The 130,007-nt window shown below is 36.0% G+C and overlaps 2 protein-coding genes across 2 annotated transcripts; one reads left to right on the top strand and one right to left on the bottom strand.

Annotated features, from left to right (window-relative positions):
- Positions 1-50,786: 50,786 nt before the first annotated feature.
- rps29 (ribosomal protein S29) lies at positions 50,787-103,636 on the bottom strand. The gene is made up of 4 exons (XM_053489285.1): positions 103,506-103,636; positions 102,933-103,032; positions 102,513-102,615; positions 50,787-50,801 (listed from the first exon to the last, which is right to left on the bottom strand). The coding sequence occupies exons 1-3, from the start codon at positions 103,565-103,567 to the stop codon at positions 102,607-102,609; spliced, it is 171 nt and encodes a 56-aa protein (XP_053345260.1). The 5' UTR covers positions 103,568-103,636; the 3' UTR covers positions 50,787-50,801; positions 102,513-102,606.
- A 12,037-nt stretch (positions 103,637-115,673) lies between these two features.
- mgat2 (alpha-1,6-mannosyl-glycoprotein 2-beta-N-acetylglucosaminyltransferase) lies at positions 115,674-120,264 on the top strand. The gene is made up of 2 exons (XM_053488464.1): positions 115,674-115,868; positions 118,517-120,264. Exon 2 carries the CDS (start codon positions 118,771-118,773, stop codon positions 120,109-120,111), a length of 1,341 nt encoding a protein of 446 aa, XP_053344439.1. The 5' UTR covers positions 115,674-115,868; positions 118,517-118,770; the 3' UTR covers positions 120,112-120,264.
- The last annotated feature ends 9,743 nt before the right edge of the window (positions 120,265-130,007 follow it).

Here is a 130,007-nt window from a genome sequence, read left to right as displayed (position 1 = left end):
ATCTACCTGCAATATGTAAGCCATTCAGAATCAGAATGCATGCAAGCATCTAAAGGTTTACATGAACTTTGTTTCCGACAAACAATTTCTTGACTGGGAAAACAGAAGGTTTTATTTTATTATTATTATTTTAGTAAGAGTGCTCTTGACCACTCGTAAAAGTTTCTCTTGACTAAGAGAAGAGAACAAATAAGAAACCATTGGTGAATCCAAGAAATGAATTGTTATGAACAAAATAATAAGAAAATTGTAAATGTGATAAAAAAAGAGAAAATTTGTTCCTATATCACTTCTTGCATGAGGCCAATTCAGTGGTAATGCTTCTCATTACAATGCCTTTATTCCAGTATAAAAATAATAGTACCACATTATACCAATACACAGCCAGACATAGTAAACGTAAAACACTAACTATCAGCATCTACTCTGAATATAGCCTGAACCAATTAGCACAAATATTGTTTGTTTGCAAGGTCATTGTAGTGTGTGTGTGTGTGTGTGTGTGTGTGTGTGTGTGTGTGTGTGTGTACTCTATTAACCTATTACTGTATATGCAGATACAGTATATACAAGTACTGTATACAAACACAGTGTACACCATAAAATATTAGAGTCTAAGACATGGAGGGAGGACAGAGAGAGAGAGAGAGAGAGAGAGAGAGAGAGAGAGAGAGAGAAAACAGATAAATAACTTGCTATTCTCTCAATGATCATACAGTAGGTTCTCTTAGAACATCAACTGCTCTTTTGGAATATTAACTGTTCTCTTGGAGACCAAGAGTCCAGCCAGGGTCAAGCCAGTCAGAACTTGTATGGTTAAAATATTTGATTAGGACATATGTGGTGCTGGATGTAAAAACACAATATTTATATTCTGAATATATGAACAGTTTGACCGCAAAACGAGGTAATTCCATGTTGCCAGTTTTGTAAAAAAAACAAACAAACAGGTAATATTTTATGCATGTTAAAAAAAAAGAGAGAGAGAGAGAGGATTAAAAAGCACAAATGCAATAATATAAAGTAATTACCTCAGACGTGTACAGATATGTGATTCCTCCTGGATTTGGTGTTTGCTTGCCATGGCATTAATTTAATTAATTCTGTGCTTCTCTTGCAAATGAGATGATGCTATGGAATATGCTGGGCTTCATGCTTCATGAAATTATATGCCGGTAACTTAACTAATAGTGTTATTTTAAGCTTTATAGGGTGTAAGTCAGAATCTATTGTTCTACACATCAAGTAGTGTTCTTCACATCGACTAAAGCCTTCTCCAACTGTCTTCCAGGGTTAGAGAGGGCCTTAGGGTTCATCCTTGTGTCAGTTACAGTAACTCTGTAGCTAGCATCAGCCATTTAACACTTTGAGGCAATTCAGAAACGACTTTTCAACGACCTTAGCAATTATTAAGGAGACAAAGTGTTGTTTAAGATGAGACTGGGTTTGTATTGTATTGTGTGTGTATGTGTATTCTTTTTGCCCTGCAGAAATGTGCAGAATCATGCAGATAGACATGCAATGTCATGTGCAAAAGGTCTATAAGTGCACAGTGTAACTCTACCCCTCACAGTGTGGTCACAATCGATAAATTAGCTCATAATAATGTTAGTGGCGATGTAAATATGCAGACTGGTATTAATATTAGGTTGGTTGAGTTTAAATCATGTGTGTTTTTATAGTAAGTCACAAGAAACACGTTTTAAAGACAAGATTGATTGAAGATCATGAGAAACATTTTAAACAATACAAAAACGTCGGTTTACAGCAGCTTCAGCCTCCTCCACTACGAGTTTCAGTTTCACTTCGGTAGCTTATTACAGCAACTTATTACAGTGCATGCATGCTTAGCAAAACATCTATTTGAGTATCATCTGACTGCCTATATGTTTGTGGTCAACAGAGTAATATTACAATAATAATTTTTAAAATCACAATAAAAAAATTTAAATGGCTATAATCAGTCATAATAAATGCAACAGCTTACCACACATAATAATATCAAATGTCTATATAATCACATCTCTTGAGTGATATACTGTAGAGTCCTCTCTTAATTTAATTTGAAAATTATTACCAAAAAGTGCATTATGCCTCCCAAATCCAGCAAAAACAGTATTAATGAAAGTTTAGAGCTTATAAAAGAGTTTCAAAAACTGCCTGAGAAAAATTATTTGCCAGAATAAGTAAAGGTCCAAAAATCTCATTTTGTTCAAACTGTTCATATATGGTTCTTCTATAGGAGAGATGTAATTTACAATAAAATGGTATGGTATTTACTGTAAATTATTGTAAGATGTACTGCATTTCTTTTGACTATACTCAAAACTATAGGTAATCAAATATGAATACAGAAAACTACTGCGGTTTTCACACAACATCTAATTATGTTCACCTGAGATGCAGTAAAAAACATCTGACAGTCAGGCAATTTTTATATTCATGTACTGTATATGCAGCACCTGATCAGATATGAAGCTCACAGAAACAAACCCTGCACCATAGACATGTGTTCCTACATGTTGTATCTACTGTACATTAGTTCTTCATTCATCTTTAGTAATTGCTTCATCAGGGTCCCGGTGTGTTTAATTAGTTTGCTAGTTTGTTTGTATGTTGGGAAATGAAATCAACTAAATTCATTAGAAAATACTGCAGGCAGTTACAAACAAAAACAATAACTGTTCAAGTAGGATATAAAAATCAGTCTTCGCTAACCGAGACCAATTATGAACTGTCAGAGCTAAACTGCTGACACTTCTGGCATTTCTACTTCTATTTATTTTCCAGTGTGTTTTGAGTTGGTTATGGTTCATTAAAAAAGAAATGCACACACACACACACACACACACACACATGGAGCTCTACCCATGCTTGGTGGGTTTCCTCCGGATACTCTGGTTTCCTCTCACAGTACAGTACAAAAACCTGCGGATTAGGCTAATTTGTGTTTCTAAATTTCCCAGAGTGTGCAAATGAGTGTGTGACTGTGTGACCTGTGATGGATTGGCATCCAGGGTGTACCCTGCCTTGTGCCCTAAGCATCCTGGGATAGGCTCCAGGTCCCCGTGACCCCGAATACAGGACAAAGCGGTCTAGACGATGATAATGATGATGATACTGTATCATCCTATTTTTCTTTTCCTGAAGTGTGTATACATTTTTCTGGCTCACCAGGCCTACCTAAGGTTTAAATCTGAGTAAAGTTAAAGCAGATGTTTGTTACAGCTGTGAGTTGGTTACAGTATAACTCACTAGTTTAGACATTTATATCAGTACAGCTTTTTGAGATTGGGGTTATGTGTTTTTTTATGTCTGAAAAAAAAAATAACAAAATGGTAGACAAATATCATGTTTTGTTCACTGAATACTGAATAGTGGCCACCAATTATTCCACAGTACGTCTATGACCTCTATGTATCTATGTCTATGAACCAGAGCCCACTTGAAAAATCCTTGCTTTTTTAATAATTCAACATAATCTTAGTATTCTGTATTCTACCTTTTGTTATGATGACAATACTTTGATCTGGCATGGACTCCACCAGTTTGTCAACCTGATGATACATTATAAATATAAAATTACACAAAATCTTGATTTCTAAATATTCAGTAGATTTAATAGTGTGAAAGTCTGTTTTCACTGCTAGAAGAGAATGAATGGTGATAGGAGTCCTGACCCTCTTTATCCACCATATGGATCTCTCTGTACACTCCTACAGCTGAGCGCGCACACACACACACACACACACACACACACACACACACACACACACACACACACACACACACACACACACACATATATAATTAAATAAATAAACAAGCATTTAGTTATTAAGAGTGTGTCACCAGTAAACCCAGATACTTGCTTTTTGTGCTTTAACTCCTTACTATTACTTTCACACTTACTGTTATGTAGTTGATAGTTACTTTTACACAACTTGATGCTATGAATCTTGATGTTCAGCCCAAAACTTTCAGGTTCTAGATTCAGGTGTAGATTCCTATAACAGATGGTTTCCCTTTAAAGGAGGGTTTTGAGTATCTGTTCTTTCCTTAGAGGGTAGAGTGTCATGAATAATCATGAGGAACTCTCTATCATAAAAAATAACCCTTTAATCTCAATATACCTGAATGAACATATGCTGAAGAGGGTTTCTGCTCCAATGTTGCAATGTGAAAAGTTTGGTATCCAAGAGCTTCCTAAAGATTCGGTGGCATCTGCTAGAAAAATTTAATCAGGTAAATCATTACACATCGGAACTGTGAAGTGCAGAACAGTGAGGGCAAAACACTCATTCTTGAAATAGATCAATTATTTCTTAATTCGACTTGTCCCTTTCCATGATGCCCTGCAGAATCTGTCCAAGAGATTGGCTCTAATCATAAGTGCTAGCTCTGTAGTGCTAAGATCGGAGACATGGACCAGGAGAATTTGATGGTTCATAGTAAAGAATAAATGAATAAATGGCAGAATTATTCAGTGTTTAGTTCAGTATAGGAAATTCAAGTTGTCTTGTTTTGATACCAGGTCTTAGTGTAGTGGTTAATCCTAAGATGATTTAAGGTTTATCTATTCTTTCTGTATGAAACAGGCTTTCTACTTAATAGAATTATTAATTACTAATCATATGTGATAAGCCTCTCTTTAAACAGTATATTTTTATGACTTTGTTCACTTTGAGAATTATAGTTCTGTAATGACAATGTATTTTAACTGCCGTATTATTATTAAGTGTTGCCAAAAGACATCTTACAGCAGGAGTTGTAAAGTAAAGGAAAACATAACAATATGTATGAGCCTTTGGTATGAATTAATTTAGACAGGTCTGTATTTCAGATCTGTGCTACTGTCTCACTAAGCATGGGTGTACTTCTTACTTAAAATGCATAGCATTTACAATATTTTGAGGTGATACTACCGTATGTTAATATGTTCAGAGCATCTAGATGATCCTAACCTGTAATGAAGCAACATCTTCCTCATTAACGCTTCCTCCTTAAGCTTTTGGGTAAATAATTGCTGCACAAACAGGGTATGGATCTGGTGGATTCGCAGTGAACAATACAGATCTGCTTTTAATATGCATTGCACACTGCTTAACACAGAACTTTTTAATTTCTTTATGAATGTTCACATGCGAATGTGAATGTAAATGTGTGCAACAGCAAGCACTGAAGCCTGTTTGTCATTTGAATATTTTCTTTTAAATGATAGTAGTACCTTTGAGGGATGTGCAGACTGTGTTCATGACAACTGTGGTCATGCAGACTGTGGTCATGAATCCCTTAATCTTCAACACATATTCTCTAATACTTAACAGTGTTGAGTTACTATAATATACGAGACGGACCCAGAAGACATTTGGGTAATGTCCTTTAGGTAATAAATGACCGTTAAGGACCAAGGACAGTGGTGTCTATGTATGATAAAGTTTAATGAGGTGGCAAAAAGGCATATGGCTTTAAGATCACTCTTGGGTATATTATTGCATAAAAACACATGAAAAAGAAGTGATCATCGGCTAAGTAGTACATACTGGGCAAGCCTACATACATAACAAGGCTTTCATAAGGGTGGTTATATCACAACAGAAAACATCTAAAAGAGAAGGTGATGGCAGAATGAAATCTAATCATGTGTGCTTTTCAGAGCCTAGACGTGCTCTGTCACTGATCAGGTACAGCTCAGAATGATAAAAGGCACAATGACAGACTTACTTACTTGCTTTTACACTAATTACTGTGCAGCTGTGTTCTGTATATTTGCATGCTGACCACAGCCAATCAGTTTTGCTTGTTTTACAGTGACAGCTCAGTGTTTAAATGAATGAAATGTAAAATGAGACGATGTTATTGTAGTGCCCATTGTTATAGTGACTTTAGAATTCCTCTTCATAGTTTACCTTTGACACACATGTACTTACACAAATTGCCTTTCAAAAAAGGTCAGAAATGATCTATTTCTGTTCATAAGCACCTGTGCAGTGCAGTGGATCAAGTAAAGCACCTGCACGTCCACTGCCGTTAGAGGGGAAGCAAATGCTGCTCTTCAGAATAAGACATATTTAGGATTGATGATTTATTCAATCGCCTAATTTAGTTTGATGCTAGCTCCTGAAAAAGAGAAGAGTTCAATTTGTACTGAATACACGTAACTTCATTTTCCTCAATGGTAGTGCAAAAGCTTGAATACTGGAATGCATTTTTGCACAAACCAATGGTTGTGGAATTTCCTTACACTGTATTCATTTATGAGCAGAAAAATGTATAATGACCATGACCTAGTGGTACTGTACATTTGAGCACCTCAATTTTAGTTTAAGAGAAAGTTTAAAAAAACTGCCCATTTAAGTCATTATTACTGCATTGTGCTGAATTCTGACAGTTTAGTTTCTCAGTCTAGCCATTGTGTTAAGCAGATGTCTAAGATTTTTTTAGATTTTTTTTTTTTTTTTGTCTTTTATATGCAGACCATGTCACTGTCAAAGTTTATAATTTATCAAACCATACTCCATGCATTTCAAAATACAGCCAGATTTGATTGCAGCCAGATTTGTTCTGCTTTTTATTCAGCTCACTGGAGAGTGTGGGTATGGTGATTATGTTTTTTTTTTATGTACAGCAACATACACAGTAGTGGTGACAGTCAACTGACGCAAAAATAAAAGTAAATTAGGTAAAGTGTGACATCAATATTTTTCACAAATGAGACTGTTGTCTGCTAGCTCCTATAATGCATGGTATAATATAATATAATAATATAACTTCATTCAGCAGATATATTTAATATTAGACATAATTGATATTGATAGATAAATAAGGAGGTTCCCAGAGAAATTGCAGATTATGACAGTGGCAATGCACTTTCTACACACAAGTATGGTAATGTTACAGTAATGTAATGGGGCATTAATCCATGCTCTCAGTATTAAAGTAGCATATACAGTACTGTATACAGCTTTATGTACTGTAACTATCTAAGAGATTCAACACAGAATTATCTAGGATGTGTAAATAGTAATGAGAATAAATGCCTAAAAGGGTGTTTCTGGCACTAAAAACAAGAGCTTCTAATGATCTCCAGACTTTCCCAGTTCTCGCTGTGAAGGCTCTACTGTCAGAGCTTAGAGTTATTATTATAATTGTATCCACAGCAGCAAACAGTGATTCACAGTCAGACCTCTGAACGTCATTAATCTCAGTTAATATTCTGATGAGTAAGTCTAACGTGTCAACCTGGCTGCATGTCTTACATGTAAATTACATGTAAAAAAATATATACACTCTAAAAAACGCTGGGTTGTTTTTTCTACCCAAGCGCTGGGTTGCCTCTGTGGGGTCATTTTTCTGGGTTATTTACAGAGAGTTGGGTAGTTTTTGTGTAACCCAGCTGCTGGGTTGAAGTTTGATTGGCTCCTCCCCCAAAGTTCACCGGTGGATTCAGCGGCTGTCAGTCAGAGCTTCGTGTCTCTCTTGAGCTCCCACACCGCTGATGACGGTTCATTTAAGGGAAAATGGCGTTAAATACAAGGTCTGTATTCACATGTTCACTCACCTAAGTCACATATGACTAAAAGATTATTACTATATGTAACATTTATTACTGTTACCGTGTTAAGGTTACACTCAAACTTTCAGGCTGATCTGAGGTAAGATAATTTAGCTGACAGTAGCTGCTATAGTTAGCCAAAGAACCCCACCTGTGTGTGAAAGAAACGGATAAGATGTCTGAGCTTTTTATCTTTCTCTGTAGAATGTTTGCAGGGTGACGAAACTGTAACTGTAGTATTAGCATGACGCTAGCATTTAGTTAACATTAGAACTTTATTAATCTCACTGTTTGAGACAATAAAATGCTGGTGTGTTACAAAACACTGACCCTCTCACAAATATACACACCTGCTAACCTCCCGTTTTTCACTAGTTAGTAATTTACAGTACTTTGCGGTCAAAAGTCGCCCGCGTTTCTCCCGAGTTATAACAATATTTTACACCTTTCCCCCTTTAGCAAGTAGTATGCAAATATGACTGCTGCATGTAAGCTAACCACGTAGCCCTCTTTAACCAAAGTTGCTTGTGACTCAGACTAAATTAACTATCAGTCAGCTGTACAGATAACTACTAGATGAAAGTATTAATATTTGGGTGATTGTAATGTGCCAGTATGACCCCAGATATGACCATGCATCCCCTCGGTAATTAGCTTAAAATCAACACAGACCACAAGATCAACTAGTCTGACTAAAAAAAAATAATAATATGAGCTTTATCCCAAAAGCCATGCTTATTTTGCTTATTTTATTTTTGGTAGTAGCTGTCTCCATGTTTTTGTTTCAGGTTACCTATACCCTAGTTTTGTCATTTTTTTATTTAGTATAAATCCTTTTACACATAAAATTGATGGTCTTATTCAGTTTAATCTTTGTTATTCAACCAATTTTTAACTTTTTTTCATTTCTTTCTAAGGTTGGCACCAATATGGTGGAATACCTCCACAGGCTGAAGGGTCAAGGCCGTACCCTACATCCTGACGTGGGAGATGATGACCAGCGCTGCTCTCAGGCATTCGTCATTCTGGTGGGACCGGCTCTGGAGCAATGCACACTACTTGGGGCGGTTGATGTGTGCTTCAAGGCATTTGATATTTTTGACATTAACTATCCAAAGCAGTGTGCTCCTGTATAGGACTTTTTGTAATGTTGCTATGAAATAGCGAGGCTTACTTGAAAAGTCATAGAAAGTGTTTGTATGTTAAAACGGAACCAGGGCTGGATAGTTTTGTTCTGCAGAAAAGATATCTAATGTCACAAAGAGATCCTGCTCTGTAGAAGCTGCCTCAGCCTATTTGTGTTATTACTCCATTCTGCCCTTGTGAGTATTAGTATAGTAATGATGTCGCTGTTAATAATCTGTTCTTGTGCTTTTGAAAAATAAACGTTTTATTAACCAGTATATCAAAGTAATTTAACTGTTTAATAGACGTGGGTAGTTTCTTCAGATTCACTGTAAAACATGAAAATAATAATAACCTATTTGTGAGGTAGAATTAACTCAACATTCCAGTTAAAATGAACCAACATCTGGGTAGAACATTTAACCAATTTATGTGGTAGAATTAACCCAGCATTATAGTTAAATATGACCCAGCATTTGGGTTGAATATTTAACCCATTTTGCTGGGTTAAAAAAATAACCCATTTTGCTGGGTTAAATTAACCCAGCATTTAGTTAGTCCAATAGTTACCCAGCATTTTTTAGGGTGTATAATACAGTAATAACATAGCTTGCATGCGGCACTCAACACTACAGATTAACCGCATATACATTGTGTTTGGCCGTCAGATTTATGCTGTATTAAATAAAGGTACCAACCTAAAATTTTCAACCTCTTAAAAAAAAAATGTTCCTGAAGTGTAAAATTTAAATTTGCATCAGCAAAGTAAACAAGCAGCACTTATTACCTTTAAATGACTTTTGCTGCTTACAGTATACAGGCAGATTAATCAACATACAGTACAGGCATAATTACTCTATATTGACTGAATAGTTCACTGTTTAAGGTGTTAAATATACATCACTCATTACAATTAGCTGACTACCTTGTTGTTAAAACCTCATTCCAACCAGTGATTTACCATTTAAACTATGAGGTAAGTTGATATCTAGTTCATATATTTAGGTTGAAAAATTAAACTGTCCCCAAATGTGTGGATAGCATCTTTTAATCGTATCTCGTCTCAGTGAGTATAGTAATTGTACGTTTTTAGCTCCCTGTTCATGTAGAACACCATACAACTCAATGTTACCCATTAGCTTTAAGTCAGCCTCCCTCTTTGTCACTGTTAACCTTATTAGATACTAGATCAGGCATTTTTCTCTCAGTTAGGATCATGATTCTACTCAATGTACTTAATGTGGTCCATTCTTTAGAATGATTAGTGTTTCTTTCTCCTTTTTTTATTCTTTAAGTAATTGCTATTACTTAGTGGTTATATAGGTAAAGTTCAATAACTAAAGTTCATGTTTTGTTTTGTTTTTTACTTGTTGAACTTTTACTTGTTGAGCTAATATTACTAATTTATTAGCATAATGCTAAATTATTGTTCATTTACCCAATTTGAAATAAAAAAAACACTGTCAATGTTTATTTTGGTTTTACTGTGTTTTTTCTTTTTATGTTTTTTTGTAGCACATTTCCCCTAATTTTCTTAACAGACTGAGATGAAGATGTGGTGAAAACAAGCAAGAGGAGTAAAAAACATAAAAACGTTCTAGCTTCTAGTTTTATTAGCGGAAGCAAAATTAACAAAACATCAGAATGTTGCTGGGAGACTGACCAAATTTCTCTCCTAACTTACATTTATATTTTAGATAAAAAGCCAAATATTTTGACTGATCTCACAATACTGAACATAATTAAAAAAACTGTGATGCTTGGACAAATGTTCAAAACGATCCCTTACACATTGGGGTCTCTCCTTACAATGAATCAGAAGAAAGTGTTGTAGATCTGTTGTATAAAATGTACTATACTGGAATATAATTTATATATAAATTTATTTATATATTTAAATATGAATTTATAATTTAATTTTTGTTGTTGTTAGTCTTTTACCTGCTCCTGTCAAGGGGTCGCCACAGCGGACCATCTGATCCGGATACAACTTTTGCACCCCTTTTATTTTATATGGCCTCATGCACATACAACTACTGATGTTTACAATTTCCATTAAAAAATCATTACCAACATCAAATGCGGAAATTATATTATTGGATTTAATTATCAGATTATATATATATATATATATATATATATATATATATATATGATAATCAATATATATTATGATAAAATACTGAGCATTTTGCAGCACAAGATAATTAAAATGGCAAAACAACCAGGTTCCATTGTGTAGAAGTTCACTTTATGGACAAACGATTTATCATACAAAACTCTGACTTATTTTGGTTGATCTGCCAATGTAGGTTAGGTTGATTGGCGTTCCCAAATTGCCTGTAGTGTGAGTGTATGTGTGTGTGGCAAAAAATAGGTGGGAAAACACAATACATCAAAAGGGAGTCATGTGAGATACCTGAAAGCTGACATATACTCAGGTTCTACAGTAGTCTTAGTCATAGTAAAACCATATTGTGGTCACTGCACTGTAATTAGACAAATCAGTTGTGTCGAAAGAATAATTTTAGTAAAATTATTATTAAAAATTGAAATATTAAAATAAAAATGTGGCCTTACATTATATGATATAACTTTGTATTAATAAATGCAAAATACATTTTGTTATTGTTTATAAATGTTATTATGCATTACTAAAATCAGACTAAAACTTTTACATGTTGTCAACTAAAAACAGAATGAAACTAACAACCAATAATAGTCTTAAATGTAAATAAAACTAACTAACTAACTAATGTACATTTTACACACAAGACTGAGACTAAAACAAAAACAAAATAAGCTGCTCAAATTAACACTCCACCAAGCTTGCTAGAGTCTCTTCTCTTCTTGGTGCCAACTTTTTAAAAAGTTATCTTCCCCAGAAAGTAAAGGGTTTGGGAGAATACCAGAAGTATAACAAAATAAATTGCTGGTTGAATACCTTAGTGAAATGTTGCTAGTCTATGATTCACCAAGCCTACTTCAATTAAAAGGTGCAGGCTATTTGTTGGTAAACCATATAATAAAGATCTTACCAAACTTGACCTTTTAACCTTCCAATTTCGTAACTCAGACACAGCCTCAGTGGCTGCATGTGGTTCAATTGAAACACTTAAAAACTGTTTTTAACTAGTTGTAATGATTTTGATCAAATGTAGAATAAATGACACCAAAACAATTTTGTAAATACAACCTTAAAACAGCGGAATAATAACCTTTATTTATATCACTTTCATTTAAGACCACTCACTGGTGCTGAAGATGTTCTCAAATGGTCTCCAAATTTCCCTCAGTAAATAGTTGGTAATCTCAATATTTTGGACTACATGTTAATTAAAATAATGTTACTCATAATTGTACCTTTTCACCGTATTCCACACAGTTGTTAAAGATATTTATCAATGGTTACTTTTCATATTGGCATCTCTCAAATGAGGATGGGTTCTCTTTTTAGTCTGGGTAATCTCAATGTTTCTTTAACATGTCATGCTGGAGAATTTTTATTCATGCGCATTAGGGATAAAGTGACAAAATTATAAATGTATACATTTTTTGTTAGATTTTACATTTATATTCTAAATGTATATTTCTAGAAACATGCCTCACAGCTTTGTGGCAATGTTCAGTGATAAAAGTGCTATACTGGCTATTTTTCTTTTTTTTTTTTGCACAAAAAGGAAACAAGGGGCAAATGTGAAACCTTCGACCACTTTCTTAAAGACTTAAAACTGCTATTAATGGACTGTGAGTATGTTGAACCCCATGACTGATTGATGCCATATAAAGTCTGGAGAAAAACAATGCAAGAAAGACTGTCGGACAGAGGTGAGGATATGACGTGAGCTAAAGCCTCTGAGATTTCACAGCAATATAAGATGTCTCAGAAACAAACAAAAATAGTCACCAATGCACAAACCACAGGTGGATCACCAGCAAGTGTCTGGCAGAAGGCTCAACATACAGTAGTCCTACTGTCACAAACCAAAACATCAGATGGCATGCAGTACACCTGAAATGTTTAAAATGTCCTGAAAATAGACACCCAGATGGAAAATCCTGAATATTAGCATGAACGCATGACTAACACACTAACACTGCAACGGCTGCACACTGGTAAACTGAGGCATTCCCCAATATCTCAAACCTATAGGTCTAGTGGATCTAACAGTTCAGCCCAAGAACCATGTCACTCCTTCTGAACTTAAAATAGTCAACACAATAAAGGAGAGTGTGCTCGGTAGAAAAACAGCAGAAGCATGAGATATGATAGTTGGACTTGATTTGCTGCAACAACAAAAAAAATGCAAAACAGAAAACTAATTCACCCAGAGACAGTACTCCTTAGGGTTGGCCCAGAAGGTCTTAGTGCCTTTCCAGAACTGATGTACACCACAGAGATGTTACCAGGCAAGTACACTAAAATAAAAAAGGTGAAGATATTGTGTCCTCCATGCTAGGTGCCAGAGTATTTTTTGTCTTGCTGTGACAGTGGGCCTAGAGCCAGTGCAACTTACCATCTGCTACCCTTGTACTTAACCAAGCAGAGGACACCAGTACCAATCAGCACCATGGTCAGCTCCACCTTGTGCACAGAAGGGGCGGGGCACCTTAACTTTTGCTGGCAGCACATTTGGCTGTGGCAAACTGCAAACGGGACTTCTTATGGTTTTCTGTTAACAATGGCTTTCTTCCTACGACTCTTCCATAAAGGCCAACTTTGTGCAGTGCACGACTAATAGTTGTCCTATGGACTGATTCCCCCACCTGAGCGGTAGATCTCTGCAGCTCGTCCAGAGTCACCATGGGCCTCTTGGCTGCATTTCTGATGAGTGCTCTTCTTGTTCGGCCTGTGAGTTTAGGTGGACGGCCTTGTCTTGGTAGGTTAACAGTTGTGCCATACTCCTTCCATTTCGGGGTGATCGCTTGAACTGTGCTCCGTGGGGTGTTCAAGACTTTAGAAATCTTTTAGTAGCCTAAGCCTGCTTTAAATGTCTCAATAACTTTATCCCTGACCTGTCTGGTGTGTTCTTTGGACTTCATGGTGTTGTTGCTCCCAATATTCTCTTAGACAACCTCTGAGGCCGCCACAGAGCAGCTGTATTTGTACTGACATTAGATTACACACAGGTGCACTCTATTTAGTCATTAGCACTTATCAGGCAATGTCTATGGGCAACTGACTCCACTCAGACCAAAGGGGGATGAATAATTATGCACACCCCACTTTGCAGTTATTTATTTGTAAAATATGTTTGGAATCATGTATGATTTTCATTCCACTTCTCAAGTGTACACCACTTTGTATTGGTCTTTCACATGGATTTCAAATGAAATTGATTTATGTTTGTGGCTGTAATGTGACAAATTGTGGAAAGGTTTAAGGGGGCCGAATACTTTTGCAAGCCACTGTAGATGCTTAGTGTAAGGAATGGTGGTTGGGAGCAATAATAGCTCAATTGTGGCCCCACCAAACTGCCACTCTTTTTAGCCCTTAATCATCTTTGCTCCAGGGTGCAATATCATGGCTGACCCTGCACTCTCACCCCAACTTCATTACAAGCGATGTGATAATTTAAACAAAATAATCTGTAAAGTAAATGTGACAAACAAGTGCTTCTTCTTTTCAGCATTCAAATAAAAACCTTTAGATCTGTTTACATGTTCTTCCTGTGCTTGGAGGGTTTACTTTAGTACTCCTCCCACCGTTCAACAACTTGCAGATTAAGCTAATTGGCATTTCCAAATTGCCCACAGTGTGCATGTAAGTATATAGTTGTGTCTCCATCCTTGTGCTGTGCCATAATTGGTACCCTATCCAGGGTGTACTCTGTCTAGTGCCCTCAGTCCCTTACGATAGGCTCCAGGCCTCCCGCAACCCTGTAAAGGATAAGCGGTAGGAAAGGAATGACTTGAAAGTTACTAAGAGGAAGTCTCTTCAGCACTTGGCTCCCTAATAAATAGTATTACCTAGCCACCTAACAAGCATCCCGATATTGATATAACCTGAAGCAAACCGATTTCATAAAAAAATTATTTTGTTTTGTTTGATATATACATTTTACAATAAAAGTAATCTCCTTCAGTTGGGAAGGGTTTGCAGAAATAAATCATGACAGTGAACTGATTAGACTGAATAGTCTTTTACATACAGTGAAAATTAATCAAATTTTAAACTAATACAGCTCCTTTTTTTCAATGCACCCAATAAACAAACAAACAAATAAACAGACAGACATATAAATAAATTAATAAATAAATAAATTAATTAATTAATTGATTGATTTTTGTATTGTTACATCAACTGTGGCCAGTAAATCCAGTATTTTTGTGCACCCTATCAATTACAAAGCAAACAAGGGTGAATATTAAAAGTATTTTACAGCACACTAGAGATGTTTTGCACTTACACTCACACACTGCACTTAAATTCTCCAGCTAACCCCTTGCTTACAAATCCACCTCCTGTCCATACTGTAAACTTTACCACTATTCCCCAGTGAGTGATCCATCAAAACTTCAATACTGTTTCCAAGCAAACAGCCGATCCTGGCCAATTAAAGCCTGAAGGAGCTGATAGGAGAGACATGTGTGGTCCTAGTGGCCAATTGGCTGTCATTCTCTGCATGCTCCAGAGAATGGCTAATTGCACCTCTTGCACTCCTGTGATTCCCCATGGTGTGATGGGATGCCGATGCAGACCAGGGCTCACTTAGCTGATTGATGATAAGGTCTGTTGAAAGGCGCGTGCCATTGTCAGGCTGCTGTATACCCACTGCCTTTTCTCTTGCTTTGCTGACTTACACCAGACCACCAGAAATCTCTGCAAAATACAAACAATTTCCAAAGGTTCTATATTTAAAATATATATTTTTTAATATTCTATATATTAAGGACTAAGAAGAAGAAGACAAAAATGTAGCTTATATTTTGTTGAATTAATGGAAATTGTTCACAGTTTGTTTGGAGGTTTTTCAGAATTAAATTATAATATACTACCAATTTATTTATGACTATACAAACAGTTCACAATGGCCATATTCAGACTGGATGCTAAAGTTGTTAAAGTTTTACATGCAAATGTTATGTCAGTATTTACCCTGGAAAAGTTCTTCGTATACATTTACAGCATTTATTATCCAGAGCGACTTACATTTTTATCTCATTAAACATCTGAGCAGTTGAGGGTTAAGGGCCTTGCTCAAGGGTCCAACAGGGACAATTGGTGGCCGTGGGATTTGAACCTGGGACCTTCTAAACTGTCAAGTAATGCCTTAAGTATAGACTCGTGGAAATAAAAATATGCACATGTGATTTAATGTTTAATTTATTAGTTTAAAAAAAAAAAAAAAGATATATCAAGGCTGATTCTCACACACTCAGAAAACTAAAAGGATAAAAGTTGTCTGTGCATATGTTCAACTCACTTCAAGTGGATCTACATAGAATTCTAAAGTGTTTCCACTGTGCACACTTTTTAAATGGATGCAGCTTCTGATAAGGACATGGCAGAAATTTACCTCTGTTATAGTTAAATTACTGTCACTGTCAAATCCTAACTGTGTAACTGGGCTTTAGCTCAGGTCCATGTCGTTGCTTGTCTTTGTGCATTTTTCCAACTAATGTTACTTGCAAATGTATGTCTGCATTAAGCTTCAGAATTGATTGGTATGAAGTTCTAACCTTTTATTTGTTTTCTGTAAACAAATGACAAAACCATTCTTGTTATAGCTCATGCAAGTGTTAGTTGTCATGAGGTCCTTGTATAATTTTTTTTTATTATGATTATTCTTTAATCCTGATAACTCGCAACTGCAGTACTGTAGGACTGGAATAAAAACTTAAATGAATGAAATTTTTTGTCCTCCTAAATTATGATTAAATAGGAAAGTTGGGGTTGGGTGCAACTCACCTCCCAGCCAGTGCAAGCTTCTTTTTTTTTACATTTCCTCTAAATTGGGAAATATTGCTCCAGGAAATATTAGGAGCATTAGCTAAAATCCTCACTTTGGTGACATCTGTTCAGTTATCATGGGGAAATTGTGAATTTGAGACAGCTGACATTTCAGATTTTGCATGTGTTGAGTGAAGTGCCCTCTCTACATTAATTCCGAGGGGAGGAAATTATGAAAATGACTTATCTGCGATGCTATGACGTGAAAACTTTATTTTCTATTTGGAGTTGAGCGACCAATATAATCTGTTTGATAATCCTTTTACCATAACAGAAATTGCACAAGGTCATATTAATCATGGTGAAATCAGCTACACATATCAGTTCCATATAAAATCATGAATATGCAGGACATAAGGTTTAATAATACATTTAAATGAACTTTTTTAACCATAATGCAACTAACCGATTAGCTAAATGAATTTCAAAAGACATGGTAACAATCGTACCTTATTTAAAAAGGGCTTTCTTTATCTGTCTTTTTAGTTGCTGTTGCATGCTTTTAACAAATGCATTCACTGAGTCTGATGCTTGCTCACAACCACAATAGGATTTTAATAAGAGAGTGTTGCTAAGTTATAAAAGTGGGCTTCAGTAACGGGTGCAGTAAAGGCACTTGTGAATACCATACCTCCTTGTAATACAAATGTAGACCCGTGTGAGACCGCGTGGGTGTCATTTGGTAAAGGGCAAAAATAAAAAGTGAAAGAAGAAGGAAAAGAAGGATGGTGTTCTTAAGTGCTCGGATTGTGTATGCATTAGATATGGAAAAATGCATAGAACAGGATAAAAGATAAACTGCAAGAAAATAATAAATGAAGACAACACAGTATATAACAATACGGGTAATATGGAATCATTGCAGGCTGTGACATGTATTCACTTGTTTCTGTTCTGCACTGTGTAGCTTTTCATCTTAACTTACCTGGCATTGCCAGTGAAGCAGAAACAGCCTTGTTGATTTAAAACATGAAAGACTGTGAAAGAACTGTCACATATTATCTGTGGATATGATAACAGTCTGCCAAATATCAAAGGAAATTGGGACTGTTGATGGATAACGAAGAAGAGATACATTTGCAGTAAATATGTATCTTGACAACACTTTTATTGGTGCTTGAGATATAGATATCATACATCATAATCATTATCATCACATTCTCATATTCAACTTTTGACCATTATACTTATCACTTATGTCATTTTATCACTATCATTACTGTTCAGTGCACTGTGTAACGCTGTTGTCTACTTTAAACTGTAAATAATATAATTTTATCCACATTTAGACTTTATATATGTTTGAGTTGATGTGTTTTCTTCTTCTTCTTTGAACAGTAAGTGGCTGTAACAAGGTGAAGTCATTTCTTCCTGGGATTAATATAGTTCCTGACTTGACTTGAATTGAATTGAAGTCAATTTAATTTAAATGAATTGAATTAAACTGAATTGAATTTATAAATCCCCTAATACAGTGACTTAGAAAAAGTTTTATGAAGCAGAGACTGAGCAGGAACACTCTCGAGCCTTGTTCAGTCTTTTTTTAGCCAGACCAATAAGCTATCATTATTGATGGCTAATTAAGCTTTTAGCTCTTTGTCATGCACAAACCCAATCAGGAGGAAAAATAATATTACACTTTAAATTGAACTTTATCAAGAAGCAGCCGTCACTGCTAAAATCTACAGTTTTCCTGAACCTCCTGCTTTATTTTTGTAGCAAATTTAATTATTTATTCATTATCATTTAATTGTGAGGATTAAATGCTAGCATCTTGGATGGATGGATGGATGGATGGATGGAAACTGTCTCAATATAATTAATTCTCACTTCTTTTAGAGTAGGCTAAAGTATGACGATGCTAAAATATGGCATGTAATATGAAAGGAAGCATCTGAGCTGCCTACTTTTCTATATACTTACTCAGCACATGGCATCATAAGTATTAAGATACAGTAAACTTCCAAGGAAAGAGAATCTCTAAATGAAATTGCATGATAAAGCACAAACATTTACTTTAGGGTCAGTGTGAAAATGTAAAGCTTGCAATTTCTTCTCATTTTGGATGTTGGGGAGCGATAACATTCACATGCAACTCCCCACTCCACTCCACTCATGCTAATTAGATAATGCTTCACTTCTACTGGCATCACGCACTTGATGAACGCAGTCTTCGGAGATTGCTTCTCCAATGCAGCTGACAGCCTGGATTACCTAGACAAATTAATGGTTCTATAATTTGATTTTCCAAGGATTGTGATGTCTAAGTGACTCCTACTGTGTGGAAGGAAGGAGGGGGGACGTGTTTGAATGAATCCATTTCACACCAGCAGCTGATAATCAAGTCTGCATACTAAAAATGGCCAAGACCCTGTAACACATGCTTGCACTGTTTAGATTACAGACTGATGGATGGGTATACAGTCCCAGATTGGACACACAGCTTCCTCTAGAGCTCACACAACAACCTTAGAATCTATTTACAGTATACAATAGCTCTGTTTAGTTAGGAGATCTTTTAAAATAGACAACATAGTATATCATGAGCTCACTTTATGTTAAATTCGATGCCTGAGTATGGGTGTGCACGTGGTAATTTAGAGCTTGGGGTTGGTGAACTGATAAGCAGGTCATTGGCCATATAAATGCACATTGCAGCATGGAGCAACTTCTTCCAGCATGCCTTGCTGCTGTCAGCTGTTTCTGTCAATAGCCATTGACTCCATTAGCAGAGCAGACGCTCCCTACTGAGATGGAGTCAGCTCCCTCGCCAGTTAGCATTGAATTTAAGCCTCATCATTCTTAGCTACACACAAGAGGGACTCAGACACCACTGGCTTATGTGTAGATATGTTTTTTTTTTTCTCTACCTAAAGGTTTACTGTATTTCTGGGAAACAATTCTGGGTTCAATTCTAAGGAAAAAGTAGCTTTTACAAGAATTAAAAATTATTACTAAGAATGGACTGAAGTATTTCTACAAGGCAGACGTAACATGAAATTGACTTTGTAGCAACAATTCATACTAGATAATGAATTTAATTTATTATTCTTGCCCTGAATCCTTCTTAAAACAATAATTTTAATTGAAATTGAAAAAAAAAAAAAAATAAGTTGGATGAATCGATACCATTAAAAAAAAAAACTTTTGTAAATGTAAGTTAAGATGCATCTCTTTTGACAATGGCTACTTCTATTACAAATTTTACTTGATGTGCACAATGGATCTCTGGCTTTGTTTGGCTTTTATTTGATTGACAGAAAGCCGGTAAAGAAATATGTAAATGACAACCAATAAGAGAGACCACTAGAATGTACTTTATACTCTGTTTCACCTCCTTTTTTTTAAACCTCCGTCCTAACATAAATCAAACTATTTTGCCATCCACTTCCATTACTTCCTTTCATAAATTAAAATATGAAATATTGTATAACCATTAAAATAGAGAACAGTTGCCCTAAAGGGCTGAAAGTAATATATTTAAATTAGTAAATGGTCTTCACAACCAAGAACATTGATTTAAATAAAGATATTTTAAATAACTAATGTCTATTTTTGTTTCATAGTGGTGCTTTTCATCAGGGCATTTCCTCTGTGTCCATCAAATCCATTTGTTTCATGCAATAATATTTACTTATTACACACAAAAATAATTTGTTCTAATTTCATAGCTTTTTCTAATTTTTATTTTTTTCTACAATGTAAAACAATGCTAAAGGAATCCAAAATATGCAATAATCTCTTTTGACAAGTTTATATAGAGATGCGTCTACTACTTATGCTCTTTATGCTCTTTATAGAAAGAAATAAAAATCAGAAAAAGCTATGGAATTACAACGCATGCATAAATATTTGACTTGTAGTGTATTGCAGGACTAAAATGATAAAAGATTGGTTATTTTTTATGTGCAGTAATGTGCAGTAATCAAAGCTAAAGGTGAAAGAATAAAATCTTTGAGTGCAACTTTTTTATTATTATTTGTCCAGGCAGTGTATCTTAAGTAGTATACCACTGCAAACAAAATGTAAACATAAATCCTTAATAATGAATGTAAACTGTAATTAAATAATTGTTAAGTGAATTGCCTCCCCTAATTAAGTTTTGCAACAATAAAAAGAGACAGACAGGAACAGTGGAGAACAATGCAGGAAAAAATCTTGGTGAAGTGATAAAGTGGTGTGAATAAGGCACTTTAAGGGAGGATACACATTATGTACAACAACGTCATTAATACAACCAGTGATAAATTTGAAATTGGTGGTTATGATGTTAACTAATAATTAGCAAAATCACATTTATCTACATCAGTAAGTAATAATGTCTAAGGTGCATAACATGTATAAGGTACATAGCAAGCTACCACTTGTATACAAGTGTGCCATTACAATAAGCGGGTATAAGACAAATAAAACACCCAAAGCACAGATTGGAGAATTCATTGGGATTCATTGAGGATTTGTTCAAACTCTTAGAAATTTTTTTGATTGTGTAAAGCTGCTTTGCGACAATAACAATTGTTTAAAGCGCTAAACAATAAAATTTAATTGAATTGGAAGGTGAAAAAAAGAATGCGTCAAATACCAAAACAATATTTTATTAATAAAAGATAAAAGAAATGAAAATAAAACATATAGATTCATTAGAAGAAAAAAATATGTAGGCGGACAAATGAATCTGTGGTTAATATGGGAAAGAAAAGCAGCTAAAGTCAAATCTATGTTGACTACATGAAACTGGGATAACATTGAGGAATTACTGCAGCACAATGTTGCAAATAATAATAACTTCAAACCAATATTTATTTATATTCCTAAATTAAAATACAATCCATTAATATGTATATACTTTGCCTTTTTTTTTTTTACATTGATGCCAACTAGTGCACTTGTTTGTGCAACTCACTAGAGTACGCTGGGATTGTGTCAATGAAAGGCTACACACTAGTCAACCATGAAACCTATTGTTTACATTATGAAATGAACATACATTACTTTGCCAAACAACAATTATAGCCTCGGTATGCAAGTGAAATTTGTTCCTGGACACCATTATCAAACTCTGTGGATGCTAAAGCAATGTAATGTAAATGTTATGCAAATACTTCTTATATTGTTTCGTTATAATCTCTTGTAGAACACTATTGTGTGCGGGTGAGCATTGAGGCCCTGGGAACAGACAAACTTTTACCCAAGTTCTGATTTTCTCTGTTTTTAATACACTCTTTAAACTTTAACAAAACTGAACAGAAACTGGAGCCTCATCAAGTTCATACTCACCCTCTTGTGTATGTCTGTGTGGCAGATGCTTTAGTGTGCAGCAGATGCTTTAGTTAAAAACATTGCTATAAGGTATGACTATTTGTGTGGATTTAGCATAGTGTTCAGAATGCAGAAAATTTATGTTTTGCTTTTTTAAACTGTCTTTCTACATTTTCTTTCCCAAATATTGGTGATCCGCAGTTGATTGTCTAGCCCACCAAAGTTTTAAATGGTATGATACTGTATCCCTGATACCAGTACTGAGGGGACAAACTTTGCATAGGAGGGGAATTGGTGATGGGTCCACTACAGGTTGGGTGAAAAGTAACTATGCATTTAAAATTAGTAATAAAGTCCATATTTCTAACACAAATTCATCCACCAAACTGTACATGTACTTTATTACATATTATAATGAAAACTAATTATTAAATTTCAGTTCCGTTTCCTCAAATGGCCAGGGATGGAATGAAGTCATTCGAGATATTGCTGAGAACCTCCTAAATCAGTGCCACCAAGTGTGTGAGGCTTCGTCCTGGACACTTCTTCCTTTAAAGAAAAAAACACATGGAATGAGACTTCTTGGAGGACATTCATTGGGTATGCATCATCCCAGCCAATGTGATGAAAAAGCATGTTTGCACAGTAAGAGCAAAATAGTTAATAGGTAAATAGTAAATTAACAGGTTAATTTTCATCCACCCTGTAGATTATTAAATTTGGGATTGTGTCTACAATAACCGTAAATGCCAAATATGTTTTATATTTGGAACCAGTGGCGTGGTTAGCTTATTATATAGCTATGCTGCTCAAACTCCAATGAATTACATTTTAACAATGGTATCCCCTTATCTCTTTACCTAATGCATTCAGTGGCTTCGAATATAGACACAAACTCTACATGGATGAACAATATAGTAATATTTAATATTAACAGAATGGTCCACACCTTAAATTTCAAAACTTGGTTTTGAACGAACCAACCAATCACAAAAAAAAAAAAAAAAAAACCACAAATAAAGTTTTTATACCCTGGATTTTTTCCTGAACTGTCCATGGTACCATAACATTGGTCCACATGTTGGAGCTCACCTCAACCCTGTCCAAAATGCTTTGACAGTACTCACAGTTCCCTGGATTTCTGACCACCATTAGCGACCATATTTATTGATGGAGAAACAAATCCTCAGGCTGTGTCCACGCAGATAACCATCCAGCAGACTCCCATACACAGACATTTGGAAATCCTAAATCTTTCTAAACCTGTTACTGCAGTAGTGTCCAAAGCACAAAAAAGTTTGGTGTAACATGTGTTCCCCATTCCTCCACTACTCCTTTTAGCACACCTAAGCTAAACTTGTGTCCAATCAAGACACCTAAACGTTTTGGCATACATACAACTATATTACAGTAAATTCATAAAATATTTTATATTAATACCATTTTTTTTACCATTCTAGAACAAGATATTTCAGTTATACACAACCCCATTATTTTATTTTTTAAATAAAAGTTTACATTGCTTTATATAATATATTGTTAACACAGTTAGTCTCAAGGTACACATTTGTGAACATCCGTGCTTGTCAGACACTGTGAACAAACAGTTTGTAAGCACTAAACTACAGTAGGTCAATACAGTTGAATATGTGTAGGTGAACCTTACAAACACAGGGCCAGCTCTCTCTCTCTATATATATATATACATAATTCACCAAACCATTCAATTAAGAGAAGGCCGAAAGAGAGAGAGAGAGAGAGAGAGAGAGAGAGAGAGAGAGAGAGAGAGAGAGAGAGATAGCATTGGCAGAATAAACATGTCAAGGACATATTTTAGCCAAGATAAATAATAAATACATTTTGATATTCCATTGTGTTTGAAATTTTATTTGCAACACTGTGTTCAAAGATTCATCATGTTTAAAAACATTATCAACACAACTATATGACAATGTTAAGGAGTCTGTGGGGATGTAGTTAGTCCTTTATTTTTGTAATAATATACTTTTCTTATTTTATTCTAAATAGTTTTTAGCTATTTGGCTCATCAGTTTAATTTGGAAATATTTATTTGTAATTATTCACTTTTTTGCTGGATGTTTGAGTTTGAAATTCACTGTGATCTAAATAAAACAATTTATAGTCTACAATTTCAATGGCTGTACCATTAATTATTCTCTAAATCGTATATATGTTGGCTAGAGACAGACAATAACTACATAAATGACAAACAACAACAATTGTTGTTATTATTATTATTATTATTATTATTATTATTATTACAGCATTTTAAAGAGCATGTAAAATTTAGTTTCTATTCAATTTCAGTTTGGTCTTCAACCCTGTGATCTGTGAAGCAAAGAAATAAGAGGAAATAGAGTAATAGAGTTTCCCCCTGTTGTGACCTCATATGAGAAGATACCCAAAAGATAGCTTTGCTGTTCTCTGGTGGAGTGTGGCTCAGCATGCACACACGCGCATACACACACACACACACACACACACACACACACACACACACACACACACACACACACACACACACACACACACACACACACACACACACACACACACATTTTGGGAGAGCACCAAGACCTGTGTTAACTGTGTTAAGAAATGGTAACATACAGTATGGGACCTTTTAATAACTTTGAATAAAGGTGAAGATTCTGATTGTTACAGTGAAATGGAAATTACAGAAAGAAGCAACAAAAATTAACTTACTTAAACTTATCTGCATAGAGTTTGCCAATTAGACATGTATGACAGAATGAGACAAATGAGATATAAGTTGAAAACAAACCACTGCCCATGTACTGTGAAAAAAAAGGTTTAATTAGTGTGACAAAAGTTAGAATGTCACACTAATCATAAAACCTTCATCTTGATGTTGCTTATATTCAATGAGCACAATACATTTGATTATCACTTTAATTACATAACTTTTATGAGATTTTCATTTCTTATAAATTATCTTTCATCATATGAGTAATGCATTTATTTTTAAAAGCCACACAATCATATTAAATCGCTAGATTACTGTGCCACTTGTCACTTTCTCTGTATGAGTGAAAGTTAAAATCGACAATGTAGCAGGTCAAACTGTTGCCATCCAACACTGCCACTGTCAGAGAGTACACCGTGGCACCTTGTCTTAGAAGTGCCATGGGCATGTGCCCCTTGCACCTCGTGTCACTTTAAATCACTGCTGATTACTGCTGAGGCATGTGCACTCCTACAGACACACACTCTCTCTTTCTCTCTCTCTCTCACACACACACACACTCGCACACCAGCTAACAGAGAGACAGTGATGGAGACACATGCCCAAAATATCTTCCTCTCTGCATCTGTGACTATCTGGGTATAGCTGGGCTGGCATTTAGAACAAGATCAGAGCAGAGAGATATTGAAAGAGAGTGATGATGTAAGCCTAGAAGAGTCGGTCAAAAACAAAGCTCAGTGAGTGATGAGTGCAAAGTCCCGCTGCCTTCCTTTGCACATCAAGGGCACAACAGGCCTCTCATCATAATCATTATCATCCAACAGATTAGCCTGGCATACACCCAGCTTACACAAGCTTCAAGCTGCACACACACACCAGGGGTCAATGAGGAAATGGCACTGAAGTTACTACTTTGGGGCAGGCTTTGATCCTGACTAAGCATAGTGGGAAAATGGGTTCAAGACTGCCAGAGTTATGATCGTGGATAAATCCGATTTGATTCGCAGCTCAAATAAAGCTGCAAAAGTCACAGCAGCATTTATTCATCTTTCACACCCCCCACCTGGATCTGCAGGAAGAACATCTTAAGCTCTATCATGTGTCACACTGCTACATCCAGTAGTTTTAAATGTACATACATTCATTTCAGCAGCATCTTCAGTCCTGTATGTCAGTCTTGTTTTTGCTCTTTTTACCCCTTGGTTTATTGACAGACGATTCAGCCTTGTGGTACCCAGAAAGCCATTTGGACATAATATGTAGGACACAGGACTATGAATCCTAACACACAATTTAAATGATTGCTTAAAAGAAACCTTTGGAAAACTCAAACAGCTGGGTAAATGATTTTTGGAAACCCCAAATCAGCGTTTTTGTAAGGTCATCGCAGACCCTTTTGCTATTGTTGTATTAAATTAACTCACACTCTGCCTCCTGCATGCTTTGTTCCCTCTCACACACATACTCTCTTTCTGCTGATGGGCTGCGGTCTCCTGTCTGTCACTCAGTAATCAGACTTCCTTTGTGCCTTAAGTTGAGATTTGAATAGGCTTGATACATATGACATATCTGAACTGATGTGAAGTATGAGCACAAATTTTCCTCCAAGACCGACTCCCCGACACTGACACATCTCCGAGTGTGAATTATTATTACAGGATTGTCAGGGCAACTCGCTGAAGCTCATAAACATATCATGCAGGATGCTTTTCATTTTTTAACAAAGGATAATCCTATTTGCTGTTGCCAATAATTGTGCAGCTGTGCTGTTGCAATGATAATCAGTTTTTCTTGCTGTATTTTTTTTAGTGATATATTTTACATTTTGTATTATGGACATTATTACTATTATCATTACTGTATCTTCTTCTTTAAAAGCAGCTTTAAATCTAAAATGCATCCATTCCAAGAGGGTGGACATATGCAACTGTAACTTTTTTAGCATTAGTATGTTGCAAACAATTCAATTAAAATCGAACTCTCAATTTGCACATAATGTTATTTTTAACCCCAGCTTTTTTGTTTTGGATTACGCTGCCAAAAAACTTCCTTGTCATTACATTACTACTATTGCTATTCTGTAAGCCTCATTAACAATGACGTGAGAGTACCTTGTTCTAAGGTTTGCCACAACTATATCCCTTGGGTATTCAGGTATTAATCAATGCAAAGCCCCCATGTTGTAGGGCACAATGAAGGTGTATGCTGGCCACGCTCCACTGACGCAGTGGCACTGGAACTAACAGGCACCAGTCAAGCGAATCGAAGACAGTAGGGATTAGCTACAGCCAAAGTGATCACACACTCGCACCTCATTAAGAGATACTTAGGTCTACTTCTCAGCATGTATTCTGCATTCTTCATCATTTCATACTTCTGCATGCAAGCACATTAATTGCCCTTCTAACGCTGACATCAAGATTTTCCTCCACTCTTAACCAGACTAATATCGAGGAATTTTATATATATATATATATATATATATATATATATATATATATATATATATATATATATATATATATATATATATATATATATAATATATATACAGTAAAATCTAGAGTAAAGTTAGACTTTTATCCTGTAGTTAGGGAAGTAAATGAGTGCAAGACACTGAATACGTATGTTTCACATTTTCACTGTAGAAAAAATGTGCAAAAGAAAAATACTCTACAGTCACTTATGTAGAATAAACATACTGTAAGAAACACTCTTTTGGTAGAGCTGTGCACAAATGTAAACAATATAACAGTACATATTGTAACTGAACATACGTAAATCATTCTGGCACATCCAGACGTTCCTGTCTGTCTGGCCACATATTTCATCTACATCACAACAGATATCATCCCTTGCAATGCAGTGAGGAAAGCATCTCCTGGAATGGCGAATCCACCCTCTGCATGACTCTGATGTGATGTCGTCACATGCTGCATCCATGGCTGCTAGCAGGGCCATTTGCACATGTGAATGCTGGTCATAAACCTTCCACCTCTAGGCAGAGAAAAACTCCTCTATCGGATTAAGGAATGGGGAGTAGGGAGGGAGATATTCAACCAGAATTCTGTCATGTGCTGCAAACCACTGTCTGACCAGATGTGAGTGGTGAAAACGGACATTATCCCACACAACAACATACTTGTTGAGTTGGCCTCCACCCCTCTCATTCTCAGGGACTATCTTCCTGTAAAGAGTGTCTAAAAAAGTCTGGAGATGTTGTGTATTGTATGGATCAAGGAGGGGAATATGAGCGCGGATGCCATTGTCTGAGATGGCTGCGGACATTGTAACATTCCCCTCGCGCCGGCCTGGGCCATCAGTGGTTGCCTTCTGCCTTTGGCCAGATTGAAACCCGCCTCATCAACGTATATGAATGTGTGCAATGATTCCCTGCCTTCCAGCTGCAGTCCACGCTTTAGAGAGAGAGAGGGAGAAAGAAATGTAACAACTTTTCCTGTGTAACATAATGCATTTTGTATGTTCTGTGAATATACACTACCATTCAAAAGATTTAGAACACTTGCAAATTTCTTTTTTTTTTTGTTTAGTGATTTATTTTCTACATTCTACAACAATACTGGGGATTTCACAACTATAAAATAACACATGTGGGATTAGGTAATTACGTAACAACAAGAAAAACAAGAGTTAGTCGTTATTTTAAGACACAGAGGTCAGCCTTTCTGTTATAGTTCTTGCAAGAACTGTATTGTCAAGTGCATTTGGAAAACCCGTCAAGCACCGTAATGAAACTGGTTCTCATAAAGACCATCCCAGGAGGGCGAGACCAAAACCTACCTCTGCCACAGACGAGAAGTTCATTTAGAGTTATCAGCCTGAAAAATGGCCAGTTAACAGCACCTCAGATTAGAGGTGTTATAAAGTCTTTACAGAGCAGAAGTAGCAGAAACATCTCAATATCACCTGTTCAAAGGAGATTAATGCATTTTTTGGACGCCTTCAGCATTCCTTTACAATGTAGAAAGAAATAAAAATCAGGAACAATCATGGAGTTAGAAAGTGTTCTAAAACTTTTGAACGGTAGTGTATATATAGAATTGCTAGTCTACTGCATTAAACTACACAAAGTAAAACAGTTTACAGCGCTGAACATTAGAGTATACATAGAAGACATGTTTTACCTGTACATACTAGTGACGGATCTCCTTCACTCTTTCACTGTTCTGTTCAAATGGCACTTGTACAATTGGTTCATGCGCATTTCGTTTCTCTTGAGCACTCTGTCAATTGTTGCAATTGACACAGATCCAATATTGCCAAATACACCGTTATTCTCTATGACAGTGCTTTGAATTTCTTTCAACTTTATTGCATTGTTTGCAATCACCATTGCACAAATGGCTTTCTCTTGCTGCGGGGTAAAAAAGGGCCCTCTTCCACCTCTGCAAGGTTGTCTTTCAATTCCTTGTGGTGCAGATTACAGTGAAATTACAGTAATGTACACTAAACATGAGATATTATGAGATGTTGGACTACTATCCAATACTATAGATACCTGTTCTCCCTACGAAATGTTTAAATGATTGAATTCACAGTGATCCTTCCAACATCTGTTTGCACCCTCCGACCAGCCTCATCCATTGTGCGGCCGTGATTGACAACATGGTCAACAAGTGTTGCCCTAATTTCATTAGGAATCTGCCTATGTATTTGGTGTCTTCTCCCTCTTCCCCGTTGAAAATGAATTCAACGGTGTTGTATGTACAGTAATGACTCAAGCAATGAAATGAAGACTATTAGTTTTATTTGAAACGACTATTCAGCATCCAAATTAGTTCATTTTGACTAACATGACATAAGCATACGATAATGTTATAAAACGGCAGAGAATTGTATGAAAGCAACTGGTACATGTCCAAGGGCATTTGCAATTTCTTCAGAGGAAGGAGAAATTGCTAGTATGATGTGTACAAATGACTACATGTTGTGGAGGGTGGGTGCACTAATGGTTTTGAGACTGTAAACTGTAATTTATTCAGTTGACACTTAAGTAAATCTCAAATTTTGTTTTAACGTTCTTAGAAAAAAATAATTTTAAACGTCTTATTTTGTTTTAATATTGAATAGCAATAATTGACTGTCACCATGAATATAGACCTAGAAGCTGGCATGGTGTTAAAAAAAACAGACAGACGGACAGACAGACAGAGAGAAACAAAGAAAGAAGGAAAGAAAGAAAGACAAACAGACACACTGTAAAAAAAATGTCTGTAATTTTAACAGTAAAATACCATATAAATGCTACAGAATAAAACTGTATTTCACAAAACGTGGGACAACCATAGAATTTACAGTGAAAAACTTCTCTAAGACCATAAATTTAACAGTTACAAACAAATGAAAATATGATTTATTGCAGTAAAATTAAAAAAAAGTTATGGATGTAACGTATAAACTTATGAGAAGGTATTTGTTACTAATGTACTGAAGCATCAGTTTATATTTTACCAAATCTTTGTTAATAGAGTTTTAAAAATTAGAATAAACCCTAAATTTTACAGTAAAAAAAGCCAAAAATTTACCATAAAAAATATGGTAGCAATGTATTCTACGTTTTATAGCCATCTACTTTACATGTTTATGGTATATTAAAACAGTTTACGGTAAAAAACTGGCAGCTGTGGTTGCCAGAAATTTACTGTAAAAAATACAGTAGCATTAATACAGGATTGCACTCATTATATTGTATATTTTAGGGATTTTAATAGTTTTCTCTACGGTTTATAGCCGTCTTATATACATTAACTAATGACTTTAAAGTGGTGAATGGTATTCGGCCCTTTGATCACTGTGGCAAGGACAGCCGCTAGCACGCGCCACTTTGCTCACCGCCACCGCTCACCAGCCTGTGCCCACATGCCAGCAGGGCACTGCCCACCTGATATGCACATGCACACCTTCCCTTCCCTTTTTCCCTTTCTCCCTCATTTAACCCTTTCCTTCCCTATAATTAAAATTACCCCTTTTCCGTAAGACCTCACCACATGTCCGTGTTTGTCGTTGGCCCCCTTGTGCCAAACCCATTACAAAATACATAAACATATTTAACACCCCAGTGCAGTGTGCACTTAAAGACCACAATGCTGAACAGAGGACATAAACAATTTTGTGTGTGATAAAATATTTTTTTTGTGTAAAGTTGTAATAAAAGCCCTTTTATAAAATTATATGCTTATAAATGCTTAAAAATGACATTTGGATATTTGATTTTGAGAATTTAAATATTGTTTTGCTGTCTTTATTAAAAAATACATGGGACTATGCGGATGTCTTGAATAAATTTTGATGGGTTTTGATCATTTGATTTAGGTTTGTATTCATTAATTAGTATAAAAGTATTCTTAATAGTTTTTTAGCCGTAAAATCCGAATTCATAGTAATGTAACTTCTATCTCTTTTAGCTCCCAGCTAGTGTGATTAAATGATGCTTTCACAGAATTGCTGAATGAATTCACTGTGGTTATTCATAATAAAATGACAACAGCGACAACAATTGTGTAGCAGGCATGGTAGTGTAGCGGTTAGCACTGTTGCCTTGCACCTCCAGGGTCCGGGTTCATTTCCCGGCCAGGCTCGATTCCCGTCTGTGTGTGCATGGAGTTTGTATGATTTCATCCAGGTAACCCTATATACAGGATAAATCTGTATAGACGATACAGTGAGTGAGCTCTGAGCTGTAAAAAAGATGGAAATAAACCATTATTATTACAACATAAATCTTTAAATTAGACAGTTCTGAGCTGTAAAAACACGGTTATGATCCATATTTGTTACAATGTATAAATCGTACTTATAAACCGTAAAATAACCAAATAAAATCTGTAAATATATTATATACAGTATAATGAGTGCAATACCGTACAACCAAAAACACTGCTACCGCATTTTTTACGTCAAACTGCCCTTTTTTTACTGTAAAATGGACAATTTATGTTTTAACAGTGCAGATGGACAGACAGACAGACCGACAGACAGACAAAAAGAAAGAAAGAAAGAAAGAAAGAAAGAAAGAAAGAAAGAAGGAAACCTAAAATGCATTAAAATGCAAACCTAAAATGGCCACTCTGCCACTCTCGATTTATCTGTGTTATGTTTTTTTAAAGCCACTGAATTGTCCAATGTCACTTTGACCTGTGCTATAGAACAGCACTACAATGGCACTACAGATGGACGCATGTTTGTCTGTCTCTCTTTTGGACAGATCCTATATTTACAGTATATTAAACTGGTAAAAAAAAGAACTGCAGCTACAAACTGATGAGCACTTGCTGTTGTAAAATGGTTATGGACGGACAGCTTAATGGTAGAGAAACCAGTAGTTACTATGTATACAAGAGGAGCAATCTCTCAATTTGTCTTCCCCGTTTGACATTCTGCTATTACAAAGTCCTCCATGGAAAGTTAATGACAACTAATCAAGCTGTGCGTGTTACAGTGGCGCATCAGAGGGCCTTTTTCCCTGTCAGATATGAGTTTCAAAAGCCATCTAAGTGGCAGATGACAGATAAATTTGCTTTAATGTTTGGGAGGACTGCTTTATCCTGTTGTGCTGAGAAGTATGTTAGGACACAGATAATACATTAGTGCCTTATCAGACTGCCAGAGTGTGATTCACATTTATTTAATTCATGAGACTGATGAGTGATGGATAAGTTACTGGGAAGGATGAGGACTGTTATGTGCATGAACTTGGGCATGGTGCTTATTGAATTGTAATTAAATTTAAATCTATTCCTAATATTCAAAATGTTAATCTTAGTTGTTTTCTTTATATGTATCAGTAAAGTACTTTATTTTCTTTTGTCTGTGAATTTTCTAAACAGATTGAATATCATTTATACCAATGGCAGGAAAACTGGATAGATTCTTACTTTAGAAATATTCACACACACACACTGTACTGTATGTCTTCCCAGTGATAGAGGTCAAATGTCATTACCCATTTATTCCTCTTAGTAGCTATTTTTTTTCCCTGGTCAGGGTTATGCTGGATCCTATGCTGAGAACTACAGGCACCAGGAATAAATAGACAATGCAGGACACCATTCACACTCTCACACACTTCCTCACACCAAGGGGAAATGAAGTGAAACGAATCTAACTACTGTTTTGTTTTTTGTTTGTTTGTTTGTTTTCAACGTGAGGACCTTAAAGGAAACACCTGAAGACACAAGAAGGAAAATCAAGACTCCACAAAGACCTGACCTCAGGACCGAACCATGTATCCATTAGCTGTGAATCAGCAGGCCAGTTGTGCCACTCTCAAAAGCAATGAATGCTTATTATTTTTAGTCTATAGATTTGCAACCATAAATCTTAAAGGAGCACTAACCTTCAGTACTAAATCTTATTTTTTATTCTCCCTGAATCAATTTTTTTACAAGATGTCTCCCCTAAGCATTAGTAATATGCATTACTAATACATACTGCATCAGCTATGTGTAGGTGCACCCAGTAATCTGGTAATAATCCAACTGACAGCTCATTGCTTTTTTAAGATAAAAGACTCTTTAAGATGTAAACATTATATTAAAGTGATGTCGTTATTAAGGGACTACACAGACCGACCAAACCAACATACAATTCATCTAATAAAAAATACTCCTAAGTAGTTATATCTTATCATAACTGTATTATATAACTAATCCTTGACAAATCTTTAAAAGTTTTGTGTAGATGATGACAGATGATCAGGTCAATGATCATTATACTGGTAATGCTGCGCGGTCAGAACAGATGAGAGGGGTAAAGAGGTTGCTGTTGAGGTTGTTTAACAGACAACCAATTTTGAAATTGTATCTTTAGGCACTTTGATGCCTTTTGCAGTAAAACATGCCTTCCCATTTATTTCATTTTATCAGAGGTGTCAAGTAACGAAGTACAAATACTTCGTTAACTTACTTAAGTAGAAATTTTGGGTATCTATACTTTACTGGAGTAATTATTTCTCCAGCCGACTTTTTACTTCTACTTTGAATAAAATAGCATTTTCGGTTGATAAGGTTGTGATAAGTTAGCGAAAATGTTCGTGATAGAGACTCAAGATTCGAACAAAATATCACAACCAAGCACCAGCGAGGAAGGTAACAGGAATGAGATTGATATTGTAGTGTTTTACCGCCGGAAAGGATGTTGTAGAGACGAGTGAGCTTAATTGCTGCCCAATGCAATGGCTGGGAGTACTTTATTTAACACACAGCATGTATAGCATGAGTAGCACATTCACACGGGACCATATCCAATTTAGCCTTGGCATAAACCAGAGCACATTCAACAGGTCACACACACTTTACACACAAACATGGCCGAAGCCCCCAGCCCAAACAACCTTCCCCAACAGGGTGAAAACATTGCAAACCCCCTGCAATGCATGATGGTCGTCAGCTGCCGCCCTGCCTACGCCACAATATAATATATATAATTTAATATATTATATAATTTTTTTAAATTAATTACTTGGATTAATCATTCATTCTGACAGCACTAATGTTTATTGTAGACAACCATACAAGGGTAATTGTTCCTAAGCCTGCCCTGGGTACACTAATATTCTTGTATGTTGCCCTCACAGATTCCTGCAGCTAAGCTTGGATCTACATTTACATTCCAATAAAGGTTACAGATGACATGCCTCTGTAGTTTAAATTTTTTGCACTATTAAAATACTTATAGGCAACTAGTTATCATATCTTCTTCTCCATAAAACATGTTAATGCTCAGTAGTACACATATATGGTTCTTTAATGTATTTGCTTTGTACTAAAATGCATTCTTTTTCAATTGCCATATACAGTATCCCAAATCACTATGGCCGTAAAAAAATACAACAAAATAATAACAACACATTTTTCTTTTTTTTTATGAGGTGTTAAAGCAGTATATAGGCCCGTGGCACAGCCTACTGTCAGCTTTTATCCTTAATGCTTTTTCCCCCTCACGTTACTTTTACTTTTATACTTTAAGTAGTTTTGAAACCAGTACTTTTACACTTTTACTTGAGTAAAAAGCTTAAGTTGATACTTTAACTTCTAAAGAAGTCCTTTTAAACCCTAGTATCTATACTTCTACTCAAGTAATAAATGTGAATACTTTTGACACCACTGCATTTTATTAGGTACAGTATGGCTCAAAGATTTTCCATTGTACTGTATATTAGGCAATCATTTAGAATTATATACATAGCTATTTTATACGGTACATTCAGCTCTTTTTAATGGTTAGATTTAGTTAGGATAGTATGTATCCTTTATTTATATATCCTTTATGTTTCCTTATTTTATTTATAATTTTTTTCTTTTTTATTACTCTTTCCTTACTACTGGATATTGTCCACTTGACAATACTGTTCTTGTAAGGGCTATTCCAGATCAGCATCGAGTCTTAAAATAACAAATGATTTTTTTTGTTGTTAATTAATTACCTAATTCCATTGAGTAGTTTTGAAAGAAATGAGTATTGTTCTGGATGTAGAAAATAAATCCAAACTTGTGTGTCCAAGCTATGGGGAAAGTTTATTTATTCATTTTTTTTTTTTTTTTGGCTTATTTCTAAATTCGTCTTACTGTAGCTGCTGGTGTGCAAAGATTGCATATGAGCCAGTTTTTTTAAAATGCAGTGGTAAAATGTGGTGTGTGTATGTGTGTGTGTCTATGGCTGTCTAAAATCTTGCTAGCTACATGTGTTTTCTCATGTTTGAGTTATAAGCAATTCAGACACGAGTCTACTCAGTTTAGTTTGCAATTAGATCACTTCTGTCAAAGTATCTCTTCTCAGTCACATTGCCATCAAAACAGAGAAGGGTTTTACATACGCTGTAAAAATGACAGGAAAGTTTTTTAATGATTAATAAGAAAGTTTCTCAAAAGAAATGAATTCACAAAGTAAATTAGCATTTACTCCTCGCTGAACAGAAACAGATCATTCAAGTGAGGTAACAACAGTGAGGCTTGTGTTTCTGTGCAGTTTCTGTGCAGTAAGTAGCTTTTACATCAAGTGATAAGACGAAGATTGTTGTGGATTACGCTGATAATTAAAGGTATAGCTCATTTTATTCTTGGAACTTACTAATCTATATAAATAAAAGAAAGGTTTTGTCTGTACAATGGTCAGAACCCGCTCTTTCAATGATACTGAATCTTGATGTTTTATACAGTACTTTGGAGGACCTGAACCAATCTCAGAAAAAATAAGTGTCTGTAAAAAATTTCGTCTGTCCAGTCGATTTTGTCACAGCATCATACAAAACTGAACCTTTTTTAGTTGTTCAGTATTTGCCTGATGTTAAATATGCACCATAAATTAAATTAAAATGTTGTGTAAAATCGACATTCAAGTGGTTTTGTGTCAGATTAACTTTAATAATTTATAATTAGTAATTAGTCATTTTAATTAGTAAATGTTACAACATAATGTATAGATAACATATGTACAGAAGAGAAAGAAAGTTCAGGAAAGAGAATATAGAATATTCTTTTTATGTATATTCTAATTGTATGGTTTTCTCAAGCCACTACACCTACAGTGGTGGCCACAAATATTTAGACACCATATGCCATGTATCATAGTTTTCCCTGTGCACAAAACAGGTGATTTCACTAATTGGTTTAAGTCTATCTGGCTGAGGAGTAACTGAAAAACTAGTGAAAGACTGGCTATGTGACAGTAGTATTCAGCTCTGGATGGTATCCAGAACTAAACCCAATGGAAAATTGTTGAACAATAGTGAAGAAGGTGTCTTGTGTACATGAGCATCAGGAAGCAATCAAGTAGGCATGGATTAAGCGAGTGACACCAAAATAATACAGACGTCTTTTCAAATCTATAACCGTCCAGATCCAGCAGGTTTTGTAGAATAAAAGACTTCATATTAAATATTGATTGTTGTATAGCAATTACATTGCATAAAATAGCAAATTACTATTATCTTGTTTGTCATTATTTTTCAAAATTTGACAATGTCAATAAAGCATTGAATATCACTCATTTCCACTAGTCTATGGGGAATTTCTGATTCAAATTGCCATGCTTTACACTGGCCCCAAGGCACAGGCAGTCACTAAGTATCATTATACACTAAATTTGCAACATTTTGCTGCATTTTGAAGAGAAGCGCTGACAGGGTAGTTTCAGTATGAGTAAGTAAGTTCAGTGCCCATTAAATAAACTGTCAGCACATTTCCCAAGGTGATTGTATAGTCTGTAGTTGCTAGACAAAGGTTGCTAGTTGCCAGAAGATAGAAATTGTGTCACATGAAGTTGACTAATGTGCATTAAAACTTCACGGGTCAAGCACAGACAAAGACAGAAAAACAACCCTAATTTTTGTGATTGTGCGAAAAACAGACTGCATTATCCTTACTGATTTGAGCACAGATACAGGTGTATATATATATATATATATATATATATATATATATATATATATATATATATATATATATACACACACACACACACACACACACACCTAACCTAACACAACATACAGAACCAAGCTTAAGGACCTAATTCAAAATAGCTGAGGCCTACACAGGGTCAGACAATAACTGCTACAGGGAAAGGTCTTCCAAGCTGCAGGGATTTAAAAGGGTTAATATGAAGTAGTACAGGATTTATTTCTATGGTTTGAGGTAAAATGTGCACCGAATGACAATAGCATCATCCAAACAACCCAAGGCTATATAAGTGCATTTTACTTTTGCAGCTGGTATGCCCACACATTTGTATAATTTCAATCCTCGCTATAGAAAATGCACACAAGCTCTTCAAAAGGTTCCATAAATTGATTGAGCAAGAACCTTCTCTATTCCCATCCAACTACAATACGAATGTGGCACTATGCATCAGAGATAGACCCTTATTCCAGCTGTATGAAGGAGTGTGTGTGTGTGTGTGTGTGTGTGTGTGTGTGTGTGTGTGTGTGTGTGTGTGTGTGATGTGTGTGTGTGTGCGTGTGTTGGGGTCTGCATTCAGAACTGCCAGACTGACTGAGATGATGGGCACTATGAGTAGCATTTTTCTTAGTGGAAATCATTTGCATAATGGGAAAGTGGTTTGAGTTGGAGCCAATCGCTGCTCTGGCATGAGGACAATCAGTGGAGTGGAAGAGCGCAATCAGATAAAGGCCAGGCTGCACTGGAAGGAAATCTCCAGCTGCAATACATTTTAGTTCTCTCTTTCACCTGATTTTCTCATCACCCGAACAATTTGAGAAGCAGCAAGGTGGGGTCAATTTGGTCATGCAGGTTTTTATCTGTTCTGGAGTTATGTTCAGGACAAATAGAGCATCAGGTGCCAAAAAAGGTGATTGCCAGTGAATTTACCCTGATTGTTCAGAACTGCCTAAGGCGTTCCTTTGGTACACCGTGATGGCTATCCGGACTCAAGATTTTCAAACAATAATTTATGCTGCACAGTGAGAAAGTCTGCAGTGTTCCATTGTAAATAACAGATTTTATTTATTGAAAATGGCAAAAGCAGTGTAAAATGTCTTACCAGAGGCAAGGTCAGAGCCTCTGACACTGCGGCACTTGGGTGTAGGGAGAATAAATAAATGTTGAATAGTTCTTATGCCTTGTTGAGACAGCAGGCAAATCCGATTTGTTTCACACTGTCTGTCCACATCGTTATTTGAATGTATTCAGATCGGATTTGGCCCTGTTTAAAATGGTAGCCCAAATCTGACACATTGTCAACCAACAAGGCTCAACCTGCGAGGCTCACATGCAGCATGTTATTACGTGACATTAAATCGCCCAGTTTCACTTCATTCTCTGTCCAGGGACTATTTTTCTCCATTTCCATACTGTGATTAAGCCAGCTGTTGTTCCTGAAACGCTTAAAATGGTTTTTAAGGGTAAGATTTTTATATACTTAACAGCACCAAAGTGAAAAAGGACTCACCATTACCCAAAGCATGAGCAACTTAAGTTTCTCCAAAATTTTTATATATACCCATTTTTTCCATGGACCTATGCCCCGTAAAAAAAAGACAGAATGATTTGAGCGGGTGGAACATCCAGGTCGAGACACATCTTTAGGAATCTTTAGGCCACCTTTGGATGTGGTTCAAATTAAATATGAATTGTCCTTGTTTTTGCTATATACAGTTGTGTTCAAAATAATAGCAGTCCAACATCAGTAAGCAGATCAATAATTGTTTTTGGAAGAAATTATATTTCTTCATGGTAAATATTTTACTTTTGGGTGTAGTGGAGTAACAGAAAACCAACAGACCCAACAGTCATGATTGGATGCGCCTGATTAATTAATCATTAATTGAAATGTGGCGTGTTCAAAATAATAGCAGTATGAAGTTCATTTAGAGAGGTAAATTATTCTGTACAAAAACAGGTGTCAAACAAGTTTCCTTATTTAAGGATAAATGCAGAAAAGGTCGTCCTGTGCATTTCTCTCTGAAAATCAGAGTAAAATGGGTCGTTTCAGACATTGTTCAAAACAACAGTGTACTTTGATTCAAAAGTTGATTTAAAAAAAACATACAAGAAAGTGCAAAAAAAGATCGGCTGCTCTGCTAAAGTGATATCAAATGCTTTAAAATGAAGATCAAAACCGAAAAGATGTGGAAGAAAAAGGAAAACTACTATTCGAATGGACAGAAGAATAACAAAATTGGCAAAGACTCAGCCAATGATCAGTTTCAGCATGGTCAAAGAACATCTAAAGTTACCTTTGAGTACTGTTACTATTAGAAGCTATCAGCAAGAAGTCCCATTGTTGAAAAAAAGACATGTGCTGAGAGGCCACAGACAGTTTGTCAGGTGACCCCCAAACACTGAATTCATGCCACAATACACTGTGAAGACAGTGAAGCATGGAGACACAAGTATCATGATATGGGAATGCTTCTCGTACTATGTGTTGGGCCTATTTATCACATTTCAGGGATCATGGATCAATTTGAGTACATAAAGACGTCATGTTGCCTTATGCCGAAGAGGAAATGCCCTTGAAATTGGTGTTTTAACAAGACAACGACCCCAGACACACCAGTAAGCGAGCAGCATCTTGGTTCCAGACTAAGAAGATTAACGTTATGAAGTGGCCAGCCCAAGCCCCAGACCCTAATCCAATAGAAAAGTTGTGGCCTGACAATAAAAATGCCGTTTCTGAGGCAAAACCAAGAAATGCAGAGGAATTGTGGCATGTAGTACAATTGTCACAGATGTGAAGCAGTTCTTAGAAACCATGGTTATACAACTAAATATTAGTTCAGAGATGCACAAGAAAGATTAAAGTTCAAGCATTTTTGTTTAAACGGTAAATTCATTAGTTTGTAAAGATGAATGATGACACTGTTATTTTTTTTTAACAGACTAATATTTGTTTTTCTTCACTTTCTGTAAACTAATAATCTAATTATCACATTTTTATTTATGTTGTGATTCAGAATAGAACATGCAGGGTGTCCAATGCATTTGTATGATTTAAATTGCACAAAGTTATTATTTGGATATGGAGCTTTACTCACTTTTTTCAACACACTGCTTTTATTTCAAATACAAGTGTACAAATAATCGGATTTCAATGGAACTCTTTAGTTCAACAAATGTTTTGGGCCAATTCCAGCTACTGACAGAGGTGGACTGTACAGTAAGTACATACAGTTACATATTCCACATGTGTGTACTTTAGTTGAGTAATTTCATTACATGATACTTTTTACTTTTACTCCACTACATCGTACAGTAAATGTCTATACTGTACTTTTCACTTCATTACATTTCTGCATGCCACTGACATAACAACAGTAGTGTGTAGTACTGTATTTGAAGCAGGCATCTTCACCTACTGACTATAATGTGTAATTGTGTGAGTTGCCTTCCCTCTGTGAAACTCTTAATTATATAACAGGTCTTTAAAATAAGAGAATGATTGTCCCAGTACTCTAAAGAAAAAAGGTGAGCGTTATTAGGTCTAACTATTTAATCTTCTGCCTTTAGTTTTGAAGCCATATTTGATCAGAAATAAGTAGAGAATTATCACTTTTTATATAAGGTTAAATATCTATGACTCCAGACCTGTGGGCCACCGTGATATGTCATGATATGTCAAAATCAAAATTTTTTTAAAGAAAAAATATTACATTGGTTTTAAAAGGGAGCAAATAGGCGAAAAGTGACATGCTTATCCGGTTGGAATTATTCTGATTTTAATGTGACATTAAATCAGATTATTGGACAAAAATATTAAGATAAAACCTTAAAATAGGGTAAGATTAAGGTAAGATAATATACTATAAGCTACTTAAAACTGTCTGACATATCTCTAATAGTAAGGCCTTTGCCTCTGTGCTTCTTTTTATCCATTACTTGAGAAATGTACTAAGTGAGCCAGCATTTGGTGATCTAAAGGATTAGTATAGGACATATGAGGTCTTTCTGCAGAGCCACATTAATTCACAAAATGTGACACCTTTACTTGTCCATTGCTGACAAATAATGGTCTTTAATTAATATCAAATGAATAGGACATTTAACTGTAACAGTGCACTGTACCCTTATTATACACCAACACCAATAACTATTCATGTTCAGTACAAAAGCAAGAACAGCTTACAGTCATTTGCATTAAATTAATTATTCACTCTTTCTCTTCAAAGAAGACTGGCAAGATAAAGATAGGGAAAAAACCTAGACAAAGAGATATAAAAGAAAGTAGGTTCAAAATATTATATTATATAATATTTAACTAGCTCTGCTAGTGTAGATGGTCTAATCCGATCTTGTACAGTATGAGCATCGAGACATTTCAAGAGCAGACAGCATGTACCTCAATATTCAACATAAGATTCCAGGACGCACACTTGTCACTGAGTTATTGAGGTTTGTGATCAGTCAAAAAAAAAAAAATACAATCAATACAATACATTTCTGTATGAAGTATGTATGTGTAGTATACAGTGGATTGTAACTTTTAACATTGTAACAAATACTGTAGCAGGCAAAATTGGAACAAAAAATTTGTTCTTATTACAGTTCTTAAAATAGCCACTTTTTGCTTTAACTTTTTGCTTGGCATTCTTTCAGTCAACCTCATGAGATAGCCATCTGGAGTGGTTTTCCAACGATCATGAAGGTTTTCCCAAAGGTGTTGTGTACTTGATCTGTATTATTGTGTACTGCATTTCCTTCAGTCTCTGGTCCAACTTATCCCAAACCATCTCAACTGGATTTAGATCAGGTGATTGTGAAGGCCAGGTCATACACCACATCTCATCACTTTCCTTCTGGGACAAATAGCTCTAACATAACCTAGGGGTGTGTTTGAAGTCATTGTCCTGTTGGAAAACAAATGATGGTTTCATTGTTTAGATGGGAAGGCATGTCATTGCTGTGGTATCCATGCTGGTTTAAATGTGCCCTCAATCTTTAATAAGTCACCAACATTGTCACCAGCAAAACATCTAAAAACCATCAAACCCTCTCCATGCTTCACAGCGAGAACCACACATTCAGGAGCCACCTGTTCATCCTCTCTACGTCTAACAAAGGCATGGTGATTAGAACCAAAAATATCAATCTAGATGTTAAAAATATGTCTGCCATTTGAACTCTGAGAAGCATTTATTTAGGCAATAATTTGAGGTGCTGTCCAGTAAATCATCAGTTTCTGTGGCTGGTCATTTCAATAAACTTATCCTCTGCAGCAGGGGTAGCGCTTTGTCTTCCTTTCCTGGGACGGACAGGCTTTGATGGTTTTGGTAACAAAAAAAAAAAATACACGTAGTCAGTATAATACATTTGATAATAGTGAATACATCTCAATATCAACTGTTCCAAGGAAACATATTACCTAATTATTGCATATATTGGATGCCCTCAGCATTGTTTTACGATGTAGAAAAAAAATGGGAAAGACTATGAAATTAAAACTTTTAATTAGTAGTATAGTAAATTGCTTTAAAAAACACCAGTTAAATGAAACAGTTATAAAAATAGATGTCTTGGGGATAAATTCAGTTCCAGAAAAAAATTTCAAGAACTTCAAAAAAGTACTGATGAACTGATCTACCTTGACTTATCTGTGTGTTTCTTGCCATAATATGGTCTTGTACAGTACACTATTGACTCTGTATCCACCCTTCCTCTGCACAAGTGATGGTCTAACAAGAAAGGAGGCAAGTAAGAAGAAATCTAGCTACTTTGGCCATCTAAAATATAAAAAATAATCTGTGTTAACACTTTATTCGTTTACTACATAATTCCATACTGTTCTTTTATAGATGTTTAGAAGACACTAGGTATGCTTGGTTTGTGCTCTGACATGAACTGTCAACTGTGGGACCTTATATAGACAGGTGTGTGCCTTTCCAAATCATGTCCAATCAACTGAATTTACCACAAGTGGACTCCAATTAAGCTGCAGAAACATCTCAAGGATGATCAGGGGAAACAGGGTGCGCCTGAGCTCAATTTTGAGCTTCATGGCAAAGGCTGTGAATACTTATGTACATATGCTTTTCTTGCAAAAATCTCAAGTAAACTTTTATGTTGTCATTATGTGGTGTTGTGTGTAGAATTCTGAGGGGAAAATGAATTTAGTCCATTTTAGAATAAGGATGTGACATAACTAAATGTGGAAAAAGTGATGCACTGTGAATACTTTCCGGATGCACTGTAAGTAGCAGACACATCTCAAAATCTGATCAAATAAGAAGAATTGCTCAAATAATTGTAAAAAATTATATGGGAAAAATAAAAATGGGAAAGACTATGAAATTAAAAGGTGTGTCCAAACTTTTGATTGGTAAAATTGCGTTTCTGTTAATACTGCATTCTGTTAATTGTTTCTAATTATTATTATTATTTAGTTTTCTGTAGCCACTTGATCCTGGTCACAGTTGCAGTAGATCCAAAGTCTATCCCAGAAACAGTTGGTGTGAGGCAGCCAATATTCTCTGGATAGTATGCAGTCACAGGGCACCATGGGTGCGCACACACACAGATAACATTTTAAACAAGAATCTAATATTGTTTAGTAAGTTGTTCTAGCTGAGAAAAAGACCAGGTGGAAGTTATTGAGAGATGCCCTCCATGCTGTTAACATTTTTTTGCCACCTTTATCCAAATTGTTTAGGAGATACTGTAAGTTTTAGTTCTTTATTATTATTATTATTATTATTATTATTATTATTAATTGCAAATATACAGTCCCACTGGTCCACATGATATACTTCATGGGTCACTTAGGTCTGGTAAGATTACACTAGATGTAAATGTATCACCGTAGCTTGGGATAAAGTGTATGCTAAAATAGTTGTGTATACAGTGCTGGCCAAAACTATTGCACAACCCTCATTTCTTTATAGTTTGCTTCCAAAGAGTCAGACATTTCTTGTATTTTTAATGTATTCTTGAGGAACAATTCTCCAGACTTGCTGTAGGACATGTACAAGACCAGTATCATAGCTGAATGTTTTGAGTTTGTTAAGGTACAAAGCATAAAATAACCTTCTAACGTAAGGCATGAACCAGTGAGAAACTGGTGAGAGAAAGAGAGGTCTTTCCATAAACAAGAAGAAAAACTTCTTTACAAGCATCTTTAAGGAAATGCGTAGCCTATTACAGTAAAACATTTGTTCCAATTTCTTTGATGATATCTACATAACTATATTTAAGTTAATATAAACAAATGAGGGGTGGCCTTTGCTCTGTTCTGTATATCTATGTACTGTAGTTTACTCTTATTTAAAACACTGCAATCATATAGTATATAATTAAATGAATAATATTACAGCTATAATGCTTAACAAGTTATAGACAAAGCTTGTATGTTTAATAAATTTCCATTTTACAAGGCAAAGTACAGGTTTGGCTATACTTCAATATAGCTAAGCTTAATATAATTCTGTTTCTACCATTTTAGCATGAAACACATTTCCATTTACTTCCGCTTGTGGACATACTGTTTATGCAGGTCAATAGAATCTGTTTAATACACAAATTACAACTATATATTGTCACACTGATTAGTTTCTAAGAACCTCATGTTTCACTTACTGTTCACATGTTTTTTGTCTAAATATGCTCAACCTAGAGGTCTCTTAATGCACCACAGATGAAAGCATTAAATTTGTAGAGCTAACAAAAAAGGATAATCAAAAAAAATTCCACCCATTGTGTTATGACCTTAGCATGAAGAGTTGCTCAAATGGAAGAACCCCAAAAAAATTCTAGTGTTTCTACTGTATTTAAATCCTTAGCCTTCCTTGTCTCTGTGGTAACCCAGCCACACATGTACCCTAACCCAAGGTCTTAAATTACAGAAACACAAGCATAGAGTGGGTTATTAAACATAATAAAACATTTCCTGCTCCGTAATACCTGCCCCAGAAAGGAAATTTTCTCATATAGTTGTCTAACTGCATGATGCAATACTGAGCACCTTAGTATAACATGTTACCTCTGAAGTCTGAGTTGCCCAGATGACTCACGGATTGCATGTCACCTCTTCAGAAAGTTGTGCAGGAAGTAATAAATTGCACTCACAATCCCAATTTTTGGAAAGGGTTCAAATATTTTACTCACTGATGGAACTTAGCCTCCATGCAAATTGATTTGGTTTTCAAATTTTACCATGGGATCTTGTCTCTAAGCTCTCGACATGGCTGGCAGCCAGAGGGATTTCAGGCTTGGCTTTTTTGCACTGAATCTTCCTGTATCATCTTTTCTGTCTGAGTCACGATGGGCCTCACTGGCCTGTACACATTTCCGCAAAGCTCACTGAAAAATAAGCATTATGAGACAAGAATAATCTAAGCATTTCGCTATTTGAACTTTATTTAAAATCCAGGCCAGTATGAGCAAAGGTGTGCATACAGTAGACCAAATTTGTGTAACTGATCTGCAAAATAAAGTAAGCCTGTTTTATTATAAAACACCAAGAACACAGTCATGGTATTAATGTGGTATTTTTGCTGATGTGTGTAAAGATCATTTAAAAGAGAAGAAATCATGTACTGTATGTATGTATAATTTGCAAAGTTTTTTTATAAAAAAAAATTAGGATACTCATCTCAGATGTCCATTGTATTACAAGTGCACCCAATAAATAGAAATAAAAAATGTGTTTACTATCTGGATTATATAAAGATTGACTCTTCTATAGCAACATTAGAGATACTGTCACATTGTCCTTCTATCCTTTCTGCCCACTGGATCAAATTTTTTTCACAATGCTCCAGAACCTCATCCTCTTCATCATTATTATCATCAGTAGCTCTATAACATCTAGTCATGTACCAACTGCATTTAAGAGAGCAAGGGTTATTCCATTCCTGAAGAAACCTACTCTGGATTCCACAGAAGTACCCATATCTCCTTTTACTTTACTATTGAAAATATTTAAAAACACTGTATACAATCAAGTGCATCTCATCCTTCAAGATTCTAACCAGTCAACATTTCTACTCTTGGTCTGCACAGGCGATTGCCACTGAGAAGCTACATACTGCTACATCAGAAGTGTCATTAGACCTCCTCCTCCTTAACATTTCAGCAGTATTTGACATAGACAACCACAAGTCTCCCTTGTCTATCATCATGAGACATGTAATTTGTAAATGACAGCATAACAGTGGTTTTCTTCCTGGAAGGTGCATTATACGAGATGACGGAGTGTGTCATACTGGTGTGTCACAAGGCTCAGTATTTGGTCCTCTTCTATTCGCCCTCTATACTCATTCTCTTGGTAAAGTCATATTCTCCCATGGGTTTTATATCTCTGTTGTGTGGATGACACCCAAAATCCCTGCTGTGTGGATGACATCCCCTTCTTACCTCCCTCAAACCTTTTTTTTTTTTTTTTTTTTTTTGCTGCAGATCTGACAGATCTCATATTGGATGGGAGCTTATTGTATAAAACTTAATCCATGCAAATGAACTGCTATTTATCCCAGGCGATTCATTCCCCCATCAGGATCTTATAATCACCTTGGACAACTCTATAATCTCACCGTATAACCATTACAACTTAGACCCTGGTAGCCATGAACAATCAAATATCCTTTTCTTCTTACTGATACGCTTATATTGATTAAAAACAGCAAAAGGATTCATTTATTCCTTTCCTCATTTGTGGTTCAGGTGCATGTTTAGTCCCATATCAATTTGACACTGAAGTACAAGTGGTCCTTAATACAGCTGCATAAATTGTTTTCAATTTTCTCAATTGTCCCATTGTACCCGTTTGCTATGCTTCCTCCACTGGTTTCCTGTAGCTGACTGCATCAGAATTGAAACAATGACGCTACAAACTTACAAAATGAGTCAGCACACACTTTCCTAAAAGCACTTATTACACCCTGCACTGCACAATGCTCCGTCTGGTACTCTATTACTGCTTTCCTGGTCCCAGCATATCAGAAAGAAGAGTACTGCACAGTACTGTAAATATCTCCCATTTACATAATTATTCAGATCCCTCACTTAGTACTTAGTCAAAGCAACTTTGGCAGCAGTTACAGCTACAAGACTGCTTGTGAATGATGCTACAAGCTTGCTACACCTTTCTTCCATTCTTCTTGGCCGAATCGTTCAAGCTCTCCTAGGCTGAATGGGCAGCATGAGTGCACAGCTATTTTCAGGTTCCTCTAGAGATGCTTTATTGGGGTCATGTCCAGACCCTGGCCACTCAAGGACTTTCATGGAGTTATTCTGAATGTCTTTTTGGTAGTATGCTTTTTTAATTGTCTTGTTGAAATGTAAACTGTCAGGTTTTCGCTCAGGATTGCTCTATATTTTTTCTGTATTCATTTTCTCTCTATTCAGACTAGTTTCAGTCACAGAAAAACATCCCCACAGCTTGATGCTGCCACCACCATGTTTGACTGTATTTAATATTGTGATGCACAGTAACTGATTTCCTAATTCTAAATAGTTCATCCTTTGTGACATCAGACCAGAGGATTTTGGATTTTGGATTTAGGAGTCCTTCAGGTGCTTTTTGGCAAACTCCCAGCCCGGTGTCTTGTGCCTTTTAGTGAGGAGCGACTTCTGTCTGCCCAATATACCATGGAGGTCTGAGTGGTGGAGTGATGGCTGTGTTTCTGTAAGGTCCTCCCATCTCCACAAGGGAACTCAGGATCTCATTCATAGTGATCGTTGAATTCTTGTTTATTTATCTGAAAAAAGTGTCCCCAATTACTGGTCCCCAATTATTGGTGGCTGGGTCTGGGAAGACAGTTGGTTGTTCCCTATCTCTTCTATTTAAGATTGCTGGAGGCTGCTGTGCTCTTAGGCACTATTAGTGCTGCAGAAATTGTCTTGTAGTCTTTCCCCAAGTGTGTCTTGACACAATCCCATCTCACAGGTCTATAGGTAATTCTCTCAACTTCAGGGTTTTGTTTTCACTCTGACAAACACCATGTTCTTTACGGAGTATACAGACACGTGTGTGCCTTAGTTAAACCTTGAATTGTGAGCATAATTTGTTCCGGAAGCGTGCTTGTATATCAAAATACTCATATGCAGTATCAAAGTGAATTTCCTCATATGAAATAATGAAAACTCCAAAGATTCGTTTCACAACCCAAAAATATTCATATGAAATAATTATTTCAAAATATAAAGTAAACAAAATTAACCTGCACTTTAATGAATTTGCATTCTGTAAAGAATCATGACTGGTGGTAGAAGAGAGCAAAAGCAGTAGCAAACACACACACACACACTCTCTCTCTCTCTCTCTTTCTCTCTCTCTACTGGAATCACTCCTGTAAACATAATAATCTCTCACACTGCTACAACTTTTTTTTACTTTTTTTTACTTTAAGTGAGCCATTGTTGCAATATAGTTACTAAAGAACAGTCACTACACTTGTACATAAAATAAAGAAAATAAATGCTTTATGCGTGCACACACACGCGTTAGAATGTTATAGTAAACAGTACACACGCACAGGGATGTTGACTATACAAGTGATGCATGCGCACTGAGACTGTGCATGGGAGATAATTACCCATGGTCCCACAGCACAAGAGAGAAAAGAACCATTGGCTCAGTTGTGATCATGTGACACTTGGCACATGCTTACCACAGTACTTGTATATCAAGACCTCACTCATTTAACAAGTTAAAAAATTTGCTTGTCTTATAAAATGCTTGCAGTCCAAGTTACTCGCAATGCAAGGTTCCACTGTATGTCCAATAAATTCAATTAGGCACAATTAGACTTTAATCCAGTTGCAGAAGCTCCTCATGGACCACTGATAGGTGTAAGATGCACCAGAACTCAACTGCCTGTGTCAAAAAAGGACATTATTAATTATGTAAATTGAATATTTTATTTATATAATATATTATTATGAAAGGGATATATATTTTTTATGTAATTCTAAAAGAGAACCTTTTATGAGGTCATTAAATTAAACACAATTATTATATTTTAATTAGTATTGTATACCTCACTACTTAAACATAAGTGTAAAATTTGGGGTACTTTCCCTTTAATTTCAATGTCTTTTTTACAATCTCTTTAATTAAGTGAAATGATGTGATTTTTCAAAAAGCCTTTTAATTATTATTATTTTTTTTATTATTATTATTATTATTATAATTTACATTATTTTTCTGAACTTCTTTTCCCATTTCTAACAATATTCCACTTCCAATTCAGGAATGAAAGACATGATCATACTGCAGAAATGAAAAACATGCTTTCACTGCTGTGACCCTGCTTTCTGTAACAGACAGAATTAGACCATGAAAACAGAACCTATTATCTCGTCTAAACCTCCATAAAGAACAGGGTCATTAGTCTCAGTGTGAAGCCAGGTGTTGGCCTCAGCTTCTCTGTCTGTCTGGCTCCAGGTGCAGTGTGATCAGCTGCTACTCCTCAGACTGGACCAACTATACATTTTGATTCCCATGCATCATTAAGTTCTAGCCTGTGAACACTGAGAGTCTGTCACACTGCACAGAAAACATTGCAATAGTCATTTCTGTTAAATTGCTTTTCTGGAGTGATTTTTTTTTATTTATCATATTTCAGGTGCTACTGCTACTACTACTACTACTACTACTACTAAGTTAGATAAAACATAATAATAATAATAAGGAGATAAAACATGATATTGTGGTGTGATGCTTTACCATCCAAAAGCTGCATAAAATAATTTATTTAGTATTTTAATAGCAGGTCTCAGTTTTTATTCATCTTATACCATAGCAATTAGCAATTAGTTATCTATCAACATTTTAATTTTATTAATTAAATGTGAGATGAGCTACTCAAGTTCTCCAGCAACCCGCAGTTCCAGTATCTCTCTTGTGTTCCAAAATAAAGAATCACCCTGTAGACATTCTCAAGGTGTAATAGATACCTTGAATAAAAATCCAAGAAGCTTTAAACATACATAAAAAAAATATGATTCCTTTTCACTAATGTTTTAGCAGATATAAGCTGTTTTTTTCACCAGCCTCTCTTTTTTTATATCTTGTTAACATGACATTAAAAAACCAAATGCATCATGCTTCTGGGAAATTAGAAAATGCCCTATTGGCCAAGGCTTTTTCATTAAATGCAAGGGATGAAGAATAGTTAAGTAATGGACCTTTGTATTGGTTCGAAGAATTTATACTGTACCATACTTAAGTATTAATGATATAAAATACTTGCCCTTTTACAGTTTTATACATTTTAATTAGAACTTTAAAGTATTTATTACAAATCTCAAAGGTCTTTTCTATCAATCACTGTACATAATACATCAAACAAATAGATTAAATTTAGCATCTTAACTTTTAAATGTGTAGCTTTTAATCACAATCATCAAGATAAAATAAAAAATTTAATTCTCAATTTATTAATATGTCACTAGCAGAAATACACAAACTCAATACTTAATTAAAAGTAAGTACTTGCCTAAAGTACTCCACTTCAAGTAGAAGTACCGTTTTAATTTATTTTACTCAAGTAGAAGTACTACAGTAGGCATGTGGCCTAAAATGTACTTTATGAACAAAAGTACAAATACTTTACATTTTTATACTTTTAATAATTTCCGGGATGACTAACTGACCAAGCTAATGATAAACAGTATAAACATGAAGTTGATGCTGTTGATAACATGATCATGTCTAGTAGAGATTTGTTTTCTGCAGAATTCTAAAATGTTCTGAATTTTTTAACCAGATCAAAAGTATAAATTAATAATGAATAAATAAATGTACTATTTATTGGTTGTATTCAACTACTTTACAAGTTCATGAAACTTTTGCAAGGTACAAGATATAAACTGTTTTTAAGCCAATTTATTTTACATTTTTAACACGTTCTATCAATTATTTGACTGGTTGGTTTAAACACTGCACAAGTTTATAGACAAAGGACATTACAGCTAGAATGTTAAATAACTTTCAGCATTGGTGATTTTTTTATGGATAAAGAAGAAACCACCTAATATTGATGTAAGTAGCCACTATGCTGTGCTGTAGTTTTATTTTAAAAGCTGCGGCTTACAAACACTAAAAATAAATCATTGATTTACTTGTTAAAAATTTACAGTCAGTGCTGCAGTGGTTGGCAATATGTCTTGTATTGTAAAAAAAAATCAACCCATGTGCTTTGTTTTTTTTTTGTTTTTGTTTTACTAGTATTGCTACCTTGTATAATGCAAGTAAAAAATGGGGATACAGAATACAATATGGTTAAAGGATGTGCCAAATAATTGTAAGCAATAAAAATTACATTATTAATGGCGTAAAGCACAAACCAAAAGCACAAGCACAAGAGTTCTACTGACCTTCAGATCATACTTATAATCTTACTTTACAGTACCTGAACCCGTGCCTGATCAAGTTGCTTGAAAATGAGCCAGAAGTGTCAGCAGCATGGAGACAAAAGTGGGTGTGATCCATGGTCCATGTCCAGGTAACTGACAATCACATTGATGTGCTAGCCAATCAGCACTTGTAAACGAGGATTGGTGGAATGGTTTCTTTATTCTTGTACTTCACACATGGGGTGTAATTTAGCTTAATTTATTGCATAGTGCACCCTGGCATGTACTCAATCTAATGTGAAAAATCAGGTTTAGATACATCTTGCTAATCTGGTAATACCAACTGGTTGTATCACAGTATTTTTAATTGTTTTTTAATTAAAATAATTTGTTTATTTGTTTGGTTGGTCCAATGACAGGCTGGTCTAGTATTTATTTCAGTAGATAAACATGACATTAATCAAAATTGAAAGATTTTTTTTACGTAAGGAAACTTAAAAGAAGCAACTCTTTGTTTACAATTACTTGAGTAAATTTTTTGGGTTAAATACAATTTCACAGTATCCAGCTTTTCATAAATATTTAACATGTCCTTACAGAAAATGTAACTATATCAATGATTATCTTTTCTCTTTTTGGAATTATAACATAGTTATTTTATTTATTTACAGTATTTTAATCTTAGATAAGACCTTCTGTATTAATATTATTAATTTATTGTTATTTATTATATATTATTATATTAGGTGTCCACCATACAAGTCCATTTGAATGAGCTGTTACGATTGAAATGATTGCGTATTAATATGAACAAATGAGTAAAAATCTCAGATTTAAGTAACATCTTGTACTACTGTCTGAGCCATGCTGTTAAACATAATCTCTCAATACCTTCTGACCAATTAGATTAAATAATTCTAGCATGACCTAGTCTAAAATACATAAAAGAAAAAGGGATGTTTAATGTCCTTGATCCCAAGGATCCTAATGCTATTATGCATTCTGAGCAGAGCTTGAAATGGATATACGTGTGCACTTTATCCTTACTCAGGAATTTATTAATAATCAGCTCATGTGGGAAGGTACCTGTGTTATGATGATAAAACCCAAGCTTGCAAGCGCAGTTGCTATTGTGAAAAGGCAGATTGTTCCCATTTGTTATCTTGACAGTTTTTACTGTAAAGAGATGCTCAGCATTTCTGCATCATGAGACTCTACCTGAATACGTCCGGCTGCTGTTGACCCTGGCCCCACCCACTTCCGTCTCCACACCGTAAACATGCACTTGTTGAATGAGCACTATTTATTTATTTATTTATTTATTTATTAGTCAGCTTAGAAGGATCAAGGCCACTGCAACTGCATAGGGACATTTTCAATCAAGCCAATGTGCACAGTCTGAATGATGCTCAGCGATGCATGTTTGTTTATCCAGGGCGCAGCTGCTGGCGGCCAAGGTGACGAGGGAATTTCACTACATGCCGGAGAAGCATGCAGCGTACTCTAAAAATACAAATAAAAAAAAGAAGAACAAGAGAAAGTATTTTTTTTCCTCCCATAACGAGATCCAAAGCACTTGATGTAATTAGACGGCGTCTGGAATCAGGACAATTAAGGGTGGTTTGGCATCACAGAGAGTTGTCTCAGTGGGGTGAATTATGGAAGGGGAGGGGGATCGGGGGCCAAAAGATTGATGAGTTCAGTGTTTTCCAAATGGTGCCCTTATACACATAATTACACTGTGGAAATGAATGAATCATCATGATACAAACCCAAACTAGGATACAGTAATTGCTCATCACATAGGAAGGCTGCACTGTCAGCCCCAAAACTGCAGCATGAAGACACTTTGTAATGTATTAATGTGATCCATCTTATCCTGTTCTGAACATTAATCTTTATTTTACACTGCATGCCTTGTTAATGTTTCCTAGTTCTGTTGCCTATATGCAAAATATATTAGGTCTACTGCATAGTTTGCTCAGCTCTGTGAACAAAAATAATGTGATTTGCCTCTTTCAGTTTCCCACCTTTATTTATTTTTGTCTTTGTCCCATTTTTTTTTTTTTTTTTTGTTCTAGGCTTGTGCCCTTATCATGCAGTCTGATGTCAGAAACTCTTTATCTGATTAAAGTCTTTTTCATCTTCAGATGTACGGAGTAATAGTGTATGGCAGAGGTCGAGCACTTCAGTGCAAAAAATACATAATTAACAGCCACTTATGAGAAAATATATTTACTTTTGTTAAGACAGACCATATTCCGAGAAGCTGTGGAAACACTGAGGGATTCAGAGACAGCAAATATTGATGGATATGTGCTTGAAAGCACCTCGCGACAACCTTGGCCATTTTGTTGTGTGCTCTACAGTGCTCAAAAGAATGAGTTGGGTCACTGACGGGTTCACTGAACATTCACCACTGCAACATCTATTAACCCCTGTCCTAGAACTGAGGAAGAGATCGTCTCTCCTCTGTAAAGAGGATAGAGAATAGGTCGGCTTAGAAAGACATTCACAAAGACAACGTCCTCTTATAAATGGTACCTAATAATTTGTGCGTATGTAAGATATCTGCTGGAATTTAAATCTTTGTGCTTCAGCTGATGAAAGATCTTTAATCACTGGTTGTCTTTAAAATCTTGGCTAAGGGTCTGGTCCAATGAAAAGGACTTTATCAATAATGTCTTGACAAAGATTTTCTAACAGGAGTGGCTTGTGTCCAAAGGGAAGTGGAGCCTTTATGGCTTCTGCAAATATTGAAACAGTGTGTTGGATATCTGACTGCAAAGCTCCAGTAGGCCCAGTCATAACCATTTCATCTTTGTCCACATGTAGATGAATATTTTTTATTTATTTATTTATTTACTTATTGTGTGTGTGTGTGTGTGTGTGTGTGTGTGCGTGTGTGTGTGTGTGTGTGTGTGTGTGTAAAAATAAAATGCATCAGATCTCCAAACTAATTGCTGAAAATTGTTTATAATCCTTGCCTTGAAATAAACTTAGCAAAATCAGCATTAATACTTAACTAGAATTAATCAGCAATAATACTAAAGCATTATTTTATATAATATTAATACACAATATTAGTAATATATTTCAGGAAATTCTTCTACCAGTTTTTTGTGGCAACATTATAGCTATGATTTATATTCTTAGCAAGTGAAAAAAAAATAAAAAAACATAAGTAACAGAGGAGAAAAAATGTGAATAATTTTTTTCTACTTAATCCCCTTTATCCCCCTTCATTCTGTAATAACACTTGCTTATAAGTTATGAGAATGGAGACTCTTTCAAACACATGGGCCCACCTAAATCGTTTAATATATAGATTATATGCTGTGACATTCATAGTCAACAGAGTTCACCGAGATCTTTTATATTTTATAGCTTGAGTGATAGGTAGGTGTAAATGAACTGTTTGCTTTTGACAAGCAAGGGTGTTGTAGTTCAGTCACCTCTAATATGAATAAAATTCACAAAAAGTCACATTTGAACACCTACTAATTTTGCATTTTAGCATATTGTCTTGATAAATGTAATAAAGTGTCTATACCAAAATACACCAAAAAAAATATGGGGTATTTAATTGTGTTGTAAAAAATAATAATAATGATGATTATCATTATTTGAATAATAATAACAACAATAATAATAATTATTATTATTATTACTATTATATAATAGTTATTATTGTTGTTGTTATTATTATTATTATTATTATTATTATTATTATTATTGATGATAATGATGATGATGATGATGATGATAAAAGATGCATCAGTCTCCAAGTGGAAAATTCTCATTGTGTGATTGGATGAATGAAGGAAATTTATATGTGAAATGAAAATGTTGAATTTACTACAGCATCTGTGTCTTAAAAATATTCTTGTGCTGAGGTATCAATTTAGTTACCTATTTATTTTTTCATTATTTGTCTGTAATCATTTGCACTAGAAACTGGTATGTATGGTGAATGTGAGATGTAAATATCGCATGAATCATATTTATTATCTTTCTGATATCACATTATTTAGGTTTTTTTTCCCTAGTTATTTTTCAGCGAGAATTTTCCTAAATCATAGGTGCCGCGTACTGTATGACATAGTATTTCCGTTTATCATTTATGTTTATTCCATTTACAATGTTTTATAAAGGTAAGCCTGCACTTGCATCCACTCCACCCTTAATTGCTGACAGATCACTAGACTAATAAAAACATGAGGCAAGTGAATTGAGACATTGCATCTTTGCGATCTCCACATCTGAATTTGGCACTCTTCAGTTTGCCCAATATTGGTTCATTGCCATTCCAGCTCCCTAAAGTGGTGTCACAGAGTAGTTCCCACTCCAGTGCAAATTCTATTGGGCCAACCTAAAAAAGGGAGACTGGCTATGGTTTATGCTCTCTGCTTGAGTTGGAAGAGTACCTAAACAATTATTGAGGGTATGAGCATCCCCTAAACAATTTTTGGGGGAGTAGGTTGGCAGAACCAACCATTAAAAAAAGGTACTGGATAAACTTCATGGTGTCTGTGCTCATCAACACCATGAGTGGGCAAAGAACCTGGCAGCCCAAGAGCACAGGGTCTAAATCAACAGCAATAAAATTATTCAAACACTAAGGAGGGGATTCTCCATGATCCACTTTGAGCCACCCTCTAAACATTTTTGGGGTTGTGTGTCTATAAAGAACCCAAGCCTGGGGCCGATAGAACAGCCTTGCTAGAGAAGCGTACATCAGGTGCCACCAGGGTGGCCTTAGACTTCCAGCTCCAGACAAAAGCCGATGAGGCACCCTCCCCTGTCAGTCTCACACTAGAGGCAGACAAGGCTACTTCTCCAAAAATATGCATAAAACATCCAAAGGGGAGGCCTCCAAGGTTTGTTACGTTACAGTAGTCCACAATCCGTGCATTTGTATTAAATATTTTTATCGATGATACTTATGGCCAACCTGTATAAAGCAATTGTGTGCTTTCTTAAACAGACACAGTCAAATAAGCTTCTGCAATTGCAAAAGACTTACATGGCATGACTAATATTTCGAGAACTTCTGCTGTAAAAAATGTTACAGCTTGTCTCTGAAATGTGAGACATACTCAACTCCAATTCCTTTCATGTCTGCTTTCAAAAAGCTCATGAATAAAGATGAGCTACCTTTAATTATTGCTCGAATTTGAGGATTTCTGCAGGAGCTGGGCAATAATCTGCAGAGAAGAGGATTATCTTACTGCACCTGGAAGATGACACACTGTATCTCAAGTTCTAGCCAAAGCTCTTCAGCAATTTAATAGAGGGCAAATGTGGTCATACAGTTGTCTCTGCAGCAAAAAAAAAAATAAAAAAATGTAAAGAAAATATATGCAGGGATTCCCTTTCTAGATGCAGGAGAGCATGTTTATGCAGCAGCACCACTAAAGCTTGCTCACTTTTCGCAAAGCTCTGAAGAGGAGTCACAACTTGACACTGAACTGTTTATGTTTACAGTACCTTAGAGCTTATCAGAAGTTCCCAGAAGCTTCTTTTTAGTATAAGACCATTGCTGTAGCAAACAAAAAGAGAGGATCTGAAATAAAGTGTAGAGTGTGAACATAAGGAGAAAGAGGCAGTGACATGTATAGGTTGTACAGCAGTGCACTATAAAATGCTCTTTAATCCCAGAATGCTTTTAAGTAAATAACATTATATATAGGACCGTGTATACGACCCTGCCGAAACCTTGTAAAATGTGTCATTAAAAATTACATTTCTTTAAAAGCACTGAGACAGAATTTATTTCTCATATGTTACTCCTTTAGAAAGGGCTCTTAATTATTTAGACATTTTTTTAAATGATCATAGATTTTTTTCTGTCTTAAATCATAATTGAGGTGCATATACATACAGTACATGCCACACTTTTCTTTAGGTCTTGGTTGTTAAAAGTTGTTCTGCTCTACACTTTTTTCTCAAAAAAATATTTACATGGCCACGAACAAGCCTTTGGACAGTTGGTTTTTGCACAGAACAAGAGTTGTGGAATTTGGCCCAAATTGCCAGCGTATTTACATTGTATTTACATTTCAGGTAACAAACTTCACTTTCTGTGTTCAGAGCAGAAAAATGTCTAATTACCAAGACGTATAGCAGGGTACTGACTTCAAATTTAATAAGGTCCAGTCAATACATTTTCTGAGAGCTGAGGTCCAAATTTCATGTTTGCGTTAGGATTCAAACCTCTATATATATGTAAGTCTATAAAAAATAAACAATGTAAATATTTCCATGGCATTTCAATAATATTTATTGGCACTTAATTAATTTGGTTCAGTAACTCTGTTAAACATGTTTACAGTTTAACCTTTGATGGCCTTGTATATTTTCTTATATGGAATTTAAAAAACAAACAATCTTAGAACAAACTTTAGAAAATCTTTATTAGTACGCTGGAAATAAATGTTAAAGAATTTTAGGTTCCATAATTTTCTTTTGATTGTGTAAAACTGCTTTGTGACAATGACAATTGTCAAAATTAAATAAAAAATTAATTACATTTAATTAAATTTAATTAAGGTGGTGTAGTGGTTAGCAATATCGGTTTGCACCTCCAGGGTTCGGATTCAATTCTCAGCCAGGCTCGAATCCCTGTGTGCATGTTCTCCTTGTGCGGGGTGGGTTTCCTCTGTGTACTCTGGTTTTCTCCCACAATCCAAAGCCCTGCAGATTAGGCTAATTGGTATTCCTAAAATTGCCCACAGTGTGTGAATGAGTGTATTTGTGTTACATATCCTTTTTTCAGCACAAAATGGTCAATATGATATATAATATAACAGAATTTTTGTTCATTTGAACATGACTAAAGTACAGATACACATGATCACACGTTTTTATTGTTGTTTCCGGGTGTTTCTAAGAGCAAAAAATATAAATATTATGCTCATTTTGTGAGTTCTACATTTTTGTGATGTCATTCCCATATTCTTTTAGTGGTAAAATTTACCCATTATAAAATTAATAATTGTTTGACCTGACATATCCAAAAGCAAAATACACATTAATTTTAATTCTGAAGCTTCCTTGTAAACACATTGACCAATCTTTCATATAAACACTTTTTTTTTTTAATCATTTATTGACCTATGCCGTGTTTCCAGCATTTATCTTGCCTTTTGAGTTTTAAGGGTTAATCTATAAGACAACAATGATACGCACTATGCCACCATGCCACCCGACAAAGTAATGGAACTCATTTTAAAATATGTACTGCCGTATGAGGGGACATAATAAGATAGTTTCTCTTTTAATGCAGCAATCATCATGCAAAATAATTGCACAGATGACATTACATGACACATGAATAGAGCAGGAGAGCAGCATGCTGGTAATGATCTTAGTTTTAATTGACAGTTGTGTTATTTTCTTGCATCTATAATGTGCAGAAGCTATTGCAGTCAGTCAGTCAATATGTTGATTTGTCATATTTAGTAAATGTTTGGCTCATCTAAAATATCATTATTGTGTGATTGTAAACTCACTGTCCACTACATAAAGAACAGCATTATGAGATAACTGCTCATTTAGGCAGTTATCCAGTCATTTAAACATGTAGTGGCAGCACAATGAAACATCCAGATACAATTCAAGTTCAACTTCAGTTAATTTTTTACATCAAACATTGGAATGGGGGGAAATATGATCTAGACACTGTAGAAAGGACACTGTGCACATGGCAGAGCAAGTAATGTCCCAAGTGGTGACCAATTACCTGCTCACTTCAATAGAAAAAAAGATGGATAAAAAAGTGACCATAACAAATGAAAGACAGTGGAAATTACAACCATTTTTACACCAGAACATCATGGCATCTGAACAAACATACCAGAGTTGGATCAGTGGTAATATATGCCAAAAAAAATGTGTAAAATAAAGTTAGGGATAAAACCTAAGTAGAACAACAGTGTAATTGCTTGAGCAATCACCCTAATGAACAGTTCTATAGGCGTTTCTATTAATGTGAATAGTGTGTCTAATTCTATATAAAAATTACTTTGGGGTGTTATTGTTAATGGATTACTTTCCATCTGGTAAATTGGACTTTTAGGAGGCCATAGATGTGATCCATGCTTGATTTCGATAGAAAGAACTTAGGTTAGATTATAGTATACACACAGAATATCTTTCCAATGAAGTAAATAATAATCCCTAATTAGGAAACCTGACCTTAACCACTGGCAGTAATCCCACTTTAGGACAATGTCATATCTCCCCTTTATCTCCAAGATCCTATAAACAGTTGTAGCCAGAAAATTAATTCATGAAATATATCAGTAAGGATTTAGGCCTCAACATAGCACAGAGACAGCACTGGGTAAAGTGGTAAATTACCACTACTGGACTCTGATCAGGGATCAGGTCTCCTTGCTTGTGTTGAACTTTGACACCATTGATCACAGTCTTTACCTTGACAGATTAAGAAATATTTGAAGGAGGTAAATTGAAAGGAATATTTCATTTTAAAGTTTGAGTAAATTACAATAATATATACAGAGTTATATATATATATATATATATATATATATATATATATATATATATATATAACTCTGGTCTCCTCCCACAATCCAAAGACATGTAGGTTAGGTTAATTGGTGTTCTCAAATTGCCCATAATGGGTGAATGAGAGTGTGAGTGTGTGTACTGTATGTGTGTGTGCCCTGCGATGGATTGGCACCCTGTCCCTGCCTTGTATATATATATATATATATATATATATATATATATATATATATATATATATTACAATAATATTAAAATTGAAGCATATTCTGGGAAAGTTGGACTGGAAACAAAAAGTGTAGTATGGGATGACCGCAGCCATAAGAAAATTGTCGAGCAAGCTAATTTGCTTGAAGCCCAGTGTGAAGTTTACACAGTAAATTATGATTTGGGGTTCCATTTCATTTTATCTACCAGAAGATTTTAGCTACCGGTTGAGAAGCTTCATGAAGATGCCATTTTCCTTTTTCAGCAGGACTTAGCACCTACTGTACCTACAGTGCGACTACTACAATTAACTGCAAAAGGAGCCCAGGTCAAGTACTAAGAATGTAAATAAAAATATGTTTTTTACAATATCTGTATTGTAAATCCTTTTTTGCTTAATATTATGAAATATATTGTAATATTTTGAGATATCATTTTGATCAGTTCTTTTTCTCCTTAGCCCATATAAGAGTTTCTGACGTTGTCTCTGGTTAGGAATGGCTTGATACTAGCCATTCCTGACCAGTGCAGTGCAATAGTTGTAGCCCATTTTTTGAAGATATCTCTGCATGGTGGCTCTTGATGCACACAGCCTCATTCCACTGCCTTTGAAGATCTCCCAAGCTCATGCATCAGCTTTGCTTCACAATCTTCTTAAGGCTGCAGTCATCCCTGTTGCTTGTGCACTTTTTCCTACCTCTTTTTATTTTACAGTCAACTTTCTATGAATATGCTTCAATACAGCCAGGCCTTTCAGCGATGACCTTCTCTGACTTATCCTCTTGTGGATCGTCATGATTATGGTTGTGGGTACAGGACTAGACTGAGAGATCTGCAAAGATACTGTATGAATAGTAATTTACTTAGACTTAAAAAAAAATGTATCTTCAGATACTGCACATGAAGCCGTAATTATCAAAATTAAAACAAAATAGTCTTGAAATGACCTTTATATATATATATATATATATATATATATATATATATATATATATATATATATATAAAACCTAAATATATGCTTATCATATCAACCACATATTTCTAAACATTAATATTTAAAAAATACTTGTAGGCATGCCTGAAAAGTAAACACTAGTTTTATGTTTTGAAATAATGCACGTTTTTGTACATAATAATGCAGACATAAAATTTATACTAAAGATATAACACACACACACACACACAAGCATTCAAAGGTGCTCTGTTGGATTGAGATTTGATGGCCGTGGAGACTATTTGAGTACAGTAAACTCATTGTCATGCACAAGAAACCTGTCTGAGGTGTTTTTAAACTTTTAACAGTGGTCATAAAGGGACAGACATGGTTAAAAACAATACTCAAGAAGGCAATGTTCAGCTGGTACTAAGGGGCCCACAATGTGCCAAGAAAACATCCCCCACACAATTATGCCACAGCCACTGGCCTAATCCATTGATACAAGGCAGGATGGATCCATGCTTTCATGTTGTTTATGTCAAATTCTGAAATTGAGACTCGTCAGACCAGAAAACATTTTTCCAATCTTCTATTGTCCTATTCTAGTGAGCCCATGCAAATTGTAGGCATTTTTCTCCAGAGAACAGCTCACTGGATTTTTTCGCTTTTTCAGACCATTCTCTGTAAACCCTCGAAATGGTTTTGTGTGAAAATCTCAGTATCTCAGCAGTTTCAAAAATACTTAGACCAGACCGTATTGCACCAGAAACCATACCATGTTCAAATTTATTTCAGTTTTGACCATGTCTATATGACTAAATGCATTGAGGTGCTGCCATGTGATTGGCTGACTAGATATTTGCATTAACAAATAGATATTGCTCAGAGCAAAACCTCTTGTCTATAAAGCTTTTTTAACAAAACAAATCTTTTTTTGTTTTAAAGTGCTATCCACTGTTTTTTAATTATTCTGAAATTGTAGAAAAGGTTACAATCACAGCAACCACCACAGAGGAAAAGGACCTTGTGTGATCATATACAGTACATGGATAAAAGTGTGTGTGTGTGTGTGTGTGTGTGTGTGTGTGAAAGAGAGATTTTACAGAACAAAAGACAGGGGTTTTATTTTAAAAAAATTTAAAGCTGACTTTGGCTTTAAAATGTGGCATACAACAATCAAAAAGCATCACTGAAGGTTTTATATTTTGCATATAAATTTAGTCTAGCCAAAGATTCAGAATGCCAAAATACACAGCCGTGTGCCAAGCAGCCTAAGTTGCCAGCACTGCCCTTTGAGGAATACTAAGTATGAGTGGTTCAGCCCTCAGGATCCTACACACAAATGCCTCTGTGTTTGTGCTAAGCCTGCAGATCCCATCATGATCAATGTAACATTAGCCAAACAATGAGTACACATATTGGTGATCAGACAAAAACATGGCTTCTGTTCTTATTGGCCCTGGTGCTTGTTCTTCTTCTTGAATAAGGCGGACAGGCGGATATAAATATATTATATATAAATATATACACAGTGGGGCAAAAAAGTATTTAGTCAGCCACCAATTGTGCAAGTTCTCCAACTTAAAAAGATGAAAGAGGCCTGTAATTTACATCATAGGTATACCTCAACTATGAGAGACAAAATAAGAAGGAAAAATAAAAAAAATAACATTGTAGGATTTTTAAAGCATTTATTTGCCAATTATTGGTGGAAAATAAGTATTTGGTCACCTACAAACAAGCAAGATTTTCTGGCTCTCACAGACCTTTTTTTGCTGACCTGCTGATTTTTTGCTAATTGTAGACCTGCACCAGGCTGGGAAGACTGAATCTGCAATAGGTAAGCAGCTTGGTGTGAAGAAATCAACCGTGGGAGCAATTATTAGAAAATGGAAGACATACAAGACCACTGATAATCTTCCTCGATCTGGGGCTCCACACAAGATCTCACCCCGTGGGGTCAAAAAGAATTGTGAGCAAAAAAATCCCAGAACCACACGGAGGGACCTAGTGAATGACCTGTAGAGAGCTGGGACCAAAATAACAAAGGCTACCATCAGTAACATACTGTGCCACCAGGGACTCAAATCCTGCAGTGCCAGACCTGTCCCCCTGCTTAAGCCAGTACATGTCCAGGCCCGTGTGAAGTTTGCTAGAGAGTAATTTGCATGATCTAGAAGAGGATTGGGAGAATGCCATATGGTCAGATGAAACCAAAATAGAACTTTGTGTTTGGAGGAGAAAGAATGCTGAGTTGCATCCAAAGAACACCATACCTACTGTGAAGCATGGGGGTGGAAACATCATGCTTTGGGGCTGTTTTTCTGCAAAGGAACCAGAATGAATGGGGACATGTATCGTGAGATTTTGAGTGAAAACCTCCCTCATCAGCAAGGGCATTAAAGATGAAACGTGGCCGAATCTTTCAGCATGACAATGATCCCAAACACATTCAAGCCTTTCAAGGTCCTGGAGTGGCCTAGCCAGTCTCCAGATCTCAACCCCATAGAAAATCTTAGGAGGGAGTTAGAAGTCTGTGTTGCCTAGCGACAGCTCCAAAACATCACTGCTCTAGAGAAGATCTGCATAGAGGAATGGGCTAAAATACCAGCAGAGGACTTAGAGAAAACGTTTGACTTCTTTCATTGCCAACAAAGGGTATATAACAAAGTATAGAGATGAAATTTTGTTATAATCAAATACTTATTTTCCAACATAATTTGAAAATAAAATTATCAAAAGTCCTACAATGTGATTTTCTGGATTTTCTTTTTATTCCCTTATTCCCTTATTTTGTCTCTCATAGTTGAGGTATAAATATGATAAAAATTACAGGCCTCTCTCATCTCCTTAAATGGGAGAACTTGCACAATTGGTGGCTGACTAAATACTTTTTTGCCCCACTGAATATATATATATATATATATATATATATATATATATATATATATACTGTATATATATATATATAACACATTTTCTCTCTTTGTTTACATATACTGTATAGCGAAGAACTGGATATTCTAGTGTTTAATAAACTGTAGTTGCCATTTATACTGTATGTATATGAATAACTGGAAATTCATCTCTGTGCACATGCACGCCAAACCGTTTAAACATCAGGGTGACATATGATAAAGCAATACATACTGCTATCATGCAGTCATCTATTTTTAAAACTCATCTTGCAAACACAGTATGAAAGAAGCCCTGCGTTTCATTAAAATGTGATACCCAAACACCTAACATCTACCATTATTTATAACTTTTAGTGAAATTCAGAGGCATAGAATATCAAATAGCATTGTATGCTGTTTTTAGGTAGATAGATAAGTCCGGATGACACACTTCCTCCATAGGATCCTATGGAAAATTCAAGCACACAGCGTTTAATGGGATCAAAGATTAATGTTCACTCAACAACCAGCTTTTTTCGCATGCATGCATCCAAAGCTTCACTGGGAGTCAATGAGCGCTGTATTGGTTGGTTTACCAGAGAAAATTATATCTAATTTTTTATTGGACAGTGGCTGTTAGCTTGTCCTGGCTTTTTCACAATATGACTGTCTGAACTTCATAACCAATGCAACTTACTGTATATACCTTGTTATTTTATTTTTGTTAAAACAATATTGTGTAAAATTGTGGGGTTTTTTTTCATTTTGCAGTTTTATAATTTTTTCATAGGTTTAGCTTGCCGTTAGTACCTTCTTCAGTAAAATGTCGCTAGCTAGTTAGCACAATAGATCTTTTTTAGAGAAAAATGGAAAACACTTAACCTGGTTTTGATTCCCTTAACTTACAGTAAAAGGCGAAATGAAACACATAGAAAATAGGAGAACATAAAATAAAGCACACACAAATTCACTGCAGCAGTGCAGCCACATACTCAGAAAGCTGTAATACTTTATGTGTTAGGACACCTTTAACAAGGGAGGATTAACTTTTTCACCAGTTTGTGCTACAGAAGCTATTCTGTGCAATTGAACCAGATGGCCTAGCCCTTTTTTTTCTTCACGCACATCACTGAGGTTTGGGTGAACTTGGCTGGTTCAATGTTTGCCCTTTATTATTGGATGTCTTGTGTAAAGTACTAACCACTGCATACCAGACTCCCCTTCATAAAACATAGGCACACACACACACACACACACACACACACACACACACACACTTTTTGGAGATGGTTTCGTTCAGTCACAGCCTTTTTGCCATACAAATCTGTCCTTGTTAAGGTTACTCATATTCTGACTTTTGGCTAATTTTTCTGCCTCCAAACCAGAAACTTAAACAAGTGAGTATTCACTTGTTGTCTCATATACCCAACCCCTAGACATGACATTCAATTCAATTCAATTCAATTCTATTTAAATAGCGCTTTTAACAATGGTCATTGTCTCAAAGCAGCTTTACAAAAATGAAAGAAATTCATAAAAAAAGAATAAGTAATTAAAATAATAAATAAATAAATAAATTATATATATATATATATATATATATATATATATATATATATATATATATATATATATATACTGTATATATATAAAATAAAATAATAATAATAATAATAATAATAAATTGTGTATGTGTGAGAAAAATGTGTCTAGATAATAATGAGATGAATGAATGAAATTTCTCTGATGAGCAAGCCAAGGGTGATGACGACAGTGGCAAGGAAAAACTCCCTAAGATGGCAATAGGAAGAAACCTTGAGAGGAACCAGACTCAACAGGGAACCCATCCTCATTTGGGTGATAACAGATATAGATGATATAACACCATGTGTGTTATGCAGCTGAAAGTACAATATAACAGAAATTCTTTAAATTAACATGAAGTCCAGTTCAACATAGGGATGAGTCATTAGGTGCAGAGGGCAGATGGGATCTGGATCACTAGGAGCACAGGAGCAGGATGTGTAGCTCCAACCATAATAAGGCAGAATTCAGCTGGAGCTGGTCCTTCTTTGGATGCCTTAGGATCATCGCAGGGTTGGCCTTTATCTACTGAAGCTGGTACAATCTCAAGATGCCTCGGGATGGGTAGGAAAGTACAAAACAGATGGAGAGAATTAGCATAGTTGCCATTCAGGATAAATGTACTGAAGTATGAAGTTATGGGATGAGTTACGTGTATGCCAGATTAAAGAGATGTGTCTTGAGTCTACTTTTAAACTGGGAAACTGTGTCTGAGCACCGAACACTGTCTGGAAGGCTATTCCAAAGTTTTGGAGCTAAATATGAAAAAGCCCACCCCCTTTTGTAGATTTTTAAATTCTGGGAATTACAAGAAGTCCAGAATTTTGTGATCTTAAGGAGCGTGGTGGATTATAGCGTATCGGAAGACTGGTTAGGTATGTGGGAGCTAAACCATTTAAAGCCTTGTATGCAAGTAATACTATTTTGTAATTAATTCTAAACTGAACAGGTAGCCAGTGCAGGGATGATAATATTGGGGTTACTGTATATGATCATATTTTCTGGATCTAGTGAGAACCCTGGCGGCTGCATTTTGGACTAACTGAAGCTTGTTTATTGAGGATGCAGGACAACCACCTAGTAATGCATTACAATAGTCCAGTCTGGAGGTCATGAATGCATGAAGCTTTTCTGCATCAGATACGGATAAGATGCTCCTAAGTTTGGCGATATTTCTAAGATGGAAAAAGGCTGTTTTTGTGATATTGGAAATATGATTTTCAAAGGACAAGTTACTGTCTAATATTAGGTCCAGGTCTTAGACCAGGTCTTTTACTGTTGAGCTAGTAGTAACAGTACATCCTTCTAAACGCAGGCTGAATTGTGAAAGCTGTTGTGTGCTGGTTTTTGGGCCGATGAGTAATATCTCTGTCTTGTCTGAGTTTAGTAAAAGAAAGTTATTGGTCATCCAATCTTTTATGTCCTGGACACACTCAGTTAATCTAGACAACTTGGGTAGATATATAATTGGGTATCATCAGCATAACAATGGAAACTAATCCCATGTCTTCTAATGATGTTTCCCAGGGGAAGCATGTATATTAAGAACAGCAGAGGTCCTAAAACTCACCCTTGTGGGACCCCATATTTTACTGGCATTACACCAGACAGTTCTCCATTTAGATCTACAAAATGGTATCGATCAGACAGGTATGATCTAAACCATTTTAATGCCTGTCCCTGAATATGTGATTTTGTAAGTGATCTATGAGAATATTATGATCTATAGTGTCGAATGCAGCACTAAGATCAAGCAAGACTAGTATTGAGATGCAACCTTGGTCCGAAGCTAAAAACAAGTCGTTTGCAATCTTAACTAGTGCAGTTTCTGTACTATGATGGGGACTGAAACCTGTCTGAAATTCTTCAAGGATGTTTTTTTCCTGCAAGAATGTGTATATTTGAGCTGATACTACTTTTTCTAATATTTTTGATATAATGGGGAGGTTTGAAATCGGTCTATAATTAGTTTTTTTATTTGCGTCCAAATTAGATTTTTTAAGAAGCGGCTTAATAACTGCTAACTTGAAAGGTTTAGGGACGTGACCTAGACATAATGAAGAATTAATAATGTTTAGAAGTGGCTCTCCAACTGTATGCATCACTTCTTTCAAAAATCTGGTTGGTATTTGGTCTAACAGGCACGGTGTTGAATTAGCTGAGGTGATAAGTTTATAAAGCTCTTCCTGTCCTATACCTGTAAAGCACTGAAAAATCTAAATGTGAAGCTATAGACTGAACTGGATCGTGAGATACTATTAGAGGTTGAACTTCCGTTATTTTCTTCCTTATGTTATCAATTTTTTCATTAAAGAAGTCCATAAAATCTTCACTACTAAAATGTTGTGGAGTACTCTCTGCAGGCATCTTAGGTTTTGTTAAGCGAGCTACTGTACTAAATAAGAATTTGGAATTGTTTTGGTTACTTGCTATCTGTTGGCTAAGATGCTCGGTCCTAGCAGTTTTTAGAGCCTGTCTATAGCTGCACATACTGTCTTTAAACGCAAGTCGAAAAACTTCTAATTTAGTTAGACATGTGCCACTATAACAAGATAATCAGTGTTATTCAATTCACCTCAGTGTTTTAAATGTTATGCCTGATTGGTGTGCATAACTAATCCCTCTTGGATACTCCTGATTGCCAATACTGTCATTTCAAACAACCTATTGTAAAATGTGCTCTCAGGTAGCCACAGCAGTCAGACCATCAGAATGAGCTATGTTGACATAGTTCTGTAGTTACTGTAGAACTGTAGTACCATAGTTACTGGAGATTATAGTTATAGAAGAAATTGCACCGTAATGCCCGGACATTAGCGCAAGTCTTCGTAAAGCAGCAATCAGTAGTCACTTTGAATAAAGTGGTATATTATAATAAGGGCTGAGAAACTAGGTTATCCATAGGCCAAGGTGATAATGTACACTTGCTTGCACGTGGGATGTCATTTCTCCATGGCAGACGAACAGTTGGACTGATGATTGGATGATATTTTAAAGGGTCATGTACTGGGCGTAGCAAGGAACGCTCTCAGCCTTAATGAAGACCGTAAGGTCAATCAACTGGTTATCAGCTCTGATTTTAGCAGAGTCATCTGGTAACTTATACATGCAAGATGAACAAAATTCTTTTAGCTGAAGTGATCACTGGCAAAAATGATTAAAATATTCTGAGATATTAAGTTCAAGTAAGCATATGGAATAATAGCAAATTCAATCAAATTGGTCCTTAAAGGACTCAGGCCCAAATGACTATAGGACTATGGTGCAACTATGCTTCTCAATATGTTTAGAACAGCAATGATAAGTGTTGCTATCCATAGTGCTAAGTTGCCCTGAGATGGCTGTGAAATTCACCATTTGTGTATGTCTATAGTGCAAGTAAAAAGTCAGGAGCTTACAGTCCACAGTTAATGATTTAGTTTAATAGGATAAAGGCCCAGACACACCGATATAATTGACCTGTCTGCCAATTTTCCATTTATTTCCATTTATTTTGGAAAGATTTGCTTAGGAAATAAGTCTCCAGGGTGTTCTAACAGCTATTTAAATTGATAGCTGAAACAAAGCTACTTCACCAGCCAACCTGGGCCGGCATGCATTATTCTGGTTCCTAGTTACAGAATTATATACAATGTAAAATTAAGTCTACAGGTTTATAAAATGCATTTAGGCTAATGGTCAGCCTGTTCCAGTAAACTTTTCGGCTTTGCCTGTGGATGTATGCTTGACAGTGCATCTGCAAATCTGCAGCAGATCTGCAGCATATACACAGCTTAATGAGGCCTACTTAGGGAGTTTCTGTGCAAGAGAGAGCTGCTTGATCTTGCTCTACCTTGATGACTGATGTAGCAGACTGTCACAAAATTGCCTATGCATGCAAATTTTTGGTAAAATATTAGAAAAGGAAACAAGAACTTGACTGCCCTCAAGTCCATTTGGTTTATACTGGGTTCAGATTTTACACCAGAGGGGCATAGACATCACTGGCTCCCTATATTTTATGGTAGGCTGCCATTGTGAGTATCTTTTACATGGGGAACCATTCCCAGTTGTACTACATTTGTTAAATATCCCATGCAGGTGTCTTAGCAGATCCAACTAATATGTGAAGCAGTCCCAACTATATGTCACTCTTAGCTTACAAAAAGGGCATTGTCTGTAGAAACTCTTTAAAATCTAGACAAATACTGTAATTAGTTGTACAGCATAGACTAAATCTGTGGTTAATTGAAAGCAAATGACTCTATCATGCTACAAGCATGTTAGCCATAAGTCTCCTATCTTGCTCCACAGTGAGAGAAATAAAACATTTAGAGAAGAAAAAAACACAGTGCAAGCCATAAAGATGATGTAAGGAACTAAGCAAGAAGTGATCTCTAATACAGGCTAGTGAGAGAAAACCTCCTCAAAGCTAACAGTGATCAAAATTACATAAAGTTCTTTAAAGATACCCTATATATCATTATATAATTATCCCCTTTACACACTAAAGTCCATAATATACAATAATAATAGTCCCATAATATACAAGAAAGCACACTTATTGAGGCAGTGGGAAATGAGAAGGGACTATTTAAGCTAAGAGCTCCGGATTATTTATATGACCAATTTGACAGCAAAACGGGAAAAACTCCTTTTATTTTTTTAAATAACGCAAGAAGTATTGCGAAATAATTTTTTGTGCATATTTTCTCTGAGCCTCAGCAGTGCGGAAGAGCACAGATGCCATAAGAGTAAGTCAAAAGTGTTTCGGTTATATTAGTGTGAATTTTGAAAAATGTTATAACGTTTCTCACCGTTTTGTCCCAATGAACAAATCAGCCCAAAATTGTATTTGCAGTATTACATATGCCATATAGTATCCATATTATTTTGGTTGAGTATAAGTAAAAGATAATAATAATAATAATCATAATTATAATAATAATAATCATAATAATAATAATAATCATAACAATAATAACAAAAATTCAGTTTACAATACATCAGCGGTCTCATCATTTACCATTTTCAGTTTCACTTTGGTGGTTCATGAGAGCACCTTATCAGGTGTATAGGTATGCACCATATAAGATCTAATTGTGCAACATCTGACTGGATATACAGCTATGGTACCATAAGGTCATAATAGAGTTCAAAAATTCCTGTGAAATAGAGTGAATATAACTGGATGTTTAAACATGCCTCTTGTGCACAAAACAATTGTGTATCTTTTAAATATGGTAATGTTGTTTCTTTTTTTAATTTTCTTGTAGAAAAATTAACATGCATCGTTAAGTGCATCATGGCTCCCAAATGCAAAACTAGCACTAATGATAGCAAGAGCAAAAGGGGAAAATGTTATATTTGGAAGTGAAACAGAAGGTTACAATATAGTATCTCACTTAGCTTTGTTAGGTATGTAATATGGTGTTTGCGCAACTTAAAACTTTGCACAATTTAAATTGTATATGTTCCTACAGTATTTCACAGGCTGTATCATGGACATTAAATAACACATACCTTCACTCCATCAATGCTGTGGTAAGAGCAATTGGAGTAAGACTGTAAACATAAATTTTTTTGGCTTCAGCATTCTCTAAAAATTCCTTGAAAGCACTTAGTTCACTCATGGCAGTCACTATTTTGCCCAGCAGGTAGTTTATGTTCACTGATTATGTGTTTAGCTATGCGGATCTTCCATGGCATGGTTTTGAATTCAAAAGTTTTTTACTGTAGGTTTTTTTTTTTTTTCAATTAAAGGTTTTGTTTTAGACAACTTTGTGTGCTAGAGGAAAATAATTTGTCAGAATAAGTAAAGTTCTGAAAATGGAATTTGTCACAAATTGTTGTCTAACTGTTCATATGTAGGATCATGAAATGTCTTGGCATGTGTGCACTTCAGAAGGATGTATTGAGGTTTCCTGTGATTAGAGCTCAGAGGCGAACGTCTCTGTGGCAGATTTCACGTTTGCACTTTGTTCTAACTTACTGTTTATGATGAAATAACAGACTTTTGGCACACTGACAGATGAAGGTCGGTGCCCCTAGTACTGTGCGTGGAGCCTTATGAGGACACATGTTGGCACGTTACAAGTCTGAAAACTTTTTGATAACACCACATATGAGTTGTTATATGTCTTTTTTGCAGTTTAAAAACCAACCTTGCCATTTGCCTTTGACTTATTTTATGAACAAGTCATTTCCACTTTCTTTTTCGTTTTTGCACCATTCTATATAAACTTTAGCAGATCAGTCCTTTGTGACATACTCAAACCAGCACTTCCGATCCCAACATCAAGATGCTTGTGTTATCTTGGTCCCATTTGTCCAATGTACAGTATACACTACTGTTGACATTCCTTATTCCTTTTCAGATAGTGACATTTCATATAGACCCCAGAGTCTACATGAAAAATGAATAAAGTGTGTGTGTGTGTGTGTGTGTGTGTGTGTGTGTGTGTGTGTGTGTGTGTGTGTGTGTGTGTGTGCGCATGCATAGCTTTGTACTAGTCTGTTCAGCCCTATTTGTGCATCTCTTGTTCCACAGGGGTAGATAGTGAACTCACTCCCCAAAGCAGATGGCTGAGTTCTGTTATGCACAGGCAAAACGTATCCCATTAGCTTCTGAAAATTAATGGGTTTTACATTTTAGTGACGAGCCTTGAATAAACCTGACCAGCCTGCCAGGGATTTGGCATTACTCTGTCTTTAATCAGCATGCCATTCTGTCAAACATCTCCCAAATGCCATTGTGAGCTCCTTCTCTCCATCTTACTTTATTCTAAGAAATCAAAATGGCACAGCACAGATAAAATATTTCAACCAAGAAATAATCAGCAGAAAAAAAGTAAAGTGAAATGGTTTTATTTTAAAACTGGCAAGCAGCATTTTTGCTCAAAAATTAATATGATTGATAGTCATGTGAAGAAAATAACACAAATCAATGCCTCATATTTATAAGCGAGACTTGCCTAAACAGACCTGCATGAACAGCATGCGCTATTTTTTTTTTCATTCTAGTGTTTAAATGGTTGCATTTTAAGGGGTAAAATGTACTGTAAATCTATGGCAAATAAGCATTTCACACTCTCCTTTATAGTTTAAGTTTAACTTTCCTGTGTTATACAGAGGCATGTTTTCATTCTAGTATCAATTCCATGGTTAATCATACATACTGTATCTCAGCCCATATTGCACATTGGCCATGAAATTAGCAGACGTGAAGCATTGCACATTACTCCTGGTTATGGATCATATATGTAAATAAATGATATTTTACTGTGCTACTTTTTGAATAGCATTTATTTTCATTACGGAAAAGCCAGGGCGAGCTCGCTTGGGCGAATTTTAATACCTTCTCTTTCAATGCATAAATTAGGAATTAATGCCACTGCTTTCAAGACAATGGCATATTATTACATTGCACTGGTTTTGCAAACCATGGAGGATTAGTTATCACAGTAGTAGTAGTAGCATCGTGGGCCGCAGCTTGGATTACACTAGCATGCAATCATGCCAGACTTTTACTCAAGGGGTGAATGATTGATGGAAATACAATAAAGACATTTGCAAAACCTTTAAGGCATTGTTACTGCTGTAAATGTTACATTTTTCATTCGGTGTAAAAATCGTTATGACTAGGCAAATAAATGCACATGCCTCTGCGTATCACAGTCCTATCGTGGTATCTTTAAATCTGCGCCACGCATCACCCAGCAAGGATGAAATCCTGATTGTCTTTAGAGCATCACTGATCACTGCTTTTCAGGCTTTTCAGTGATAACATTGGATAGAAAGGCAATTTACAGTAAGGGGAAAATGATATTCAGATATGTAAACTTTTTTATTATTTAATATATCTTTCTTTAATATATATATATATATATATACATATATATATATATATATACATATATATATATACATATATATATATATATATATATATATATATATATATACAGTATATATATATATATATACTCAGCAAAAAAAAGAAACGTCCTCTGACTTTCAACTGTTTTTACTTTCAGTAAACTTAATGTGTAAATATCTGTATGAACACTAAAAGAGTCAACACCATAAGACATAAACTAAAAATGTTTCACAATGTGTCCCTGAATGAAGGGAGGCTCAAAATCAAAAGTACCAGTCAGGATCTGGTCTGGCCACCAGCTGCTTGAAGTACTGCAGTGCATCTCCTCCTCATGGACTGCCTATTGCGGACAGTCTGAGCACTGATGGAGGGATTGTGTGTTCCTGGTGTGACTCGGGCAGTTGTTGAGGCCATCCTGTACCTGTCACGCAGGTGTGATATTCGGATGTACCGATCCTGTGCAGGTGTTGTTACAGTACACGTGGTCTTCCACTGCGAGGATGATCAGCTGTCCTTCCTGTCTCCCTGTAGCGCTGTCTTAGGCGTCTCACAGTGCGGACATGGCAATTTATTGCCCTAGCCACATCAGCAGTCCTCATGCCTCCCTGCAGCATGCCTAATGCACGTTCACGCAGATGAGCAGGGACCCTGGGCATCTTTCTTTGGGTGTTTTTCACAGTCGGTAGACAAGTCTCTTTAGTGTCCTGCGTTTTTAGAACTGTGACCTTAAATGCCTACTTTCTGTAAGCTGTTAAGGTCTTAACGACCATTCCACAGGTGCATGCTGTTAATTAATTGATTATGGTTAATTGAACATGTATGGAAAACATTGTTTAAACCCTTTACAATGAAAATCTGTAAAGTAATTTGGATTTTTACAACATTATTGTTGAAATACACAGTCCTGAAAAAGGGGCGTTTCTTTTTTTGCTGAGTATATATACATTAGCGTCCAAAAGTTTTAGAACGCTTTCTAACTCCATGATGGTTCCTGATTTTTATTTCTTTCTACATTGTAAAGGAATGCTGAAGGCGTCCAAAAAATGCATTAACCCCCTTTGAACAGTTGATATTGAGATGTGTCTGCTACTTATGCTCTGTAAAGACTTCATAACGCCTCTAATCTGAGGTGCTGTTAATTGGTCATTTTTCAGGCTTATAACTCTAAATGTACTTCTCATCTGCGGCAGAGGTAGGTTTTGGTCTCGCCCTCCTGGGATGTTCTTTATGAGAGCCAGTTTCATTATGGTGCTTAATGGATTTTGCAAATGCACTTGACAATACTGTTCTTACAAGAACTATTACAGAAAAGCTGACCTCTGTGTCTTAAAATAACAACTAACTGTTGTTGTTATGTAATTACCTAATTCCATATGTGTTATTTTATAGCTTTGAAATCCCCAGTTTTCAAGTTCAAGTAGGCTTTATTGTCACTTCAACCATATACAGTTAGTACACAGTCAAACGAAACAACGTTCCTCCAGGACCAAGGTGCTAGATGCAACATAAATTTACACATAAATTAACAGAAGAACTAAATTTGTTAACAGAAGATTTGCTAAATTTGTTAACAGAAGAACTAAAACTAGCTAACTAAGAGGTCTAGTTAGCTGGCTAGCGGAGAGAAGACAGATTGATCTGACAACATAAATTTTTACCAACATAAATTAACAACATAAATTGACAAAAAACTAACTATCCAACCCAGAGACAACAGACAACATAAAGTGGCGGTGTACAGTAACAAGCACAACATAACATAATACTTTGTGGTGTTGAGGTGATGAGTTGAGGTAGTGCAGAACCAGTAAACGTTTTAGAATTAAGAATTTAAGATGTTAGTGCAAAAAGTAGTCCAGTAATGAATATTGTGCAAAAAAGAGCATTTTCAGGTTGATGTGTACAATAGTTTAGTAGTGTAGGTCAGTGTGTTTGTGCTTGTTGTAGATATTACAACATATATTATTATTATATTATTACAACATATATAGTATTGTTGTAGAATATAGAAAATAAATCACTAAACAAAAACAAAGAAATTTGCAAGTGACCCCAAACTTTTGAACGGTAGTATGTGTGTGTGTGTGTGTGTGTGTGTGTGTGTATATATATATATATATATATATATATATATATATATATATATATATTCAATTCGCGTTGGGTTGAGGTCTGGAAAACAACTTGATTCTTTCATTTTTCAGCCATGGTTTCTCTAAGATCTAATAGCTAATGTCTTTCCCTCTTGGCATTGTTTGAACACACACACCTGAATGCTCCAGACCAGCAAACTGTCAAATCTTCTGTTTTTATAGAGTCTGTCTACTTGCTGATGTTCAATTAATCAAGGGCTAATGATTAGCATCACCTAGCTGCAAATGACCCTTTTAAATTCTCTGGAAGCAGTAAGCGGGTGCTTGGTATTTTTTGCTTCTTTTTTTGTTAAATAAATAATGGCACAGTAAAAAAAAGAATGAAAACGGTTATATGTTGTTGTTTTGTTGATAATTTTTATTACATTTTTACACAAAAACAATGAGAATTAAGAGTTAGTAACTTACCTACTTACTTTTGAACATGATTGTATACAGTATGTCTTTTGCCTTTGTATGTATAAATATAAATTAAACACTATATACTCATTTACACGAACAAAATATGTATCCTGGGTTGTAGGAGTGTCGATATTGTGTTCTGCTTGGACATGAAGCCTGAGTCTGTCCAAAATATGGTGATCAAGTTTTATATTATAATCCACCGAGTCACCAAGTCACCTTTGGGTGGACATTTTTTTTTTTTTTTTGCTGCTTTGCGACAATGTCAATTGTTAAAAGCGCTTTACAAATAAAATTGAATTCAAAATTGAATTGAATTAATCAGGAGCCTATATAGAACAGTTTCTTTCTATCACCATCTTTATTGGTGAAGTCCTTGGTGAGCCGATAGCACCTTCGGGTATGCCTCATTTAGAACTCTGAAACTCACAGGTGTATTTTATCTGTTCTGTAAGAGAGCAAAGTGAATCGATTTATCTTCTGACTGACAGGAGGAATTGGTTGCTTCTGTAATGATATACTGTGTGTTTGACACGTAACAAATGCCGCCTAGTCAGATGGTGTTGCGAAGCAGGAAGGCATTCAATCATGTCCAGATAAATTATTGGATAAAGTGCTGCTTGATTAGATACCTCTATCTGCCCAGATATTTGAAGGCAGCGTATATGTAAGTGTTTGTACTACAGAAAAATGTGGTTGGAAAGAAAGGGGGTAGTCACAGAGAAGACTTTTACTTAAGATTTTGTTTCTGATGACAAAATAGCTTGTTTAGACCCTGACAGTCCTGGACCATTCCATTCGGATTTATCAAATGGTAGATCATTTCAATAGTTGGGCAAAGTTGTGATGTATAAAACAGATGTTTACGCGTACATTTGAACTGGCTTACAAACAAAATGTTAGCCTTAAGGCATTAACATGTCATTTAACCTTTCTTATCTACTTTATAAAAGTTTTATTATAAAATACTTTTTCAGGGTTGCATTAGAAGGTAGAGAGTCTCCAGAGGGAAATTTTGATCAGATTTTCTTTCACAGCACAAATTCCAAAACAAAGCACATATTGAAGTATAGCAACCAGATTAGCATTGTGTATTGAGCAACTATTATTCAGGATTGCAACATCAGACATACATTAATTTATGGAAAAGAAAACAGTGAATTTATATAGTTGCACACAAACAGTAAATTTATATAAATATACTGCAGGTAAGCAATTTCAAAGACTTTAGCCTAAGGATGAACCAATTATTAAACATATTATTGATCAGACAGTTATACAAAGCTAAAGAGACGGCATAAATATCTGAAATATTTAATCTACGATCAGTGAGCCACTTATTTAGTATTAAGCATATTCCCTAATTGACTGGTTCCTCTTATATCTGTGTTTAGATTCTAGCTTTAATTGCCTCCCTTAATTAATCAGGCAATAACTGATTATATCTCCTATATGCAATACTATCTACGATAATATCACTATCATCTAGCAAACGCCTCATCCAAGTGTTGGATATTGTCAAGTATAAGTCAAAAAGATTTTATATGAAAGAAGGCGCTTCTCAAGGTATTCAGCCAAGGTACATGTGCAAGATAATAAACTGACTAAGAAAATGGTGAGTATCCACTTTCCTCCTTCTAGGAGGCCCAGGAAAGACGAAAAAAATGAAAAGATGACAGCAAAATAAGTGAGAAAAATGAATTAATTTGAATCTCCTGCAGTGGCACTGGCAATGTCTTGGAATGAGAAAGTATCACTACAATTGCCAGCAAAGTGTATCATCTCCAAACTTCTCCATGACAAAAATAAAGATAAAAGCCTACTTAAAAGCATAGCATTCTTATCTGTACTAATTAAAATGATTACTATCGAATATGTGTGGGGGGGGGGGGGGGGGGAGTAGATGAGGACATTACAGGCATCTATTAGACTGACAGATAGAGTTTGAGCTTGAGTGCTAGCAATTACAGTACATCCAGAAGCTTCACTACACTACTAAGACCTCGTACATGTCTCACGCCACTAGAAATCTCATATAAATATATTTATATGTTTCCTGAAACATAAGTGCGTTTGCTCATTTCAGTCTCTTCAGCTGACCCATTTTCCACACCTCTTTTATGTCATTTTCTGACAGATAACCTTTAGACCTTCACACATGGACTATTTAAAGAATACTTGAAAGCCTCAAATATAGTGCTGCTGCATGCAGCAGTCATTATTCTCTGTCAGTGCATAAGAGCTGGAAAATGTAAAAAGGTCTAGTAGGTCCTATATTAAGTTCATTGAATAGAAACTAACAGTCAGTTAGGCTGCCCAAAGATATCATGACCTTAGTAGTACATAGTTCTGCTTGGGTTAAGGGCAGGACGGTGGTGTACTGGGAGCACTATGGGCTTGTACCTCCAGGTTGATTCCCACATCGTGTCTGCGAGCATGGAGTTTTTCTGTTCTTCCCATGCTTGCCGGGTTTTCGCCAGGTACTCGAGTTTCCTTTCATAGTCAAAGACATGCATGGTAGACTTCAGCCTGTCTCATGGCCTGAGTCTCCTAGGATAGGCTCCAGGCATCCCGCCACCCTGTACAGTACATGATATGTGTTGTAGGGAATGAGAGTGAGTGAGAGTGTGTAAGAGTGCCTGGGTGAATAATTACTGGTAGAATTAACCTTACAATACTAAGGTGGCGTCTTCTAACTCCGGAAAATTGTACCCCTTAACTAATTGCAAATTTGTTAATGCAAAATAAAATGTACCTTTTTGGGTGAGCCTCTCTGATCATTAGAGCATCGCCAAACAGGAAAGGTGTTGTGATTTTTTTTTTTTTTTTTTTTTTTTTGTGGGGAGCAGTGACTGTGTGGAAGGTTATAAATGTTTATTATCCCAGAGATCATTCTGAAATTGCATTGTGAGTGGGGAAGATTCTCACAGCCCTGCAGGCTGAATATTAGATTTCTCAAAAAGTCAATAGAGAGCCTCATCATTAAAGTGAATAAATATTCTCGCCTCTCAAAGCTATTTCAAGTCCTGCTTGCTTAGCTGTGGCTTTTTTATTATCAACATTATACTGCTGACACACACGTTTTTGCCTCATGGTTTCTCATATGAAACTGAACAGGAGGGAACAAGTTGAGTTGCCAATAACATAGAAAAGACTTCATTGGCCTAGAACAATTTACCTTGAATATCTTCCATAAGATGCCTGTGGCTCTAAAAAAAAAAAGGGGGGGGGGGGGGGATGAAGCAATAACGTTATGTGTCAAATACATATTTAGGGGTCTGTGGCTGTGATCTGGCTAGATTTAGATCTAAAGAACTTTGGCTAAAATATACAGGCATCACAGAATGTCTTGCCAATGTCAATAATAATAATAATAATAATAATAATAATAATAATAATAATAATTTTTATTATTGTTGTTGTTATTGATACTACTAGTAATAATAATAATAATAATAATAATAATAATAATACTTTATAGGTTTTATTTATAGAGAGGATTTCTAACATTTGGTTACTTTACAATTACATTTAGGAGGAAAAGCGAGGCAAGGAGAGAGAGAGATGTGAAAAAGCCAATTTTTAAAAGGGAGAACAGTCACAACTGTCCAGGGAGACTGTGCTCCAAAGTTAGGAGGCTGTAGCAGTAAAACGAGCGGCCCATAATTGATGTCTGTCAGGTCTCGGGCATCACCATTACACCACTTTGGAAATGTTCGGGGGGATGGAGAGCTGTAGAACCCCCAAAGTCATCTATGTGTGAGAAGTATAACTTTACTTATAGTCATACTTGTCATTGCAGTCAAACAGGTTGCTGTTGCACTACTGGTGTAATCTGTGTTGAGCATCAGAACCGGCATCCAAATCAGGCTGTAGTTCTTTCTCTCTCCCATTGTTTAAATAGACTCAAGTCTAAACAGACTCAAGAACCCTGTGACTCCATCAGAATTCAAACTGTTTATTAAAAATGAATGAATTAACACATAATTAAGGTTTTGACAGAAACATCAAAGTAGAAGAAATGACTGTGAGGATATGAATATACTGTATCAACCAATGTTTCAGCATTTTTCTAACCCTAACTAACTTAGTGTTATATTTGTAAGATCTGATATTGGGTTTCAAAGAGGGTATTTTTAATTAAAGATTACTCCAAGATTGTAAGGGTATTAACATAGTGCCTTTCAACTGACTTTTTTAGTCTTGGTGACTTTATTGACATCTTAATGTGGTACATAATCACTATTTCTATATCAATATCCAGGCAGAATGCAATCCAATTTCATCCCTTCATTTACACCTGGTATTTGTGTGCATTCTTATCGACTTATCACCTGCAATGTGCAAATAAGCAAATAATCCTTTTTTATATATATAAGTATGTTGTTGTTATTACAAAGAGCTACAAGTTGCTAACTAAAAGTATAAATGTCACATAGGCATCCAGAGGTTGTTGCCATTAATGCCTAATTCTTTTTTTTTCCTTTTAAAATTAGAACTGTTTTTTCAAAATACCTGTAGCCATCGCTGTAAGGGGTTTTTCCTCTCCTTGTTTGCTTACCTGATTGTGTTCACACAGCAGACTGTCTGATTTGGTTTTGAAAGATGGCCAATGACGTGATTGTCATTCATGTAAGGTACTACACTATGTTGTGCCGGAAGCTTTCAGAAGCCATAGAGACACTTTACTTCATCTCCTGCAGTCATTCTGCCAAGTCAAAGCTAATTAGTTTATTTATGAGGGGGATGGAGAGAGTGGCAAATGAAGACTTAGCATTGTTAGTTATACAAACAGAATAGCATCTCAGGCCGATTAAAGCTGCCTCTCCACTGCATCATTCACAGTGAATTAATTACCCAGGAGAGAGTGTGGAGCGGATGTCCTGTTGTTACAGCAATCGGATAGATTCACTCTGACATGAACTCTGGGAAATCCAGCTGGAGTGGTTCTGTGGTTGTTAACCTTGACCACACAACCAAACACAAATCTCCGTATAGTGGCACAATGGAGACTCATGTGGACACCAAAATAACCCTCAAATTATATTAACGATATTTAATTTAAAAAAGAAGGACTTTGTTAAATGTTACCTTTTAATACACATTATTGATTTTGATGGAAAAAAATATTATAACTGCATAATGCTTGGCTTGTAAATCCATGTGCACCACTTTCCATTCCATTTACGAACAAGTCATACAAAATGTCCATTTCCAGACAGAAAATTCAAGAGTGTTGTTATCCCTTAAAGAGTCCTGGGAGTCCATTTCAACACTGATTGTACTTTCAATTTGAAAAGAAATTAAATGGATGGATGGATGGATGGATGGATAGATGGATGGATGGATGGATGGATAAAAAAATTGCACAGACTACAATTTTTTACAACTACTTTTTTACAATTTGAGTTCTGGAATATACTTGTGCCATCAGGGAAGAATAATGAATTACCGTGATAACCTAGTCAATCATTACATTCAGGTGATCAGATGACTTAATTTAATTGCCACATAACGTAGCTAAGCCTAGACCTGACCAACCCAGATCATAACACTGTTTTTAGATTGTTGTACAGTGGGCACTATGCATGATCGGTCTATCGCTTCATGCACCTTTCCCTTCTTACTCTAACTTTACCATTGCTCTGGGTCAATCTAAACTCATTAGACCACAGCATCTTTCCCCTGGCTAGCCTCATTACCAAGTGATTTTTTTTATATGGCCACATCTTTTTAGTCCCAGTCCTTTGAGTTCTTGTAGCTTTGTGCATGTGAAATTGCTCTTACTTTCACTATTGAACATAGCATTATCCTTAGTTGTTTTTCTTTCTTAATGAAGGCCAATAATTTAATCCATCTGAGTCATTTTAACTACACAGAGTAGGTAAATACAGTACATAAAAAATATACATAGATATATATGTATACCATTTTATTTATTCTATATATTATTCTAGTTACTAAAGAGAAATGATCAATAATTATTTTGTACTCGCCTACAGTCTTGGATCGTCACATGCCTGTCAACAACAATTCACCAAAGGTCAGATGAATGTTATATTTGAGTCTACAATGATTTATCTTTAATCAAGGATTCCAGACATTCTCTGTGTTGAGTTACTCTTAACAAAGTGTAAACAATGCGTCAATTCCTCTGTCCTATCCACCCTTTTTATCCACTTCATTAGTGAGCTTTGCACATGAAGAATAGTCTCACAGGTAAATGCATATGGGGGGGAAAAAGAAGCATAGAAGTTAAACATCTATCATTCACTGCAGGTTCAAAGGGCTTTTAAATCAATATCTCATACTTTGAACTCCTGAGAGTGTGCCATTTGCCCCTAACAGCACGCCTTGCTTCCCTACTTTAATGCTTGGATTTAGGATGGAGTCCTGGCTGAACCGTGCACTGAAACCACACGTATCCTTCAGGATAGGAAATGATGGAGTCAGTCTTTTTTCCTGTTATTATACCATGCAGCTGCAGTGGCAATTGGTCATTTTGTAAATATATAACACAAGAGTCTATTATTGAAGTATAAGTGTATACTATGTAAATATAACGGTGTATATTCAGCTTTATTTTTCATGCATTGCTCTGGCCACCTTTTGTATTTCTCAGTCTCTCCTTATAAATGAAGGCATAAAAAGTATTTGCCAAAATCAGAAAACAGAATAAATAGTGTCTGCCAGCTAAGCTGCTAATGAGCTAGTTCAAAAAAGGTTTTAGACTTTGGAGTTGAAAAGGCCTTCAAATGTTCAGAAATAGATAGAGAGAAAAAAAGTAATTGTGTCATTGCGAATTATAATTCATCAGTAATTTAAAAAGGTGAAAAAGGCACATTCTAGTATACTGTAACTGTAACTAATAAAAGTGATAGTTCGCTGCTGTGTGTAGAATAATCTAACACTGATTAAAACATGCGGTCAGATAATAATAATAATTATTATTATAATTATAATTATAATAATTCATTTCGATAATTGAATTCGATTCCCGCCTCTGCATGCATAGAGTTTGCATGTTCACCCTGTTGCAAAATTGGTGGGTTTCCTCCAGGTACTCCGGTTTTCTCCCACAGTCCAAAGACATGCAGCTTAGGCTAATTAGCATTCCCAAAATTGTATTATGTGAATGAGCGTGTGAGTGTGTTTGTGTGTGCACTGCGATGGATTGCCACTCTATCCAGGGTTTATTCCACCTCATGCCCTAAGTCTCATGCCCTAAGGAAGGGAAGGTGATTGAATAAAAAAAATCATTAATATAATAATGTTTTATTATTGATGATATATTGATAATAGAGCAGAGAGATTAAGGTAGGGCATTCTGGTCTGGGAGCAATGGTGCGAAAAGGAAGGTCCAGTGTCCGCTGCCAGGGGACCACAGAGTGTTAGATGGGATGTAAGCAGGGGTGTGGAAAAATTAGTGGTTAAACTATGAATTATGTGATTAAGTTAGGGCGGATCTAATTTACGATATAATGGCAAAAATATTTATTGGAAAAAATAACATGATTTGGAGCTGAAATTCTTAGTTCACATCCCAGATGGAATAAACATAGCTAAAGTCCATGAAGTTTATTAACCATTATTAAGAAAATAAAACAATAAAATACGACATAAAAGATTTTTTAACATCAGCCACCATTCAAAGAACTCAAAAATCCATCCTGCATTTCAGTGGGAAAAACCTGAATATAATAATTTAACCCACTGCTTTAGCCACTACATTTCTGGAACCCCAATGTCATGTTGTCCATTATCCCTTAATTAAATAACAATAGCGACGTTAGTACCTTGTCATGTTAACGGCATAAGTCAAACTGTTAGCTCACTAAAAACTAAGGCAAAGCAACGCATTGCAGGAACAACCAATTAGACTCCCAACAATGACCACAATGATATTATAAAATAGTGGAGTTAAAAAAAAAACTTCACTTTGTGTTTGTGGTCTTTTGCCAGCATTGGCACGAGGAGGCTTGCCATTTCCATACTTCACATATCGTTGCATATTGCTTGGTCACAGCAGACAGTGGAGGTACCATATATGCTAATTAAGCAGGGCAATATAGAATACCATATGGTTTGATCTGGCAAAACAGTATGAATAACAAAAGTTGTTGCGAGACCTTTCTAGGAATAACTATGCTAAATTTTAAATCTGCATTACCATTAGTTAGAGGTGAATAAACACCATTTCAGAAATTCGGAAGGTGCATAAACACCGTTTGTATGCATTTGGGCTCCACTACAGCCCTGGATGTAAGGATGTAGTATTTCAGGAGGATATAGAAAGAAGCAAGACTGTGCAGTGCTTTGAAATGAAAATTAGCCTATGTTGAATGTGGGAAGACATGAAACTATTGTAACTGATACAGCAGGGTTGTGATATGAATAGATTGCAGGTAGTCTGTGTTAGCACTCCGTTTTTATGTAACAAAGTTTGCTCAAATGCGTAGCTGGTAGACCAATAAAAGAGAGTATTACAGGACAGCATTACAGTAATCAATAAAAAGAGTTAATGAAACCATGTAGTAATGTGTTAATATCATTAGGTTTTTGCAAATTGCAGAGATTCAATAAGGTGTCAATAAAGTAAAGAAAGTGAGAGACCAAATATATAAAAGTGAATATACAGGGTCAGAAACAACATCAAGATTTTGCTCGGTTTTTACAGAAGCGCCAGCAATGACAATAAAAAGAAGAGAAAGGTCAGTCTGGATTTGAGGCCTACCAACAATGCTATATACTGTATTTATACTGACAAATCTCAATTTCTCTTTCACTCACTTTTTATACCATTTATTCTGTACAGGGTCACAAGAGGCCTGGAGTTTATCCCAGGAAACTTGGTAGACCAATAAAAGAGGGTAGGCGGAGTACATCCTAGATGGGATGCCAATCCATCACAAGGCACTGCACGCACACACGATGTGTAAATTGGAAACGCCACTCAATCTAATGCATGTCTTTGACCTGTGGGAAGAAACCGGAGGAACCAGAGAAAACCTACCAAGCACCGGAAACCTAAGTGGAGAAAACCCACCCTTGACCCTGCAGATAAGAGACTGGCGTGCTAACCACTATGCAACCATGCTGTCATAAATATACAATATTTATTTAAAAAACAAAATACAAACAAACTTGTTTTTAGATTAACAAAAACCATTTGATATTTTAAATAACATATCAATGCTTCTTAAAAGAGTTGGTGTAGATTTTTATCGAGTGCCATTTTGCTCTAGTTCCAGAATATTGTTTCTGCTGTGATTCCTGCTGTTTCCTCATTCTGTCTTTACTCAAAACATTATTACCATATTAATGATGACAGATTTCATGAAGATAAGGGTCAGTTTGATTCCTAATTCTATACTTCTGCTGAGTATCACCTAATGTACAAAGTCTGAATACTGCATGAAATATTTTTTTGCTGCATGTAATTTGTAGCTATGTGATAAATTAAATTAAACATGTATGTACAGTATGTGTGTTCGGCATATCTAGCACCCTGTTTGGTGAATAGAAGTTTCATTTATGTCATTTATATAAGTCCATTCAATCATTGCATAAATGTGCTGAACATGTTTGAATGAATACTCAGAACTTGGTGTGTATTTTTTATTATTTAACAAACAACTCCATCAATGGTGTTTACCTAAAACGTATGCATGTACTGTACTTCTTCTTTCTTTTTCCATGAATTTTAAAGTCATCAGCAGCATTTTGTAGCACTGTGATCGTCTGTGACATTAATGAATTATTAAAAGCCAACAGAAATGTCACGGCATCTATTTGTAGGTTTGCCTGCAGAGCACCAGCACGATTAAGCTCACTTGCTGATTCTTGTATCACACATGCATGCTCAAACACACACTAACATACAAGGCAAATTACTTAAATAGCTGGTATGGGGTGCCCGCATACAGCTTAATGGAGAACATAATAGTGGTGTGATAAAAGCTTCTCTGCATGTACCCCATATGGGTAAACGTGGTAAACAATAATAAGTGGGGAAAAATCAGCGCTGACATTTTGTAAGCCAAATATTATGTCAAGCTTCAGCTGTCAGGATAGTGTAAATCTACTTAGTGGTGCAATGTAAATTTCTTTCAAGGATGAAATGTCTGTGATTTGAACAGAAATGCCTTCTCATGAGATTCATAGAGTCATGTTTATGATTCTGCAAGCAAGCAAGCTTTGGCGGTCAGCCATGTCCTTCTGTACTATTGCAGGTACAGTAGTAACAAAGCTTTTCTCCCTTCATCATATTCTATTTATAGTTGGTGTGTGTGTGTAGGTGTGTGTGTGTGTGTGTGTGTGTGTGTGTGTGTGTGTGTGTGTGTGTGTGTGTGTGTGTGTGATGACCCAAAAGCCTGGATCCATTTTTTTTTTTTTTCTTTTTGGTTTGTTTTGTTTTATCAAATACAAGATGGGTTCAAACTAATAATAAAAGATCAAATAGGTTTCTTCACATAGAGAAACTGCTGCTGATGTGTAAAGCAATTTGCCTTTTGGGCAAACCAAGTACATATAACCATAATTATCTATGCCGCTTATCCTGTGTGGGGTCATGGGGGGCCTGAAACCTATCCCAGAAGACTTAAAGCACAAGTCAGGCTACAATCTGGATGGAGTGTCAAACCACCACAGGGCACAAGCACACACTCACATGGACTTATACACTATACAGGCAAATTTAAAATGCCAATCAGACTACAGCATGTCTTTGGACTGCAGAAGGAAACTGAAGTGCCTGGAGCTAGGTTTAACTCTTTGCACAGAACCCTGGAGGTGTGTATATTAATCTGTGTGTGTGTGTGTGTGTGTGTGTGTGTGTGTGTGTGTGTGTGTGTGTGTGTGTGTGTGTGTGTGTCATGCCCTAAGTCACCTAGGCTCCAAGCCCCCTATAACTCTGGATAAAGCGGTACAGACAATGAGTGAATGAGTGAGGAAAATTGTTACATATGCAACATGTTACAGGTCTAATGTAAGCTCCTGGGTTTTGCATTAAAATAGAAAGTAGCAATGCACCAGAAGAGCTCGTATATTGTCCAGCACACACAGTAAAACCTAACAGCTGTTTTACTTACAATATTATGCAATAGTCTTTGGTGCATGCGAAGATGCCCGTGAAAACATTTCTACATAAAAGGAACTTCTATAAAGAGTACTAAAAGGTAAAAAAAATTAACAAATTCAAATTCAAATTTCCAAATTCAAACTTTTATTCGTCAATTCATTACACAACCATACACAGTATGATACGCAGTGGGATGCTTACTGTACACAACTCTTTGTTACCTTGAAAAGAAAAAAAAGGACGGAAGGAGGCATTAATGCTAATAGGAAAGAATAAAAAATATAATATATATATATCTACTATCTTATTGTTACAATAAAATTAAATAGAATAAAATAAGATATAAAGTAGAAATATGTAAATAATCAAACAATATTTGCTATTCAATATTTGGTGTGAGAAGTCTTTGCTTGAAAATAATCAGTACTCTAAGATAGAGATTTGTGTAGTTTTATAAGGAAAACAGCTGGTTTTACTGAGTGTTCTGGAGAACATGTGCACTTTAAGTGATTTTTTTTTCACACTTTTTTTATTTTTTTATGCAAAACCCGGGATTTACCTACATTAGGTTTTTTGTTTCCATATAAAAACTTGTCTGTCATGTAATACGCTCCTTTCTTTACAGGCATGCCTACATTCTTCTGTAATGTTATTTATTTATTTATTACTTTTAAGTTATATTTGGAAATATTGACTGGCTTCGTACATAATAATGCAGACATGAAAACATACAGTATGAAAACAAAATTTCCACCGAAGATAATATTTGCACAGTACAGTAAGTTTTAGAATTTTTCATTCTTTCTTTTTTTTTCTACTGATTCCTTTAAGCACTTTTCACTTGGTTGACAGCAGGCCCAGGAGATAAGGTGAGGGTTTCTTGGTTGCAGACAGGACAGATGCTTATACACCCTGACAGGAAATGATAAGCTCCTATGGATTCCACATGTGATCTACAGCCATGTAAAAGTTTTTTTTTTTTTCTAAGTTTTATCTTTGTAACACAGTTCTTGTGTGTGTGTGTGTGTGTGTGTGTGTGTGTGTGTGTGTGTGTGTGTGTGTTTTGTTGTTGTTTTAGTTTTTTCTTTTTTTTCAACTGTGTGTGTTTATACCATGGTGATATGACACTCATCCCATTACTGTACCTCTGCTTGGCTTAATCTGGTGAAATATGAGAGCTAGTGTCATTAAATTAAATTAGCAGTGTGTGACTGGAACAGGAATATAGCTGGAAATTTTGCAATAATTTGGTATTACCATGGTAGTTTTTTTCTTTATTACACTGCTGTGTTGTTATGTTCAGTATTCTGATCCTGTGGTAAGAAGTGAACAAATGTAGCATAATGAGTCACTTGGGACTATTTTATTATACTGTGCTGCTTGCATGGTGTGGGGGTGGTGAAGTGCTGCACAGACGTCCTGATCTACAAACCATTATTTACATTTTACCAATGAATTTTAACAATGAAAATAACAAAGTCATGTTAAACATTGTGAAAAGCTATTTTTTACAAGACCCCTTAATATTTAACCTCTAAATGTACCGGCTGCTTAAAACAGTACTGTATTACTGACCTAATATATCATCCTGTTCACTGAGAACAGAATGACCTTTGCTGCTGTTTGCCATCATTTTAATGAATTCAAATACCCCTTGTTATTCTAGTATTATAATAAATGGGGAAAGCATTGACAAGCAGGCAAATTATGCCATTAGCACTTTTGTGTAATATATGTCAATTAATCATGTCAAGTGGATGCACAAGCAGCCTTCTGGATAGCATTTAATTCTGAAAATGCAGAGCTCCTGTGAAAAGTGGATCGAGAGAGGCATGTATAGCGATGCTATTCTGAGCATGGGATTTGCGGATTGGCTGATAGGATTAGAAGATGCTTTAATGTTATCAAGATGGTAAATTAAAACATTTCACTTTGCTAATGCCTATTAATGTCAAAAGATATAGCTTAAGCTTGTGCACTATTTGGTAATGAAGATTCATGGATGGGTTATTTCAATTGAGAACATTTTGACTTATTCCTTAATAATATTATTTTAGTAAATCATTCATTAAAACATCTCAAATTAAGCTTCTAGGAATTTTTTAAAAGGTTAAAGAAGGATTTGGGATTTAATTACCTTCATTATATTCATTATGTCTTTGGTTATGCAGTGGCATATGCTAGATGACATAATATGTACAGTGTGTGTGTGAAAATCTTGTTTGTGAAATTGTCACATTTTATTCTGTTTAATTGTATTGGGTATTGTACTCTGAGTCATTTCTTTCTGTGATAATATAACTATGAATACAAAGTCATTTATTATTTCATGAGATACATTTAGAGTACATTTAGTCTGATGAACCACATTTATCCTTTTTTTCCATCTGCATCACATGACCACATGCACATTATCCGATGAAAAGGAATTAAATGTAAGAAAATTGTATTATGTCACTACCATCCATTTCATCAAGCTTGTAAATTGATTTTAAATTACTTTAAACTATCATAGCATTTTTATTCAATTTATCATTGTAATTAGCTATGAAGCAAAGAATGGAATTCTAATTTTTAGATAATTAACTAAACTGAAGTGCTTTGGTGGTTAAATATTTCAAATAAATCTAAATCAATAATTTTGGTGTACAGGCTGGTAATTTTCTACGCCACTATAAGCATGTCTCACCCACATCTCCTGCATAGTGACAAATATGGACAGTAATATTCCAAATATCTCTGAGCTGTACATAGGTATAGCTAGAAGATAACAGTGCTTCCTTCTCCATGCTTCCTTCTCCTTTTCCCAGTGTGATTGTAAATAGGATTTGAAATGTTTCTCTCTTAAATTATGACACCCCAGAGACTTTCCCCAGGTTTCCCAGATCATTATTTTTTATTTCCTTTCTCCTGCTGATTCAACCATTTTGTATGCTCACCATTTTGTATCCCTTTAACTGACCTGTATAATTATCAGTTATAAAATGCTCCACAAGATGTCCTGAGATCTAAATATGCTGGCGGCTTGGCTTCATAATTAATGAACACATATTATTATGATTTTATGATTCATTAACTGACATTTGAATTTGGATTGAATTCGAATTTGATTAACACTCTGCCTGATGTAACTGATACATTAAAGGACACAATGTCAGCCTGGTGCAACACATGAGGAAAAAGAAAAAAGTTGGAAATGGATATTCACTGATAAAAAAAAATCTCTCTATACCTGTTTGAAAGATGAAACAGATAACTGATACACTGAAAACAAATCATAATGAAATTATTAAATCTGACAATATATTCAAAGCTAAGAATGTATGTTTGCCGGTGGCTCTGTGTGTGTGTTCATGCAGCTTTGAGACTCTAGCGGCTGCCGATCTGCATTTCAAATGAGTGTGGACTAAGCTTTCAAACCTTTTATGATATTGAACTAAGGAATTATGACTCACAGCCAGTTCAAGTCAAGAGAGAGTGAAGGAATGTGTAAGCTTGGTATAATAGGCAGGATTATATTTACATATAAGGTGTATTACATAAAGATACCTACTTTTGTGTAGGTAATGTCATGGATTTGGCATTGTTAACAGAATGAGCAGTCCAGTATAGGATGTGCTAATGGTACTCGAGAATGTAGTTCATCAGGACCTCAGGTTCAAGGCTATGATTAGCTCTATGTGCTGAAGGCTTAAGTGGCTCTTGATGAATTAATCAGTTATTTTTTCTGTATATATCAGCTATAACCACCTGCCTAATATCCTAATATTTAGCTCTCCCTTTTTGCAACCCAAACATGACCTGTGTGCCCTTTTCATCAATTTGAGTTACAATAACTTATAAATATAAGTGTGCCTTGCCCGGCCATGACCCTGTCATGACCACTGCTTTTCTTTCCTTTGATTATATCCCACAACAGCCACAGATTTGGAGTTCTAGATGTTACAGCATCACACAAAACTGGCTCGACAGAATTTAATGAAACTTTGCCAGTTAAATAAAATAAAGGTTTTGAGTATAAGGGACATTAGGAGCAGTTTTGTGCCAGATTACCTCACAGCAACCATTGCTTTTTAGGGCAATTATAGCACTTTTGCCCTATGGGCGTAGCTATACGCGTCACTCAACAGAGGCAATCAACGCAATAGTTTACCATATATACACAAAGTATGCATAAAACACAGAAATTACCGTAATGCACCTACAAAGGCCTAAATCCTTATGAAACACAAACAAATGCATGCCACAGCAAGGCTTACTCCAAATACAAAAATATGTAACTTTTGTAACTTTTAAAAACTAATTCTTCAAAGATAAATGGACAGATCACTGTATGTTTATTCGTCTTGCAGGAATTGTCTTATATGTTCGGAAACCGTGGTGCTAATTAAAGAATTAATGTGACACGCCACTATGAGATAAAACACGGGTCATTAGAGCAAGCATATTTGCAGCAGTTCGAGGTGAGGGCATTTAAAACTGAGAGTTTTAGCTGCTCAAATCAATGTATGTATAACGGATGTAATAATCTACTTTAAACAGGAAGTGTATTTGTCTGATGATGAAAGAATTCCAACTTAGCATAAACAAGGCATAAGATAATCAACCTTACAAAATGTAATTTCTATGTAGTAATAAGTTAGACAGAGAGTTCTGCTGTACAGAAAGACATGGGCTTCAACCTGAAATAATAATATCACTGATTACATTAAAGCTGATGTGCTTATTTTAAGTTTTATCATTTTAACTATTTCTAAAAACTCTGTAAGCATTAACGACAGGACTAATGCTAGTGTAGAGAGAGAGAGAGAGAGAGAGAGAGAGAGAGTCCATATGTTTTTAAACAATTATTTAGCATTGCAGACCACCACATTGAAGATGTGAGTAAAGTCAAGATTTTGAGCTTCAATTCAACTGTTTTGACAAAAATGTGGCATTACCCATTCAAAAATTACTGCTATTTTCATACAAACCCATGGGGTTCATAAATCTTGGAACAAATGGCTGACAAGCTGTTGCATTGCCAGGTGTGGCCTGTTCCCTTGTTACTCCGCAACTAAGCAAATTAAAGGCCTGGAGGTGGTTCTGAGTGTTACATTTGCATTTGATGGCTGTTCACTCAACCTCTCAACATGAGATCCAAAGAGGTGTCCATGCAAGTGAAGGAGGCCCGGATTAGGCTGAAAAGCAAAACACACTCTTTAGAGATTCCAAAAAAATTGGAAGTGGCTGATACCACAGTTTGGAACATTCTTAAAAAGATGGAATTAATTGGCATGCTCAGCAATAGCAAATGCCTGAAAGACCACAGAAGAAATCTAAAGTGAATGAGCGCAGAATTTCGTCAAGGGTGAAAAAGAACCCTTTCACAACATCTGGTCTTTAAGAACCAAGAGCCAGTTTCATCATGGTGCTTGATGGGTTTTGCAAATGCACCTGACAATAATGTTCTCACAGGAACTAATCCAGTAAAGATGACCTTTGTGTTGTATTAAAATTAAACTTTCCTGTTGTTGTTATGTAGTTAATTACATAATTTTATATGTTATTTCATAGTTTCAAAATCTACAGTTTTGCTATAGAATATAAAAGAAATAATTCAACAAAAACACTGATTTAAAACATGTGTCCAAACTATACAGTATTAACTGTATATAAACAGGCAACACACTGCCTTACGCTGGTTAAAAACATATCTATTACAACCCAAAATGAAGACATGGGTTTTATAGCCTATATTTCTAGCTCTCTGCTACAGATTGGCCAAGATACAATGTAGAAAGACAGGCAGATTTAAAAAAAAAAAAAAAAAAAAAAAAAAAGGGTCTAGTTCATATCAAGCAATACCATCTGAACCTGATTCAGCCTGACAGAGACAAAAGGCTAGAAGTGGGATTCCGGTCATTTCATTTCTCCCACTTGAAACAAATGTGTTTTGCTTTTCTGTCATATGCTTCTGTCTCATACCTTTTTTTGGCAGAATGCACCTTTATAAAGCAGCTCCGACTGCACCTGCCCCCCTAAAGCTGACAGATCCATTTATTTTTCATGTAGTGACTCTGTGAAAAGGATGATAGTTGGTCTTTTTATACAGAGCAGCCATTATAAAACTTATATATCAAGCGTGCATAGTTATAATCCTTCTTGTTATTCTTTCGATTATTTTGGGGGCGACAGCCTCGAATCTGTTTTGACATATTTCGTCACATATGTTCTTTATTCCATACTTTAGAGTGTGTGATCAATATTCGGTTCAGTGTGTTTGTCACGTGTTGACCATCTGTTATAGTGCTAAACTGGTGGCTGCGTAGCGGTGCATTCACTTGATGGGCATCGCATATTCATGTGCATTCCATGCCACTGTTAATACCAGAAACATGTTAGTCACAGGGAGCCCATATACTGTACAGTTAAATCCCCAGTGTTGATGAGTTTGAGAGTTAATTAAGTCCAACCAGACGTCTATAAAAACTGAACCATGATAATTCAGCGCTCTGGGTGTTAATTCAACACTGGGGATTTTCCTGTGTATGAGTTCGCTCATTTATGTTTCAGAGGTGTGCATATTTAGACACCTACATGTGCAAATATATGCACACATTTAGCACCAGATTTCATTAGCCTCCACATAGGATTCACATTTCCTCATGCTAAGCCTCCCTCTCATATTCCCTGTTCAGTAGCAGGGCAGAACACTTCAAATGGCATGGAATATTCAATTAGCTCTGCTTGTGCTGATAGCGTTATCATGGCTGACTCTCAGCTTGGGCCATTTGCATGTCTTTTTAACAGTGGGGTTCAGAAGTTTCCTTCAGGGAATAGATATAGTAGAGAACCTTAAGCTGGTCCTTCCACCATCTTCAGCATCAGGCATCTAGCAACACTTCATAAGGATGCCTTTAAATGCTTAGACAACTTTTAGTGAAGCACCAGACTCCAAAGAACTTGCTTCTATATAGACAGGCGGGATCGAAGTTAAACATAGTTTATGTAGTACCTACTGTACAGTATATATTCATGCTTGCTTTGAAACTTTAACTTCCAAAAGAAGTTGATTTACCATTATCCTTGGGTTGAGTTGAGACTTTAAGAGAATATAGAATGGAAATAGTCCTAGTAATAAGGCATATAAACATAATAATAAAAATAAAATAAAATAAAAATAAATATGAACTGGGATTTGATGAATAGCAGGTCAAATGTCCATACTGAGATTTTACTAAACTGAGGAACTGAAAATATAACAACAATATGAAAGTGAGGAAGAATAAAGAGATTTATAAAGGGGTTTTTTTTCTGCGTGTCTGATCTATGGTTAAGCCAAAGGAACATGTTTGCATGTTCTGAGTGAGTAAAAAAACACAAAGATGCAGACAAAGGTCAAGCCCTGAGGGGAAGCTCAAAAGAGAATAAGTGTAAATATGTGTGTGTGTGTGTGTGTGTGTGTGTGTGTGTGTGTGTGTGCACTCAGAGGAAACAGTAGTGAGCAGGTACAAACCCTGTGAAGTGTTACCATGCCAACCACGCAGGGTAGAGTATTTGAAATGTGTTTATTTTGTAATCTTCAAAATAGATGGCGAGCGGAAAAATGTTCAAGAAAGGCGTATGTCTAGAAGTCTAAATCAGGACTACAAAGGGTTCTGCATCACTCAGCTTCTAAGTCTGGTTTCCAGGATTTTTTTAGATTTCTTTAGTATATTCTGAAAGCTTCGACCAGAAAGGATCTTGTCTGATTCAGGAAAATAACACAGGTGAATTTACGTTGAAACAGTTTTCGTTTGAAAATATCGTAGTGTTCCTGACAGTTACAGCGCATTAAATGTTAATCTGGTTGGTTAACATAGGTTACGACAGTAGTAGGTTATTAAGAAAAAGGTCATACCCTAAAGGGAAATGAATCATTACTAATTAATATGTGGTCCTAGTGCACTTTTTTCATTCATATTGTACCCAGCCTTTGAAAAATCTTATCAAAGAAATAGTGGATGGAAAATGTAAAGCACCTAGTTTTGCAAATGATTACAATGTGAAAAAAACCTCAAGTGTCTCCATTCCTGCTTTGAGGTAACATTATAGATGTTTTCATTACAAACTAACTGCCTGTGGTCTGTGTGTGTGCAAAGTTTTCATGTTCTCCCCGTGCTCCTCAGGTACTCCGGTTTTCTCCTACAGCCCAAAGACATGCAGATTAGGTGCATTGGTGTTCCCAAAAATGTATATGTGTGTGCCCTGCAATGGATTGGCATCCTGTCCAGTGTGTACCCTGCCTCGTGCCCTTAGTCTCCTGGGATTGGCTCTAGGCCCACAGTGACCCTGTACACAGGATAAGCGGTATAGATGATGAATAAATAAATAAATAAATGAATGAACTTCCAAACTATTGCAAATATCAAAGTCAAAGTGGCTTTCATTATCAAAATATCATATATAAAATATAATTATAAAAAAGGTGCTGATATAATGTAATTTAAATGATTTCCTGTGCATGGGTTTTATCTAAGTTCTCTGGTTTCCACATGCTTTCCAAATGCATACATCTACTGTAGCTGGATTGGGTGTATTAAACTGTTTTACATGTATACAGTATGAGCATTAGGATAGAGTAGAATAATGCAGAATCTGAGGATTCTGCATTATTCTACTCTATCCTAATTGAATCAATGCCTTTTCCTAACCATGTTGTGGTGGAAAATAACGCAGTTTGGCCAATAATTGTGAGAAGGACAGTAGTTGGATTTAAAGTGGCTTTGCTGGCTTTTATTTCATTGGTGCTAATGTTGGTGGACAGAAAGGTTGCGAGAACCATTAGAGTGTTTGCGAGAGTGCTATAATTGTCTTAATTTTTTTAGACAAGTCAGCACAATTTGTTAACAAGTCAACCAATAATAATATAAATATCGACTAAGAATAAAGAAGCTAGTCCAGTAGTAATAAGGAGCATGTTTGTTATTATGCATGAAATGCGTATTGGTCCAAAGTGCATTCACACTTTACAATCACAATAATAAGATGTGTTTTTTCTGGGCTAGCATTAAGTGTGAAAAAACATTAAAAAAATATCTTTAAACAAGCAAACAAAGAAAAATATAATTAAATCCCAACTGCTATTAACTATGATGATTACAGTGGTAAACATTACAATATTCCAGTTGATATAATGTGACTAGTCTCCTTTTTCAAGTTTCGTACCTTATTGTAACTACTAATCTACTCAACTATAAATCATGATATGTGCATGACAACATGGAATAAAAGCATGCAATTTATGCAAATTGTATATTGCTTGAAATCTGTCAGCTTTGCCTGAGGCAATTTATGCACTCATGCCAATCACACTAAAAACACTGGAGATGTAATTTTTAACGTCCAAAGTTGTCCCTGCCCTAGAAGTCCCGGAGCACAAGAACTAGAATTTAATTCTATAAATATTATTTATAATTACTTTTTGAGTATTTTATTAATAAGCATTAATAAGTAAATATGTATATAGTATTTTGTGTGTTGTATTTGTATGCCGCCTGTTAAATACACTTTTATACACTGGCATTACACTTGTCCATACACGTTTCATATACTGCATCAATAATTTAATAAATCAAACTGAAGGGTTTTTTGTTTGTTTCTTTGTAGCCAGGGGTTTGAACAGTAAAACAGCCACACATTTTTTTGGTATTATTACACCTGACTTGATAATCACTCTTAATTATCGCTGGTTTATTTAGCCCATCGTTGTACACATAGATAAGCAAGAGGATGAGCAACAGAATAAGCAAGAGAAGTTATGTTAGTGAAAATGCTGTAAATGAATTAATTAATGGGTTATGCACATGGGACTAAATATACATTGAAATACTAAAAAACAAAAATTCCACTTAAACAAATTTTTACAGATAAAAAAAACAAGTTCACAGACCACTCTTTAATTATGCCATGGTAGTCCACAAGGGATGCACAAACCCTGAGGTGAGAATCACAGCTATAGTCAATTAATGCAAAGTGCTTTAGTACTGAATGTGCATGGAATTTTAATTCAAATTCATACACAATTCATATCACAAAGGCCAAATTGTTTATTTAAGCATTTAACCTTTCCATATAAAAGGGCAGAAGGACAAAAGAAACGTGTACAGCTGTGGCCGAAAGTTTTGAGAATGACAAATATTAATTTTCATAAAGTCTGCTGCTTCAGTGATTATATATATTTTTGTCAGATGTTATTATGGTATACTAAAGCATAATTACAAGCATTTTATAAGTGTCAAATGCTTGTATTAACAATTACATTCAATATTTGCAAAGTCAATATTTGCAGTGTTGACCCTTCTTTTTCAAGAACTCTGCAATTTGCCCTGGCATGCTGTCAATCAACTTCTGGGCCACATCCTGACAGATGGCAGCCCATTCTTGCATAATCAATGCTTGGAGTTTGTCAGAATTTGTTTGTCCAACCCCCTCTTAAGGATTGCCCACAAGTTTAACAAGTTCCAACAAGATTATGGAATAAGGGTCCAAAGAGTTTCCTGCCCATGGACCCAAATTTTTTATGTTTTGTTCCCCGAGTCACTTAGTTATTACTTTTGCCTTATGGCAAGGTGCTCCATTATGCTGGAAAAGGCCTTGTTTGTCATCAAACTGTTCTTGGACGGTTGAGAGAAGTTGCTCTTTGTGGGTGTTTTAGTACCATTATTTATTCTTGGCTGTGTTCTTAGGCAAAATTGTGAGCTTGATAGTGAGCCCACTCCCATGGCAACCCCAGACATAAATGGTTTATGCAGGTTGCTTTAATGTGGTCATGACATGGGACAAAGTAGCTTGGGGAACAAAACATCAAAAATTGGTATCTAGAAAACTCCCCACAATAAGGGGAGTACACCATAGTAATGCCTGACAAAAAGACAAAAAAAAACACTAAAGCAGCATACTTTAAAATTTTGAAAATTAATATTTGTCTCTTTCTTAAAACTTTTGGCCATGGCTACAGCTTTGTTGAAAGTGAAGCACTGTATATAAATTACTTAGAAAATGCCAAATGTACATTTCTTTTTATAAAATTCCTCTGCAAGCGATCACATTTGAACTCACATTAAATAGAAGTCTGGACACATGTGCCACTATTTAAAGTGCCCAAATAAACTGGCTTTATTTCTAGTAGGCTTTTTATGGCATTTTCTTAGTCGCATCCTACAGCACAAATATTGAGCTTCCAAAGCATCAGAGGGATCTCATTGTTTAAAGGTATTAGTCAGCAGCAGGCTACAAAAGAATTTCTAATGCATTAGATATACTGTACCATGAAGCACAGTGAAAACATCATCAAGTGAAGAAAATACAGGAACAACAGTGACACTACTAAGAACTCCAAAATTTATGAAAAGACGAGAATAAAACTGGTTAGGGGCTGCCAAGAGGCCTACAGCAACATTAAAAGAGCTGCAGGAATTTCTGGCAAGTCCTGGCTGTGTAGTACATATGATAACAATCTCTTGCATTCTTCATTTGTCTGGGCTATGGGGTAGTGTGAAGAAAAACATCCAAGCTAAATTTTGCAAAAACACATTTGAAGTCTCTCAAAAGCATGTGGGAAAATATGTTATGGTCTGATGAAACTAAGTTGAAATTTTAGCCATAATTCCAAAAAGGTAAGTTTGGCACAAAGGCAATACTGCACACCAAAAGAACACCATACCCACAGTGAAGCATGGTGGTGGCAGCATCCTGTTTTGGGGGTGTTTTCCTTGCTGGAAGGGAAGCTGGAACCAGGGTACTGCTGGGCACAAAACCTTCAGGCTTCTGGTAGAAAGCTGAAGATGAAGATAAACTTTATCCTTTAGCATAACAACAACCCAAAGCATACATCCAATTCAATAAAAGAATAGCTTTACCAGAAGAAGATTAAAGGTTTGGAATGGCCCAGCCAGACCTGAGAGTCCAGACCTAAATCCGAGTGAAAATCTGTGGGGTGAACTAAAGAGGGCTGTGCACAGGAGATGCCCATGCAATCTGACAGATTTGGATTTTATTTTATTTTTAAGAGTGGGAAAATATCGCCATGTCAAGATGTTCCATGCTGATAGACTCCCAAAAAGACCTGAGTGCTGTAATAAAATAAAAAGTTGCTTAAATTAAATAGAAGTGTAATTAAACTTATTAGTTTATGCAACCCCATTCACCAAAAAAAAAAAGTGATAAAGTGCTCGCCCTATCATTCGGAGATCGCGAGTTCGATTCCCAGGTGATGCTATAACCTTTCACAGCAGAAGGTCAAAAGAGAGCTGATTGGCCGAGCTCTCACAGAGGGGAGGGGTAAGAGGTACTTAGTGCTCCCACATTAATCACGGCTCTACAGCCAATCACGGGCGTCTGTGAGCTCACGCAAGCGGAAGGAGCGGAAAGCGCTGTCCTCCCAGTGTGTTACGCCGCTCCCAAGGGTGCGTTAGCGAGTGGATCGAAAAGGTGTGGTTGGCTGGCATCACTTGGTTCGGAGGAAACACGGGAAAAACTGGGAGTAAGGAATTGGAATACACCCTGTCCATCACAGGGCACCATGTCCAACCACACATTCACACCCATGGGCAACTTTAGCCAATTTATTATTGCCATGTTTTTGAGTGATGGGAGAAACTCATGTCGAAACAATGAAAACATGAGAAACTTCACACAGACAGTAAACTGAGCTTAAAATCAAATCATAAACCCTGGAGCTGGTAAAAGTACCTACTTCATCACCATTCAATAAAGAAGCTGACAGTAATACAGTTGAGATACCTAAGTGAATGCTAACCAAGGATTAATGCTATAAAAATAGTGTGAGCTTCCATAGTGTGAGCAGCCAGTGGGCAACCCTCGTAAGCCATGTCTCTCCTCTAACTCACCTGGCGTGGTCCTGAACAATTATTTTTGCATTGCCCTTTTTTTCTTTATCAGTGAAAGGGTCGGTCTAGTCAGTTACATACACTGTGCTCATTTTTTCAAAGCATTTAGAAATACAAGCTCAAATCACCAAAAGCGTTGAACACTAGTGCCATCTACTGTTAGACTGTAGGGTTTCATTTTTAATAGTTATAAAAGTCTAGAACTAATTACACCTTAAAAAATGTTTCAAAGTTTTCAAAAACTGAATTGCTGCCTGATTGCTTGCAGTGAGAAAGACTTTTAGATATAAACACCACATAAATATTAATCATGATATGCCTTTTCCACGCCTTTCTTCACGCTGTAATTACACAACTGTGGACATGGCGTGTTGTGAGCCAAATCACACAATAAGCTTAATTTAGATTGTTTGCTCAGATTCTTTTTTAATGTTTAAATTTGGATTTTTAAATGCCTGTGACATTACTGTGCCCTATACACTGAACAACAAAAATACCATTCTAGTTAACAGTCCATCATTGCAGTAGAACAATAAAACAATGAGCAAACAGCGCAAACCCTCGTTACATGGACAACGAGGACATGCAAATTTGATGTTATATAGCAAAAATGCTCAATAAAAAGATGCAATGAGTATTCTAATAAAATTAATAAATATGGGGGTAAAATGAGGACTGTATTAAGATAACAGTAGTTGAACACCTGATGAATATGGTGGGGATCAGGCCTATTTGCCTTTGTGGACTTGTGGATGGGTCGTCTATTTGGTTCTTTTTCTAGCCTTCTTTTTCTAATCTGCAATTATAAAACAAGCACAATTGGGAACATTTTCCCAATAATTACCTAATATGGAACTTAACCTAACATACAACATCATAATTCAATAATACTACACAAAACATTTAAATGTAAATTACAACCAATAGTGCATTACTTCCTTACCGTACCTCAGGCTAAGACAAAATGTTTTTAGCTTTAGCTTCCAAAGCGCTCCATCAGGTGGTGCAATATTGAGCCAAACATCCACCTGCTTTTATAGGTTTTAAATAAATAAAAACATAAGCAACTAGTTGTACCTTTAACCAAAGCATGTCAAAATAGTTAAGTATGATGTATGAAGGAGCTATTTGTACCATTTTCCTGTAAAGACCTTTAACTTCCCAGCATTAGACTGAGAAATGAAGGAAAATATTCTGCTTAGCAACCTGACATGATCAAGGCCAAAGTGCTTCACTTTCGTAAGAAATGTAAAGTTAATAACTTACTTTTTAATTTCATTCCACACATTAATTTCCAACTTATTAAAACAAAGACGGGAAATGTACCACACATGTACAAATTTATTTAGGCTCCTTTTTTTTTTTTTTTTTACATTTACTCCCATGGTATGAATCATCATGGAGTCATTTGTAGCTTAACTGCTTTGTGATTGATGCTTAAAGCACTACACATTTATTCCAACTATTGTGTATAGGTTTAGCTTTTCACAATGACTTCACAAGCACCTGCATCACGAGTAGCTCCATTTAAAAGGAGACAACTTGATCATGTTTTTTTGTAAAGGAATATCTTTTAAAATAACTTAATCAATGGCAGATAACCATCAAACGTCTGAACTACAGATGAAAATGAGAATAGTTTGTGTAGATAGAATCAGGCAAAGTATAAATCTAACTGCAAGCAATTTCAACCAGACGAGAAGCAATTGCATCACCTGATTAAGTTATGGCAGCAAACTATTAAAGTTTAGAATAAGCCCTTTAATGAAAAACTAATATAAAACTAAACCGATAGAGCTCGCCTTGGTTTCCCTTACACCTGTATTGGAGCAGGCTATATTATTCACCACATGGCACATTTGCACTACTGATCATATGCTGCATTTTTACATTTTTTTCAGAATGTTTTTACATTTCATGTTCACACAAAATAGGAACATTTTTGTACTTTTGAACATGACTAACACTGCTGCCATCATATAGTATCTAGATGCCATATCTTACCAAATTGCACACTTTGTAGTTTATACATTATATTTTTTATTATTATGACCCAAGCACTATGACATAGTAGCACTAAGAGCTTCCTTGTTCTCCTGGAAATTATTCTTTTATTTTATTTTCTTCCCATAATCATTTTGGAGGTCTTAACATGCACAAAAAGTCATGAAAATCAGCACACAATTTGGAATCTGCGACCGTTAAGAGATCCCAGAGAGGTTCACCTCTGCCAAAACGCAAATTGACAACTTTATCATTGTCACTTGTTCTTTTGGTATTTACCCTTTAAATGTGGCCACTGTGCCAAACTGTCGATAGAGTGCAGGTGCTTGGGCCCTTTCATTGTGGTTTTGCAACTATATTTTTTATTGTAACCAAGTTGTAGATATGTACATTCATATAAAAAAAAATAAATTCTTTCTAGTGCAATTTTTTTCTATTGCAGTAAAATCTTCACATCTTTGTATCCTATCCTCCTATCTTTCTTTTATAGGTCACAAACCATCGTACAAGTCTTTCACTGCATATCATACCATGCATGGTCATATTTGACCAAAAAATTTGTTCAATAAAAAAACAACAAATTTTAACCAGAAAAGTGTGTTTATTTGTAATTCAAGTAACTTCACGGTGGTTTCCTGGTGGGATGTTGTTTCCACATGGCTCGGGTGAAGCTGTCCACACACCTTTAATCCAGCTAAAGGAAGAAAAAAAATTGTTAAAAAATAAACACAGTAAGACCTGCATCCAAGAAAGTGTACATCATGATTTAGTAAAGTTCATCAAAAAATATATACAAATTAGAAGTAAGATTGCTGATTGGTTTAGAAGAATTTAGGGTGATGCATTAGCATTGGAATGGGAAGAGGAGACAAATCAGAAAACTGTCATAACTTTAAGGTTATGTTTTAAAACATGATTACAGCTTGATTTCTAAAACACTAAGTAAGATTAGGGTTTAAAATGGTGTTACAAGTTGCCTAACAATACTTAAGGAGACAAATGAACACTTGCCTTCACGAAGCCGATGTCTTTTGCGTATTGTCTGAAGCACTGACGGCACATGTTGAGCCCGTATTTGCGGATCAGACCATGTCTGTTAGAGCACACACGGCTGCGGAAAGATCAGACAAAAGTTAGTTTAGACTTTTAGGAGCAGATATTAAACACGCTACACCATACCGACCAGAGAGGCAGCTAATGCTAAGCATCAACATCTTAGCTCATGCTAACCGCCTAAACTCAACAAGGTATTCAACTTTAATATAGCTCGCATGATGTACATATTTAAAAAAAAAAAAAAAAAAAAAAAAGCACGTCAAAAACAAAATACGTCAAAGATTTAAAAAACGCTGTGACTGTGTAATTAAATATAACTACCTGTATATAACATTAAACTACTAAGCGTCAGCACGGAGCTCCATGGCGCTCGGTTTACCCAGAGATCCGCCATGTTGGATATGAGCTCCACATCCATGCGGTCTAAACATACAGCACTTATCCCGAAACTAAGTCGCTATCGCCTGCAGAAAATCCTTGCAGCAGTTACTACTACTTTACTACACACGAAACATGAGCACTACTGACCAGGATCGAGATCCCTGTCCGAATTTTCTTGGGTGACTCCAGTAGAGCTGTTGGTGACCCATCTTGTCTCTTTCGCTCGGGATGTCGAAAAGGAAGGAAATAAACTACGCATGCGCGAATAAAACAGTTCTTCTTCTGAGCGATCAACCCGGGTTTCACGATGTAAAACGAGCATGTCTCCCTCTATTGGCCATTTTGGGCTCTTACCACATAAGTTTCTCGTTTTTCTGTTTCATTTTCATTTTAATTTAGTTTCATAAAATATATTTCCTTTATATTAGGCAGCAGATGCATGTCACAAATTTATTAATGTCTCTTTTTTATGATGATTTCGAAATTTCAGCAGACATATTGTTATGCATGAATTATTTCTGTACACCATTAAAAAAATGTACACCATTAAAAGAATCTAAATAACATAAAAATAAATCAGTCAGTTTAATTTCCCTCTTTACTCTGTGTGAGTGGCAGGTAATATCTGCAAATAAAAACATATATACTGTATGTATACAGTACATGAACAGTGAATGCGGAAAAGATTCACAACTCTTCACTTTTTCCACATTTTACAGCCTCAAGTCTTGAATATGATGCTACAAGATGGTTGTTCTTTTGGAAGGCTCTCCTCTCTCCACAAAGAAACACTGGAGCTCTTTCAGAGTGACCATAGGGTTCTTGGTCACATCCCTGACAAGGCCCTTTTCTCCCAGTCGCTCAATTTAGCAAGGCGGCCCATTCTAGGAAAAGTCCTGGTGGTTTCAATCTTCTTCCATTTACGGATGATGAAAGCCACTGTGCTCATTTGGATCTACAATGCTCAGATTTTTTTTTGTACCCTTCCCCAGACTGGTGCCTCAATACACTCCTGTCTCTGAGGTCTACAGACAAATCCTTAGACGTCATGGCTTGGTTCGTTCTCTGACTTGCATTGTTAACTGTGGGACGTTATATAGACAGGTGTGTGCCTTTCCAAATCATGTCCATTCAACTGAATTTACCACAGGTGGACTCCAGTCGTGTTGTAGAAACATCTCAGGGATGATCAGTGGAAACAGGATGCACCTGAGCATGCACACTCATGCATTTTAAGTGTCATGGCAAAAGATGTGAATACTTATGTACATGTGATTTTATTTATTTATTTATTTATTTAATAAAGTGGAAAAGATTTCAAACTCCTTTCACGTTGTCTATATGTTGTTATACTGTATGTTTATAGAATTTTGGGAAATAACAAAATGTGAAAAATGTGAAGTGAATTATTTCCGGCTGCGCTGTGTATATATAAAATGAAATTCATATTTTATATACATAAAATATATATATATATATATATATATATATATATATATATATATATATATATATATATATATATATATATATATATATATGCTTTGTAAAAGTACTCTGCAGTCGCCGCATAGAGTAGGTTATGGGAAAATATCAGGTAAATGAAACTCTATTATTCTCATACTATTTACATTTTAAATCTCTCACAGTGATACAATGTGGTATTCTTGTCTCCAGAAAAGCTGCTTCAAATTTTTCATGAACTAAATCTGTATATTTGTTGCCAGCTTTAAAAACTGCTCCACTAGAAAAACACGTTCTTTAATGTTTTTCGTTGTTTTCTCAGTCCTTGGTGTCTGGAAACAAAACAGTGTCATCCTGAAAACAAAAACAATGTCATCATGATATGCCCAAACGTTTCATTTGGAACTAGAGGTTTATCCGTGCCTCTGCCCATGTACATTCATTGTGGTGATGATAATTTAATGAAGATATATTAATACCTCACAGTATGTAGTTAAAGATGATGATCACACTGCCTAGTCAATGCTGCTCCTCATTCTAATACAGCCATGAGTCTTTTTGGGAAAGATGCAACAAGTTTTTCACACCTGGTTTGGGGGTCCTCATTTTAATAACCAGAGATGCTCAATTGGGTTTAAGTCAGGGCTCAGGACTCTTCAAGAACAATCACAGAGTTGTTGTGAAGCCACTCCTTCATTATTTTAGCTGTGTGCTTAGGGTCATTGTCTTGTTGGAAGGTAAACCTTCGGCCCAGTCTAAAGGTCCTGAGCACTCTGGAAAAGGTTTTCATCCAGGATATCCCTGTACTTGGCCGCATTCATCTTTCCCTCGATTGCAACCAGTCATCCTGTCCCTGCAGCTGAAAAAAAAAAACACAGCATGATGCTCCCACCACCATGCTTCACTGTTGGGACTGTATTGGACAGGTGATGAGCTGTGCCTGGTTTTCTCTACACATACTGCTTAGAATTAAAGCCAAAAGACCAGAGAATCTTATTTCTCAACATCTTGGAGTCTTTCAAGGGTTTTTTTTGTAGCAAACTCCATGCGGGCTTTTATGTTTCTTGCACTGAGGAGAGGCTTCTTTTAGGCCACTCTGCCATGAAGCCCCAGTTCGTGGAGGGCTGCAGTGATGGTTGACTTTCTACAACTTTCTCCCATCTCCCGACTGCATCTCTGGAGATCAGCCAGAGTGATATTTGGGTTCTTCTTTACCTCTCTTACCAACCCTCTTCTTCTCCGAAAGCTCAGTTTGGCCAGACAGCCAGCTTTAGAAAGGGTTCTGGTCATCCGAAACGTCTTTCAATTAAGGATTATGGAGTCCACTGTGGTCTTGTCCACTCTGCTCACAATGCTGTGTAATTTGTCAATATGGGGTGCTGTGTGTACATGAGGTAAAAAAATTACATGCAGGATATCCTATTTCAAATTCAGAGTAATGCTTGAGTATGTGTGCTTCTGTGTCCTTCAGTGGATTGGCACCCCATCCAGGGTGTACCCTGCCAAATGCCCTGAGTCCGCTGGGATAGGCTTCAGGCCTTCCCAACCCTGTACTGCATAAGCGGTATAGAGAATTGTGGCAACATTTTGAGAAAGAACTACAAAAGAACCTTGATGGTCAGGCGTCCACACATTTTCGGTCCACACAGCCATCCTTTTATTTATTTATGCATTTATTTATTTAGTGTCTGAATGTGATTGTTATATAATGTACTGCTTTCTTTTTTAGCATAGAAATATTTTTAAGTTGGAATAATGATGCTCAAAAAACTGAAATGTTTTTGTATTGACTCAATAATTAAGTAATTTAAAAAATCATGGAAAAGTTTGTACTAAAAAAGTCAGACATAGGCTAAAACTTTTGCACAGTTTTGTTCATGTTGTGAAAAAAGCACCTTAAATCTTCTGTGAAAAGTTAAGTTTTACTGAAAACTATGTGAATACTGTTGAACTGATTTTGCATACCATTGCTCTTCACACCTTCTTTACTTCTTTACCCAATTGAAGCAACTGGGCTATTGTGAGCAGGAAAAACAAACCTGTGGGCTGTTGGATCTCCATGGCCTGAAATGAGAAATGACCTTTGAGGATTTTTCCAGAATTTAAATGCGAATCAATATATTCTGCTATTCCATTTATTTAGCCTCAGAGTGGAGACACTCAAATAACAGGGATTTCCATCCATCTTGAACGCCTCTGCATGTCTTTGGACTGTGGGAGAAAACCGGAGTACCCCAAGGAAAAGCCACCAAGCACGGGGAGAACATGCAAACTCCATGAACTCAGACCCCAATGTGGAAATTGAACACGGACCCTGGAGGTGCAGGGCGACAGTGCTAACCACTACACCACAGTGCCGCCGAGTAATCAGTCTGCATTTAGCCAAACTATGAGACTAGGCATTGGTTGACATTGTTTGAGCTCCAGTGTAACTTGATATATACAGTATTTTAGTTAACTAAATCATTGCCTTAGATTTCATCTCCTAATTGTGTTCTAAAATTTGTGGATTTACTCCCAGGTTGTCTTTATTCTCCATCTTTATTAGTGATTTAATTGTTCAAACACACATAATAAACCTGAATTACTGCCAAGTTAAATTCAGCATTTGTAATAATGTAATGGATTTATTGCACCATCACAATATATATATATATTTTATTTCTGAATATACTGTATGACACAGCAAAATGTCATTTAAGATAGCATTTACAGAAGAATAATTCCATATTGAATGTGTGTGAGACGATTTCCTTTTAATTCAGTTCACTCTTTCACGTGATGCCTCACTGCCTGTTTTGCATTTTCTGCCTTTCGTTTTGTGTAATAACGACAAACACACAGACCCAGGGTAAGAGTGAATGTGTGCTCAGTATTTAGGGATGGGAGTCACAGTAACATGGAGGGGGAAAAAATTCACAGCATTCACAGCATTCACACTCCATAAGGTCACACTGAGATTTCCAATTTGTCTGCTGCTTTGCCCTAATAGGGACATGCACTCAAGCTCAACTCACTCCTCCGGGCAACCTAAGATCAAACCTGGAACCCATGAGATGGCCACACTAGCAAATATATCACACCATATTTATCCTCTTGCCACTAAAAGCAACCTTTTTTTTAACAACTAGTTTTGAAAGTAATACATGCTTCATTTATTCTAATTTATTTAGGTGTAATTAGAGTGAAAGCAAAAAGGCAAGAATATTTCATCTCTACACAGATATTCTATCAACTGAAATCACATTTATAGGGTTTCCTAAAATAATACAAATATAACAGAAACCTAGTTATGAACTGTCCTATTTGTTGCTTCTGTTCTACTGAACAGCTTTTTTTTTAGCCACAGTGGATCTCTATCAGCACCTGTTGCAGTTCCCATCTCCACCACTAGACTGCACTAATAACTTACTCACTTGTTTATACCGCTTTATCCTGTATTCAGGGTCGCAGAGGCCTGGAGCCTATCCCAGGCGACTTAGGGCACAAGGTGGGGCATACCCTAGACAGGGTGTCAATCCATTGCAGTGCACACACATACTACAGGGAATTTGGGAATGCCAATTAGCCTAATCTGCAGGTTTTTGGAATGTTGGAGAAACTGGAGTACACCAAGCATGGGGGGAACATGCACACAGAGATGGGATTCGAACCCAGACCCTGGAGGTGCAAGGCAACAGTGCTAACCACTACACCACCGTGCCACTGGAATAATAATTGTAAAATAAATAAATGGTGGAAAATCTATCCATCCATCCATCTATCCAAAGGAGGCCTGAATCGGGTACCACAAACTCACACTCACACACCATACAATAAAAAAAATAAAGAAATGAATTTCAACAACATATTTTTGGACTATGGAAAGAAACCAGAAGCCCCAGACAAAACCCACCAAGCACATCAGGTAAATATTGCCGTCAATATGTGATAACCATGGCATCAATTTATATGAATACTTCTGGTCCGTAGCAGCAGGTCAAGTTCAGCTGACAAAAAAACACACAGAAAACAGTTTTACAGTAAATAGGGGGAAAAAATTCTCCTTAGTTAGATAATTTGTCAGGATCTCTCTCTAGACCTTGGAATTAGGCTAATTTATGAAGCAATTTATGTAAACATAAATGTATAATATTTGGTTTTAGATTTATTTATAAGTTAATTTTAAGCAATATTTCAGTTTATCCTCTCACAAATCTAGTGCAATATAAATAACATAGGGTATATATATATATATATATATATATATATATATATATATATATATATATATATATATATGCTTTTTTTAAATGACACATTATGCAATGCAATACTTTGCAGAATGCTATATGCAAAAGAAAAAAAAATTCTATGTATCCAGTTTACCTTATTGTTGAGATGTTTAATAAAAAAACATATAATTCCAATGACATTTTCCTCTCTTTATTTATTGTACTATTAAGACAATTAACATGTCCTGTGTCCTTTATCACATGAATTTGCTCTACATTTACCGAAAGAAACGCCTCTGCATTAAGTAAACGCTTACTAATCTACAGTGAGCATGTGTCCTGTGACTTTTTCACTGAGCACACAGACAGGCAACCTTTGGACTGACTGAATAGAAAATTAGGGACCTGGTCATTTTACAAAACAAGACATGCAAGTCTAAGCCTGACTGAGTTTGCTTTATTTATATTCCTATTGCACAAGTCAGGGTTACAAATTTTGTTAGAATAAGATTAGCTGAAAAGTCAGAGCATGTCCTTTATAAGCATTATGGTGCCTTAAGAGTATAAATCTTGGACTTTTACATAAAACATAAGCTTAATAAAAGTACAAAGAGAAGCTGAGACTCTTTATAGTACTCAAAACCAAGCTTACTTTTCATGCAAAGGTCAACCATAACATACTAAAAAAAAGTGAGTATAATTCATAGGGTTCTTACTCAATCATACTGATACACTAAAATAGTATGCAACTACTGTACAGCTGTTTATATTGACTAAACTTTATTTGTAAATGAAACAGTGGCAGAGTGGTTAGCACGGCTAACGACGGTTTGAGCTCTGCTCTGTGTTTGCAGTGGTTGCTTGTTCTCCTCGTGCTTGGTGGGATTCCTCTGGGTACTCCAGTTTCTTTCTACAGTCCAAAGGCAGATCAGTCTGGCGTTTCCAAAATGCCCGGAATGTATGAGACAATGTGTACATGCTTGTGTTCTTTGATGGATTGGCACTCCGCCCAGGGTGTACCCTACCTACAAGTGCCTTGCAAAAGTATTTATACCCATAAAACTTTCCACATTTTGTCATGTTAGAACCACAAAATGTATTTTATTGAGATTTTATGTGATTGATCTACACAAAGTGGCACATTGTGAAGTACACTTTGTGCTGGCAATCACATAAAATCTCAATAAAATACATTTCAAGCTGTATGAGTCCCATCTGAGGTAGGCTTTCTGCACCCCTGTACAGGATAGAGGATGAGTGAGTAAACAGTAAAGCCAATGCTAAGCATCAGAAAGCAATAGGAAAGGACTAGAAAAAAATGTCAGCAACAATTGCTGACTTAATAATTTCCTAGTAAGGGTTTTCAAATGTTTCAGGTAAAATTGTTTTAAAAAACTATTTACGTGTTTTTCATGTAATTGTAGACTACTGATTTATACATATCGCATCCATTATTTAAAAATACCACATCCATAATTCCAGTTTATCCTGGATCATTTGTTTAAAAAATGACAAACACTTTCAAATCTACACTTTTTGTGTCTCCAAAAGCGTGCAGAAAATCTGGACATTCTCATAAAAAAGTTTGTTTAGTCTCACTTCCATAACACTAATTAAATTCTGTCTATTTTCAAGATGTACATACATGGTTATATAATTTTAATTTATATAAGTTAAGCAAATTAGTTGAGTGATATTGAGTTTGTCTATCCGCTAAGGCTTTTTGTTTACCTATATGAGTCCAAATGTGTGTGGTGACTCAGCATATTTGATCAAGATCAAAGAGGAGTTAATCTTTTGGCTAAAGTTGTGTGCAAGTTTTTGTACACATCCAAACCAGAGTAATGTTGTCTGGTGGACAAGTTTCAGAACGGGTGACTTTTTTTGTAATCACTTAAGTATGTTGATCACCCATAAAGTGCAAAGATCATCCCTGGCATGGTTCATTTGCATTTAGTGACACCTACAAAACTCCATAAAAGGTCAAGCATACAGAGTGCTGGGAACAGATCATGAATATGAATTATGAAAGTAAGGCAAAAAAGGTGAAAATTATTTTGTCTCATGTCTATGCCAATAATGCATTACATGTTGTAACAGCAACTGAAAAGGTTGAAATGTAGAGACAAATTACAGACAAGGTGAATTAAGTGTGATTTAAATGAAAAAAGAACAATGAAAACATGAAAAGAGCAGCAAAACCAAGCACATGGGATTTTTGTATTTTTTTTTACTGTCTCAGAAAGTGTTGCGGAAAAGTGTGTGAAAAGTGTTGCATAGTGTAAAAATATGGATTTTACATTTATTTCACTTGTATAACACTTTTATAATTGACATAATCATAAATTCAATCAATTTCAGACATAAATTTTAAATACAAGTCAAACAAGGCGTTCAAGTAAAACCGGAACTTTAATTGTTGTAAAACCAATTCATATTTACAGACGATTTCAAGCACAGTGTGGTGGTGAGACTCTTAGCTGCAGTAAAACATTTAAATGGTGCAAACGTTTTAAGAAGGTCATACTACTGTATGTGCGTCAGCCAATCTCGTCTGAAGTGGCTCAGGGCCCAATGCAGTCGCTCCCTTGAACATTCAAAAAATAGAACACCTGATCCTTGAAAATTGCACACAATCATTCATGAATACCACTTGTACATTACAGGAACCTGGCTGGGAGTTATTGTCACATCTGCCATACAGTCCTGACCTTCAAGCCATTTCCACATTTTTCTTCCAGTAAAGGAGTTCCGGGTAGACCGGCAATTTAGACATGAAGCAGTTTAAACGTGGCTCCGGTGTTCTAAGAAATCTTTCTACCATGATGGTATATAAGCACTCTCTTAAGTTTGTTCTGTTATTCTCCACATCAAAAGTTCCGGTTTGACTTGTATGCCCCTCATACATACATTATCTCTGACGAGCAAGTCTAAGATAATAGTGGCAAGAAAAAACAGCATTCAACATATCATAGATGTTTCATTTCTTATTTTCCAAATAACCTGTTGTGGGTAAATTACTTACTGTGGTTAGTGACATGAATTAACAATAAATGCTGCTTTGTCAATTCGATTATTTGTCACATTCAGGATTTTTTTTCCCTGCATTGGTCACATTTTATTATTATTTTTTTTTTTCACATATCCCGGTTGGGAAGCTGGGGTCAAAGCGCAGAGGCAGCCATGATACGGCACACCTGGAGCAGATAGGGTTAAGGGCCTTGCTCAAGAGCTCAAAAGTGGCAACGTGGCATTGCTGAGGCTTAATCAATAACCCTTAACCATTTATAACCTGGTAGTAAGAGGGGCAAATGTATCTTATAAAAGCAACTGAACACTTTATTTGCTTCTCCTGCAACACTTTGTTGGTAATTACCTAAAACACTCTTTGCTTGGAGTAAAGCTGGTTTTCAAACAAACGTGGGGAAACATGCAGTATACAGTACCGGACTGGTTAGTCCTGTTTTTCCTAGAAAAAGCCAAAAATGATGATTAAACGTGCAAAGGCAACATTCTCCTCTAGGGTGTGTTTAGGAAGGTTAAGAACAGATGCAACATCATGAAACACTCAGGATTTTACGGGTAATTATTATAGCATGGTTACTGAACATAACAATGTTGGTTGACAGATATATCATCATGCTATATTTTATGTGTTATGTGACCTCCGCTTGAATATATATAATCTCCTGTGTAAAATTATAATTGTGTAATTGCTGACTGTACCTCATCACCCACACCATGCTGGCCACTGACCACCCTAGGACCATTGTGCAGATATCATTTTTGGAAGGATGTCACTGCTTTTGTAAAAGTTTTTCACCAAGGGATAGTGTTAGATTAATTATCCAAATTGTTGATTAAAGCTTCTTCTCTCTCTATTAATTCATGACCCTGGGTCAGCTGAGATGAGAGACAACTGTGCACGCCTCTGACCCCAAAGTTCACATTCCTCATTGTGAGACAGAGATTTGCCCAGTGAGAAAAGGAAACTCAGATACAGGATCAAAAGGACAAAAATCTTAATTCAATAGAGGTAAATTCAAAGAATATAAACTGATCTTATTACACAAAGCATTGATTTGTATAACACTGTTTTGTTACTAGGCTAAGACAGATTATTACATATAATGGAAAAAGGCATACAATGTGGAACAAAGAACACCCCCATATATAGACTTGCTTCAGAAAATAGTGAAGGAACAGGCTTGTTTTCCATGGAATATCATATTTGTGAAGGTCAGGCATGGTACAAAGTGTTCTAACAATAAAAATACAAGCATATGCCAGCAATATGCCATAAAAATGCCAGCATAACAGACAGGGATTAAAATATCAATAGCAAATATTCTTATATTCTTAATTTCCATTTGATCATTTACTGTTTTTTTCTTATTTACCCATAAAACAGAAGCAGCACTAGGGCACAGCAAGTAGGGATATTCCTAACAGCTCCTGGTTCCCCAGGGCTTGAGTGATTGTTTATGTGGATTTCTCTTATGTCAGGCTTTCACCGTTTTCTCTGATTTACCATGACTGATCACTATTGGCAAAAAATTAGTGTCATGAAAGAACACAGGTTATCGATGGGAATGACTGTTTATAGCCGCTTTAATAGAAGTACTATAACATACAAATAATTTTAATGGTGTTTGACAGCATTAAATGTAACAAGAAATGACAAAAAAAACATAACTTGAATAAAAAAATCACTGATCACTGACACACAGTGGTCAGTGTGGTAGCAGAACAGAAAAAAAAACATTGTTTTCATTGATTTTGTGAAATTATGTGAACCCCCACAATAGTGCTTTCTGATTACCTCCATTTTAATACTTCTTATGGCCCGTGTCCAGACAAATATACATACAAATAGCTTGTGGCTGCTGGAACCCTTTTCTCCAATCGGAAAATGCAAATATGTTTCCTATCATCTCTATATGACTTACATGTTAATGACTGGTTCTTTTGATGTGCAGGACACATGTGATACAGGGCCCCAGGCCAAAAGCTTAAATATGCCCTCTTTGCTGATAATAAACAAAGAATGTCAGACACATCATGTACTGTAGTCCTTGTTAGTGTTATGAACACCAGTATGATTGTAGAGAAAAAAATATATATTATTTTCTTAATTTTTAAAATCATAAAAAAAAATTGATGATGCATTCTGTATCATAAATTTTTTTGGCATGTGGTGGACACAATAAGCAATAATTCTTACTCACTGTTTATCTATACCACCTTATTCTGTATAACCATGGGGCCAGAAGCCTATCCCATGGGACTTAGGGCACGAGGCAGGGTACACCCTGGACGAGGTGCCAATCCATCACAGAGCACACACTCATTCACACACTACAGGCAATTTGGAAACACCTCTTAGCCTAATCTGCAGGTCTTTGGACTGTGGGAGAAAACCAGAGTACACGAAGGAAACCCACCAAGCACGGAGAAACTCCATGCACACAGACCGTAAGGTAAGAATCAAACCTGGACCCTGGAGTCAATAAGTGCTAACCACTAAGCCACTCTGCCGCTTAAATTTGCACTCTTCTAAAACCTAACAGTTACATCGTACAACATTATTGTTGATTGTTTGCCTATGATATAATGCCACAACTCCAAAAATTAGGGACAGTAGAAGGTAGAAGAATAGGTCTTTTGGAATAGGTAGTTACTGACAGGGAAGGAAGCATTTAATGTTATTTTTAAGAAAAACTAGACTGGAAAATTGGCTTTAAATGACAGGAAAAATGAGTAAAGAGATATCTAGAGCTTTTCTAACTAGAAGCTTCAACAAGAAGAAGTGTGTGAAAGTATTTGATAAAGCAGACGAAGAGTTCAAGACACAGAACAAGCCAAGGCAAGTTTAGGGAAGAAAGCATTACATGTTTTAAGGTAGTCTGATCTGGAAATTGGAAAGATGAGGGAAAATGAGATTAAGTATCTCACTCACTGCTTAATCCTGTATACAGGGTCATGGGGGGTCTGGAGCCTATTCCAGAACACTTAGGGCATGAGGCAGGGTACTGGGTGGGTGTAACAATACATCAGAGGGCACACACATACAAACAATCACACACGTATTCACACACTAGAGACAATTTGGGAACGCCATTTAGCCTAATCTGCATGTCTTTGGACTGTGGGAGGAAACCGTAGCACCCTTAGGAACCCCACCAAGCATGGGGAAAACAATCAAACTCCATGCACACAGAGACGGGAATCGAACCTGGCCGGGAATCAAACCCGGACCCTGGAGGTGCAAGGCGACAGTGCTAACCACTAAGGATTTATCTATCTATCTATCTAATCTATCTAACCCTGCTTTATAATGCTTTATTCCTTACTTGCACGGACAAGTGAGTTTTAAAATCCCAGCTGCATCTGTGTAGCACTACAGCACCCACTACCCCAGTAAGTGTCAGTCTTACTGCTGTAAAGAGTTTGATCCAGCACATAATAATCTGTTGAAGCTGACAGATTGTTGAGAAATGTTGACGGGTTCACCTGAATGAAAAGCCGAGTGGGTGTAGCTATGGTAGGTGTACTGATGTGGCTCAAGTGGCCATGGAGTGTAAAATGTGAGCCTGACTCTGACATCATCGCTGTCATAACACGGAAAGCCGCCTCCGGAGGTGTGATGCATTATGGGAAAGAGATAGTCAGCGGGTACGGCTTTACTCAGCTCATGTATGTGATCCAGGGAAACAGTGTTGGTTTTTTTTCCTTCTGAAACTGTAGGAACAGGAAGACGAAAACAGAAATGGACTGAACATTAATGATCTCGCTGCTATGACAGCCGCACTGCACAACCACACCGTCAGCTGTAAGTAGCATTACACACACACACGCGCGAAACAAACCTACGGAGACGATGGATTTAAGTGTGTGTGTCGAAATGCAGAACTGGTTGCGACACATTTGTACTTGTTCTTCCTGCTTCATTGCTTCCTGTCGCTAGCTAACGATAACGTGTCGCTAAACCTGGCGCTGGAAGCGATAGCACATCTGCCAAATAAACTACCTTATGTTATTAGCTCGCTAGTGTATAATAATATCTACAATATCGTTATAGTATCGCTTTTGCTAAAAAAAAAAAAAAAAAAAAGGAAAGCTAAAGCTTGTTAAGGAATTCGTCTTTGTGGTGTAGTAAACAGTAAGATTGGCAGCTGTAGTATTATTTAATGTCGGCTAAATGTTATTCAGGCGGTTAGCCTGCTAGCTCGCTAACTTCCTGGAAAACTCACAGTTTGTGCAGCTGGCCCCTGCTTGAACAATTTTTTTTTTTGTGTGTGTGTGTGTACTCCTTAATCAAACTTACTGTCACGTTTAGATAATCTATCCATGCTGTGTACTTTTAAAGTGTATACTTTTATGATGGCATTTATTTTCTGACATTAACCTACACTAACCTAGTGTACATATGAAGTTGTCAGTGTTTTTGCTCCCATCTGTTGAAATGCCTATGAAAACAAAATTAGTCATGCAGTGCTACAAACCAGTATAACTGTATATGTAGAGGGAGGGAAAAACAATGAATATTTTCGTCTTCATTTTAAAAGAAATGTTTTTGATGATGCATTCTGTACCAGTCACGTTTTCAACCAATTAAACACTCTCTAATACGTTTATATCCCACCTCCTAGGAAAATTTCTTGCTCTATGTACAGTAGAGGTGGTTATGGGTCAGGGTTCCTGTTCTGGCTTTTCTTTGTCTTCGTCTTCCTACATACTGTTGTTCGGGTGACAATAAATGGCTACTGTTCCTGCATTTTTGCAGCCGAAGCATTTTGAACTAGTTCATGGCTATGTGACTTAGGGCTGGTCATGTGCTTCTATCTCAGATTGACTGAGGCAGCAATTCTGACTTGTACAGTATCTGGCTTTTCAGTCAGTAAAAGTGAGCAGTATAATTTTATTTCCCATTCCAGTATATTAGATGCTTCTTTATTTATTATAAGTATTACAAGTGAATGTTTGCATAATAAGATTCAGGATAGTGATGAAAACTGGCAGTGACCTTTAAAGACAACAAAATCAGTCCCACACATTATTTTGTGGGGAAAAAAAAATTATATATATATATATATATATATATATATATATATATATATATATATAGAGAGAGAGAGAGAGAGAGAGAGAGAGAGATCACACACACACACACACACACAGTGGAACCTCAGCATATGGATGCACTCACTTTTAAATTTTCACCTTAAAAATTTTAATTTGCAACAGCATTTGAAGCATTTTGGGCATGAAAATGAATTAACCTAAATATGTCCAAGAATGCCGAGCAAAGTGAGTTTACAAATTCTTTACATTTTCACACACAGAATTAGTGAAGAAATTTCATTGGCTGGAGACTATAAGACCACACAGTGACCTCAGATAAGAGGACCAGTTACGTTGTGTTACTGCCAGTTGTACAGTATGCCCCCCCCCCCCCCCCACACACACACACATATTTGTGTGAAGTATGCGGGACCCTCATGAAAAATGGTCACTGCTTCTTGATGATCTTCTCTAGTTATGGTCTGTCACCGCTGGTGCCATGGTTTGGCATAACCCCAAAACACACTGCATTTCATTGTCAAGGATATTGTCCTCTTTTTGTTAATACTCTCTTCTCTTCCACTTGAAGTTTGTTTGCTATGTTGCTATTGTATGTTTAGATTCAAGAATGAGATGTATTTTGAACACTATTGGCTGCTGGGTATCACTGTTACTCCGTCAGACATGTCTGTAAAGTAAGGTTGCTGCAGAATATCTGCAGTAATATAATTGAATGGAACAGAGTAAGCGGTATCTGTATAAATCACATAGGTGAGGATGTCTTCATTAAAGTTACTGTATATTAAAAATTCCATGTGCACTACATACAGATCATTTTAATTCTAAATATATATTTTTTTGGTCCTTAAATGTAGGCCCTTGACCAACTGTAGATAACACGTGCATAACATGTTTGTAGGCTTCACCTGTGGTAAGAACTCGGTCACTTACCTGAAACCCTCAGAAACGTTGACTATGACTAGTTGTTTTAAATGTGTTAAATCTATTTGTTATTGTACAGAAATTCAAACTAAACCAGAACGTTTTGCTTTGGATTATATTTATGGCTAGTAGGGATCACCTGATACAGTATAATCGTGATACCTAGCAGCTGATTTGATTTGTACTGCTATTCTGTATCATAATATTTTTTTAAAATTATTATCGCAATTCACTTTTAAATTTGTAAAAAAAATAATAATAATTCAATACAAACCACACTGGATTTTTTTATTTAATCTTTTTTTCTTCATATTTAATGGCTATATTTCATTCAGTATATTTCAATTAGTTTATATAAATCTATAATGTATAATCCATGGTGATTGGATTAATGTGCTGCCTTGTTATTAAACTGACACAGTAAATCAGAAATAATGGAAATTTTAATATCTGTTTGTTATTTCTGCTCCACAGATTTTTTGCTGCAACTATCCTGCCTCTAAGCACAATGCCTCATGGAATTTTTCCTTGGCAACTTTGATATCCCATCAATGGTAACATTTCAAGATTAGAGACCTTAGGATAAAAGTTCAGGTTTCTACAAAAAAATAAGAAGGGAAAAAAAGCTTCGCTTATTCATCTGAAGCACATACCATTTTTGGATAACAAACCTACCATTTTGGTTTTTAACAATTTTTTTTTACTGTCCCACTGAGTCAAAGCTTATCATGAGATTCCGAATCTACAAGAGGAAAGTGGTGATCCTGACTCTGGTAGTCGTAATCTGTGGATTTGCTGTTTGGAGTAGTGGGAAACAGAAAAGAGAGAGTCCTGTTTTTCCCAGGGAAGTGGAAGATGTTAAGAAGAGCAGCATAAGTAATCTGGCCCAAGTCACAGCATCTGTAACTCGGAAACCAGTCAATGATACGGTTCCAGAAAAACTAGTTATACCCAAGCCTGTGACGGATAATACCACCCTGGTGTATCGGGGGCTTGTGTTCCAAATCAACTTTGACCAGACCTTGAAGAATGAAGAGCAGTTCAGATCTATACGCAAGAAGGATGACCTAGTAGTAGTAGTTCAGGTTCACAATCGACCAGAGTACCTGAGGCTGCTTGTGGAAAGCTTAAGAAAAGCAAAAGGCATTGAGAATGTCCTACTTATATTTAGCCATGACTTCTGGTCGCCAGAGATCAACAACATTATTTCGTCCATTGACTTCTGCCTTGTCCTTCAGATATTCTTTCCTTTTAGCATCCAACTGTATCCTCAAGAGTTTCCAGGGAATGACCCTAGGGACTGCCCCAGAGACATTTCTAAGAAAGACGCCTTAAAACTTGGCTGCATAAATGCAGAGTACCCTGACTCCTTCGGCCATTACCGCGAGGCCAAATTTTCCCAAACCAAACACCACTGGTGGTGGAAATTACATTTCGTTTGGGACAGGGTCCGTGTGCTTAAGGATCACAGAGGATTGGTGCTTCTTATTGAAGAGGACCACTACTTAGCCCCAGACTTCTACCATCTTCTTAAACAGATGACGTCTCTAAAGAAGGAGCAGTGTACTGACTGTGACATTATTTCATTAGGGAGCTACGGGCACATCGGCTATTCCAGCAAAGCCAACCGAGTGGAGGTAAAGGTCTGGAAATCCACAGAGCACAACATGGGCATGGCCATGGACAGGGAGACGTACCAAAAACTCATCCAGTGTACAGAAGCATTCTGCACCTACGACGACTACAACTGGGACTGGTCTCTGCAGCATTTAACTGTGAACTGTTTGCCAACTTTCTGGAAGGTCATGGTGAGTGAAGCTCCTCGTATCTTCCATGCAGGCGATTGTGGCATGCACCATAGGAAGGCCGCTTGTATGCCCAATGATCAGAAAAGAAAGATAGAAAACATACTTCAGAGCAGCACAAATCAGCTGTTCCCAAAAAAATTGCTCATCACAAAGAGACTGCCTGCGCCGGGGGCTGGTGGAGTAGCCCCTCATGTCAAAAATGGAGGATGGGGGGATATCAGGGACCATGAACTCTGCAAGAGCTATCTTCGTTTACAGTGACCTTTTTTTGTTTTTGTTTGTTTGTTTTTGGTTGTTTGTTGGTTTGATTTTCCTTTTGCATCCTCTAATGAAAGCCTTTACAAATTCTTAATGGACTATTTCTTTATATTGCCTGTTTTGTTGAAATATTCCAAATAAAAAGGGTATATGGGATTAGAGTTTGGTGATTTGTTTAAAGCACAATACCAGAACAGTGGTGCTAGCCTCATCATGTTTAATAAGTATACAACTGTAGTTAGGAGAAAAGCAACAAGCAGTTTAAGTTGAAAACCAATTTGCAACCTTTGCGAATGTCTTTTGCTAGTTTGCTTTTGGACCTGTGCATGTGAAATTGTTCAAGAGCACAATTAGCAGCTAATGCACATGCTACTATGCAGCTGTTGAAATATACCTATTAAGAGTCAGAAATAATTTCAGTAACAGAGGCAAACCTCAAAGTATTTTGTTACCACTTAGGTTTGACTTTGTCTTTGTTAGCATGGCAGCTCATTTTTCCATCAAGACAGCAAATACTTGTGCATAATTCTGGCCTATTTAAATCCTATAGCCTCTTCTTTCAACAAAAAGTCCTTTGAGACACTGTGTCCCATTTCCGTGAGCTACAGTTGAGCCTTGCCACAGTTCCTCATGTCCTCATTGTTCCAGCCAAGTGTGAAAAGAAAGCCAATTATGTTCCATTTAATATGCCGTGCTACAAATACTTACTCTATAGTGTTGATTTTTGGGCCACATTTGTGATTATTTACACAATCTGGACATATCTTCCTACTTAAGACTCAGCATAATAACATTCGGTATTGATTTCTTCTTTTTCTTCCTCCCAACATTTTAAAGCCCAAATGGCTTAATATCAGGTTCATAAGACTGGGTTTAGTGTAAAGTGCAGGACAAGCCACAGTTTGATAAGCACATGTTAACTGTAACTAATTTGCCTGCTGATACTTCCTCTTACTTTAATTTTACAGTAAAGATTTTATTTAATTATAGGTGATGTTATCCATCAGAATTTTATGACCATGTTGTACAATTTGAACAGGAAATTTGCAAGTAATGCTGTAATTGCACATTTAATTTGTGCATATTTTTTTAAAACTTCCAATTCTTTATGCATCTTTCTTAAAAGATTTATTTATTGTGACCTAAAAAATCTAATTTTTATATATTTGTAATGTACAGTACATCCTAAAAGTATTCACAGTGCATCACTTTTTCCACATTTTATTTTAAAATGGATTAAGTTCATTTTTTTTTACACACAATACCCCATAATGACAACATGAAAAAAGTTTACGTTAGATTTTTGCAAATTTATTAAAAAAAAAAAAAAATTGAGAAAGCACATGTACATACTGTAAGTATTCAATAATACTTATATACTTATACTTAAATATTTATAAAATTTTCTGCCGCTTTGAAGGTCCCAATGAGTTAAGGAAGAAGTTTGAAACCACCAGGACTCTTCCTAGAGCTGGCCGCCCATGTAAACTGAGCGATCGGGGGAGAAGGGCCTTGGTCAGGGACGTGACCAAGAACCTGATGGTCACTCTGTCAGAGCTCCAGAGGTCGTCTGTGGAGAGAGGAGCACCTTCCAGAAGGACTATATGGTAGAGTGGCCAAATAGAAGCCACTCCTTAGCAAAAGGCACATGGCACAAAGTCGCCTGAAGGACTCTTAGACCATGAGAAACAAAATTCTCAGGTCTGATGAGACTCTCTGGCCACTCTACCATATAGGCCTGATTGGTGGATTGCTGCAGAGATGGCTGTCCTTCTGGAAGGTTCTCTCTCCACAGAGTACCTCTGGAGCTCTGAGAAATTTGCAAAAATCTCAAGTTAGCGTTCTTCATGTTGTATGTGGGGTGTTGTGTGTAGAATTCTGAGAGGAAAAAATATTTTAATAGATTTTAGAATAAGGCTGTGACATAACAAAATGTGGAAAAAAGTGAAGAATTGTGCTGTGAATACTTTCTGGATGCACTGCATATTTGTTATGCTTTCCAGTAGCAAATACACAAAATACATTTTAAACACACAAAATTCAATTTATTAAATGTTCCCTAAACATATTATGTTTTTAGTTACACTAATAATAGCTTGGACTTTTAAATGCAAGCCATCATTTAAATGCGAAAAAAGATGCTTAACCTGGTAACCCGAGTATGAAAGTAAAAAAAATAACCGAGTATATTAATATCACAGATCATTACGGGTAAGTAAAAAAAAAAAAAGAGAGACACAACACAGTCACTTTGCGCCATTTTAATTCATTTATATGTTTGTGCTTATGAAGTTTGGAGAAGAAATTTGGGTGATAGTTTAATGCAAATATGGTTATGTATTACTTTCATTCATCATAAGTAACTGCTTTAAGTTAGCCTGGGTTAAGGTGGAACCGCAGACTTTAAACCCTGGATAGAGGCTGGAACACACCATTGAAAGAACAGTCATTATAGGAGTAAGATACTGTACATAAGTTTAGGTATAAGGAAATAGTTTATCCATATAAAATCTAGACTGACGGTAGCCACTAGAGCTGTGACTCATGCATAGACTGTCAATTTCTTTAGATTTTTAGGCATTGCCATTTTAAGATCAATTTGATTTAATATCACTAATGTTTGTCAAGCTGTCTCAAGCAGTTATATCACTGATGGTTGTCTTTTAGTGCCCAAAACAACAAAAAAAAAAGTATAGTGAAATGCAGGGTAACTCGTGTTAATGATTGTTGAAATGTCATGTCTCATTCAAATTGAGACATGACATTTCAACAATCTAAATTCAAAAGAAGAAGAAGCAACACTCTTAAAAAAGTAAGTATTTACTTACAGTAGATCACCTTCCCTCCACATTGTTGTGTTTTCTTAGCACACCTGATTTAACTTATCGGCTAATTAACAGCCTTTTCTGAATTAAAGTGAGTATGAATGCATTGAAAACACTAAAAAAACGTGCTGGTTGGAGTTGGCAGGAAAGATATGGTAACTCAAATAACCAATCTTTAAAACAGTAGTGTCCCAAATATTTACACAGACATGCAAGACATATGAGGTAGATGCACTTGTATGCAAAAAATACCCATTGTAATACCAATTAATCGTGCCTAGAGCTGAGAGTTCCAAAAAAAAAATTTTTTTTAGTGTAGATCATTCTAAGGGAAATCTGTCCCAGAGACAAATAGCGAGAAATTCTGAAATACACCTTTATACCATAAAAATAGGATTACTGTAGAATAGTTTAACCAAAGACGTTAAAAGCAGTTTAACGACCTAAAAAGGAGTTAAGAACAATCCACTCATTCTATGCCTAGGCAAGGTGTTGCTTTTAAAGCCTCTAAAGGAAAGTCAACAAAGTATTAACAGTGTACATATTAAAAACCAAACCTTACTTGTCTGATAAATTCTGTTGCACAAGTTTTATCATAAAACAATTGGTGTCTATTTTCTCCTTGCATGTCTGTGTATCTTCCATACCTGTCAGCCAAGAGCAGGACTACGAGGCTTTAGTGGACACAGCCTCACTTGAACTGTATCATTTTATCTGATCTTTTTTTTTTTTTTTTTCTCAATTTTCAACTAATTTCATTTAGAGATGTTTGTTCTCTCACAAACATCAACTATCATTCTGAGTAAGTTTTATAGAAACCTGTGCATGATAATCCCATAGTATGAGCAGTTAATAAACAGAAATACTTATACTGTACTAGCCCAACTTTCACTACCAACCATGCCAAAATCTGCATGATCCTATGCACTGCACTGCTGCCACATAGTTGGCCGATTAGAAAGTTGCATGAGCGAGTGGTTGTACAGGTGGTCCTAATAAAGTTTTCGTTGATTATAGTCATAATAAATAGTATGTGTATTAAATTTATTGGTATATCAAGCAGGGAGAATCTGAGCTCCAGCAATATCTGTTGATTTATTGCCTTTATAGTTATCTTTATATTGTAGTTGTTATGAGAAGTGGCATTAACAAAAATAGGTTAAACGAATATGGAAATACTTACATAAGCAATTACATACAGTACAAGCAATTGTATCTCTGCATGACCAAGCATTTAACATGATTTACATTTACTGATTTGGTAATAAAGTTTTAGATTTGTTAATGCTGCTAAATCTTTAAATATTTTACTACTATTTTGATTATAGTATCAATACTGGCACTATTTTAATAGCAGTCTTTAATTGGTTGGCTTATGCCACATTCCCTTGAAGTAAACAAGAGTTATATAAAGGATTTTGGGAACTTTATCGATGGTTGTTGTAAACGTTGTCACTTGATCAGCCAATTAGCTAATAGCCGAATGGTGTCTAGAAACCGATAAGTCTTAATAGGCAGAGATAGCATCTGTCTCGTAATAATAAAAGTAAGGGAGAAATTGGGAAGCACCGTTTAATGCAAGCGCCACACTGGCTTGTTGGTTAGTACTGTCGCCTTGTTTCTCCAAGGTGAGTTTAAATAATGCCTCCAGTCGGTATGCATAAAGTTTGCATTTTCTCTCCATGCTTGGTGGGTTTCTTCCACTGGATGTTGTAGTTTCTTTTCCCAGTCCGAACAAGCACTGTAGGCTGATTGCCATTTCCAAATTGCCTGTAGTGTATGGCTGGCTATATGTGTTTGTTTGTGTGCTATATTCAAGGCCTGCCATTTTTATAAACCTTAACTTCATGTCAGAGAATAATTAAATGATGCCTAAATATGGGTTAATATGTTGTAATCATTGTGGAGCATTGGTGTAGACACGCAGTTTTGCATCTTTTTCCAGCTTGTGGAGGACGTTAATATACGGAGGTTTTACCTGCGACACACACTGTCCAATTTGCAATTATTTCTTTAAACAAATTATGTAGGATGTCGTTTTGTGTTAGCCCAAAAATTTACAAAGAAAAAAACATTTCAGCTTTTTCTTTGTTTATACTGAAATCTACATCACACAGGTTTTTAAAGTGTACAAAGTTTATAAAATGAGTTGCAATATGACTGTGAATATGAGAAGTGTAGCTCGCTATATAATAAAAAAAGAAAGAATTATGCTGAGCTCCTCTCCCCCTTCTCTGTGCATTTCGCTCTTTCTGCTTTTAAATTTAATCTTCTTTGGTTTTAGACATCTAAAGCGGATTGCATTTTTTAGATTTGTAATGGTTATGTTTGTTACAAATATTATTCATTTTCTTAACATCTATGATGGTATGACATCAGCACGATGACGACATGATTACTATGATCGCTCTGATAATGCTGTTTTAATAGTGCTGATGTCATAAATGTGCGAGGGCCCTCTTGTTCTTCTAAGGATTATGAGTCCCAAGCACTATGACATCGGCCCTCTGTCGTCATGGTGTGTGAAAGGCCCTCTTATTTTTCCCAACATCCGGGGCAATACATTAAAGAGGCAACATTGAGGAGGGATTTTTGATATCTTTACCGGGTCATCTGTTACAATACCTTAAGCTTATAGCAAACAGTGGTTAATAACTTTGTGTAACATCACAGTGGGTGACATCATAGCCTGATGCTTTTTTTGGAGCATCTGGAGCTTTTTGGAGATCTAAACATAAAATTCTAAAATTATTTCATAAAATCGACACACAGGTTTGAATCTGCTGCCATTAGGACGCCTGCGAGTCTCACACAAACACACACATTACACATTCAACACATATACAACACACACTTACCACATACTACATACGTAACACATCCTACACACACGCCACACGTCCTACACACATATACTACACACACACACTACACGTCCTACACAAACGATGACCAGCCCGAACACCTGCGCCATAATGATAACCAAGCCCACATTGAGTGACATCAGCACCTGTGGCTTTTTGAAGGTTTTAACATGCTCCAAAGGCACACAGGTTGTATGTTAAGCACAGCTAGCGATGGTGCAGGGCTGATGGTCAGCCCAAGCACCCGCAACATCACCCACCATAAAGACACAGCGTTGACGATGCCTTAAACTTATGCCACATTCAGTGATATTGGCAGCGATGTCCTTTTAAGAGGTCTTAACATGTGTGGTTGTGTGGTGCGCCCTGGTGGCGATGGTACCAAGCACCATCACAAAAGCCCTTTGTCATCATAGTGTGTCAAGGCCCTCTTGTTCTTCTAAGGATTTTTCTTCCAACATCCAGGGCATTTTGGGGGTCTTAACATGCTCAAAAACTCATGAAAATTGGCAGACAGTTTGGAATCTGCTGCCAATAGGATGCCTAAGAGTCTGGTACCTGGGCGTGGCCTGGCATCTCACACAAGATTTTGCTGTATAGCTCATACACACTTGCATGTGTGCATGCGAAACCCAGGACACATTTAGAGCACATTGAGCTGAAAAACTTTGACATTGCATGTCATGGACTCTACTCCACAGGAAGTCAGTGTTTGTGAGGGCCCTCTTGTTCTTCCAAGGATTATTATTTTATATCACATTTGAGTTACATCAAAGGGTGATGCTTTTTTTTCCAGCATTTGTGGTTTTTTGGAATTCCCCCTATTTAACAATTTTGTCATAATGGTATTGGGATGTCCCTTTAAAGGCATGTGCCCATTGTCATTCTGGTGCACCCGGGTTCCAATGGAACAGGGTGCTTGGGCCCGCTCATCGTTGCTTGCAACTATATTTATTATTGTTATTATTATTTATTGTTGTTGTTGTTGTGGTTTCTTAAACAGGGGAATCTTTCAATAGGGCTTAAATGTAGTGGTTTTTAGCACAGTTTCGTTATCTCCATTTCATGATTATTTATTAATTATTAAATCTTAGTGTCAGTCTGAAACAATATATCATATATTGTATTATTGTAATAATGTATTATTTTTTAAATAACATTGCCATTAAAGATGAGGATTATTATGTTTTAAAACTGGTGTGATTCTACTGTATGTGCCACGTTTCCACCAAATATCAAACACAGCAAACCGGTGTCCTTTTGTCACAGAAAAAAAAAACATGAGATTTATGTTGTATATACAAGTCACCACTGGCCACTGGTTGTCTATGTCTGTCTGTATTTTATGTTAGTTTATGTATGTGTCATGTGCTGTATGTTGTAAAATCTTGACTATACTTATGCTTCTTGTTGTTTAATAAAACACTTTTATATTCTAATAAGAAAACTATGTACCATAGCAATTCTGACAGACCATATTTTTCCTTCAATGCTATCTACAGGGTCACGGAGGCCTGGACACTATTCCAGGCAGGGATACATCTTGGACAGGGTGCCAAGCAGAATTCATGTGGACCTATGAAATGAACCAGGAGTATCCCTTTTCTTGGGAGGTTCAAATATCTACTCTAAATATCCCAGTGATCAATGGACCTAGACTATTTTACTGTTTTGCATGTTGAACTGAGTGTGTTCAGGTAGAGACAATGCTTAACTATACGAAGCAGGGTGCTCCAGGAGCAGAATTAAGAAATTCTGTGTAACCCCAGAATGATATGTGCTTTGAGTTTAACAGTACCAAGAAAGTGCACAAAACCGTTATGTATTTTTTATGCGTACACTAAATCAAATGTGGAGAAAGATGTGCCTGGCATTCAGATATGATTTATGTTCTCTCATTACAAAATCACACAGCTAAGATATACTGTATTTTTAACACTTTGTGAAGGCCTAGAGCTACTTTGCCCTTGACTAGCTATTAGTGTATTAAACAAAAGTCAATTCAATTCTTAATACTAATATTTTACAAAATCAGTATATATAGATGTAAACATTACATGTAGTGTATAAAGGCTCCACTAATTTCCATACAGAATAACACTTTAGGCCTCCCTTAAGATGTATTTGATATTGAGACACATTTCGAATGCAGAAATGAATCCATTTAATACAGATTACATGCATTGCACTTAATATACAGTAACTGTTTCTCATTTTTACTCTTACAGAGTAATACTGCCATCTACTGCCATATAATGAATCCTTAAGCATGTAGTATTTGATGGTCATCTACAGGTATATGAACTATCTAAAAATATAAGGGTTCCCCCAAGTGGACAAACCTTTAATTATTGTTTTTGTGTGAGTTTTTTAATCTCTCCTACATGTGCATGCAAAGGAAACTGACTTACAACACGTACACACTCGTAATGACTAAAGAATGAATTCAAAACTACTGTTTATCGTTGGTAACGTAGAATGCATTTTCCACTGCTTTAGACACTTTATGTATGTTTATCCTTAGTTATTCAATTAGGTTTTTTTTTTTTAAGATAAGCTGTTCTGAAATAATTTTTGCAAGAACAGTATTGTCAAGTGCATTTGCAAAATCCATTAAGCTCTAAGATGAAACTGGCTCTTATGAAGACCATCCTGGGAAAGCAGGACTAAAACCTACCTGCAGAGAAGAAAGAGTTGTCAGCCTCAAAAATCACCAATTAACAGAACCTTAGATTAGAGCCATTATGATGTCTTTACAGAACATAAGAAGCAGACAGCATATATTAATTATTCAAAGGTGATTATTGCATAATTTGGATGCGTTTAGCATTGTTTTACAGTGTGGATCTTCTATACAAATTGATTCCTCTGGGAAAAAAACTATTTTTTAAGAGTGCATGTGGATTCCCCTTTTTCATACAACTTTTTATTCTAATTGGAACTTTTTCATATTCACATAAAGAAAGTCTTAAACTAAACAAGGCCGGTCAGACAAATGCTATGATGCTTGGAGTAGGAGTGGACTAACTACCATCCAAGATTTTTATATTAATGGTAAATATGCCTCCTTTGATTAGATAAGGGACAAATTCCAGCTTCCCAATTCACATTTTTTCCGCTATTTACAAGTTAGGCATTATGTCAGAGATAAAATAAAAACTTTGAAAGTATAACAATCCAACATCCTTTCATCGACGTCTTGGTGCGTCCCCCTGACTCCAGACAAATGGTCTCATCGTTTGTATCCGTTTTCAGCAGTCAAGTTAAAACACCTACTGACCATCTACGAAAGGCGTGGAGTAGCGAGTTGGGCATTGACCTGTCTGAATCCTTGTGGACTGAAATTATGGCCAGAATACATTCTTGTTCCATTAACAGTAGACACCATTTAATTTAGTTTAAAGTCATACACCGTTTTCACTACTCTAAGTCTAAACTGCACAAGATTTATCAATCCGTTTCAGCTCAATGTGACAGGTGTTAAATTTCAGAGGGTACCTTGTCACACACTTTCTGGCATTGTCATAAACTTACAGGATATTGGTCAGACATTTTTTCTTGGTTTTCCAAAGCATATGGCAAAGATATTAGTCCTCATGCTGAACTAGCAATCTTTGGTTGTTCAGAATCAACGCTGCATCTACCTAAAGCCTTACAGAAATCTTTGATGCTTGGTATGAACACCGCCAAGAGGCTAATTTTAACAGACTGGAAATCTCACTCTGCGCCATCTTTTCAAAGGTGGATTTTGGAAATGGTGTCTATTATCCGGATGGAAAAATTAAGGTACACACGATCCAATTCCCTGGATACATTTTTCGATATTTGGAGTCCGTTTCTTTCCTATCTGGAGAATGACAAAGACAGGAATACTGTTCATATTTAACAATTCATAGCCTACTATTGCATGTTGTACATTTATTGTACCCCCTGGCAGCTTAGTTATCTATTTTTTAAGTTTATTTATTTATTTTTAAGTGTATGTGCGTAATCATTTAATTGTTAGTTTTGGTGTGTGTGTGTGTTTTTTTTTTTATTATTATTTCAGGTACTGTGTGTAGTAAATGTGTAGTTATGTTTCAATTTGTTGGTTGTTAATAATGTAAAATTAATAAATATAATTAAAAAAAAAACTAAACAAGGCCATTTGTCCATAAAAATAAACAGTGACATTACTCAGGAAAAAGCAATTAAAATACAGTATATATGT

This window comes from Clarias gariepinus, chromosome 27, assembly GCF_024256425.1.
Source record: "Clarias gariepinus isolate MV-2021 ecotype Netherlands chromosome 27, CGAR_prim_01v2, whole genome shotgun sequence".
Lineage (NCBI taxonomy): Eukaryota > Metazoa > Chordata > Actinopteri > Siluriformes > Clariidae > Clarias > Clarias gariepinus.
This window is presented reverse-complemented; position numbering and strand designations above follow the sequence as displayed.

Bases quoted from the DNA above. Each gene is read 5' to 3' on its own strand.
- rps29 (XM_053489285.1), bottom strand. From the start codon at position 103,567: ATGGGTCACCAACAGCTCTACTGGAGTCACCCAAGAAAATTCGGACAG. The intron at 103,033-103,505 runs GTCAGTAGTGCT...ATCTTTCCGCAG, and splicing joins GGACAGGGATCTCGATCCTG to CCGTGTGTGCTCTAACAGAC.
- mgat2 (XM_053488464.1), top strand. From the start codon at position 118,771: ATGAGATTCCGAATCTACAAGAGGAAAGTGGTGATCCTGACTCTGGTA.